This window comes from Diabrotica undecimpunctata, chromosome 9, assembly GCF_040954645.1.
Source record: "Diabrotica undecimpunctata isolate CICGRU chromosome 9, icDiaUnde3, whole genome shotgun sequence".
NCBI lineage: Eukaryota > Metazoa > Arthropoda > Insecta > Coleoptera > Chrysomelidae > Diabrotica > Diabrotica undecimpunctata.
In genome coordinates this window covers 102,345,699-102,478,040 of record NC_092811.1, presented here as the reverse complement: position 1 = coordinate 102,478,040, position 132,342 = coordinate 102,345,699, and the positions used below count along the sequence as shown (strand labels likewise).

Here is a 132,342-nt window from a genome sequence, read left to right as displayed (position 1 = left end):
ATTCATCATTCTCATCAACATATCGTTACTTTCAATGCTATTGTCGTAAATACAAATTTATCTGAAAAATGGTCTGAAATATGAAAAATTATACATTAGATCTATAAATTTTGGTCATCTAATAAAATAAAAAAGTATGCTCGATCGAAATTTAAATACTAGACTTTCTCAAGAATGATACTCCTAAAGCATTGTACCCTTTTACCTTGGAAAAATTATTTTCCGGGCATACTTTTGCCTGATAAGAAGTCCTAATACGGAAAGAATAGTAGTCTTCTTCTTCCTATGCCGTCCCCATTAACGGAGGTTGGCAACCACATTTTTAAAAGCTTCTCTGTCTTTTGCAACGTGGAATAATTCGTCTACAGTCATGTTTGTCCAGTCTCGAATATTTCGCAGCCATGACTTCCTCTTTCTACCTATTCCCTCTTTGCCATCGACTCTACCCTGCATGATGACCTGCAGACGACTATATTTATTATTTCTCAGTATGTGTCCAAGGTATGCAGTCTTGCGTACTTTTATTGTTCTCAACAATTTTTTGTCTCGACCCATCCTTCTTAGCGCTTCCTCATCGGTGATCCTGACAGTCCATGGGATTCTCAACATTCTCTGGTATATCCAAAGTTCAAAGGCTTCAATCTTCTTAACTATTTGCGCTTTTAGTGTCCATGTTTCTACCCCGTACAATAGTTGCGACCAGACGTAACATTCAACAAACCTCAGTCTCAGCGCAGTATTCAGATTTTTGTCACAGAACAATTGCTTGAATTTTAAGAACGCTGCCCTTGCCATTTCTATTCGTACCCGGATCTCTTGGTCTGGATCTAATTCTGTGTTGATGTAAGCTCCCAGATATTTATATTTTGTCACTCTCTCTATTTGCTGTCCACCAAGAGTTAGTTGTTCATTATTTATTGGACTCCTTGATACTATCATAAATTTGGTCTTATCTGTGTTGATGTCAAGTCCCATTTGAATGCATTCACTATTTATTGAATAGTAGTACCTATATATAATTTGTAAAAATTCTTCAATGCATGTAGCGTTATCTCTCACATTAACAAAAAAAAACTGTTCGCCACTGGAAGACCAAGAATAATTCAGAATGAGCATCACCATTTCTTGGAATTTAGTGCCTGCAATTTCGAAACTACACAGTTTTTATCACACAGCTCATTTGCATTTTATATTTTATTGTCACCGCAGTTAAAACGTTGCCATCATACATTTCCAAACTGAGTGTAGCAACCACATTTCTAAGAATTAATTATTCTGTGATCAATTATCTCAAACGACCTTTAAAAATTCTCTAGTATGAAGTCTGCACTAAGCTTGTCAGAAAATTATTTTTTAAATAGTTAAGTGAATGTAGTGCAGTTTAACTTCATTTGTGACTTACTCTAAATCACTTATTTACTGGCCGAAAAAAATCAAGGCAGTACTACACTACTGTAGTAAATAAAAAGCTAAAGAGGATACTGATATTTTTCAATGTAGGTTTCTGAAAAGTTTTAAAGGTTTCTAGTCAGGAGACTGTAAAAAATTGAGTATATAGATCGTCTAGAAATGATGTTGAATATTATTTACTTATTTTCTACATAGGTACTTTTTGCTGGAGTATCACGTGTGGAGATCATGTACTACGAAGTTATTTTTAATAAAATCTAATTGTAGGATATATATGTTGTTTTTTAAAATTTAATAAACAATTTTCTTAACATCTCTTGTAAATGTTTAAAATTCTAATGAATGTTGTGATTTGTAAATAACTATCGAAATTTTTTATAAATATGTAGTTTCTATATAATTTTTTTTTCTTAATAATAAAATAGAAGTACGACAACAATTAGACTGTACATTTAGGAAAGATTAAGATCTATCACTGTAACGATATTATTCTGATATTAAAAATAATTTAAACAAATAAATTAAAAAGATATCTACTTTTAGACCAAGAATAAGAGGAAAGTACTCGAATAGTATGTTAACTTGTATTTTCCATTACGGTTTTAGTTGTATCAAATTGTTATTCTTAAAATAAATTTCATAATGAAAATATATCATTGTTATATATACACATTAGCCCAATCAACAAATTATCAGTTGATCCTATAGCGGGCCATGTAAAAATGTCCACGTATAAGGCAAAATATTTGAAAATGAAATATTCGACATTTTTCCCCAAAAAAGTTTATTTAAAGATGAAAATGCTTACATTATGAAGCCAATAAAAACTGTACTATATATTTTTAGTAATTTTTAATGATAGGTACCATTGTTCTTACGAAGTCCTCACACGGGTCGTTATCTATAATAGGCGTAAGAAGGTCTAATTGTTAAACTTGAAAACTGCATGGTACTACGAGACAGCGATACTGGCTCATTACGTATCTCTTTTACTTCTCATCTATGGATATTGCTATGCTCCGTTAGATGTTCACGCTCCTTTAGCACTGTTGTAATTCAATATACTTCTTAGGGGGAGTGGAAGGGTGGCTAAGCGCCCATTCATATTATTTATAAACATGTGACCTTCCCACAATCAAACAAAGTGAGGTAGCAACTTAAATATATGTAACATGTTTGATGTAACAAGTCGAGTGAAAGCTACGAGGTATTGCTTCTGCTTTTGGACCTGGATAATCGGGGTTCGAATCTTCCACAACAGATTTGTCTTTTTTTATATAAATTTAATAATAAACAATATTGCGTTACATTGTTACATTAAATATGTAAGTTATATTTAAGTTGCTGCCTCACTTGTGTTTGGTAGTGGAAAGGCCACATGGTCGATAAACCTCACCCATTAGAAAGAGATGAATGAACTGCTTTGCAGCATTTTCTCTGTCGCACTGGGGGAATTGCAGCACTCGAAACAGCAAAAATCGAAACCTCAAATAAAAATTTGTTCTACAATTGGAATTTATTAACAATCATATAATTGTTAAAACATAAAGTAAGTTTTGATTCAATTAGATAGTTATTAATATATTGTTCAAATTATGTAATTACTGCCTTTATTTTTTCAATTTCCATAATTTTATGCTATTTTTAAGTACCTACTGTTTTAACAGTTTTTTGTTGAATCTACAAGTTAACATTCTGAGTGTTTAAATATCAGAAATTATATTATTAAACTTTAAAATGGTTCTCTTGACAGAAAAATCAGTCAATTATGATTTTGTGGATCATTAGAGGATTGTCATTGTTTTGTTTGTAGATTCTAATAGGGATCTGTCAGAAAGTTCCGTAAAATGTGTATCGTATATTATTTTATCCAGATAATTACAGCACTTATTTTTTTAGGTACAGATATAATGTGCAAAGGTACTTTGCAAAGCTAATATACGAGACATCGCGATAACAACGTAGCAATGTAAATTTTGTAGAGTGATTGACTTGACTTGATCTGCAGAGTGAAAAATATCGAAATCGGTTCATTTTCAATGAGATATTACAAATTTTTCCGAGCTCCGCCGATTTGAAGTTCCGAATTTAATTTCTTTACGTGCAGCCTCGTCTGGAGAGAGCTTGGCCCACCACCACGACTACGCCGTCACTCCGCAGGTCAACTTATTATCCATTCTCGATGAAAAATGCATGTTTCTAAACATTAAAAACGTTTTTTTTAAATATAGGTCATAGAGTATAGAGTCCCGCCGATATTTTTTTTTAATTGTTGTAAATAAAGTGACAGCGATTAAAAAAAAGGCTATTGTAGTCAGAAACTGTTTCACTAAATTTTAGGGCGTGAAGCCAGCAATCGTAATGTGAGAGATGCAAACTGCTACAATGTTTAGGGAGCGCTCCATCTAGAAATGTTTCTAAAAATATTTTTAATATAAATAAGAGGTAAAAACATTTTTAAGATCCTGTTTTACATTATAGTGATAAAATATAAGTCTTTAGGAAGAGAATGTAGCTAGGATTAGGTCTCTTTGATTTTTTTAATCAAAAAATTATGGCCTTTTACTTTTTTTGTATTGGGATAAACACATTTTCATATCTTAGCAAAAAATGAATCGAGTTGGTTTCACAAAATCTCATTTTGTTGGGCATTGAAAGGACTTTAATCTAATACACTAAAAATTCTTATACAAGCATTTTTACAAAAAATATAGTCATCTTTAGAAAGTACTGTTTTTCAACTATGGGCGCTAATTATGCAATAACGATTGATACGTTAGGTTTCACAGCCATCTGAATCAAAATGTAGACATTTTACCTCTTCAAATGGTAACCCAAAATTAATAAATAATAACCCAAAATTTGCTATTGCACGGACTGGGGAATTGTTCCAGACATTGCTTTTCATAACACAGAGTATGTTTCAAAAATTCACTAATTAATGCATGAAATCCACCTTTGTTTATTCAAAAATTGAACTAACAAGTATCTTGGTATCAACAAGTATCAAGTATTTGAATAAAAACTGGATAACGATATTTTGCTACAAAAGTAGCTATAATGAGTAATCATACATTTTTGTAAGAATTTGAAAAGTAGTTGTTAAAAAGTATATCTAACAAATAAATTGATACCCTACGGTTAGATTGTTAGACTAGGGCGAATCTGTAAAAAATCGACTAAATTTGGATGTGAGAGGTGGCATTCGGATTTTTGCAGAAATAGTTAGGTGATAACTTCAGTAATAACAATTGACTGATCTTCTATCTCAAATAAGTCGGGAACATTAATAACAATATTAAAATATTTAAAAATTACTAAAAACATCAATTTTTTTCTACTTTCCTTGCTTATAACTTTAAAACAATTCGTTTTGGAGCAAAGTCGCAATGAAATAAAATAGGGACAATTAAATTTTCTAAAAGATCATCATCATTTAACCCGGATCTATCCACTGCTGGATATAGGTCTGCCTCAGTCTTTTCCATGTATTTCTGTTTTGTGCCGTTTGCATCCAATTTTTGTCGATCCGTTTTATGTCATCAGACCATCTTGTTGGTGGAGGACCTCTACTTCGATGTGCTTCTTGTCTCGGTCTCCACTGTATTATTCGCTGTGTCCATCTGTTATCCTACATTCTAGCTATGTGCCCCACCCAGTTCCACTTAAGGGTCATAATTCTTTCTATGGCATCTGTCACTCCTGTTCTCCGTCTTATTTCCTTGTTCGTGATCCGATCCCTACGAGAAATGCCTAACATCGATCGTTCCATGGCTCTTTGGGTAACACAAATTTTTATTTCTTACTTTCTTGGTTAGTGTTAATGTCTCTGCACCATATGTAAGTACTGGCAACACGCACTGATTAAAGACTTTTCTTTTAAGACACATAGGCAGTTCTGATTTAAGAACATAGCTTAGCTTGCCGAATGCCACCCAAGTGAGTCAAATGCGGCGGCTTAGTTCGCACGTTTGATTATCTCTTCCTATGCGTATCTCATGTCCTAAGTACTTATATGAGGTGGTTTCTTCAATATGCATGCCATTTGCTGAAATCTTTTCGCTTAACACAAGATTTGTCATGATTTGTGTTTTTGTGTGGTTGATTTTTAATCCTACTTGTAGGGAGGCTAGGTATAGTTTCTCCAGTTGCGATACTGCATCATCGATTCTGTCAGCAAAAAGGACAATATCGTCAGCAAACCTCAAATCACTAAACATTTCTCCATTGACATTAATTCCTTTTTCACTCAGATTTGCGTTCTTAAACATATGCTCTAATAATGTTGTAAACAATTTTGGCGAAATTGTGTCTCCCTGTCGCACTCCCCGTTTTATTTTAAATACGTTGGTCTTTTTATCTGCCAGTTTCACACTTGCTGTCCCATTTTGATAGATGTATTTTATCATGTTTATATAGCGATGATCTATACGGCACTCTATTAAGGCTTTTAACATCTTTTGATGACTTATTGTGTCGAAAGCTTTTTCGTAGTCAACAAATATCAGGACTAATGGCTTGTTATATTCAACACTCTTTTCTATTAAGTTCTTAATTACTTGTAAATGATCATTCGTGCCATATCCTGCTCTAAAACCTGCTTGCTCTATTGGCTGATAGAAATCCAATTTACTTCCTAGCCTGTTGGTAATAACTCTTGTAAATAGCTTATATACTTGTGACAACAAGCTAATGGGGCGGTAGTTTCTAAGGTCGCTGATATCTCCCTTCTTATGAAGTAAGATGATTTCCGCGTTGTTCCACTGCGTCGGTGTTATCGCTTCGCACACGACATTTATTGAACAGTTTAGCAAGTGTCAGTAAGAGCTTATTTCCTCCTAGTTTTAGGCTTTCGGTCATTACCCTGTCTTCATCTGGGGATTTATTGTTCTTCATCACCCAAAGTGCATTTTTAATTTCGTCAACAGTTATGTTCGGCATTAATTCTGAGCCTTGATTCTCTATCTTTGGTAAGGGGCGTCTTTCATCGGATTCACTTGTTTCATAGAGTTGTCTGTAGAAGTCTTCCACTGTTTTCACTATTTCTTCCTTATCAGTCACAATGTCGTCTTGTTTATTTCTTAACTTATGTATGTTCTTTTTTCCTGTGGACATGTTGTGTCTTAGAACTTTCAGACTTCTATTTTTCTCTATCACCCTTGTCACCTCTCTCATGTTATGTTGCCGTATGTCTTTTCGGATTTCTTTGTTTATTGTTTTACTGAGTTGACTAAATTCTTTGTAGTTTGTGTTATACCTGTCCTTTAGCCTCCTTTTTTCTTCGATCAGATTTTTAGTGTTGAGACTTATTTTCTCATGTTTTTTCTTCATTTTAGGACAGCACAACTTCTCCGCTTCTTTAAGGGCTTTTACGATACTTTCGTTTAAAACTTCGACCTGTGTTTCGTCGTTGATTTGTTGAAGGTTATGGTCAATGATGTCACGAAAGTGGTCTATATTTTCGGGCGGGGTCCATTTACGATTGTCTGATTTTATCATTTTTGTTCGTTCATTCTTTAAATTGAACAGAATTTTTGCTCGAATCAATCTGATCGCTTCCAATTGTAAATCTGTTTAAAACAGATACATCTTATACAATTTCTTTTTTATTAGCAATGATAAAATCTATTTCGTTCTTTGTGAAACCGTCTGGACTTTTCCACGTCCACTTTCGTTGGGGCTTTTTTTTGAAAGAATGAGTTCATAGAAAAAAGATTTTCTTGGTGTAAAAAATCTACAAGCATGGTCCCTCTTTCATTTCTTTCTCCATAGCCGTAGTTTCCTAGTGCGGTTTCACTTTGGTCTTCTTTATTTCCCAGCTTAGCATTAAAATCTCCTGTTATCAGAGTATAAAACGTCTTAGTACTTTTCAGGGCTGTTCTAATATCTTCAAAGAACATTTCAATCTCTTCATCTGTGTGGCTTGTCGTTGGTGAATACACTTGTATCAATTTTAATTTATATCTCGAATTCAACTTTAAGATTAGAGTGATAACTCTCGAGCTTACACTTTCTATTTTTAATATGTTTGGTACATGTCGTTTGTGTACGATAAATCCAACCCCACCATTTGATGAATTGTCTTCTCCCTTGAAATGGAATAAGTGGCCAGATTTAAGAGTATATTGTTCTTCTCCTCTTCTTCTGACTTCGCTGAGATCCATTACGTCGCACTTTATTGATTTTACAACAATTTAGACTCTGATGACATTGTTCTCACATTATATGAAGCAATATGCATAGGTTGTCGTCTATGGTAGCCTAGTTTAACCCGGGGATTCTTAGCACCCTCTACTCCGTCTTTCTTCCGACCGCTACCTTGGTCGGAGGTAGTGGAGTCGCCGGGCACTGAGGGCCGTTCGTTTCCTGAATTTTGCATACATGAATAAAGGAGGGGGGTGTAGCCGTTTCTAAAAGATACGGCTTGTTAAATATGTTTTAATTTATTATCGTTGCTGCAAAATAGCAATAAATACAAATTCAAGAAGATACAAGAATTTTCTTATTCAATGATTTTCAAAAACTTGGGATCTTCATAATTCGTCTAGAACATATTTATAACATAGTAAAGCAGTCCTCCAAATTTCATTAAAATCAATTTGATAGATTTCGCATAATAATTTTGCAATCTGAATTTTTTTTAAATTTAGCACAACAAAAACTAGACCATATAGAAGTTTGCTAATTTTTTTACTTATAAAAACACACTTAACCTATCTAACGTACTTTATGGAATTGAAATTTGATTATTTGGACGGTCTCAGGAATGTTTTAAAATTAATAACAATTTTTTAGCTTATAAACAAATATACAACACAATAAAAGTAAAAGTAGAAGAAGAACTAACAGACCCTATTAATTGAAGCTGGCAATGTGATAAGACAGGGAGATTCATTGAGTCCTCTATTGTTCAACCTGATTATGGATGAAATAATAAAAAAAATAAGAACTAAAAAAGATATCAAATGGGAGAAAAACTACTTAAAATGATCTGCTATGCAGACGACGCAATACTACACTCTCAAAGTGAATATGATTTACAACGTATGCTTCACCAATTTAATATAACCGCCAGAAAATTTAATATATTAATTTCCCCAAAAAAGACAAAATGCATGGTTACAACAGCAAATGTACTAAGATGTAAATTGGAGCTGGAAGGTCAGATAATAGAACAAGTGAAGGAGTTTAAATATCTAGGCATCACATTATCTAGCTACGGAAAGCTCGAAACCGAAGTGGAAGATCAAGTGAATAGAGCAAACAGAGCCGCAGGCTGCCTAAATAAAACAATATGGAGAAATAAAAATATCGGGAAAGAAACGAAAGGCAGAATTTACAAAACGGTCATCAGACCAATAATGACATACGCGGCAGAAACAAGACCTGAAACAGAGAGGACAAAAAGTATGTTAGACTGCTGTTTCTAACTGTTAGAAACAGCAGAGATGAAAACACTTAGAAAAATTGATGGTAAGACACAATGGGACAGAGCTAGAAGTACAGATATACGACGTAGATGTAATGTGGAGAACATCACAAACTGGGTAAGAAATAGAAGAGTAGAATGAAACGATGATATAAGCCAAATGACAACAAATAGAGTAGTAAAGACGACAAGAGACGGTTTCCCAATAGGAAGACCACGAAAAAGATGGAACGACAACTTACTGGAGGCACATTGAAAAACAGACAGAGCCATGTCTATATAAAAAGAAGAAGAAGAAAGAAACAGATATAATATCTCGGTAACTATTAGCTTAAATTAAATTTAGGAAACGGCTCATAAAAAACTCTGTAAGACGTTTCTTATGAAAGAAAAACGTTGAATTGTGAGCAGCGAGAGAGAGAATTATGAAATACAACCGGTCAAAGTTGACCGGCATTTGCGACGAAGTTATTAACAATAAGATGACAATCTTTAAACCATCTTTAATTTTTTTGGTATTTTTCACGCGCAATACCATGGTTTTTATTATTATAATGTATGTTATAATATTATCATCCTATTGTTTATAATTTCGTCGAAAATGCCGGTCGTTTTTTCCGGTTTTTCCGGATATTCTATTTGTTTAAAAACCAAAAAATTGTTTATAATTTTAAAACATTCTTGAGACCGTCCAAATAATGCGATTTCAAGTCCATAAAGTACGTTAGATAGGTTAAGTGTTTTTTTTGTAAGTAAAAAAATTGGCAAACTTCAATATAGTCTAGATTTTGTTGTGCAAGATTTTTAAAAAAATCAATTTCTTTTTTTAATTTAGATTGCAAAATTATTATGCGAAATCTGTTAAATATATTTTAATGGCATTTGGAGGACTGTTTTACTATGTTATAAAATGTTCTAGACGAACTATGAATCTATAATCAAGGAAAGTAGAAAAAAATCGATTTTTTTTAGTAATTTTTTAATATTTTAATTTTTCTATTAATGTTCCCGACCTATTTGAGAAGGAAGATAAGACTATTATTATCACTGAAGTTATCACCTAATTATTTCTGCAGAAATCCGAATGCCATCTCTCACATCCATCTCAAAACAGATCCGCCCTGGTCTATGTATCTAAGTTGATAATCCATCAACGATATCATATGTCCGATATCCGTCCCATTTCGGTATTATTCCAAATTTAATATTTTAAATGTTTGAAAAATTTTTGGAACTTTTTGGTTCGATCCCTTAGTAGTTAAAATAGAGCACTGGTTAGAAAAAGCTAGAAATGGTGTCGGCTTTGATTGCTGAGTATGTAAGAAAGTGATACATGCAATAAAATGTGTATTCTACACTTTTGAATTGTAAAATGTGTTGATGAGTCATAGAATGACTTCTAAATTTCTTAATAAAATATTTAAAAATTATTTGTTTTTGTTATTTTTCTTATTTTTTGCAGACTGTAGCATGGTGCTACTTAACAAGTACCATATTTGTTCCAAAAATATTCGTTTAGATAAGTTAAGGATTCAAGACAAATGTACAACAAAGATAGGACTGTTTTCCTTTTCATGAATTATATTAACATACATTTTGTAATTGGACAAGTTATGATTAATTTAAGCTACAAACATATAAGATGCCGTGTAGATATAGCAAGAAATATCTTCATGAAAATGGAAAATTATTTAAAAATAGAACTTAGAACAATATTATTACGGCGCTATGTATTTCCTACATTCGAATGATACTGAAAAATTAGATTTGCAGAAATTTTGAATACCCCGTAATTATAATTATAATACAGTATTGTTATTCTGCTCGTGCCTGATAAGAAAAAAATATATGGTAAGAAACATTATCTGTATTGACCGTGGAAATAGAAACTGGTATTACCCAAATTTTTAATTAACAAAGACCTCAAGATAAGTAACTATTTTTGCTTGATAAGCAAAATATAGTGGCCAGCAAGATGGAACATTATCTGTGTTTACAATGAAAATACAAACTGGCATTACCCAAATCTGTAATAACAAACACCTCACGATAACTATTTTAAAAAAAAATAGTTTTACCAACTTTTAATCTCTTGAAATTGCCTGATGATGATGATGATAGTGTGTTTGACATGGAAACTAGGCCATTAGCCACAGATTTTTGAATTAAATTATTACATACGAGTTCGTATATTGATTTCGGATTGAGTAACAGTAGGTGGGTTATGTTTACTCTTTTAACCAGGTTTACATAAAATGTAGCTGAAGTGCTCTATTTTTAATACATCCAAACATAATGTACAGGATGTGATTAATATCATACTGGGAAATATTATCGCATGAACACTTTCCTGATTCTGTAATGTTTATTCTAGCCAGGTGAGCGGGAAAAGCACCGTGACTAGTTTTTAATATTGTGATAGTTGCTGCTGATCGTTTGGATATGTTATAATGAAATATGTGTGGTAATTCTGTTAGGGATGGTAACGTAGGATCATCATCATCAGTTAGTGCCCTAGTTAAGCCTTAGTTGAGCCCTTTCCCAATCTATTTCGCCAGTTGTTTCTGCGATCTTCCTCGCGTCCTCGTCCATACTATCCCTCCATCTCAGTCTTGATCTACTTCTAATACTGTTTCCTACTGATGCCGCTATAGTGGTCTTTGTTAAACTTTCGTTCGGCGTTTCTAGCTCTATCTCTGTTATTTGGCATCGGCGCCAACATTTTGGTTCTTTCCTCGTTTATTTTAACCTTTTCAGTCATGACTTTTTGTTTTTATAGATAAAAATATTTTAATGTGCACTATGAAATAATTGATTTTTTAAAGATTTTTGGTCGCAAAAAAAATAAAATATCTTAATTGACAGCTGACATATAAAATGTGCTACCCGTAGTACACTGTGAGCTAAAGGTAAAAAAATAATTTTAGCATGTTTTATTTGAATGTATTAAAATTTCTTTACATTAGTTTGAGTGGTACAATAAAAAACAATTTTGTTTTTTTTGGATACATAGATGTACTTTACATTTAATGCAAAAAATGTGTGTTTTCCAGCACATTTTGGCAATTTACACCTGGTTTGAGAATGTGTAGGTTTATCGTCAAAGTCAGGAAAGTGTCCTATACCATCTAATCGAACTTCTCTGATAGGTCCATATTCTTGACACCATTTTTTGCCAGGTGGAGGAGATGAACTGGGTGAATTATCAGTTGAAGATGGTCTTCCAACCTTCTTACCCATTTGTCCACAATATATGAGCGCTTCTGCAATATACAAACGAAAATGAAATAGGTCAAAAGTATCTTTTTGGGCTATATTGAGGAACTTTGCTTCTTCTCGATATTCCAGCCATGCGTTACAGCATGCCAAATCATGTGTAAACATTCTTAGGGTCCCCTTTTTAGACCTTATGAAAGTTCTATATATAGAAATCAAAAAATCTAATTTGTCAACGCCTCCCATACTGGCATTGTAATGTTTTATAACTTCTGGTCGAGACACCATAAGATACTGTTTTTCTGTTTTGCTCCATATGTTGCAAGTATTCTCCTTTTGACTGAAAATTTGAGGCCATGGTTACACATTTGTTATCTAAGCATCTAGTCATTATGACTTGTTCATCATTACTAATGATTTCTTGTGAAAATCCTCGTTCTTTTTTAGCTATTAGCTTATCTGGTAAAAGTGGAGGTTTTGCAAAACGTTCTGCTCTGGCAGTACAGGAGGCATAAATATGCCTGTTTTGAAGCCACTGCAATATTTGGTAATTAGAAAAATAATTATGGAAATAAAGCTGATGATTTGGATTGGTTATTCTTTCAGTAAGTTTTATTAGACAGCTGCACTTTGACCAAAAACTTGTTGATGAAGGGAATTTAGTTCTGTAGTAGGATCTTGGTATAAAACGAAGTCGCAAAGTAAACCGGAACTTCCACACAAGGCATACATTTTTGTACCCCATGGACACGACTTGCCTTTTATATATTGCTTAAGGCTTAACTGTCCCTTGAACGGAATAATTTGTTCGTCAATACATAATTTTGTTTCAAGTGATAATTGCATACACCTTTGTCGTATTTTGTCGTAAAGAATTCCAAAGAACTTTCCAAAATTTATCAGTGTCATTAGGTTCATTGGCATCAGTAAAATGTAGATGGGTTCGTAATTTCGAAAATCTGTTTTACGCCATATTATTTTTAACAAAATTTACACAAAGTTTGCTGTCCCAATAAAGTCTTATACGAGGATAACTTAGGTTTCCCATAATAATATGAATGCCCACAAATCTTTTTATTTCGTTGATATTTGTATTCTCAAAGCGTGTATTATTTTGCTGGTGATAAAGATTTGTGTTTATAACCATAGTATCAGACAAGGTGTTATCAAAATATTTATAAAAATAATCTATTGGTGATTTTAGGTGTGTAAGATTTGCTTCTGTTTTTTGTGCCCATTGTATAGTAGTGGGCGTTATGTATTTTACATCTTCTCGCCACGTGATTTTGCTTTTTTCCGTTAAATCATGTGTCTTCAAAAACTCCTCCATTAACTGTTTACGCCCTAGTTTTGCATTTTAGTAGATCTTGAGAAGTAGTATCATCGTTGTTGACAACATGGGATGCTGAGCTTTGCGAAGTGACACTTTCAGAAAATTCTGCCTCCAAATCATTTACTTGACTGTTGATATCATTATCATTACCTAAAATTAAGTTATCAGATAAGCAAAAATAACTAGTTGGTGATCTTACCGATAATTCCGTCGTCTCTCTGGAGATCTTCGAACGTCAATATCTCATTAGTCTCTTCATCACAGAACTCTTCCACATCAGAAAGTTCAGCCTCTATCAACTCATACAGTTCTTTTTCACTCAATGGCTTATTTTTGCTATATTTACTCATTTTTAAAAGTATATATCTGCAACAAAATTAAAAAAAGTAAGTAGCTGAGTTTTTTTTTAATCAAATTGTACTAGTAGTAGTACAACTTAAATATCCCTTATGTCACCATGTAGGTACTATCCGTAGTACATTGAAAAATACGTTGTGTTTACGATAAAAAAAGATGTATTGGTTAATAGTTAATATTTAAGTCAATAAAACAAAGTATAAACTTGTAACAAAAAATTAAAACTTACCTTTCAATCGTTTTTTACTGCAAAAAATGTCATCCGAAAATTAGGAAATAAAGAAAGCAACCGTTTCTCAGGACACGAGGTTGTCAACTGGTACTAAAACTTTTAGAACTACAGACATCGATATTGGCTCCCATTTTACTAAATGGGCAAATCTGCTATTAAGCTATAGATGGCACCACGCAGCATAAATCATTCATTTAGCATTACAAAAGTGCACTTCTAGTCGGTGTACTATATGTAGTACGCCATGAGCAAAAGGGTTAAGGCCCATATTTTGTGCAGCCGTCAAGTAGTTGGAAAACATCTCTATAAGTCCTCGTGTGGTGCGTGAAATCAAATCCAAATCGTCAGCGTAAGCCATAATCTGCGACTTATTAAAGATTGTTCCTCTGTTGTGTAACTAGGTATCTGTTATAGTGTTTACTAATGTTATATTAAAAAGAAGACATGCTAGCGCAGCTCCCTACCGTAACCTCGCATATGTTTCAAAGGTTTGTGACAGATCGCCTTGTATTTGCACTCTGCAGATCACTTTACTCATAGTTGTTTTTACAAGTCTTATTAATTTATGGGGAATGTTAAGTTCATTCATGGCTTCATATAATTTACATCTTAGGACGCTATCGTACGCTAACTTTAAGTCCACAAAGATATGAAACGTAGCAATGTTAAACGCTTTGGTTTTTTCCAGGACTTGACGTAGCATATACATCTGGTCAATTGTTGACTTACCTGGCCTAAAACCGCTTTGATATTCACCAAGGAGTTCTTCCACGTATGTAGTTAAACGGCTGTATAGGGTGTTGGAGAATATTTTGTATATTGTGTTCAAAAAAATTATATCCCTATAATTTTTACATTCCAACAAATCTCCGTTTTTGTGCAGTGGACATATGATTTCAGTGCACCATCTCTCTGATATTTGTTCTTCTTCCCAGACTTTGACTATTATGCTGTGAATTGGTGCATAATGCTGTTACCTCCATGTTTGATGAGCTCTACAGAAATACAGTCCACTCCTGGGGACTTGTTATTTTTGGGGCGTGATATTGCGTCTCTTACTTCCAATATTGAAGGAGGTTCTACGTGGTTGTTATTTTTGGTCTTTGGGGTAACCCATCATTTTCCACTTCGGTACCAAGTAGTTCTTTGAAGTGCTCAACCCATCTGCTTTGTACAACGTCACTGGTACTAACTATATGTCCATTTTTGTCCCTACACATCGTCAGCTGTGGTTTTAATTATTTTATTGTCTTATTTAGGATGTTATAGAACTTTCTAATTTTACTTTTTGCCTTTAGTAATTGAAGCTCTTCCAATTCTGGTAGCGTATGATGAATCTTGTAATAATGATTATTTGATGTATTCGCCAATATTTTCCATCTGTCCTGCCAGTTAAAATTTCCTTTTTTATTATAAAATTTGATTAGATATATCACTGTGTAAATGTATTCTAGTATACCAGAATGAGTAAAATCCTTAGCAAGCTCATTTACTATTTCATTACCTTTTATCCCGGTGTCACTCTTTGCCCAAATAAATATTACTCACTTTTTGTTTCTCACTTTTTGTTTAATGCCACATATCAGCTAGCATGTCTTATGGTTTAACTCAGTATTATTAAGTCCGCTAAGAACTGACTTGGAATCTGAGATGATCACAGCATCTTGCAAATTTTCGTGCTCTAGCCAATCCAGAACTTTCCTAATAGCTACTTCTTCTGCAGTGTAAATAGAGCAATGTTAAGGGAGTTTTATTTTAACTGATTTGTTATTGAAAGGAATGTACACTGCAGACCCTACATTCCCAATGTTGTTTAGAGCCATCTGTGTAAATTATAGTTTTATTAGTGTATTCATTCAATACGGAGATCAACAACTGAAGATCGTATTGAATTCTAATTTATAGCGTGGTATAAAAAAAATTGTTGATAATGTAACCGACAACTCATTGGTTTCCGGAAAGGTATCCGCTAATGGTGGATAATTTTTAATTTTCCAATAATTTTTTACTATATTTTGTATCATACTCAATAAACTACTTGTTTTGCCTCTTAATTTTAATACATATTTGATTGCCAACAAATTTCTATGGTTTTCTAATTGCATTTCATTACTTTTAGCAAATAATAGAGGGTATGGTGTTGATTTCATAGCATCCAGAGTTAATCTCAAACTTTTAAACTGAATACTATCTATATTTAGAAAATGTGTCTTGTTTGCTGATCCGTATAATATACATCCGTAATCCAAAATTGATCGCACGTAAGTCCTGTAAAACATCAATGCATCTTTGGGATCAGCACCCCATTTCCTACAAGTAATACATTTAAGGAGATTGATGCCTTTCTCACATCTCTTTTTTTAAACTTTTTGGACGCGTTTGGACCATAGTAATTTAGGGACTAAGATCATACCAAAATATTATACGGGTTTATACTATCAGGCGTACGTATTATGTTTTGTAAATATCATAATGACATATTTTTCTAGGGATATAATCGGTTCATGGTTTTTAGTCCAATTATCCACCAGTTGTCCGTGTCCTAGAATACTCACACAATCGTCATATGAATCACGAATATCTACTATCATCGGCATACTGGATACATTTTATGGAATCAGCAAAAATGCCGTGTGTACTTGCCGAAAATATGTTAAAAAGAATCGGGCTTAATACAAACACCTGTGGTAATCCTGTATAGTTTATACCAAGACCGGTTCGAAATCCATACTGAATGCATGGCAAAAGATTAAAGATTATAGTGTTCGACTGCGACTGTCAAGTCAAGACGACTTTTGATAATAATTCTTTCGAAAGTTTCGAAAGTGTCGAAAGACAGAGAAATGGGTCAGTAAGACGATAAGAGTTTTGCCTTTGTTGGGTTTGGTAAAAAGACATATCACCGTTTCTTTGATTTTGTCAATGTAATTTCCTTGCAGAAGGCAATCATTAAATGTTTTTATTATCGAATAATTGATATAATCTTTCCCGGGTGGAGTAAATTTTGATATTTTAATAGCTACATCCAGTTCTTGGATGTTTATAGGATTTTCTAGTAATTTGAATTTAGTAGAATTACATAGTTTGTGTTTTAATTGGTCTTGAACGTATGGTGGAGCGAACTTGTACAGTAATTCTTCTATCAGCTCTATTAGAATTGGTTGTGTTTTTGCATGATAATTTTTATTAGGCATTTTATTAAAAAATGTCCATATTTTATTGAGCACTGTATTTTTATTGATAGTATTTTCAAAGTTAATCCATGATGTTTTTTGTTTTTCTGTAAAAACAACTTGGCTTGGATGTGTTTAAATTTAAGATAATGTTTAATATTTGAGACAATATTATACTCTTGAAAAGCTTTTCGACAAGATATTAAATTTTTACATTCGTTGTCCTACCATACGGAAAGACAGGATTTGGACTGAAAAGATTTTTGAGTAATAATAGCTATATCTGCAGCTTCTCTAATTGTTTTTATGAGGTTATTAAATATTTCCAAAAATATACCATCTATAGAATGAATATTGGGAAGGCATTTTTCAAGTAATTTTCAAATATAGACCAGTCTGCTAAAACTCTTTCCATTTTGTGGAGGTATGAATTGTGATTGGAGAATATTTTAAATGTATGGTGATTTGGATAGGGATGTGGATTGGATCTAATGACTCATTTAGATAATTCCAGGTAGTAAAGCCTGTTAAATGAAGAGATACTAATGTTATCATTGAAAGATGCTCGTTCGGTCTGGATATTTTGGTTAGTCTTCCGCCATTGAGTAAAATTAACTTAGTATTGTCTAAAGCGTCGCCTAAAATATTTCCCAAATAAATTGTCCCAATCTTTGGATAAAACATTAGTTTTAGGTTCGTGAACATATATTGATTATTTTACTTTTTCTAGAAAAATACCGCAAACCTCTGTATTTGGATTATAATTTATTTGGATTTTTATATCCGAAAAGAAAATCTTGTTTACAACTAAAACAGCAACGCCTCCATATCCGTCACGTTGATCAACTCAAACATTATTAAGACCCTAAAATTTTTATTTTGTGACAACCAAGTTTCATTAAGAAGAATGACATCAATTGTATGACTTTCTAGAAAATGAAGCAAATTAGTCTTTTATTTTAAAATAGATTGACAGTTTCACTGCAGAATATTAGTTGTTCTATGATTCCTTATTATATGGTAAGATCAAAATGTTACCTACAATATCGACCTCGGCTACTAAATCAAAATGACAACCAACTAGCTCAATCAAAACCCCTGGAATCGAATCTACCTAAATATAATATTGATGCACTGCAAAACGACTCGACATCATTCTTATATAAGCTGCGACTCAGCCAAAAATTGGAAAACCTGATCTCCTCCTCAGCCCAGAATACCTATAAAGAGATAATCAATAAAATCAATGAAGCAGCTTACGAAGCGCTCGGCACAATCCAAAAGAACAAAAAGAATACTCCATTGTGGTGGACAAATGACATCGCCAATGCAGTACACAACAAGAAACAAGCATATCAAAAGTGGCTACAAACAAATGATCCAGATGATAGACGAACATATGCAAGATCAAACAGAGAAGTAAAAAATTTAGTAACTAAAGCAAAAAATATTTCCTGGGAAAGTAAATGCGAAGAACTCAACAAATATATAGGGTCAACAAGATCAAGAGAAGCATGGAAAACGGTAAAAATCTGAGAACAAACAGAAAAGAAACGAGTAGAATAGATTTAATATAAGAAAGATCTTGGATCGAACACTACTCACAACTTTTGACTGAAACAAGACCTCAATTCACGAACATCAGTACAACAACATATGAACTGGAATTCAGTGAAGACGATGAAATAACAGTACAGGAAGTCGAGAATGCAATACAAACTCTAAAAAATCGGAAGTCATGCGGACCACAAGGTATACCAAATGAATTATTAAAACATAGCCCACAAGTATTACGGAAATTACTGGCGTATGTCTTCACCTTATTCTATAATGGACACGACTTACCACCGGAGTGGACAAAAGCACATATTAACAACATCTACAAAAAAGGAGATAGAAAGAATTGTTTAAACTACAGGGGGCTAAGTGTCATAAATTAACTCTCAAGACTGTATGGAAAAATAATAAAAAACAAAATTGAAAAAGAGATGACAGATGTTGAAGAACAGAATGGCTTTCGTGCAGGCAAATCCTGTATGGACAGTATATTCTCTCTAAAGCAAGTTATCGAGAAAAGATTAGCCCACAACCTTTCAACTCATATAGTCTTTATAGATCTGACAAAGGCATACGATAGTGTACCACTTTCAATGCTTTGGGTAGCAATGGAAAAACAAGGAATAAGCAAAAAAAATATACAAGCAGTACAACAGCTCTACAAAAATATGACGGCAAACATTAAAACTGGAAATAGATTAACTAGAGAAATTCCTATTAGTAAGGGCCTAAAGCAAGGCTGCTGCATAGCACCTACACTCTTCAAAATATATCTAAATGAGGCACTCTTAGTGTGGAGAATAAAGTGCTGCAATATGGGCATCCCAATCGGAGATGAATAGATTGTACACGATACACTTCGCTGACGACCAAGCCATTCTAGCTGAAGACGAGAGTGATGTAGGCTACATGCTTAGAAAACTGGAACATGAGTATACCAAATGGGGCCTCACAATTAATATACAAAAAACTGAGTACTTAGTTGTAGGAGAAAAACCAGAAAGCCTACAAATCGAAACGGGAACTATAAAACCAAAAGACAATTTTAAATACTTGGGAGTCCAAATAACATCAAAAGCAGGAAGTAGCGAAGAAATACACTCTAGGATTGGCCCAGCAAGATCAGCCACCAGACAGCTACACGGACTATTATGGAATAAAAAAATAACAAAAGAAAATAAAAGAATTTATAAAACAATAATAGAAAGTATTGGGCTGTACGGCGCCGAACTCTGGGAAATAAACCAAAGAAACAAATCAAAAATTAAGGCCATGGAAATGAACTACTGGAGACGATGTTGCCAGCTCACTAGACTTGATAGGGTGAGAAACGAAGATATTCTGAGAAAAATGGAAATCGACCTAGAAATAATAGACACCATCGAAGCCAAAAGACTTAACTGGTATGGACACCTTCAGAGAATGCCTGAAAATAGATGGCCAAAAAAAATAGAAGAATGGACTCCGCCAACTAGAAGAAAACGAGGTAGACCAAGACGATCCTGGAGAGACGATATCGAGGATGCAATGACCGCCAGAGATCTAACAATTGAAGATTGCTTCGACAGAAAACGCTGGAAATTAGGATGCGAGAAGCGGCGCCAGCTGTAGAAGACTCGTTTGTTATATATATATATATATATATATATATATATATATATATATATATATATATATATATATATATATATATATATATATATATATATATATATATATATATATATATATATATATATATATATATATAATTCCTTCTCACTATCGTTGCATGCTAAACTAGATAGTATGATTTTGACAATGACAATGATTTTTTTTGTTTGAGAAGGTAAAGGAAATTGTGTGGCAGTTTTACAATGAGGGGATATGGCTTTTCAAGAGGATTAGAATTTTGTTTAGGTTTAGGAAAGTATGAATTGTTTACTGAACTGCCATTTGCGACATACGGGAGTTGAGTAAAATTATTTAAGATGCTAAGTAATTCAAATTTATTATGTGTCATGATTTTGGCCTAAGATGGAATTTTTGCTATACCTACACTCAGCTAATTTAACTGTGGTATTCTCAATCGCCCTTATTTTTTCTTATTATATTGATATTGATAAGTTGGGCATTGTTTCGTTAGAGACAGCGAAAGTTGTCTTCGTGATCTTTACCACAATTTTTTCATAAGATGGAAGTGGACTTACACTGCCTGTGTGTATGACCGAATTTAAAACAATTTAAACACTGTACTACGGGATATATGTATTGTTCAACTTAAAACCTTACCAAATCTAACGTAATATATTGATGAGTGATATTTCAAAATTACCATTTGTCTAGGAACTTTGGTCGTCATCTGAATCGGTAAGCTTTCTTTTTTATTCTTACCTAGGTTATATTTTTGTCGGAAATAATATTGTTCATCCAAGATAGTATCTACCTATCTAATTATTCCTTTTTTGCGATTAAAGAAAAGTAGGCAATAAATTTATTGGAAGTAATTAGATCGTAATTAGCTAGAACTAGACTATTTGCACAAGGGTGAGAATTAAAAATAACTTTTACTTTATTTCTACTGTGAAACTAGGTCGATGTTAGAGGATTTCACATTTAGGAAACATACAGATCGCTGCTCGAAACAGGAACATTAGAGTCCTATGGAATCTATTAGCCAACTCAACTGTTGACTCAACATTTTTAAAATCTAATATCAATACGTAATCTAAGGGTTACCTGACCTTGCTATGTGGCTAGTTTCAATTACTACCAAGATGTTTTCACTTATGATGGTCTGAAAACGTTCTGAAATTTTTAATCCTTTATAATAAATATATACCATTTTACATCAGAAGTTTTTACTTTATTGTAAGTTGTTTTAAACTATGGTATACAGCCAACTCGAGCCTCATACATTGTAGACGAAATTTACTGACAGAGAAATAGTCAGATTTAGGTAAAAAGCAGAAAAGTTGTACCTCTACCTAGTGGGTGCCAGATAAGTGTAACGAAAATTAAACCTGGATGAAAAGAAAGGATGTCCAGACATTGGGTCACTACTGTGGGTAACAAAAATTAACCCAAGAGGAAGAATGAAATAGTAACAGAATATTGAAATAATAATAGAAGAATGCCTGGCATTTGAGATTGGTGGGTAGGCTATGAGACTATCACTCCATGCTGAAAAAATATTGTTACAACATATAAAGCTAAATATACCGGACAGAACTTACAGAAACGACTCAAGCTCCGAAACGAGAAAATTGACCTAAAATCTTCATCTGGAATGTATTAAAAAAATATCATATCATATTAATATTATATGTACAAACTTTACATCATAGAGAAAAGATAAGGATACTTTTTGAATATTTAACCAAATACAAGCCAGAAATTGCAGCTATATAGTAAATGTAATGTAGTAAGTAAGTGCGGAGGATAAGACAAGACAACGCAAGAGATATCATTTGCCAAAATACCATAAACGAATTCGGAACTACTTCCATAGATCAACAAGGTATACCAAGGCAAAAAAAATTAACTTCACGTTAAACAGCCACAGAATAAGTATCGAAGATTAGTGTAAACGTTTTAATAATACTGGTAATTACAACGAACGAAAGGTAAACTTATTAAGCTATGGTTTGTTAGAACAGTGAGCGACGCATAACTCACAGTCAGTCGAACGCCGCGTACGTTCGTCAAAATCAAAGGAATGGTTCTCTATGATAACGGTTTGTTAAGGTGGGTACACATATGCGAGCCGAACGGTATACGTACCGTACGCGTACAGATCCTTGAAAAATATTCTACATCGTACTGATCGCATACTTATCTCGATCCATGGAAAGCGACAAACCAACAACGAACACACATGTGCGAAATGATTCATTTTATTTATAATTTGGGTACTGATTTATGTTCCTGTTTTTGCTTGTTTAACAAAAATAAAAATATGTACAATAATCAGTTTACTGTTTTCTCAAGTCTCTCTAGGAAGGAACACGTCATTCACACAATGTCGATTTGATGACACAATAAAAATGTTCGCTGCGTCTAGTAAGTGCCGTCCAAACTGAAAGACGAGCTTCCTTTGAAGTCGTGGAATAAACCGCAACAATTTGGTTCGCGACGAGTCACGATGAAACAGTACGCAAGCGGTTTTTTCTGCCGTACACATTAACGAATATAGCGTTAGCATACCGTATGCATACCGTTTGGCTCGTATATGTGTACCGACCTTTAGGTTCTGCTTAGTTGCGCGGGCTACAGAACGATAGCAGTATACAACAGTTACAAATAAATCTCTGGAAAGTCTAAAATATTCTCGGAATTTTTCCTCATTTTGAAACGATCTTTTTTCGACTGTTAATTTAAAAGCACCTTCTGTATTACAACATTAAAAAATTTCGTTTACATTTTTATTTCTTTTATTTAGATTTGACATTATCAACTCTTCTTCTTCCTTCTCTTCTTGGAGTAAAAAAATTATTGCGTTAAGTTTGCGAAAATTCATTTTTCTAAACGTACAACCTAGAGGACAAACGTGAAACTAATTTATAACTTGTTTTGAGCGCGAGATTTTGCGAACTAATCTAACAAACCGACTCATCCAAAACTGTGGTGAGTTGCATACAACAGATTCTGCTGTACGTGTATGCCGTGCGCTGTGCACTATTCTAACAAACCGTAGCTTTATAACAACTTTTTCATACATGTTTTATAAAAAATACGCAACAATTTTTTTCACTTTTGCTTCGGAATCAAAGTGTTTTCGTCATCTTACAAAATATTTAGAATCTAAAATTTTCACTCCAATTTAAACTCCGAACTTTTTTCCGCCAAGGAAGAATCTTGGCCACTTAACCACTGAAGATTAAGTAAAAAATTGTAAATTGTAAATTAAGTTTCCAAAATGGCTTCTGATGAACAATAACGAACCTTTTTTACAATTTTTTGTTTGTTCTCAAAATAATTTTGAAAAATGAAGATATCAAGATATCAAGTTCGAAGTAATACATGAAGTATTAACTGTTGAGATTTGATAATGATTAAATATAAAGGGGTCATCTTGTGTACGTGTCTAGTCTGTAGGTTTATTTTGTGGCATTTCAAATCACTTTGTATGTACGAAAACACCGAAATACTATTTCAATCCTTTTTGCGTTGCCGAGAATTGATAATAAACACATTTTAAAGTTTGTTTATATATCACAGATGCGTATTTCCTCGGTATTCTTTTGATCGAGAGAAGCTTTGGGATGTATTCCGCGTCAAGTAAATATCCACTTGGTTTGATGGGAACGTTATGCGGGGAGGCGAATGATTTTTGAGGATTATGAAGTTACTCTCAGTGGGGCCTCTGTCGAAGGCAGTTGGTTTCGGTGTTGGTCCAAATTGTTCTTCAAATTCGTAATGTTTTTTTGTTTTTCGTCCTTTATCATGGGAAAATGTGTAATATAGTAGCAGTGTGAAGTTTTATGGGAAGTGATTTTAGGTTTGGGAGAATTTTTGAAGAGAGCACACGCGGTGTGGGTCGTCTAAAGGAACCGGCAAATTTGTTGTAAAAAAAGTGAGTTATACTCGATGTAAAGTGTCAGTTTTTAAAAGAGTAGTCACTGTTTTGTTTTCATGACGTCTCTCATCTGAGAGATTTGTAAAACGGCGTTTCCAAGAACTTAGAAGGATACCCACATGGTTCCATTGTGTCTGAGTTTTTAAGAAGCCAAGTTCCAAAGATTGCCTCCCAGTGCCCAGCTTATATCCTCATTTTGTTTGTTCCAAGTCATTCCAGGCTATTTCGGAGTGTGAGATGCAGCTTTTGCGTTGCAGTGAATTCGAGTGCAGTTCAAATCCCAGAAATTTTAAAGGAAAAAAAAATAACATTTAGTGAAATTCAGGTACCTTTTTTTTGTTGAACTTTTAAAGTAAAAATAGACATTTTCCATCAATAATTGCTTTCATGACAAGTTGAGAAATTTTAATCAGTGAAATCATAAATATCAAGTAAATATCAAGCTGGATTCACTCCAGAAAAATCCACAATTGACCAGATTCATTCAATAAGACAGATTCTCGAGAAGAAAACATTATAATTCAATATTGAAACCCATCACCTATTCGTCGACTTCAAGGCCGCATACAACAGTGTCAAGAGAACAGTGCTATACCAATCAATGCATGAGTTTGGTATATCAGAGAAACTTATCCGACTAACGAGAATGACAATGTCTAACTTAGAAGCCACTGTTAGAATACAGGGAGAGAATTCTAGATCCTTTGAGATAAAGGATGGACTCAGACAAGGGGATGCTCTGGCTTGCCTCCTATTTAATATTGCCTTAGAAAAGGCAGTCCGAGATACACGAATTAGGGACGGCGGTACTATTTACAATAGATCGATACAAGTCTTAGCATATGCTGACGACATTGACATAATAGGGCGTAGTAAGCGAGACGTTGAGCAATATCTCCTAGAACTGGAAACAGTGGCGAAACAGGTCGGTCTAGTCATCAACGACCTGACCTGACATCAAGAAGACAAAACCAAGTATATGTTGGTTACAGAGGATCCGATAGCAAATGAGGAACGAGAAACAGTCTTTGGAAGTCATACCTTTGGACGTGTTGACAACTTCACATACCTTGGGTCGCTATTGACTGCTACCAATAAAACAAGCGAAGAAATCAAAAGACGAATAAATCTTACAAATAGGGCATACTATGGACTCCAAAAGCATTTCCACTCAAGAAACATTCAAAGAAGAACTAAAATTATTATATACAAAACATTGCTGAGGCCGGTCCACATATGGAGCAGAAACATGGACTCTAACGCAGAAAGATAGACTTTTGGGAATATTTGAGCGTAAAATACTCCGCAAAATATTTGGAGCTATAAACGACCAAGGGCAGTGGCGCAGAAGATATAATTTTGAATTGTATCAGCTCTTTGATGAGCCAGATGTCATAACGTTCATTAAAACACAGCGACTTAGATGGGCTGGACACATAATACGAATGCCAGAAAATACGATTGCTAAAAAGCTAACCACAGGAACACCTGTAGGAAGAAGAAGCAAAGGCCGACCGCGAATTAGGTGGTTAGATGGAGTTGAAACCAACTTACAAATATTAAAAATCAGAAGATGGCATTGCCAGAAACCGAACAGAATGGTGACGAATCTTAGAGCAGGCCAAGATCCACAGAGGATTGTCGAACCAAAGATGATGATGATGAAATCATAAATGTTAGGGTGTGGCCTAGCTGTCATATTCAAAGTTTTAAGATTTAGTATTGCCGTACGACAGCACTATTTTTTTGACAGTTTTTTTCCCTAAAAAAAGAGTATTATTTCTTTTAAAAAGTTTCTAATCCTTTTTTATATTTTTTACGAAGAGAAAGACTTTCTTTCATCCAGCAGGAAGATTCTTCTAAGCAGCGTCCTTATTTTAAATAGCTTAAGAAGCTTCTGGTATTGTGTTTGTACCAGGAGATTCATGTAAGTACCCCTTTTGCTTTATCTTTTGTAGTTACCCCATTCCAGCCCCCTTGTCACTCACTTCTCTGCGGCCCAGCTCTCCAGAAAAACCCTGAGTAGCCGTTCGCAAACGCTTCGGTTTGTTTTGCTTACCCTATCTCTGGCCCCGTAATTTCCGACCCCATTTTTCAACCGCTTGTAGTAATACCCTAGGTGGTAGGCAAAAATAATCGTTACAATTTGATATACTTAATCTTTTTTTCTTTACGAATTTTACAGAAATTATGTTTTTGTTGATACTAAATGTTACATTACAAGCCTGCCAGTGAAAAAAAAAACATTCGAAAAAATAAAAAAATTAAGATTTCTAACGATTTATGAGTCGTATTCTCAAACAGACATATTTTAAAATTTACCAATTCGGGTGCTCAGCCATTGGTCCGAGAAATGAATGTTGAATTTTTAACGAGAGTTACATTTTTTATTTTAGTTATACAGGACATTACAATATCTTCAAATAATTTTTAACTTAAAAAATTAAACTTATTTTTTCTTCTTTCCTTTGCCTCCTTTACCCTTTCCTTTTCCCTTTCCCTTTCCTTTCTTGCCTTTAATCTCAGATCCAGCATCTGCAGGATCGTATTGCGTTTCAGTTGTAACCTTCTGCGGAATAGGTTTTAGCTCCGGACCTTTGGGCGTACACAATTCAAGTTCAAGGTTCTGTTTCTTGTCCACACCTTCACTCTTTTTACCTATTCTTAATACAAACAGCTCTTTATTGGGGTCGGAAAATTCTGCGCACTTGGCACCATTGGGCGCCGTACTTACTGGTGGATTGACGACTACGTTATTCCCTCCTGGTTGACCTTGTTGACCTGGATACAAAAGATAATTAGTTATGTATCAAAATTGTTTGTGCGATTAGAGGAGATAAAGTTTACTACTACCTAAAAGCCAAAATACAAGTGAAAAAGTCCAAATTAATTATCGAAGATTACATCAGTGACTTTTTAAAAGTGTTATTATTAAAAACTAAAAAAGCTGTAAATATAGAGACAGTTTACTGTACATATAGAGTGCAAGTTTCGGAAGAACCGACACGTGGTAGGGCACTTCATTACACTTGAGCTGAATTAACTCCGAAGGCGAAAGAGCTAAATTAGTCAACGGCATCGATATATGGAAAGCTACGGGATGACTACCACATTAAAGATACTAGGACACACTAGTCGATAATTTAGTTAATGATCATGGAGCTCTGAATGCAAGATCCGGCAAGGGAGGACAATCAGATTTAGACGAAAGGGTCTCTCAGGTCGTCATCAAGGTAAATCCGTGTCAAACAAATAAGAATAACTCTATAGCCCTGAAAATTGGAACATGGAACGTACTACTACTACTAAGGATTTCCACAGTTTTCACTGTCTTCCCTCACTCAACCGCTCTCTCCAATTTTCCCTGTCATTCCAGTCTCCATCTTGCAGGGTTCTTTTCTCCATAGCCTCGTCGATTTCATCTCTGAATGACCTTCGGGGTCTTCCTCTCTTTCTTCTTCGGAGCCCGATTGGAAGAAGAAGAAGACATGGAACGTAAGAAGTTTATACCAATCTGGCAAACTAGATAACACTATGTCGGAAATGTGCAGAATGAAGATTAACATACTGGGGTTTAGCGATATACAATGTCCTGAATCAGGAAAATGTAACACCAGAAATGGAATAATATATTATTCCGGCAACAACAACTCCAATCACAGGCAGGGAGTTGGCATTATAGTTGATAAGAATTCTCAAAAAGCTATTTGTAACTTTGTTCCCTACTCTGATCGAGTATTGATGCTGTCTCTTAACTCTCCTTTAAAACATAAAATAAATATAATCCAAGTATATGCACCCACTGCAGATAAGGATAAAGACACCATAGAGAACTTCTATCAACAAATTGGCAATGTCTTAAAGCCTAATAAAAGACATAATATAAATATTATATTGGAAGATTTAAACGCTAAAGTGGGACAAGGAGAAGTGGAGAATTGTGTGGGGCGATATGGACTCGAAGAGAGGAATGAACGTGGAGATCGGCTGGTTAATTTCTGTATAAATGAGGAACTCATAATTGTAAATACCTTGTTTAAACTTCCTTAATGTAGATTATACACATGGAGGTCATCAGCTGATAATAACTACAAAATAGTCAGAAATCAAATAGATTATATTATCGTCAACAGAAGATTTCTATAATATCATCCAAAACTTATCCAGGAGCGGAAATATTCTCCGATCACAATCCGGTTATTTTGTCGATAAGAGTGAAACTAAAGAATGTAAAGCACTCTAGCTCCAAGAAAATCATGTATACAAGGCGGCTCAAACAAGACAACACATATGAGGAAACTAAATTTAAAATAAATGAAAACTTAAGGAAAGTCAAAGAAGATAATGCAGAAACTCCAACTATTGAACAAAAATGGAGAAAAATTCAACAAGCTCTTGTATCAATTGGAAAAGAAACCCTCAAACCACTTGGGGATAAAACAAAACCTTGGATGATAGTAGAAATTCTTAAACTTATGGAAGAATGAAGAAGACAAAAAGCAAAAGACCTGAATAGATACAAAGAAATTGAGAAAAACGCATCAGAAAGAAAATTCGAAAGGCAAAAGAGAAGTGGCTCTCCGACAGATGCAAGCAAATAGAAGATATGGATAAAAATAATGATAGCTTTAATTTACACAAAAAAATCAAAGAAATGACAGTTTCTAGAAAAAGCACAAGAACAAATATCCTTAAAAATGATAAAGGAGATATTATTACTGATATGAAGGAAAGATTGTGTCACTTAATCAATTACATCCAAAAGCTATGCAATGATGAAAGAGAAGAACTATCATTAAAAACCACAGAGGATACCGGACCACCAATATTACGGGAAGAAGTCATCTATGCCATCAAAAACACAAAAGAGGGTAAAGCTACCGGACCAGATGATGTGCCCATCGAATTATTAAAACTCCTTGATAAAGATGTTGATGTAATGGTTGAACTCTTTAATCTAATATATCAGACTTCCACAATCTCCAGACAATGGCTGCAATCGACCTTTGTGGAAATACCCAAAAAGTCAAGTGCAATATCCTGCTCAGATCACAGAACAATAGCTTTAATGAGTCACACACTTAAAACATTTTTATAAATAATATACAGCAGAATTGTTAAAACTCTTGAATATGAAATTAGTGACTCACAATTTGGCTTTAGAAGTTGTATGGGCACAAGAGATGCTTCGTTCGGCTTGAATGTGCTGTCCCAGAGATGCATGGATATGAATCAGAACATGTACTTTTTTTTGTAGATTTTGAAAAGGTATTTGATAAGGTTAAACATGAAAAGCTTGTAGAAATATTAAAAAGCAAAAATATTGATAGTCGTGATATGACTTGTAGTCTAGTGTAGTTGTAAGGGGCTTGTAAAAGGGTTGTAAAAGGGCAGTAGGAAGATGCCAGAATTCATGGTTAAAGGACCTGAAGTGGCAGTTTCATCGCTAATCTACAGAAATCTTTCGTACTCCAGTTTGCAAAACCAAATCATTTTACCTTAATTATACGAGGATTTACCATTGTCGTACGTTAAAAAATAGGCAGATTACTCTGCATATTTATAAAATGCCATGTACATCTAGAGTGGAGAAAACAATAAAAATAATATATTATATACTAACCCATTTTAAAGGCAAAGGGAAGATTTTCTCCCGCCTGACGTACTCCTGGTCGCATGTTAATATTCATTTTATTTTTTTCATTTGCACATATGCAACTTCCTGAATAGTCACTTGTTGGCTCGATTTTGCCTTTGTCTTTGTGAACTCGTATTGTTAGCGAATTTCCTCCCATTGAGGCTCCGATTTCTTGATAATTTCCTAACAAATATAATAATATGAAAGATTTTATGAGTATTTAATTTTTGGATTGCATGTTAGTCACCGTTATGCTGTTCTCCACACGTAAGTTAATGTACTATGAATTCAAAAAAGGAAAATATTCAGAATAATTCTAGGATTAACAAAAATCCAAAAAGGAAAAGTTAGAAAGCCAATTAGAGAAATTTTTGAGCCAAACACTTTTGTGAAACAAAATCGCTATTTTGTTTTTTTAAGAACCAGAAAAAATCACATTTATGAGCTTAAATATATTGATATACATAACAAAAATATCGTACTTCGGAGATTTGTCAGAAAACACTTGGAGTGATAATTAAGATCATATTTTACTTTAATATGACATCCTTGTATAGCTTGTAATGATCCAAAGAACCTATAATTGTTTTAAAAATTTATTTAATTCAGAACGCCGTAATTTTTATGCGCCCCCTGTATAACTTATTTCGTCTTAAAAGAATGTTGTGATTATTAAAATTATTTTGATCGTCAATTCTTGAGAGATAACACAAGCTTCTTATATAACCTCTTTTTTCTTCTTCTTTAGGTGCCGTTCTTCTTAGCGAAGGTTGGCGATGACCTCTGCAAAGTCTTCCCTATTTTGGGCTTTCCTTATTAAACTTTGAAAGTCTAATCCTGTCCAATCTTTGATGTTGCGCAGCCAGGTCATTTGTCGTCTACCCGGGCCGCGTCTGCCTTCTATTTTCCCTTTTATAATAAGCTGAAGGAAGTTATACCTGTCGTGTATAAATATGTGTCCAAGATAAGACGTTTTACGCTTCTTGAAAATTTCTGTGAGTTCACGTTCTCTATTCATACGCCTTAAAACTTCTTCATTTCTAACGCGGTCGGTCCATGGAATTTTCAGCATACAACGAAACACCCACATCTCAAAGCTCTCTAAACGTCGTAACGAGCTGACTGTTAACGTCCAAGCTTCCACGCCGTGTAATAGTACACTATATACATAACACTTTATCATGCGGTATCGTAGGGACAAATCAAGATTACGGGTAGTGAGTAACTGTCACATCTTTAAGAAGGTGTTTCTTGCCTCTTCTATTATACATGTAACCTCTTGTTCTTGGTCTAAGGTTTCATATATCCAACAGCCTAGATACTTAAACTTTTTCACTTGTTCAACTAGATTTTTGTTGACTAGTATGTTTATAACTGGTGTGTGTTTTTTTGAAATTACCATTGTTTTGGTTTTTTTTACATTCACCTTAAGGCCGTATAGTTCTCCTTCTCGCACTACTTTGGTTAACAGAATTTGTAGTTCTTCTTCACTGCCAGCAATCAGTACTGTATCATCGGCATACCTGATATTGTTCACGATTTTTCCATTGACTTTTATTCCTTCTTGTGCTTCATCTAGAGCATGTGCAAAGATGTCCTCTGAGTACAAGTTGAATAATAATGGTGATAGTATACAACCTTTTCTAACTCCTCTTTGGATGTTTATGGTTTCAGTATCACCCATTTCACTTTTGACAGAGGCGTTTTGGTTCCAGTAGAGTTCACGTATTGTATTAATATCGTTTGGATCCAGGTTCTTTTTTTGCAAGCATTCTATTAGCTGATCGTGTTTGACTTTGTCAAAAGCCTTTTCATAATCTATAAAGCACAAGTAGATATCTTTTTGTTGATTCCGACACTTTTGCACGAGAACAATGAAACTGAACAAAGCTTCTCGAGTTCCCATACCGTTTCGAAAGCCAAAGTGTTCCGGACCCATATCTTCTTCGCATTTTTTGTAAATTCTGTTACGGATTATTTTTAGAAATAGCTTCAGAATATGGGGCATGAGACTTATTAATCGAAAGTCATTACATTTTTTTGCGTAGTTTGATTTGGGTATAGGCACAAACGTAGACGTTAACCAATCTTGTGGAATTGTACCAGTCTTGTATATAATGTTGAAGAGTCTTGATAATAGTTCTAAATTGTCTTCTTCCAAAAGTTGTATAATTTCACTATGAACGTAGTCAGGTCCAGAGGCTTTTCCGGTTTTCATATTTTTTAAGGCGTATTTTATTTCTGATGTTAAGATGGGCAAGTCGTTATTTTCGATGTTTGTTTGTCTATCAATATTTATTGTTATATCGTCTGAGAATAGGTTTTGTATGTATGTTAGCCATTCAACGCTTATTTCTTCTATTGTGATCAGGACTCTTTTTTCTACTGATCGGATTTAATCATACAATGGGGGCTTTGGCGTCATTTTGACGGGGATACGCGAAGTTTCGAATAAAGTCGGGTCCTTTCTGTTTGTGTCAGGTGAGTCGTTATAATTTTTCTATAAACAATGTTCTACCGGTTTTAGTATGGCTAGGGCATTAGCTTTCTCTTTCACGTCTTTAAAGAAGAAAAAAATAGTAATATTTCATTTCAAATATTGGACTACTGTTTGTCTACAATATTATTGGTCTTACAATTTTATTATTCTCTTTCTTGGAATGGAAATAAGCAGTGACATCGAGATGTTGTTCCTTCTGGCGGACTAAGTATGACGAAGCCGTAATTATAAATAACTAAGGTGGATTAAGGATGATTAGAGCCCTTTGCTGAATTATGGAGTATCTTTAACAGATTTAAGAATACATTCTATACTTAATAAAGATAGTTAGGTATATATTCTATATTTAATAATTTTATCTTTTGTATATCTCGTCTTCTTTTCTCCAATTCTAAGAAGGTATAAGAAAAATTTGGAGGCGCACTTTTCGAGAAAGTTGTTAATACCATGGATAGGCCATACTAAAACGGATAGAACATAGCTTATAGAAAAATTATAACGACTCAGCTGACGGACTTCTCTATAATGATTCTCAAATTTCAATCCCCAAAGCGGAGATAACATTCATCCCTAAAATCTCAAATAGAAAGAAGAATTAGTTTATTATTTAAGGTTATTTATTGCCAGTTTAATATGTGAAATCCAAAAAAAGTTAACTGATATAAACTGGCAAAAAATGAGCCACAAAATAGCAGGTAAATTTAAGAAATAAATTCTTTAGTGCTTCATCTGTATATGTAAGCGATTTTGTTTATTAATAAAGTGGTGTACAGTATTCTAAAAAGAGTTGATTGTTGTTTCTCCTTTTGTTGAGTGTTCTTCAGGAATAAGTATTGTGTTAGAACTGCTTGAGTGATAGACATTTTTCCGTTACTTATGTCGGGGAACTAATTAGAAAATTTCAAGAAACTGGATCTGTAGCAAACAAAAAAAGGGTAATCTAAAATCCTGAAAGAAATAAAGCCAAGTTTTGGGCTACATTGCAATGCAACCTACCTTGAGTACATAAAATTGTCAGATGTCCGAGGTTTTCTGAAAATGAAAAAAAATCCCGGCACCGACAAATTTTTCAATTTCTAATTTAACTGAGCTGCCACCGTGCTTCGGAGCTCACGTAAAGCCCTCGGTCCCGGCTACGAAAATAGTCATTAAGTCATGTTAGGGCACTTGCGCGACCTGAAAACCCTAATACTAGACCTTAGCCAGAAAGTTACACAAGCTTACTTATTTTGTTCCAGGTTTTCGACAAACAATCATTCGAAGAATATATAAACAATAATAGTTTCATCCTTATAAAAGTATATGATTTCATAAATTATATGAAGATGATCCTGATCGGTGCGGCGTTTAGAAAGTTGTGACATCATCACTAAACGAGTTATGGGTAATCCTAATTATGTGTTTAATGCTAGTATTTCTGATGAATGCTCCTTTTAACGTTAACTTAAGTTAACCGTCATAACTGTCGTTAGTGGTCGGACAATAATCCAAAAATATATCAGAGGTATAGTTTATTTCACGAAAAATGGTTGAGTGCTTAATGATTGCTTAATACTCGACCGCAAGTACCCTAGCTTAGTCAACATTAGTTGAGCAGGTAAGTATTCAGGTAAAATTGAAGCTACTGTGGAGTGTCGTTATCTTGTTTGTATAATAAATTCCTGGTAATATAAAAACGATTAAAAAATCGTATAAAATTATAAAAACGATTGGAATACATTTTATTTCATAAAGTTGTAAACATTTTAACAGTGAGTTTCACTATCAATGGTTGATCTTTTAATGACCACAATAAATTTGTTGATCGTTAAGTATTCCCTGGAATAATTATACAGGTTCCCTCTATTCTGTATAATTTGTAAAAGTATATAAAACCGATGACAAAATTTTTAAATATACATTTTGTTTCATTTAGTTGAAAGTGTTACAAGTGTTGCCAGTGTTATACCTATTTATACCTATAAAACAGCATTATGTGGCGTCCGTGGAAAAACATTGATGGTGCTTCTTCCAGTGTTCCAACAAAGAAAAAACATTTATCTGCTGACGCTAGAGAAATCGTAAAAACAATATATAGTTCTTTACTTACAAGAGGACTTACTGCTAATACTGCTGCCAGTGAAACATCTGATTTAACGAAAATACCTCTAACCACAGTGAAAAGAATTACATCAAATCCCATTAAGTCAAGAACGAAGCGTAAGGATGCCAGTTCTACCAAATGTATTGACGAAAGTGATAAGGACTTAATAAGACGAAAAATTTACACAATGTACGAAGAGCAACGGATACCTACATTAGAGGCTTTAAAACAACGGCTTACTAATGATGATACACAAATAAACTGTAGCCGCATTAGTCTTTGGAGGATTTTGTCTAAAATGGGCTTCAGATATCGTACAATTGACAAAAGGCAAGTGCTTATGGAGTCCCATCGTTTATAAAAGTGGCGTACTGAATATATAACTTCCATAAGAAAGTACCGTACAGAAGATCGACCAATAATTTATCTGGACGAGACATGGTTTGACACTAATGAAACACCATCCAAAGGATGGACCGATTCTTCCAACAGGTGTCAAACAAAAGCTCCATCAAACAAAGGGAAAAGAATAACAATTTTACATGCAGGATCAGAAAATGGTTGGGTCCCAAATGCTTTATGGCTTTCTGCAAAGAACACTAAAGACTCCTGCGTGGACTACCATGAGGATACAACGGCAGGGCTTTTTGAGCAATGGTTTAAGAATTGTCTTATACCTAACCTTCCTCAAAATAGTGTGATAGTAATGGACAATGCAAGTTACCACAGTCGTCAATTACATAAGTCTCCAAGTGCAAATAGCACGAAAATTGAAATTCAAAACTACCTGTTAGAAAACGATATATATTTTGAAGAAAGTTATTTAAAAAATGAACTGTTAGAAGTGTTAAAATCATTTTCTATTAAAAAAGTATATGTTTGTGACGCATTGGCCGAGGACATGGGACATACAGTGTTACGGCTTCCGCTCTACTATTGTTTATTTAATCCCATAGAGCATATGTGGCACCAACTAAAGTCAAATGTTAGGTCACAAAATGTTTCTCCGACTTTAAGTGGTAGTGTAGGCGAATTAATAAGGAAATGTGTTGATGATATCCCCAGAAAGTTGGAAAAATTCAGTACGCCATGTAATGAACGTAGAAAATTCATATGTTACTTTGAATCACATAATTAAACCAATTGTTATTAATCTTGAAGAGGATAGCGACAGCGAAACAGAATTAGGTATTTAGGAATTCATAAATATATTTTGGTTATTTTGGGTATTTTTTTTTGTAAATATTAACTTGTATATATTTTTCTAGGTATTTTTTTCAGTTCATCTATTTTTTGTACATTATGTATTCGTTTGTATGTATATACTGTAAATAGAACTATTATTACTGTACATTTTTAACGATATCCGATTAGGAAGAGCAAAAATTTTTAAACACGCCAGTTTTTTGCTGACAGTCCTAAGCCTGTAAAAAGTCTGAAGGAAAGTACCTTTCTGAATTTAGATCCATATACTACAATTATTCACGTAGAACAAAAAAACTACTTTCTTCATATTATAAATTGTTCGATTATCAAGTATATTCACTTGAACAACCTGAAAATACCATGTGAAATAATTTAATAAATTTTTATAATCGTGTATTACACAGCTACCAATGAAATATATTAAATAACAAACTTTCTGAAGTGCGACCCTGTGTACTTCGGTAGTTTATTGAGAGACTCTTGTATACACAATAGGATCAACTCAGGTAACCATTAAGCACTCAACCATCTTTCCTGAAACAAACTTTACACACCCAAAATCAACAGAAACTGAATGTTTGGGCAGGAATTTTCGAGAATCGTATTTTTGGACCATTCTTTTTATCTGAAAGCATGGCGAAATAACGTCTAACAAAACAAGAGTCTATAAAAATGCATTCGACCTATACTTAAATACAAGATAGAAACAAGAGTTAGTACAATGATAACAAAACAAACAATAAGAACAGCTGAGATGGTAAAGACATTAGGATCGATAGTAGCGAAAACTAGACAAAATCGAGTAAGAACAGAAGATATGAAGCAAAAACATGGCATCCATGATTAGTGAGATGGGGAGGAGAATGAAGAATCAATTTGAATTTACATGTAACGATAATGTAACAAAATAGAATTGCAAAAAATTGTAAGACATAGGAAACCAAATGCAAGAAGACTCCCAGGAACACCACGAAGAGATATCAAGACAGCTAGTTTTCGGAATCACAAATAAGACTAAATATTACCCGATAATCACAGGTCGTATAACTGAAATAAAAAAAAAGGTATACCTTGAGAAAAACGAAATATTTAATCTACATGACCGTAATAGAAGCAACTGCGAGCTTAAAGTGGTTTTAAAAAAACAATAAAGATTATGAAATGTGAAATTGACACTTTTTCACAGAGTTAATATGAAAAGAAAAATCATGGATGCATGAATTACCTAATGATTTACTACACATGGTCTATTGCCTATTTAAAATTAAGGGTTTGTGTACTGGAAGGGAGAGTGTTGACAAGTGACAGATATCTATATCGTTAAAAAATGACCCATTCAGAATAAAAATCGATCTGTTTCAGCATTTTCACAAAATTCAATGAATATTGGGTACACTCAAGGAAAAAATGAAAGTTCAAACTTTGTGACCAATGTTAATATTACCTTCAGGGTCGTCTGCTTTGGGTTGTTCTTCTTCACCATACGGACAGGGCGAACACTCAGAGCAGGGCTGGTCTAATTCTGGACTTCTTTCGGGACCTTGACCAGTGCGACACACAGCAGGTCCGTTTTGTTGGGGTTGAAATGGTGTGTATCCCCCGTTTGTTTGCAAAGAGGCCATACCTTGCATACGCATATCGGCTTGCATTGGCATACCTGTAGGATATCCAGGCAAATCACCAAACCCGGTAAATCCGCCATTATATACTGTTGCACATGGGGGATTTGGTTTATTGTCGCATTCTATACAAGGAGCACCACTCCGCTCAGCTGGAAAAACTCCACCGAGTGCACCCATTCCTACACCTGGACTGTAATTCATTCCCTGAATATTCATGGGTAATCCAGAAGGAAGTTGATTGTATGCAGCACCTTCGGGGCCATATGGAAAAGCGCCAGGATAGGAAGGCGCCATGTATCTACCTGGGTATGCAGGACCTGAAAAAATTAACTTTTGTTATGAAATCAAAATTTCTCTACATACAGCAATTTATTTCCTCTAAGAATAACTATATAGTTGACTTGTTTTCTTTTTTATCTTCATCATATGTTCTTGATATTTAATATTAAACAAAAGTAAAAGTTTTTTTATATTCCGAGAAGTCAATTCCGTATTGTTTATATACGCAATAGTTTCTCAAAAGTTATACAACACCCCTCGTATACACGATTTTTACACTTTTATAAATCTGTGCCCTTATAACATATTCAGTAGACCTTTTTCATATGAAATACACCTTTTGTGGTTTTTATTTTATTTAAATACCCATTTAATTGATCTGGTTTTACCAAGATGTAAACATTTGAAAAATTTATTCTGGTAAAATTTGTGAAAACGTGATTTAGATAGAATTGTTATTTCATTTCTGAGTTGGACCGTGCAAGAATTATCGCCTTATTTAAATAGGGCCATTCACAGTAGTGGTTCGTGGCAAAAACAGTAGGTGTGTATCAGAGTGATTCTCGTGGGTTTGGAATTGGTTGCTGGAGACAAATTTGATACAGAATAGGGCTCGCTCTAGTGGATCCCGTTACCAATAAGCAACATAATAAATATATCAGAATTTCCACTCGGAGAAATTCTTCTATATCTGTACCAGCCCTCCAAAGAGACTTCAGGCATGCTACAGGAGTCAGAGTATCGTTGGGTACAAAAAGAATAAGAATTTTAGACTCAGGTTTGAGGAGCCGTCCACTAATAAGAATTCCTCAGCTACAAAATAAACATGTTTGAAGTCTACTACTTCAAACAAGCTTCTAACAAGCCTGGTATAACAAATGGCAAAAGATAATTCTCTCTAAAGAGTTGTAGCGATTATTTCTATTTACAAACTTTACCATGATCAAGGCTTTTTATCGGTTCTTGAGCCTTGTTTTCTTTTACAACGGGTAGGATGCTAACCTGGTCCATCAAACCTGAAATGGAGGAAATTAAAAACAACATTGAAGAAGCAGCAACAGAAACTCTAGGAAAACGCATACTGAACAAAAGAAACAACAATATACCATGGCACAGAAAATAAATAAACGAGAAATGTATAGAGAAACGAAAGGCATATACAAAGTCCAAAACATCAAATACTCCAGAATCCCAAGACACTTGGGATAATATAACAAAGAACTAAGAAAATCAAAAAGAAACTCGTGGAGAAAAATGTGCGAAGGGATAACAGAATTTGCCCCTGCACAACGGCTCCAAAAGGTTCTCTCAAAAGACCACACAAATGAAATTGGACTGATCAAAAAGCCGAATGGTGATTATACTGAGAGTCTAACGGAAACTATTAGAGAACTGTTAATGACCCATTTTCCTGGCTCTCAACAAATACAAGAAGATGAACCGCAAAGTGTGCAGCTGGCAGAGGCTCCAAGGGGCCTCAACAGATCCAGCAGGCAACTAGCGGAAAAAATCTTTACACAAAATAAAATCGAATGGGCCGTTAAAAGCTTTAAACCTTTTAAATCCCCTAGTAAGGACGGAATATTTCCTGCTTTACTTCAAAAAGGCTTCATGCAAATACAGCCGCAACTACAGCGGCTTTTCATAGCAAGCCTGGTGTTAGGTCACATTCCAAAAACTTGGAGGGACGCAAAGGTGGTATTTATAACAAAGGCGGGGAAACGTCCTACAGACGAAGCGAAGTCTTATCGTCCTATATGCCTGACCTCCTTTCTCCTAAAAACAATGGAGAAACTAGTAGATTACTACATAAGAAGCGAAACATTAGCGAGGAAACCACTTCACAAACATCAGTTTGCCTACCAGACTGGCAAATCCACTATAAATGCTCTGAATTCGCTAGTCGAAAGAATTGAAAAGACAATAGTGGCAAAAGAAATAGCTCTTTGCGCTTTCATTGACATAGAGGGAGCATTCGATAATACCTCTTTTGAATCCATAAAAAGAGCACTAGTAAAGAGGAGCATTGAAGTCTCACTAATACAATGGATTCAGTCAATGCTAAAAACGAGAATCATCACTGCTAGTATTGGAGGAGAATCTGTGACTGTGACAGCGGTAAAGGGGTGCCCTCAAGGGGGAGTATTATCGCCTCTGCTGTGGTCTTTGGTTGTGGATGACCTTCTCACTAAGTTGCATGATTCTGGTTTTATAACCCAAGGTTACGCAGATGACCTAGTTGTTACAATTAGAGGCAAGCATGACCAGACTATATCTAGTCTCATGCAAACTGCTCTTAACGAAATTAAAAGTTGGTGCTCGAAAGAGGGCTTAAATGTCAACCCCAGTAAAACGACTTTGATACCTTTCACAAGGCGACGTAAATACAATTTACAGGCTCCAACTATGAATGGCATCACATTAGACTATTCCAAGGAAGTAAAATATCTGGGGGTAACCCTAGATCAAAAACTCACCTGGAATAGTCATATTGAAAAAATTTTATCCAGAGCTTTGGTGGCAAGTTGGACCTGCCGCAAGACGTTTGGAAAAACTTGGGGCCTACAACCGAAAATGACTCTCTGGTCATATAAAACAATAATTAGGCCCATGGTCACATACGCATCATTCGTATGGTGGCCAAAAACACAACAAACAACAGCTAACGCCAAGCTTCAAAAAGTGCAGCGGCTAGCTTGTCTGGGAATCACAGGGGCAATGTCAACATGTCCCACTGCAGCTCTAGAGGCGATGCTGAACCTTCCTCCCTTGCAGTTCTGCATAAGGAGGGAGGCAGTAACTACCGCCTTAAAACTGCGACAGACACAAATAATGAAACCTGGAGATCTAGTTGGCCACCTGAAAATCTTAGAAGAAATTCCATTGGATTCTAAGGACATGCCGACAGATGTTATGCCAGTCAAATTCGACTTTGAAACACCCTTTGAAGTGGTCATAAAAAACCACCAAATGGGTGAAGAAATTGAACCAAAAGTGGAAGAAGGTTCACTCGTATGATATACGGATGGATCTAAGATAGATGAAAGGGCAGGAGTGGGAGTTACTGGGCCCAATTTCAGGCTATCTAAATCTCTTGGAAACGCCCCAACTATCTTCCAGGCAGAAATACATGCTATAGACATAAGTGCCCAGACTTATGACACCCAGTAGGGCAAGAGTCCTTATTTTATCAGACAGCCAAGCCGCCTTAAAGGCTCTAAAGTCATTTACATGTGAGTCAAAGTTGGTTTGGGACTGTAAACAATCTCTCAAGAAGCTGGCGGAACGCAACAATGTAACTGTGATGTGGGTGCCAGGTCACAAGGGAATTGCAGGAAATGAGGAAGCTGACAGCCTCGCAAAAGAAGGAGCTAATACCCCATTCCAGGGTCCGGAACCCTTCTGTGGACTATCGAAAAGCCACATCAGAGAGGAACTCCGTACCTGGGAACTCAATCAACTAAGATCATATTGGTCTAACACACCAGGACAAAGGCAAGCAAAAAGGCTCATAAAAGTGTCGCCTACTGCAACAAACCGCCTTCTCGAAATGAGTAAAAAAGATATCAAAATGGTCACTGGCCTTCTCACTGGTCACTGCCCTCTGAGATATCATCTCAAGAAGATGGGCAAATCAGATAGTGAGAACTGTCGTTTCTGTCACAATGAAAAAGAAACGGCAGAACATATACTATGCAACTGCGTAGCACTGTTCTGCAAAAGACTAAAATTCCTAGGAGAGGTCAGTCTGGCGTCCTCTGACATAGGAAACAAGTCACCTAGGAAGCTAATCAACTTCATCAGAAGTATTGGCATTCTAGAGTTTAACTAGATTAAGGTATGCACAAAAGATCTCTATAGGTCGAAGTGCGGTGAGGCCGCATGGCCTTAACGACCTCACATAATCTAATCTAATCTAATCCCAAGACACTTATAGAAGAATACGAAATGAAACAAAGCAGTTGGTACGAAGAACACAAAATGAACACTGGGAACAGTTTACAAAAAGGATGAAAAGCGACGTCTACGGTATACAAAAACAAATATGGAGATTCATAAGAAACCAACGGAGAGAAATGGCAGAATTGACGGAATACAATAACATACCAGCAAACGAATGGGAAAGATATCTGACGGAACTGTTTAAAGGAATGGAAAATAATAATCAACACAATAACGTACCTGAATTAAGACACGAAATAGAAATCAGTTTTCAGGAAGTAGAGATAGCCATAAATTCACTCAAAAATAGAAAGTTACCAGGACCAGAGGGAATAAACAACAAGCTTCTAAAACACGGAGGAGAAAGTATAACCCTAGAGATGACAAAACTTATACAAAAACTAATATTGCACTGCAAGATACCAAACGCATGGAGAAACAGCATAATGATACCAATGTTCAAGAAAGGATATAAAGAAGACCCCAACAATTATAGAGGTATAAATCTATTGAACACCGCACTTAAGCTTTCCACAAAAGTCCTAACCAACAAAATCAATAAACTAATAAATTTATCAGATAAACAACAAGGATTCAGATCCAGAAGATCCTGCGTAGACGCCGTATTTGTACTAAGACAAATCACAGAAAAGGCCATCGAGTACAATAAACCAGCATATCTATGTTTTATAGACCTGACAAAGGCTTTCGATAGCATCCAAGTCGAAGACGTTTTACAGCTACTGTATAACAAAAAAAAACATACCAATCAATATTATACAAACCATCGAAAACATCTAGTTACATAATCGAATACAGGCAAAGATAAATGGAAAAGTAACACAGTGTATACCAGTACAAAGCGGAGTCAGACAGGGTGACTTGTTAAGCCCACTTCTCTTTAATATAATAATGGACGAAATAATACAAGCAGTACGTAAAGCTCATGGTTACAGAATGGGGAACAAAGAAATCCAAATATAATGTTATGCAGACGACGCTGCATTAATCGCCGAGACAGGAGACGAGCTTCAAAGATTAACACATATCTTCAATACAACAGCTAAGAAACACAATATGATAATATCAGGAGAAAAAACAAATATTTGACAACATATAAATACCTACTACGATGTAAAATCGAAATTGATGGAAAAATAATAAAGCAGGAAGCAAGGTTTAGATATCTGGGAATAGGTATAACTAGTTACGCAGATGTTGAAAAAGAAGTACGACGACAAAGCTTAAAAGCAAGTAAAGCGGCGGGATCTCTTAATGACACAATCTGAAAGAACAAACACCTAAGACAAGACACAAAAACAAGAATCTATAAAGCAATAATTAGACCTATATTAACATACACGGCGGAGACAAGATCTGACATATCTAAAACGAGGCGACTACTAGAAACAACAGAGATGAAAATACTCCAATGAATATCAGAGAAAAGTCTGTTGGATAAAGAGAGAAGCGAAAACATTAGAAGAGCATGCAATATAGAAGACATAAATGGATGGGTGACAAAACGGAAACAGGAGTGGAACGAACACATTAGTACAATGGCAGAGGATACGATAGTACGAATAGCATGAGATAAGTCACCAAATGGACGAAGAAGTATTGGCAGACCAAGAAAAAGATTGTGCGATAATTTAAACTACTAACTAGTACTAACACAGTTAAAGTACTATTTTGTAATAATTTATCAATCTAATAAACACATATATAATTGCGACGAGTCTGTACAATATATAGATTATATCGCAACTATTCGTTACGAGTGTATCTCTAAATAAAACAAATTGAACACAAAAATGGTTTTGATATATTTTTCTTACCTGGACCACCTCCTTGTTGTTCTATTATACATGGTTTAAATGGACAGGAGTCTGTACATTGATCTGTTTTTGAAAACATTGCATCGTCTTCAGGTAATGGGCCATCGCAGTCACAGGGATCGCCTTTACCTTTCCTACTTTTCTTTCTGTCATGTTTATCGGATTTTGGTGTGCATTTGCTACTTTTTGAACCTAAATAAAAAACGATCTGTTCTTGATAATATTATTGAAAGTAACATAATCTAAGTATTTCAGTATGAGCGCCGTCAGGATTATTTTCGTGGAAGTGCATCTGCTTTTCAGGGGGTGCATTTGCATCTACACACACTATTAACAATATACAATGTAGAATTTTTTTTCTGGGCAACTGGATGCATTTGCATCCCCTTGCATTCCGCTGCCTGCGCCCATGATTTTTACGCTATGTGTTTATACTCGTAACAATATATTTTAATGCATCAAAAATAAATTTAACAAATAAAACAACGCATCATATTTTTTCCACAAGAAACTTTTACCAGTGTATATTGAAAATGCTACGCAACTGCAAATATAAATGGGCAACGACAAATCTTAACCAGATATTTATAAAGAACTCAAATTCGTTAAAATTCGTCGAAGCATTACGCAAACCAAACTAAAAAAATAATAAACTTAAAAAAACTGTATTTATTCATTACTGCTAAAAATAAATATATACAGATAACAATAAACTAATATCTAATTTCTCTTTTCAAAAAGTGAATTAATTACTATTTAAATTTTCAAAAATGAAAAATCATTGGTTGGGACCACCATTTTTTGACCGAAAAAGCTTTTTGGTTCTAAATCATACTAGTAATATACTCGTAATATATAGTAAAATATGTGACTTCATAATGAACGAAATAAATGACAATTTAGTCGCAAAATGTTTTTCATTTCTGTGAAGGTCACTTCTTGGTCAAAGTTAAAATAGAACAAGAAACGCCAGTAAATAATGTAACAAATTGTAAAATAGTAAAAAGAGAAAACGATGTACTATTACAAAAAATAAATAAAACAAATTTAGAAAGCAGATCGAAGAAAAAATTATAAACTAGACAACGGTAGGGGGTATAGAAAGCTGGGAGCAACTAAAAGAAATAATACAAAAAGCAGCCAACTAAGTACTACTAAGGAAGAGACAAAAAATACAAACATATAATATGCTGGAAAAGACGGCACGAGACGAACATATGCACAATAGAAAAAAGATCGTTCTTAAAGCAGAAATTGGGCTAGACTAAAGAAAATTAAAAAAAAATTAATTGGGAATGCCTACCAAGCAATAAAAGCGAACTGGGAGCGCTCCTTAACACTGAATTATAGTACTAATGCAGAGATAAACCGCAGAATTTGCACGGCCAACAAATGCAATTTTGGGCTCAATCTCCACCTTAAATCGACAATTATATCGAGAAATACAAAAATTAAACTCTACAAAACAATAATACGCCCAGTCCTAACATATGGTTCAGAGACCTGGACACTAACAAAAAGTAATAAAAACATGTTGGGATGTTTCGAAAGAAAAGTACTAAGGCGAATCTATGGAGCAGTGAATGACAATGGAATGTGAGAAGATAATACAACTTCGAACTTTATAGAATATACCAGGAACCAGATATCGTAAAACATATTAAGATAGGACGTATGAGGTGAATCAGGCATGTAATGTGGATGAAACAAAATGACCCAGCTAGAAAAACACTGCTTTATAGACCCATTGGTCAGAGAAGAAGAGGAAGACCCAGAACAAGGTTCCTTGGAAATATGGGAATACGTGCTTGGCGGAGGAAAGTGGTGGATAGGAACGAATGAAGAGATATTCTTGAGGAGGCTAGGATCCACGTAGGGTTGTAAAGTCAGAATGATGATGAATCATAACTCTTGTGTATCACTTTTCCTATTTGGAAGTATTTGGTTTTCTTAATGGGAGTTGTTATTCATTGTTCTGTCTCCATTTGGCATTTTTCTTTTTTTCATCTTTTATACCGTACTTCTTTTTCGTTAAATATTAATGTATTATAATTCACTTTCGCATTATTTCATCAAATTCTGGCTGTTTTAACCAGTTTTTTAAGATTTTTCTCGATTCTAGAATAGTTTTCGGTTAGTCGTGATTGGAAAGCCAGTTTGTTTCTTTTAAGTTTTCCCATTTCTTTTAATGTTTCCGTTAATCTTCTTCAACATAGTTTGATAGAATTACTTTTACATCCGATAGAACTTTTGGCAACCTTAAACGTCATGTGGCCTTATTACTGTAAAATTCTATTTAGCAGAATTTGAAGGCCTTCGGCGTTATCTGATAGAATTGATGTATCATCCGATTCAGCAGAATTTAGACAACTTCAAGGTCATCTGACAAAATCACCGTGTCATCTGATTCAGCAGAATTTTGAAGCCTTGAACGTTATCTGTGATAAAATTGCTGTATCATCCGTTTATCTAATTACATTATGCAATCTCCATTATAATAGTACAATAAGTAATTTGTCATTAATTTTTTTAATATAGTTGACTTGATGATCTTTGTCTACAACAAACTGATCTTTATCAAAAAAAAAAAACTTTAACGTGATTAGATAGAATTCAATGAAAATATTCAGGAATGGAGAAACAAATTTATCCAACCTGTAAAATAAGGTCACGAAATCATCGACTGTATAAGATTTTAAAGTTTACAATAAAACTAGGACCAAGGGACATCCACTAGCTAACAAGAGCTAAAATTCATGATAGCGAATAATTTTGACAAAAAAATCTCATTGTTATTAAATTTACAAATTAATAAATTTAAATCAAATTATTAGTTATTTATTAAATGATTATCTACGCACCTTCTTCTTTTCTGTATGGATTAAGCTTTTTTTGTTTCATTTTCACAAGGGCAGGCATTATGCTTTGCCTTTTGGATTACAATTGAGTAGATTTTTGTAGGGAGTATATATATATATATATATATATATATATATATATATATATATATATATATTTGTATAAACTTTACACATTCCTTAACTCTTTCACCACTATGGGCAACTTTAGTTCCCGACCTAGTTTGTGTTTACTTATGGATACAACCACCGAATCCGCTTTTACATTCAAATGAGATATTTCAGTAATTTATAGTCTACTGTTGCCAATTGACAACACTGGTATTATAAAACGATGGAATTACCTACCCTCACATCAATTTATATTATATTGGCAAATTGGCATGTGAATGGCCGCCTGAGTAATTTTTTTATGAAATTTCAAGAACCTGTTACTCATTTCAATTAAAATTAAGGATTAATGCGTTAAGGTGTTTCTGCAAATAATTATCTAGTTGAACTGTTTGTTCTCTACCGTAATTTTAAATCGAATCAGAATTATCCGTCAATAATAAACTTTTTCTCTTTCAGACACGAAACGGGCCTCTTAGTGAAAAAGAGTTAGAAGAATCTGTAAATAATATAACTCACTTAGACGAAAAACCGTTTACAGCATGCGACGAGTCTGACTTTATTCCTGGAAAGAGCGAGGATGGAAGTGAAGGAAGAATTCAAATTAGCGACTTTATTTATTTAGCGTATGGACTTTCACAGTACGATAAATATACAAATACAATAATATATACATATATATTAAATATATTATTTAAACACTAAAGATAGAATGAATGACACTAAATATTAATGTCCAATTTACATAGCCATTCAATTGCTTCTGGGGAACATTCCGCAAAGTTCTGGAGGTTTCCACGGTAGGCACGATTCAAGCAGTCTGAAACACAATGGCTTATGGTCTGTCTAGATTGTCCGCAATCGCACTGTGGACTTTCTGCACGACCCCATCTGAACAGCGAATCAGCACATTTACCATATCCGGTACGTATACGATTAAGCCTTGCCCAAGTGGACCTGGGCAGATTTGATCCGATGAAACCCTGAGTTGGGGTGGATATCTTAATATAGTCCGATTCTATTGTTGGCATCCATCTTGTTGTCCATTGCCTATGTATATCATAGGAATTACCAATTTTTCGGGCAGATCGTATTGGAGGATTTCTAGATCTCAGTCGCTGGTGCTCTTTTGATTTGTCTGGGATATCTTGATGTATTGGTAATTGTACGTTGGCTACAATTTTCTGGTACTCTCTCACTAATGCTGCTGTACGGCGTAGATCTGGTGGAGCAATATTGCTCAGAGTAGGCAGCCATCTCACTGGCGTTGGTTTTATTGTTCCAGTGATTATTCTCATGGTTTGGTTAAGTTGGACATCGATTTTGCTTGTATGTGCACTATTTAGCCATACTGGTGCACAATATTCTGCCACTGAAAAAACCAAAGCTAGAGCAGAGGTCCGAAGAGTATCTGCAGAAGCACCCCAAGTTGTTCCAGCAAGTTTTGATATTAAGTTATTTCTTGTTCTTAGTTTACCGGCTGCGTTTGTAAGATGACTTTTGAAGGTGAGTATTCTATCAAGTGTGACGCCTAGATATTTGGGGTTGTTGTTATGTTTGCTAGCTGTATCATTTAGAGTTACATTGAGAGTATCGCCCGCAAGTTGATTCGACAGGTGAAAGAGACAGGTTTCAGTTTTGCTTGTGTTAGGACGTAAGCGCCAGTTCTTAAAATAGTTACTTAGTGTAGTTAAGTCCTCGTTTAGAGCTCGTTCTCCTGCTTCTTTACTATTATCTTGGAAGCCAATGGCCAGGTCGTCAGCATAAGCAAATTTTCTCGATTTTGTTTCAGGTATATTTGCTGTATAATAAAGGAGCTAGCACTGAGCCTTGAGGTAAGCCGTTGTTAAGTTTTTTATTAAATTAGCGACGAAGAGACATCATAAACTGTTTAAAAACACGATTTCAAAAGGCAAGGTATAAATCTTATAACCAATCTAGTGATGAGACAATTGTAAAATAAATTCAAAGCCTGGTCATCTCTTAAACAAAACGTACTGACAAACTAATCAAGAGCGGTATCAAATTATGGCAATGATGCGATTCCATGACTGGCTATATGTACGACTTCAAAATCTACTCCAGAAGAGAAATCACACCACAAGATGGGAGTCATGAAGCGTACAAAGAATACTCCTCATTTTATTGATAAAATTGTCTAGAGGTGAATCTGATTCATTGGTAAATGATAAAGGTTAGGTTAGGTGTAATGGCAATTAAATGACAAGATAGTAGATAAAGAAGTTTTACTTTTATCAAACTGACAGTCACCATCTATATCCCAGATGAAAGAACATCTGCAGTAGAAACTAAAGACAGGCGAAAAATGTACTTTTAATTGTCCTGAATCTATAGTATTTTACAATAAACATACGGGAGGGATTGATTTGGCTGATCAAAAGTTTGCCACCTATGATTTAGACAAAAAATCTAGATAATATTTTCGATATTATTCTCCCCCTCCTAAGTGCCTTGTCTGTTAAGGTTGGCGATCAATATGGCAAATTTCTCTTTCGATATTATAAAAAGATAATATTTTCAGTGTAAGGTTCTAACCACTTGGGTTGGACTATTTTGAAATCCACGATCGACTTACGATCATGAGGAAGTCATGATCTTCATACTTTAGCTAAAGTATCACCTCTTCACTACCAAAAAGACAGTCATGGAAATCATTACCCTGGCTAGTTATTCTCAAAGGTAGTTCGTCTAATCTCTACGCCACCTATACAAGATGGCGTCCGATAGTCAAGTCGCAGTTTTAACAGCGGAACTAAATAAGCTAAAAAAGCAGGAATTAATTGACATATTAATGAATTTAAAGTTACCACTGTCCGGTTCTAATCCTCAGTTATCAGATTATGTTAATAAATTAACACAAACAGTGCAAAAAGGTATTAAAGCATTCAATGTCGAACATAACCTAGACGTTATTGTGTGTGAACAGTGTATAAAGACCAACAAGGAACTTACTAATATAAAATGTGAACTTGCAGCAGTAAGTAAACTATCATTCCATCTAGAAAAACGTACGGAAGAGCAACAAGATTTAATTTCTTTATTAAAAGATAAATATAATAAAAATTCAGCCATTCCCGTTCCAACGTCATCTAGTGAAAAAACTGTAAATAAAGCAGGCCCGACCAACTCAGGTTCTACCAGTCAAGAACCCATTAAAATGTCATTAAACAAAAACACAAGTCTACCTCATTCATACATGAGTGATAAACAAAAAGAAAATAAAAACAATCTAAAAACAGGACACTCATCTTGGAATACCCAACCGAAAAAAGAAAACAAATACAAACCGATTATTGGAAGCAATGAATCCTCTACTATAAACACCATTCCTAGACAAGGTCATGTACATGTGTCCCGCATTTGTGTTGATATGAAAGCCGATGATCTTCTAAAATTTTTGGGTTTAACGGTACCCAATATTACTTTTAACTGCGTTGAATGGCATAGAACTGACAAATACTCCACATATAAGGTATCTTTCCCTTTCGATAAAATTGACGAAGTCTACAGTCCGAATATTTGGCCCAAAGGAGCTGCCGTTAGGAGATTTAACTTCAACAGAAATTTTCAGCACAAAAAGAAGACGGTGGAAGAAACCTAGAAGCTTCTGCAAAATTTTATCAAAATAAACTAATTCCAAAAGGTACGGTAAGCATGTTTCATGTTAATTTGCAGTGTATTTCAAATAAAGTCGATATGATAAATGCTTTTCTTGCGGATCAAAAATTATATGACGTCATGTTTTTCGGAGCACTGGCAAAGTGAAGAAAATTTTAAATTAATTAATATCTCCGGCTTTTCATTAGCTAATTTCTTTTGTAGGGTAAAAAATAAACAAGGCGGAGTTGCAATTTATGTAAAAGAAAATCTTATGTATTCTTCTCTTAATCTAAATAAATATAATGTAGACCAAAGTTCTGAGTTTTGTGCAATTTATGTACCTTCAATAAAAACCAATATTTTAACTGTATACAGATCGGGTAAGGGTGACTTTGACTTATTTTTGGTGAATTTTGAAAATGTCATAACATCCTTGCTTAGTAAAGCAAACAAATTTATCATACTTGGTGATTTTAATATACATTTTAAACTTGAATCTGAACCTTTTTTTGATATTCAAAATCTATTAACATCTTTTGGTCTAAAAACAACTATAAACGATTATACTAGAATCACATCCCAGTCCAGTAGTTGCATCGACAACATTATGACAAATTTTTCTGAAACTATCTACAGAGTGGGCGTATTTGAACCTTGTTTTTCTGACCATCTAGCTCAGTTTTTATTTATTGACTCTGAGCATAAAGTTGTTGACACTTATCAAACATTTCAACGGTTTATTACTTCTTCTAGTTTACAGAAGCTTAAACGTGCGCTAGTTAGTACAAATATGGACTTTGTCTACGATATTAATAATGATCCTGAATTTTTAACAGTCTTTCTTACCGAGACTTATAACAATTTAATATTAAAGCATTTTCCACTAAAAAAAGTACGAAAAATGGCTGAAAAAACACCTGTGCAATGGTTTAATAATGAATTGAGGTCTTACAGATCCAATCTTTCTCTTGTTAAACACATTGCAGATGCTACTAAGGATCCCGATTTGTTCAAAGTATATAAACAACAAAAAGTTGAATATAACCGGCAATTAAAAATTGCTAAAAAGTCAGCTTACTGTAATTTTATTACTAATTCCAATAATAAACCTAAAGACTGCTGGAAAATAGTAAATTTTGAAAGAAACTACACAAGATCCAGTTCGGTACAACCTGATCTACCTCCAGACGAAATGAATCAATTTTTTACTACAGTTGCAGAGAATATAATTACATCTCTTCCCAATATTAACGTCGATGTCCTCGTCAATTATAGAAATCATCCTTCTCCGAGCAAGTCCTTTTTTTTCGTCCCGTTCTGGAAGAAGAGGTCTCTCAAATAATAAAGTCTCTTAGTAATTCTAATTGTAGGGACGTTCAGGAAATTAATAGCAAAATTTTAAAAGAAACTTACCAAATAGTTTTAACACCTTTCACTCATCTTATTAATTTAATTCTATCAACTGGAGTATTTCCAGAAGTACTAAAATACTCTAAAGTACTACCAATCTACAAAAAAGGTGATTCCTCAAAAACTGACAATTACAGACCCATAAGCATTGTTTCTACTTTTGGGAAAGTGATTGAAAAGGTTATCAAACAACAATTTTATTCCTACTTTGAGTCAAATAATTACTTTGGCAACTCACAATATGGATTCAGAAGTGCTCGTTCTACTACGAACGCGGTATTTAATGTTGTGAGCGAGGTGATTGAGGGGCTTGAACGCGGCAATTGCATAGCAATTTCTCTTTGCGACTTGTCGAAGGCTTTTGATTGCGTTTCACACGACATTTTGCTTCACAAATTAAATTACTATGGAATCAGAGGTATCCCTCTTAAGCTTATAACTTCTTATCTATGTGGCAGACACCAGGCGGTAGTGTCTAAAGGTCATCTCTCCGATTTTCTATCCGTAAAACATGGAGTCCCACAAGGTTCGGTCCTAGGACCTCTTTTGTTTATTATTTATGTCAACGATCTGCCTAAATTCATATCTCCGTACAAAACCATACAATTCGCAGATGATACGACATACGTTATTTCAGGAAAAAATAATGATGATTTAAAAATGTCTCAAGAAGAAGTTTCTACTAAATTTAGCTCATGGTTTGCTGCAAACAAACTAAAACTTAACTCTGATAAAACGCAAAATTTGGTTATATCTGCAAGTAATTTACACAATGATCTAGTTAACAAAGAGACTGTTAAACTATTGGAAATAACCATAGGTAATCGACTCAACTGGTCGGCTCATATCTCACAACTTAAGAAAAAGCTATCAAGTTAATTATTTGTTATTCGCCAACTAGCAAGGGTTGTCAACTTTGAAACATTAAAAATGACATATTTTTCCTTATTTCATTCTCATCTAAACTATGGTGTAATCATATGGGGCAATTCAACAAATGCACTTCAAATTTTTAGAATGCAAAAGAAAGCTGTCAGGATTTTAGCAGGGGTTAGTTATCTAGAACACTGCCGACCTTTCTTTATCAAATTCAAAATTATGCCGCTACCTACTCTGTTGATATTTCAAGTTCTAACTGAAATTCACAGAAATCGTGCCCATTTAATAAAGCAGTCTGATGTCCATGTTCACAATACGCGAAACTGTCACTACCTACGAACAAATCGCTGTAGATTAAGTCTTTCAGAAAAAAATAGTCTTAATTATAACTATTACAATATTTTACCAAAAAGTATAAAACAGCTAAGCTGTAATAGTTTCGATAAAGTCATAAAAAAATATCTTCTAAAACATTGTTTTTACTGCTCAGAAGAATATATGACTCATTGCAGAACATCCACTGAACTGCTTACCGTAACTTTGACATAAATGTTTTTCTGTTTAATATGTGTTCTTGTTTGTATATATTATTTAAGTTACGTTTTATATTTCTTTTTTAATACTATGTGTGTTCTTTTTGACTTGCTACAAACAATATTTGTATATGTTATGTAGTTAAATAAATACTCTACTCTACTCTACTCTACTCTAAAATAAATAATGAAAGCGAGAACGATCACAAGGGAGATCAAAGCATAACACAAACATTTTAATAAGAATTTTATTTAATAAAGAAGTAGACTTGTTTCTATGCTACAGCAAGTCCTGTACAAAGTGGCTGAAGGTCTAAAAAAAGTGAACAAACAAAGATAAAAATGTGGCTGAGAAGAGAAATGTCCTAATGAAACACCTAACTTGCTATGCTGTTTTCTATGTAGGACTGCTGGATGGAAAGTTGATGATGTTGATGATGATCCTACAGGTCTCCTAGTTCATTATTACCTCGTGGAATGGAGGAATTCATTGCACCATTCGTTTTGTATTCCATTGGATGTGGAATGGACTTGGTGGTGGATCAGTTGTATTCCATAGATCTGGAATCGAGTCTGGTGGAATGAATTTATTGCTAGTCCATTTTTATCACAGGACAAGACGAAAGTTTTGGTAAAAGATGTAAATCTAAAAAGACCTTGCTGGAGTGATGGTTAGCGACGGAAAAAGGCCTGTTCCTTTAGGAGCGAAATATTTAAGCATTCGTAGCTCCGAGTAATAGGGTTATCGATACGAAAATTAAGTGAGATCGGATATATGGATATTGAAATGTTGAGATACCAAGTTAGTTAACAGAAATTAATATGTAGAAGTTGAGCGCCAATTATTTTCGTTTTTAGAATAAAAATAAAACAATAAAGAAAAATAAAGAGTCTTTATATTAATATAAATCAAATCAGAATCAAAGGAAGAAAGTTATTTTTCTTAATAATTTAATACATTTAGCTGAGCAGTTAAGGGAGCAAGTTTGGGGAGATCCAAAGCCGAAAGTAAAAGAAGAGTCACTGGTCGTCCAGCCAGGTAGGCTCACAAAAATGCAAAAACGTATGACAAATAGTGGAGATCATTTTCCAAACAAGCAAGGAGTCTTCCTGCTGAGTTTTTCATTCAGATGCAATCCCAAGTATTTGACAACTGGTTTTATGAGAATCGGGGTATTATTAATAGAAACTTGTGAACATGTTAATGTTTGTATTTTGAGAACGATTTCCAAAGTGGAGATTGAAACGTCAATAAACGTATTTTAACCTTCAATTATGGCTTATTCCCATTAAAATAGTAATTACTTTAACATGTCGCAAGAAAATAGTTTCAGAACAATATTAGATTTTCTACCCTACGCTACCCTAAGGTACGAAAAATTGTATGAGGTGGTAATTTGAGTAGCTGTTTTTAATTTTTACTTGGAAGTAACGGTCAGTTTGTAGTGGAGACCTTTACGACATACCCTATCAAATGCCTGTTGTATATCGAGAAACATTCCAGTGCAAAACTGTTTCTCTTCGAGAGTTTTTTTAATTATATTTAATATTCTGTAGCATTGTTGGATGGTTGCGTATTCACATCTAAATCCGAATTGGTGTTTTGGTATAATTTCGTTTGTGGCAACAACTTGCTAGATTTTATCTAATAATAGCCTTTCTAATACTTTCGACATTATTGGGAGTAGGTTTATAGGGCGATATGAATTTGCTTGTGTTGCGGGCTTAGCACGTTTCGGAATCATAGTAACTTGAACAAATTTCCACCGTATTGGAAAGTAGCGAAGACGTAGGATGCTGTTATATATTATTGTTAATAACACTACTGCTTCACTCTGCAGCTTCTGAAGTAATTCTCCTGTTATCAAATCATAGCCAGAAGCTTTCTTAGAATTTAGCATTTTTATTTGTTGTCGAATCTCTGTCGGAGTAAATGTTGTCAAAGGAAGAGATAGTCGACAATGAGTCAACTACGGAGGAGGATATTATGGTTTTCTTACACACTTCTTTTACGCTGTGGTGTTGCTTCCCATCCTGTTGTTTTTAAAACTGTTGTTAAATAGTCTACTGCTTTCTCTACATCTTGGTTTTCTTTTATCTTAATATCTAGTCTAATCTTTGTATTTACAGAATTTTGAAAAACATCCCAGTTTGTTTCTTTAGTTGTGAGTTTGGATGGTGGTGTTCTCCATATTATGTGTGTGCTTAAAGTTATTATTGTTGTACTATGGTCTGATGTAATATAATATATAATATATACGAAAATGCGACAACAACCGTTAACCTCCAATGCATGACTGAGAAGATAAAAATTGGCAGAGGGGTGCGGCAGGGAGATACCTTGTCGCCAAAACTATTTATAACAGTTATGGAGTACGCATTTAAAGGGCTAGAGTGGGAATCAAAGGGTATTAGCATCGATGGAAAGATATTCAATCATCTCAGATATGCCGATGATATTGTTCTCATAACAGACAACTTAGGAGAAGCCAGAGTTATACTACAACAACTACAGCAAGTAACCCAGAAAGTCGGTTTAAAAATAAACTATGGAAAAACAAAAATGATGACCAATCTCGTCCCCAATGAGCTAATAGAAATCGAAAAGTCGCCCATAGAACTTGTGGAAAAATATGTGTATTTGGGTCACGAAATAAGGTTAACGCGAGATAACCAAACATGCGAGCTACTCAGAAGAATAAGTCTGGGTTGGGCTGCATTCGGAAAAATGAGAGACGTATTTAAAACAAATATACCGATCCATTTACTGGTTAAAAGAAAATCTTTTAACCAGTGCGTTCTACCAGTCCTCACATACGGAGCAAAAACCTTAACTCTCACAAAAACATCAGCCGAAAAATTGAGAAGGACACAACGAAAGATGGAGAGATCAATGCTTGGAATAAGCTTAAGAAATAGAATAAGAAACGAGGAAGTTCGTAGACGAACCGGAGTGGAAGACATTATCGAACATATTACAAGGCAAAAATGGAGATGGGCAGGACATGTTGCAAGAATGAAAGACGACAGTTGGACAAAAAAATTGCTTGAGTGGAGACCACGGGCTGACAAGCGAAGCCGAGGAAGACCCCCAACGCGAACGACCGACGACCTCAAAAGAATCGTGACCAATTGGATAGCAGAGGCGCAGAACAGAAGCAGATGGAAAAGTCTAGAGGAGGCCTATGTTTAACAATGGACAACTCAGGGCTGATTGATGATGATGATGATGATGGTCTGATGTTAAATCGAATTAGGACTCTATTGCACAATCGATGTTAGCTATCCCTTTTGTTACAGCAAAATCTACCAAATCTGGGATTTTGTTGGGTATACCAGTATGATAAGTATCTTAAGTTATTTTGTTGAATGGTATTCATTAATGCTCGACCATTAGGCGTCATTAATCTGGAACCCCATGTGGTATGTTTGTCATTCCAGTCTTTTGCTGCTATAAATTTGGATCCAATAGTTTGTATGAAATCATGATACTCTTCGCTTGAAATGAGATGTCTAAGTGGGCTGTAGATTGGTGCTATACTGAGAGAGTTGTTTGTTTAGAGTTTAATGATTGGTGCTTGGATTTTTTCGTAATATAAGATTTGACTGAATAGTGTTAAACTTTTGATTTAATAATAACGGCAGAGCCTGCATGTGCTCCTCCGTGTGGATGGTGTGAATAATACATAATATAGTAAGATATCTTAATAACCGGTCTTTGTGTGGCATGGCTTTCAGATATTATTAGAATGTCTATATTACTCATTTTAAAACAGTGATATCTCTAGTATAGTGATATCTCTCACCAAACGGCACCAAACGGCAACAATTGAAATAGAGCACACAACATCCGAAGATATACCAATCCGATGAGAAGTGAGACAGGTTTGCGTCTTATCACCGCTACTGTTTAATTTATATTCACAGTCTATATTCAGAGAAGCATTAGAAGAGATCCAAGGCGGAATTAAGATCAACGGAATCAGCATAGACAACATCAGATATGCTGTTGAAACCATCTTAATAGCAAGCAACGCACAAGAACTACAAAATATAATAAATGCGGTAGTTCACCACAGCGAAATCTTCGGTTTACATCTAAACGTTTCCAAAACTAAAACTTTAGTATTTTCAAAGACACCAATAAGCGTACATCATGTACGGTACATGTGTATGCCAAGGGTCAAATAATAGAACAGGTAAATTCCATAAAATATTTGGGAGCAAATATCAATAGTCAGTGTAATCCAAAAAACGAAATCCTATCAAGAATCGAACAAGCAAGGAAAGCACGCATGAGCATGAAAACATTTTTTACAAGATCAGACCTTAGTCTGCAGCTTAAAATCCGAATGATCAGATGTTACGTTTTTTCTGTCTTGCTGTATGGCTGTGAAAGTTGGACGAGAAAAAAGAAAAGATTCCTTTGAGATGTATATATACAGACGAATGCTGAGAATTTCATGAGTACAAAGAGTTACTAATGTTGAGGTACTTCGTCGCATGTGTAAACAAAAAGAATTACTAAGAATAATCAAAGAGAGCAAAATGCAATACTTGGGTCATGTGTTGAGAGGCGAAAGATACGAATTACTTCAAGTTATACTGGAAGGAAAAGTACAGGGCAAAAGATCAGTAGGAAGATGCTAGAACTCGTGGCTGAAAGACCTGAGGAGATGGTTCGACCGCTCATCTGCAGAAAAACTACAATTGCCATTTGGATCGCCAACCTTCGAAAGGAGACGGCGCAATAAGAAGGTAAATATTCGTAATGACTTAAAAGCTATTTAGGTATTTTGATGTAGTCAACATAGTTAAAATCATGTTATTTTGATTTAAGAGTTGAGATAACATATTTTTGAATTCATTTGGGAAATTTGATAATTTATCTACTAATTCATTATTGTTATTTTTGTTATCTGCATTTATGTTTCCAATGACAGCATCTCTATAACCGTTAATTGAATAACCCAAATTAATTATTCAATCAACGCTATAACCGATTCTGTTGAAATTATGAGCATGATGTTGGGTAGGCATATTTACATTGGGACTGTTGACAAGATTTTGAGTGGTGATTTGTTTTGATTTGTCATTGAATCTGATATTTAGTAGTTCACGATAAACAAAACATTCTCTGTAATTAGAAGGATGGTCTACGTTGCAGTAAGTGCCAGTTGATGGCGTGTTTTTTTGGTTTCTTGCAGTCCTTTGTGTTGTGTGATTTATCGCATTTTACGCAATTATATGGTTTTGCACAGTACGTTTTAGTGTGACTACATTCTTAACATCGTGGCATTTCTTTTAATTCTCGCAGGTTTTACAACGTTTTTACAGCATTATATATGCTGTAGTTCAAATATTTCTTTGTTGTTCGCGTGAATAAATTGATTGAATCCAACTTACCTTAGTACAAATGTGTACACAAAAAAGTTACAGCCCTTTGAAATTACAAAATAAAAATTGTTTTTTACATTTTCTCCTAAAATACTTGACATTTTGTAATAAAAATGGACACGTTACTTTCTTGTTCTGAAAGCATTTTTCATACCAAAGAAACAACAAAATCTAATCGCACAGAAAAATTTTAAGGGGGGTGTGCAGCCATAAATCTCCCCAAACTTTTGAGTACTTTCAAATCATATGAATTTTGTGGCATCATACGTTCAAAAAAACACATTATTTTTAAAACTTATTTGCCTCTTATCATTTTTTCGAAAAACTAGTTTTTTCCTAGTTGGCCATAAAATTACAATTAGTTTCTACGGATACAATAATTACAAACAGTTCCATCAATAATAGTCAATAATTTAAAGCTATCATTTATTGTGTGAATAGGAATAATATTAAAAATATTGATATTACAATGGCCTACACATTTCAGGAAATGGCAGATATGTTTTTAACTTTGGGTAAGCTGGATCAGATTAAATTATGATTTCAATAAACTATCGGGAATATCGTAAGTGAATGTCAAGGAAATAGTGCAGCCGCAAGGCGTTATGCAGTAAAATACCTAAAATCGAAATGCACACTATAGACGATTATTTTTGACCATTGATCGTCGTTTACGGGAAACGGGTACATTCCAACCGCAAGTTGCTGGCAATAGTGGTCGTCCAATAATGGATGCAACTGATGAAGACATTTTAGAAATCATTGAAGAAGTCCCTGGAACAAGTACAAGGGTAATAGCTGCTTAACTAAATGTTCCTCACATAAGGGTTCGGAGGCGTTTGAAGGATCAGCTGCTTAAACCCTATCACTTAACAACGGTTCGAGAGTTATTTGTTGAAGATTATCCTAAAAGGATTGGATTTTGCGATTAGTTGTTAATGGAAAACACTCGAAATGTTAATTTTATTAGAAATATTTTGTTTACCGACGAGGCTACCTTCAGTAGAAATGGAATAACAAACCATGATAACGAGCACATTTGGGCCGACGAAAATCCTCACGCCAAAAAAACGACTCATCACCAAAGGACTTTCAAAGTTAATGTTTGGGCAGGAATTGTGGATAACAATCTAATAGGCCCAATATTTCTTCCCAACAATTTAAATGGTGATAATTATTTGCAGTTCTTGGCAAAAGATTTACAAGAGTATTTGGAAGAAGTGAATATTGCAGTAAGGCAAAATATGTGGTTTCTACAAGATAGCGCTCCACCGCGTTACAGTAATGAAATCCGGGAATACCTTTGCAGGCAGTATCCTGGTCGGTGGATTGGAAGAGGTCGTGACGCACCTAGTTCTTGGCCACCCAGAAGTCCAGATCTTAATTCCATGGACTTTTGCTTTTAGAGGTTTATTAAAGAGAAAGTGTATTCTGTAACAATAGAGGACGAACAACAATTGAGGGTTAGAATAATTGAAGCTGCAAATCAATTTCGTCAGAAAAATATGGTTTTTCAGCGCATTCGGTTTTCCTTATTTAAACGATACCAAATGTGTATTGAAGAAAATGGGGGTCATTTTGAACATTTATTGTAATATCATATTTATAGAGGTTATAAACATTTTTTGTACTTGTTAATTCATTTAAGCCATTTATTTAGTTGCACGTAATTTTTTAAAGGTTAATGAAAAGGGCCGTAACTCAATAAAAACTGTTTTTTGAAAAAAGTGATGAGGCAAAAAATTTTAAAAATAATGTGTTAAACTAATGATGCCACAAACTTCATTTGATTTGAACGTACTCAAAAGTTTTGAGGGATTTAGGGCTGCACCCCCCCCCCCTTAAAATGTTTCTGTGCGCTTAGATTTTCTTGTTTCTTTTTTATGAAAAATGCTTTCAGAACAAGAAAGTAACGTGTCCATTTTTATTACAAAATGTCAAGTAGTTTAGGAGATAATGCAAAAAAACAATTTTTATTTTGTAACTTCAAAGGGCTGTAACTTTTTTGTGTACACTTTTGTACTAAGGTAAGTTGGATTCAATCAATTTATTTTTGTCCCCGGAATGCGTGATTTAATTTATGAAATATCTTTTTGAAACACCCTGTATACCCGCATTAGAATTCGAAATATTTTTACTTAAAGTAAATAAATCTCACAATAATCTATGTTTTCAAATAGTCCAACAACCTAGTGCTATTACACAAATATAATAAATTCATTTTAAACAAACACTACTTCACTATGAATCAACAATAACGAATTTCAATATCTTAGAAAATAATATCCATAATCCACATCCAAAATAATATTCCAATATCTGGCTGAATAGATAACAGCAGAATCGTGCTATCAGTTACACCCTAGAATAACAGAGACACATGTGTTGGGTTGTTCTCTGGTTACACAGAAAACAGACGCAGGTGTGCAAATGTGATAGCGCTGACTAATTCTCTATGTTGCCAACTCACTCAGTTAAGTTCGATTTCTTGTTATAGATCATTGATTTTAGGTGATTTTAGTAATTCCAATGTGACACAAAATCTAGGTATGGGATAAAAAAGTTTATTTGAAGAAAGTGTATTTTTTTTTTTCTTAATGGCGGTACGGACTCGTTTTTGTAATATTTTATTTAGTTATAGAGTAATTTCCACAAACTAACATATTTCTCAAATTGGGCTCCGTACCGCCATTCTTTACTATATCACGTATATGTGTGCCAAATATCTCGACAAAATATTCAAAATTAAAGCTGTAATCTTGGAACGCGTTTTCCGTCTTGATGACGCGCTGATGTAGCCTCTTAAGGTCCACAAAAAATAATGGTAATAGTTCACGGCTCAATTTGTGTCTGACATTTGTAATGTTCCTTGCCTTATGACCCTTTTTCTGGATTTCCGCTTTTATTTCATCTATTGGAAAGGAGTGAATTAGGTCTCGAATAACTGGTCTGTATGCTCTCTCTTCCTTAGATTGATATATTGTATGGTGGACGATGTTTTCCTCTCGTACGTGATTACTATTAGTTCGTTATTAGATCGTATAGCATTAAGATGCCTTTGGGAAAATTTTTATTGTGCTGTTTGTTAAGGCTTTAGTAAAGTAACTCTACTTCTACTGTTTAAGCTAAATTATGTATCATTTTGCTATAGTCATTCACGTCAAATATGAAAAATGGAGGGGTTTTGAGATTGGCGGACTTTTATTCTTATCATTTACGGAGTTTTCCTGTGGAAGTGAGTGAAACCTATTTTCAAGTGTAATTGGAGGTTCTTTTTCTTTTCAATTTTGACGTTTAAGCCTTTTTCTTTTTTTTATTGTTTGCCATGGGTGTTTATTATTTTGAGAGTCTTCATGTTCTTCATCTAACATCGAATCATCTTCATTTTGTGTTTCTGGATTGTTTTTTAAGATTAAGTTAGCTTGAAAGTTTGATGTAGAATGAGAAAAGTTGGTTTGTTGGGCAAGTGTTGGCTGTACCTGATATTGTTGTTGATAATTATCAAAAGATATCATTTAGTGCACTAGTACGATGGTGGAGCTTCAGTATTTATTTGACTTATTTGGCAATACGGATGTATTAGGTTTGTAGGCTCCTTCTTGTAGGCATTACAGTTGGAAATTGCACTTTAGCATACTGAAAATCACTTGACCCTGGTCCGTTCCATGTTGGAAACATGTTCGCTTCACTTAGGGCTCACTTTTTTTTCACATTGACTGGGCAAATGAAAATTTATTTATTTACCAATAATCAAACAAAATTTATCAAATCTCGAGAAGATTAATAAATTAGTTAGCACAATTACAGTATCTCCAGAGAACCGCCAAAAATTAATATTTTTCCGGGAGAAACCCAAAATTTACATTAAGTTTGACAGTTATTTTGACGAACTAGAAAATATGGGGATGTACCGCTGCGTGTACACCGTAGGGTTAAACAATAAGATTATTATAAAAAAAGATAACTTCGCACTGATTGATAAACTTTTAGTTTTAAGATCACCTTAACCAGAGACGAAGTGGAGCAGAAGTAAAAAGAAAGCTTTTGACTTAAGTCTTAACCTATTTATCTTACCTTTACCAGCCTTCTTGTATCTGTATAAAGATTTTCCTTCTTTGTCCTTAAACAACACAGACTTGTCGTTTAGATTCATTTGGAATTGAGTCACTATAAGCTTGCCGAAACAGGACATTCTGATGTAGACGCTAATCTTCCCGCATGGTTCTCCATTGGGAGATGTTATATAAAATTCGTCTTTTAAGGTTTTCGCCGTGGGAATAGTCTCTGAAAAATATTATTTATTATTATATAGGAATGGGAATTATTTTACTACGATAAACTGAGATAGTCATGAACTGAGATGAACTTAGTCTAGGAGCCAGGGAAGGTTGAGTAGGTATGTACTTTTATGTTTCCTCGGTACCTTGGCCTTTTTTTATTTAATTATTTTTTTTTGGTGCCTAGAATCGATTTTTCGAGGGTACCAGACTATAAACCCGTCAAATAATTTGTTACTAACAATTTAATTGTTTAAATGATTGTATCTCCTAAACTATTAGAGATATTTAATTTTATCACAATGAAAACTGATCCTTTTAGAAAAAAATTAACAAAATGGCGTTTGGTTAACTTTGATTTGATTATTAGAACCGGAGTTATAACAAATTTCGTTAAGAACAATTGCAAAATAGGCATTCGATAGGGCTTTTCCAAATATAACTCAGCTTTCATACATGTAATTGACTTTCACAACACCCTCATTTTAAAGGTAATTGTTTTAGCTTTAAAATAAACTTTCCAAAATTACTTTCTCTTTATTAATAAAAAAGTTTAGACTATTAACATTAAAAATTTCACTAAAAAGTTGCAAACTAATTTGTTTATAAGAGACTTAAACAAAATTAAGCTATAAACTTGCAAAAAGTATAAAGCCTGTGTAAGCAGTTCTTTATATTTAGCCATTCTCAAGGCTTTGCACCATATGGTGCGCCGTATAAGAGGGCTAAATGTACAAACTGAACGCACATTCTCTTTTTGATGACACTTGGAACGCCGATGTTTGGCATAATTTTTTTTAATGCCACGGTTTTCTGTTCTGCTCTATAGACTACTTTTACTAGGTGCTTTGTAAATCTTAGACATGTGTCTAATTGGATGCCAAGATATTTAGCTTAGTACATAGGCTCTATCTTTGTACTTCTTCTTCAGTGCCTTATCCGGTCCGGATGTTGGCGATCATCAAGGATATCATGGTTTTGTTGACTGCTCTGCGAAACAGCTCCGCTGAGGTCATCCCAAACCACCTATTACAAAAGTCAGATTTGGACGAGCTCGAGGGCACTTCAGCTCTTTTTTTTTGTCCATCTGTTGACTTTTCTGCGGCTTCTGTCGACTAGCCTTTTTAACTCCAAATTGTTGTTACATTAAGTAGAGCTAGATTGTCTGCGTATCCAATAGCTTTGGTCTCTGCTCCATAATTGGTTTCTAGTATTTCATTATATAAAACGTTCGAAAGCGTACGTATTGTTGAGGTACACCTGCTGATATTTTTAGATCTTTAGATTTTGCCACTTGGTCATACCTCTGATTGAGGTAGTTCTTAATTATATTGATCAAATAATCTGACACATTCATCAAGGCGTTGATGTGAAATAAAGCACTTCTAGGCTTGCATCATTGGAAGCCATTCCATCAAGGAAATGGGTAAATTTTTCACAGAGGATCATATCAGACGAGCTGTGAAACTGCTGCAATTTCGTAGAATGCTGCGCCGGACTATTACTCTATAATTACGGAAACTCCCTTGAGCGAACGGCGAAATATTTTTACAAATAAACATATCCAAAAAATGAATTAACGAAGAAAACATTCAGTTAAACTAAATAGTGCTAGAAAAGCTCGTCGTCAAATTTTATAAATGTAATAAAAAAAAGCCGAAACGGTTGCGTCCGCTGACAAAAACTATGGAGCTACAATTCGGTCTCAAACCCGATATGGAGTCTGATGAATACGAGGCGAAAGAAAAAATGTTTCTAAGTAAGTAAAAAAAAACCAAAGAACAAATAATAGATATAGAGAAAACAACCCGAGTCAGTGTTTTTCAGTTCAATGGCTTGAAGAAAGACAGAAAAGAATCACCACATCACATTTTGGCAAAATTTGTAAATTAAAATCTACCATTTCTAGGTCAAGAATAGTCTAGAGTTTGTTATATTCTAAATTTAAAGGTAACGAAAATACTGAATATGGACAAATACATGAGTCTTTTGCAATAAAAGCATTTGAGACCAAGATGAATTGTAAAATAATTAAATGTGGATTATTTATTGACGAAGAACATTGCTTTCTTGGTGCGAGTCCATACGGGTTAGTGGTGAAGATGCTTTAATTGAAATTAAATGTCCCCCTTTCATTAAATCTACGACTCCTGATGCAGCTGTAGAAAAAAAAATGTCTTATCTTCATTACTATCAACAGGATCAGTTGCATATCGTAAAAAGAGAGAAATGTTATTTTGTAGTTTGGACGTTACAGGGAAATATAATTGAAGAAATCCCGAGGGATTAACAATTTTGGACAACAAAAATAATTCCAAAAGTAAAGGAGTGTTATGTGAATAATCTGCTGCCAGACCTAGTAGATCCAAGACAATCGCGCGGCTGACCTATAAGGGAAGGATAATTCCACAGATATACACGTTCTAGGATCTACAGCAATAATGTTTTTGTAGAACCATAAATTTGAATGTACGTGAGTACACTTAATTCTACACTTCTTATTGTAGAAAAACTATACGTGATCGAAGTCCCTATAAACAACCATCCTCCACATATTTCGATTTAAACTAATTGCTGCAAGTTATTTTAAATTATTAAATATTTTCAAAAATTTATGGCAAACATGTACTTCATAGAAGTCACAATTTTTATCGTATTCAAGTAAAAAGAAAGAATATTCAACTAAATTCTAAATTTATGCAGTGCAATGGTGGATTCAAAAATGGGATATTCTTGTTAGTCTTAGTTAAGCTATACTATAAAAATAATCAGTGTGCTAAGGCTGCGGCAAGGATCTTTAATGCGTACCATCCAGAAAAAAAGTAAGTCACCAATACATTAAACTGGTAAGTTTGAAGTTATAGGTGACGTTAACAACTCAAAGTATCAAGTAGACCGTCGAAATGAAGCAATTGAAGTGGCGGTATTGGGTCATTGACAAATGGATAATCGACAGTCTATCAGACAACTATCTCGTCCATCTGGTCTATGATCATCTAGTGTTTATCGAATTATAAAATCCTATAAATTTCACTCTTATAAAATACGATTACTTCTTCAATTAAACGAAGATGATCCTGATCGTCGACGTCAAATTTGTGAAGAATTTAGTAAATTATAAATAATAACCAACATCGATTGTATGTGTTTTTCCGATGCGTGTACTTTTATGTTAAATGGTGAAATTAATAGACATAGTTGTCATTATTGGAGTAACAGCAATCCTCATTTATTTATGGAGACACATACACAAACTCCTCATAAACTAAATGTATAGGTTGACATTTTAGGAAATCACGGGGGTTGATGCGTGGCAGTAGGGGGTTACTATTTGAGGGCATGACTTTTGCATGAAAATTCGTCCTCCTCCCGATACAAATTGGCGTGTTTTTTTTTTATTTTGAAAAGACTCTTGCTTTCTGAGTTTCTCGGGGGGTAAAATTCTCAAATATACAGTGTGTTGGAACACACTGTATATTATTATTAAATTTATGATAGGTACTTACTAATTCTTAAGCTAAGATGTTTTATACTAATTCGTACTTCGTGTAATGTACCTACCTACTCACATGTAAGATAATTAAAGTATCTATGTATTTCTATATAGTTTTTAGTCACCTGGTATATGTTATTTACAATTATGAAAAGTTCTCATGTATAATCACTAATAATTATTTGCTGTTAGAAATCAGAATCAATACTCTTCATAAATATTTTCCTATTTAGAATAAATAAGTTTCGCTAGTTTATTCACCTAATACTTCGTATCTATGGAATAATAATAATTTATTTCTCTTATTTCTTTGTTCGATAAGCTATCCGTATTTGCTATTTTAATATTAATATTTGAGTCCAATCTCTTGTACTCAAATCCATCCAGAAACATCGTTAAATAATTGTAGATAACAGAACTTATATATTCATAGTTTTAAGAAATAACAAGCAGAGTGTAATTTTCATCCTCTAATATAATAAATTTATACATGTCAATATATTCTGTTTAATTCCAAAACAAAGAGTTAGTCCGGAGAAGAAATAAACGCATAGTATTCCATAACAAAATTTGGTGTCAGAACGTGGGATATTAGTAGCAGAGTTCCTCTGATTGCTGATAGAAGGAGAGCTGAGGAATTTTTGAATTGACTTGTTTCCTTCGAGGAATCATTCAAAAAAAAAACTGTCAGTGTGGAAAAATCGCCACTACAACTAATTACATTGGGGTCCAGTACATCCAGTTCGAAATCCAGTTCCAGTCATAACCCAATTGTAGTTCCATCGGAAGTAGAGGTGAACCCGTGGAATAATAGACTATGCGACCAACAACAATATTCTACTTGTAAGTACATTCTATCTTAAATTCTGTCTCATATTTTAAAAATCTTGTAAACGTATGTCTACTTTATATCCTGATATAAGTAACTTATTTGACGAACAAATACCTTCTCCCGACTCAAATTCTCTTTCAAATTCTTCTACTTCTAATTCAAATAAAATGTCAGTATCAATTGAAATAGCTGAAAAACTTCTCATTCGATTTGATGGTACAAAATCAAAATTATACGAATTCATAGACAATTGTGATAAAGCATACAATTTAGTAAATCCGCAATCCAAACCCATCTTATTAGCCATTATAGAAACTAAATTAACCGATAAAGCTAGGGCCATAACTAGAAACAGAACATTTGACGAATGGAAAGATTTAAAAGACTTCTTATTAGATGCTTATTCTGAACGCCGAACTGAAGGTCAGTGGCAATTGGAATTACATTCCTTACGTCAGATGCCCAGTGAAAATGTAATGTCATTTGCAAATAAAGTTGAAAATTGCTATATAAAATTAATAAATACACTTGATCCAGACTTATCTCCAGATGCAAGAAATGCATGTACTAAACTCTTAAAAACTCAAGCACTAAATGTCTTTATTAGAGGATTAAACAAAGACCTCTCTATTTTAATCAAAGCCCGAAATCCAGATTCCTTAGAAAGAGCTGTTGCTATAGCAATTGCCGAAGAACAAGAACAGTTATCAAGACAAGAAATTTTCAGACCATTCTGTAATATTTGCAAACGAAATAACCATTCCTCAAATAACTGTCGATATAAAAACAATTCAGATAGAAATGTTAGACATCTTCAAAATTCTAGTTTTCAAAACCCAAAATATCCTAATTCAAATCTTCAAAGGTCAAATTCTCAAAATCAAAATTATAAACCTTCAAATTCAAATTCCAATTCTGATTTTCCTCCAAACTTAAGAAAAGAAAATACCAACACTTCCCAACGTTTTTGCAGATACTGCAAAAAACCAGGTCACGTTATAGAAGAATGTAGAAAACGCGAATTTAACAATAAAAACAAAAATCCAACAAATTCTTTAAACTTCCAGAATCCTCGACAACCAACGGTCGATTCTCGAGGAGTTCGTTCAGTTCAGGCCGTATCACAACCATCAACTTCTCAGTCACTTCCTATGTAGATTTACCCTTAGTAAATAATTCTAATCCATCCTCTTGCAAGTTTCTAATCGATACAGGCGCAGATATTTCTTTAATTAAATATTCAAAAATACTAAACATTCCAAAAATTTATTCTAAGTCTATTACTCTACGAGGCATTGATAAAAATGTCTTAAATCCAAATAAAACTATATGTAGTTGTAACGTAAATTTCAAGATAAAAGATTTTGTCCAAACTCATGTTTTCTATGTCGTAGAAGACGATTTTCCTCTTCATTTCGACGGTATATTAGGTAGCGATTTTTTTGAAATAAATAAATGCCAAATTGATTATAAAGAAAATAAATTAAACTTTAAAAATTGTTCTATTTCAATCGAATATATAAAATCTCCATTAAACAATGACAATGACGAATTTCTGAGAGATCAAAATATCGAGACAAGTTCTAATATCGATGAAATATTTCCTTATGATGCTAAATCCATAGAGGATCATTCTTATTTAGAAACCAATGATATCCAAATAACCTTAAGTAGTGAAGAACTACTATCCAATCCAATTCAATCTAAATCTAACTCTAAATCCAAAGAAAATTCAAGTCCAAAATGTGTAAAATCCACTGAGATATGCACAAATAAAACTTGTAACTCTTCACGAAATCATAAATCAAAATCCTGTTCAGAAGAAAAATCCTGTTCAGACGATCTTATACTAAATCAAAACTCTAATTCTAACTCAAGAAGTAATAAAACTATTCTATCCGCAAGAACTGAAACAATTGTTCAAATTAAAGTAATAAATAATGAATTAAGTGAAGGATTATGTCCCGAACGCGAAATCTTTAAAGGTGTATTTTTATGTCCTAGTGTTGTTAAAGTAAAAAATGATTTCTTTTTAACCTCAATCGTAAACACTACTGAAACGGATGTTGAATTAAACGATATTCAAGTAGCAATAGAAAAAATTCCAAATTTACAAAACAATGCAAATATACGAAAAATGTCTTCTTATAAAGATAATACGAATTCTAACAGAATTGCTAAATTAAAAAATGCCTTGAGAACAGATCATTTAAATAGTGAAGAAAAATCATCTTTAATTTCTATTTGCAAGGAGTACAATCATATCTTTTATCTGGAAGGAGATCAACTTACCAGTACAAATGCCATAACTTGCAAAATTCCTTTAAATTCTAATGTACCTATTAGCACTAAATCATACAGGTATCCTGAAGTACACAAACATGAAGTCGAAACTCAAATAAAAGGTATGCTAGATCAAGGTATTATCGAAGAATCAACTTCGCCATGGAATTCGCCCCTTTGGGTTGTGCCAAAAAAGGCCGATGCTTCAGCAAAGAAGAAATGGCGAATTGTTATAGACTATCGACGACTAAATGATATTACTATAGGAGATTCATTTCCACTTCCGAATATAGTCGATATATTAGACCAATTGGGTCATTCAAAATATTTTTCAACAATAGATTTAACATCAGGATTTCACCAGATCAAAATGGATCCTGAGGATTCTCCAAAGACTGCTTTCTCAACTCCGTCTGGACATTATCAATATTCACGAATGCCATTTGGATTAAAAAATGCTCCCAGTATTTTTCAAAGGCTAATGAATACTGTCCTCTCAGGAATACAAAATTACAGATGTTTTGTCTATCTCGACGATATAGTCATTCATGCCGATACATTAGAAAATCATAATAAAAGATTAAAAGAAGTATTCGAAAAATTGTCTACATTCAACTTAAAAATACAACCAGATAAGTGCGAATTTTTTCGTCGCGAAGTAATGTATTTAGGACATTTAATAACTGAATTTGGTGTCAAACCGGACGAAAAAAAGGTATGTGCTGTTACAGATTTTCCTATACCCAGAACACAAAAAGATATTAAGAGCTTTTTGGGTCTCACTGGTTATTATAGACGCTTTATAAAAAATTTCAGTGCTTTAACACAACCTTTAACAAAACTGCTGAGGAAAAATGTTGAATTTAATTGGACAAGCATTCAACAACAGTCATTTGAGAACCTGAAATCAATACTTTGTTCAGAACCAATACTTCAGTATCCAGATTTTACCAAACCCTTTGTCTTAACAACGGATGCTAGTAATTATGCAATAGGGTCCATACTTTCTCAAGGTAAAGTACCAGATGATTTACCTATTGCTTATGCTAGTCGTACCTTGAACAAAGCGGAATCAAACTATAGCACAACAGAAAAAGAATTACTTGCAATTGTATGGAGTGTTAAACACTTTAGACCATATTTGTACGGAAATAAATTTTTCATTTATACGGATCATAAACCACTCACATGGCTATTTAATGTAAAAGATCCCGGATCAAGACTCGTTAGGTGGAGATTAGCATTAGAAGAATATAGCTATGAAATTATTTATAAACCAGGTAAATTAAATCAAAATGCTGATTGTTTAAGTCGTCCTCCTTTAACCATATCTGAAACAAATATTTGCGAAGAAAACAAAAACCCGGCAACAATCACCTTACAAATAAACAAAATGAGTAAAGAAAATAATGACACTTATTCACAGTTCTTATCTAAATCCGAAACTATATTAATAACAAATGATAATATAAAAGAAACAAATGAAAAGATTACATCATTTTCACAAAATTTAGCATTGTTTGTTTCCGTAGATTTAAATTTTAATGAGATCGTTCAGAAACAAATAAATAAACAATTCAGTCATATAGAAAAATTGAAAGCCAAAAATCCAAGACTAAATGACATTATATATATTTCTGATCAAAATAAAAACTTTTATTACATATTTATAAAAAATAATTATTGGGACAATACCTCTTATGAAGATATATTTAATTCCCTAATAAAATTAAGAGACTGGTTATTAAACGATAAAATATTAAAAATTTGCCTACCCAGAATAACTTTTAGCTACGATAAATTAAGTTGGGGAAAAATTAGATCTATGATTAGATTTATTTTTAGAAAAACTGATATATCTATTATCATTTATCATGATATACTAACAAATCCTGAACCTGAGGAAATAACTACAATATTACAAGAGAATCACACTAGTCCTACGGCTGGACACTCTGGTTTTCATCGGACATACAATCGTATAAAAAAACATTTCAAATGGAATAATATGAAAAATGATATTAAAAACTTTATAAAAACCTGTGAATCTTGTCAGAAAAATAAACTCGTTAGAAAAAAATTCGTAAAGCCCATGGAGATAACAACAACAAGCTCAAATCCATTAGAAAAAATATTTTTAGATATAGTAGGTCCTTTACCTTTAACCGAGTCAGGTAATAAGTTCATATTAACATTACAAGATGACTTAACAAAATTTTCTCAAGCTTATGCAATTCCGAATCATGAAACCAAGACTATCGCTGAAAATCTGGTTCGTGGATTTATTTGCAAGTTTGGAAAACCCGATATAATAGTTACTGATCAAGGCCGAGATTTTACTTCCAAATTATTTTCTCAAATCGCCAAGCTTTTTAAAATCAGACATATAAATTGTACTGCTTATCATCCAGAATCAAATGCTGCATTAGAAAGGAGTCACGCTACTTTAGCAGACTACCTTAAACATTATATTAAAGCTGATCAATCCGATTGGGACGAATGGCTAGATTTTGCTATGTTTTCATATAATACAACTAATCATACTTCAACCAAATTCACACCATATGAACTAATATTTGGATATACACCTAATCTACCTAGCAGTATAATACGACCAGTAGAACTCAAATATACATATGAAGATTATTTAGATAATTTAACACTTAAGCTTAGAAAATCTCATGAGTTAGCAAAAACGAATCTATTAGAATCTAAAGTAGTCAGTAAAAAATATTATGACCAAAAGATTAATGACACCGTTTTCTTAGAAGGACAATTAGTATATCTCCAAAATGAGCAAACAAAGAAGGGTCAAACCAAAAAACTTACACAAAATTATAATGGACCTTATAAAATTCTAGAGATAAATTCTCCTGTCAATTGCACAATTTTAGTAAATAAAAAACCAATAAAAGTTCACATGAATAGATTGAAACATGCTTTTGTTTCAGGTATGCAATAATATGGCTGACAAATAGTGAACAAATTCACAAGAAATATACCAATACTCCTATCAACAAATCACCTGGAATCTATTACGAACACATAAAAAATGTTCAATTTATTGAAACTCATTGGAACATATTAAGTCATATTCCTTTACAACCTTTTACAGACAAATTAAATTTTGTAGATCTCACCTATCAAAAAACATTAAGACTGTGTCAAAACAAACCAGTTCTTATTGAATTACGATTATGCGATACTTCACTAAAACTCTTAGGACAAATCATACCTAGACTCTTTCAAGATGAACAAACTTTAAAAAACATAATTCTGCATGAACATTTTAGACCAAAACGCGCTCTATTTAATGCAATTGGATCTGTTTTCAGGACCTTATTCGGTACCTTAGACAGTGATGATGCTGAAAATTTCAATAATGCTATTAACAAAGCTGAAAGTAACGAAAATCATCTTCTTGATTTACTAAAACAACAAATTCATGTAGTAAAAGCCACGATTGCAAATTTTAATAACTCTATTACAAATCTAGACCGAAACAAAGTGATTTTTGATAAAAATTTTGAATCAATTACCAATTACACAGATAAAATGAATAATAAATATTTTAATTTAGATTTAAAACAAAAAATTGAAGAACATTTTACCTTACTAACTTTCTTTATAACAGAATTACAACAAGAATATTCTACTTTAATAAACGTTATTCTATTTGCAAGAAATAATAACCTTCATCCTTCTGTTATAACACCTGAGCAACTAATTCAAGAATTATCTAAAACGGTAACGCATTTACCTAGTACATCGACTTATCCATTTCCATTGACTATCGATTATGCTCATAAATATTTCGATATCATTTTACTTAAATATATATATTTTGATAACAAGATTTTAATTACGGTTAGTATACCTTTGGTTAGTAATACTCCTTATTCTCTTTTTAAACTAATATCTCTTCCTATAATTCATCCAACATTAAAGAGACTTACCTTTATTCTTCCATCTGTCAAATATCTTGTTCTTTCAGAAAATAGAAACATTTATGTTACTATTGATACATTAGAAGACTGTTATTCATTAGATGAAGAAAAACTTATTTGCAAAAATCCTGATACTTTCCGATTTACACACACTAATCCAATTTGTGAAACTGAATTGTTAACTTCAATAACAAACATACCATCTAGTTGCGATACTCGTATAATTCAAACAGAATATGAAATTTGGCATAAATTAAACAAACCAAATTCTTGGATATATGTTTTACCCAAACCAACAGATTTAACTTTAAGCTGTCAGACTAGTACGCCAATATCTATTGTTCTTTCAAACACAGGTATTTTTTCTACTTCGAATAATTGCAAAACTTACACCGGATCAACTATTTTGATATCTGTCTCAAATCCAAAAGAAAGTAATTTTCAGTCTATCATTCCAGATTTATCCCTTCCAGAAGTCTGTTGTGATGATATTAAGATAAATAATGAATCCAAATTACACCTTGTTCCCTTACAATTAAATAATCTCGATCGAGATGCATTAAATTTAGCAAGCCATAAACTAGATAATTTAGAGAAAATGACCTCAGAAACAAATATTAATTTTTCAGACACAATAAAAAATAGTTCTTATTTCACTTATGCAATCTTATTTTTGATAAAATGTATGTTACTTTATATTTTATACAGGATAATTAAATATTTTTACCGACGATTTCGTAGAAATCCGTCACATAGTTGTCAACAAATTACAAATTGTTTAACACTAAATATATGTCAAAGTAAACGAAAACATGTACATGAGACAGATTTAAGTATAGATTGTAAACATAATAAAGACAATAATTATAGTGAATCCAAAAAGTGTGAAGAGACTAGTTTCACAGAGACTACACCGATAAGACGAAGTGAAAGACTATCGAGACTAAAAGAAACTATTTAAATGTGTTAAAATAAAATAATAATGTATACAAATGTTTTATACCATTTAAATGAAAATTCATTTTACAATTATTTTCATTCTTACAAAAGGAGGTGTAATGTACCTACCTACTCACATGTAAGATAATTAAAGTATCTATGTATTTCTATATAGTTTTTAGTCACCTGGTATATGTTATTTACAATTATGAAAAGTTCTCATGTATAATCACTAATAATTATTTGCTGTTAGAAATCAGAATCAATACTCTTCATAAATATTTTCCTATTTAGAATAAATAAGTTTCGCTAGTTTATTCACCTAATACTTCGTATCTATGGAATAATAATAATTTATTTCTCTTATTTCTTTGTTCGATAAGCTATCCGTATTTGCTATTTTAATATTAATATTTGAGTCCAATCTCTTGTACTCAAATCCATCCAGAAACATCGTTAAATAATTGTAGATAACAGAACTTATATATTCATAGTTTTAAGAAATAACAAGCAGAGTGTAATTTTCATCCTCTAATATAATAAATTTATACATGTCAATATATTCTGTTTAATTCCAAAACAAAGAGTTAGTCCGGAGAAGAAATAAACGCATAGTATTCCATAACATTCGTAAAAAAAAGTTTGTTAAAATTTTTAAGCTTATGTTTATGCTTTTTTGAATAAATATGTAATAAAATATTTTCATAATATCTTTATGCATTTTTTGCGTTTCTTTATGCTTTTAAATCCGATCCGGACTCTAATTATCACAATATTGTGTCTTCGCCTTCGTCTTTGATAGTGTCACGACTGTCACGTACACATACTGCCGACGCATCGACGCACTGTTGCCAAAGATTCGCAGAACTTTTGAAAGACGGTGCGACTACCATTAGCGCTGATGTAGCCTCTTAAGTCTTAAAATAGACTGATTAAAATATAATGCATTAATAGATTGTAATCGACATAACACAGAAAAACAGTTAATATATTTGCAACATTTGTAGAAATAAAATTTTAAAAAACCATTAAAAATATAAATTAGTACTGGTTTTAGCAAAGTATGTATATTAGAATAACACATATTATATTTTAAACTCAAGTTGAATGTAAACAATAATCAAAAGCACCGATTAAAAAATGCACTTAACTTCTTCAAAAAATTGTTCTTATGTAGAAGCATAGAAGTGCCTTTTCAAGTAAATGGTCATTGAGCATCAATGAGCATTTTCAGTGCCTTGACGGATGAACTCATTTCCTCTGGAATTCAATAATTAAATTCAGCTTGTAGTTATGTTATATCTTACAAGCCAAAACTAAATCAAATGACATACATTCTAATTATAAAATTTGTACCCTTCGGTTTGTAATGTAGTATTTGTTTAGATAATCGGTTTTAATCAATTCTGCTTACGATTGTTCTTTCCATGTTGTTCTGTATTCTTTTGTTTTCTCATTGATCGACTAGATATTCAGTTCTTTTATTACGTCTTCATTTCTTTGTCTGTCAAACCCCACACTCTTTTTTGCTTGGATTCCCGAGTTGCGTCTTTGCGTATTGAAATGGGGAACTAAAAATCCTTTAGATATGTTCGTCCTGACGTTCAGACAGGATGAAGATATAAACAAAGTTTTTGGAATAACGGATATACTAAGCATGGTCATACATGAAAATATTGTAACAAGGAACCAAGATTTGTTAAATGCATCGGTAAGCACCTAACAAAAGATTGTAAGAAACCATCAGAAGACAAACCAAAATGTATCCAATGTGGCGAAAGTCATCCTGCAAATTACTGCGGATATTATGTAGCCAAAAAAATACAAAAACTGAGAAATCAGAGAACAAGTAAGGAAAGTGCTCCAAAACCTCCACAAAGGGGTAATGTAAAGGAAAAACCAAAAATACAAGCTTTCACTGAAAATAAAAAGTATAGTGATGTAGTAAACAATACAAAACAGTCGCATCAAGAAGTAGAAACCGACAATACATTAAAAATGATATAAGAAAAGCTCATTAAGATAGAGGGCACAATAATTCAAATAGAAGTAAGAGTGACCAGATTGGAACATAGCGCTAAAGGTACTATACCGAAAATTAGAAATGGCTAAGCAATTACGGATCATATAATGGAATGCTAATGGACTGCTACCACATCAAAATGAGCTACAAGCAGTCCTAGACATAGAAGAAGTTGACTTGTGTCTCATATCCGAAACAAATTTCACTAAACAATCTTTCATAAAATTTAGAAGATACAAGACATACCACACTATACATTCTGACAACGTAGCAAAAGGAGGCAGCGCAATAATAATAAAAAATAATATTTAGCATTATGAGGAGATAAAATATGAAACTGAAAACATACAAGCAACCACAGTATGTGTCAAGCTCAAAACTAATTGCGAAATTACTATAATTTCAATTTATAGCCCCCCTAAGCATTTCATTAAAAAAGAACAGTATGAAGAATATCTGAAGAGTATGGGAAAAAGATATATCATTGGAGGTGACTTTAATGCAAAGCACACTCAATGGGGATCAAGATTGACAACACCAAAAGGGAACGAGTTGCTGGCAGCCATGAAAGAACAGAAATGTGAACCAATATCAACGGGTAGACCGACGCATTGGCCAAGTGATCGGAACAAGATACCGGACTTAATTGATTTTTTCATTATTAAAAATATCTCAGCCAATTATGTAGATATTGATAATTGTTGGGATAAGAACTCAGACCATTCACCCATAATGCTCACATTGAGTGACACGATTATTAGAAAGGAGTGTAATCCAATATTAACCAACAAATTAACAGACTGGGAAAGTTTTAAATCAACCCTTGAAGAAAAAATTGAATTATCTGTACAATTAAAAACATCTGAACAACTGATGAGGAAGTAGAGTTGTTTGTTCGAAATATACAAAAATCAGCATGGGAAAACACTCCGATTCAAGTATCAAAAGTAAAAGGAAATAACTATCCGAAGGAAATTAAAAAGTTAATTAAAGAGAAAAGAAAACTAAGAAGGAGGTTTCAACAAACCAGAGCTCCTCAAGATAAAACGAATCTGAACAATGCAACTCAAAAGCTTAAAAGAGAGATTCAAAATATAAAAAATGAATCAATGAGTTCTTACATGAGAGAATTGACGGATGATAGCAGCGCTGAATACTCTCTATGGAAAGCAACGAAAAGGCTAAAAAGTCCAGTAATCCATTCTCCACCCATTAAACTGGAAGATGGTAGTTGGGCCAGGAGCAATAAGCAAAAGGCAGAGAGATTTGCCACATATTTAGAAAATACATTCAAATCACATGAAGACCAAATTAATGATCAAATATGGATAGATCCTAATCAGATAGAAGAGACAATCAGACCAACATCCCCAAAAGAAGTAGCTGATGAAATAAAAGAAAACATAAATTTGAAGAAAGCCCTAGGATTCGATCTAATTACTGGAGAATTACTAAAGCACCTCCCTCGCAAAGCCATAATAAAATTGACCAACCTAATTAATGCTGCTTTTAGATTAAGATATGTCCCAAATTTATGGTAAATAGCTGAGGTAATAATGATACCAAAACCAGGGAAATCACCAGCAGAAGTCTCTTCTTACAGGCTAATATCACTCTTACCAGTGATGTCAAAGCTGTTCGAGAAACTCTTACTAAAAAGAATGAACCCGATAATAGAAGAGAAAAAACTGATTCCAAACCACCAATTTGGCTTCAGAAATAAACACTCTACTATTGATCAAGTACATAGAATACTAACATAATTGAGAAATCGTTAGAGGAAAAGAAAGTCTACTCTACAATATTTTTAGACGTAGCTAAGGCATTCGATAAAATATGGCATGAAGGTTTATTGTATAAACTGAAATCGTTTATGCCTAGACAATATTCAGAAATTCTACAGTCATACATATCTGATAGATACTTCAGAATCAAACAAGAAGACGTTTACACAGATTTAAAAGAAATTAAAGCAGGTGTCCCTCAAGGAAGTGTATTAGGTCCGGTCCTCTACCTGTTATACACATGCGACATACCTGAACTAGAAAATGATACTATAGCCACCTTTGCAGATGATACTGTCATTCTAGCAGAAGGTGATACCAGTGAAGAAGCAGTAGAAAAATTGCAGTTGTCAATAGATAAAATCCATAAGTGGACAAAAAAATGGAAAATCAAACTAACCGAGTCTAAATCAATTCACGTTAATTTTACAAACAAAAAAATCCAAAACATTCCAATTAGAATAAATGATGCCCAAATACCGCACGCATCTACTGCAAAATACTTGGGTATCACACTTGATGCAAATCTTCTCTGAAAAGCCCATATCAAAAAGAAAAAGGAGGAACTAGGTATCCGTTACAAGAAAATGTATTGGCTGATGGGAAGAAATTCAGTTTTGTCCACACATAATAAACAACTGATATACAAGCAAATACTGAGACCAGTATGAATGTATGGTTGCCAACTCTGGGGCTGTGCTAATAAAAGTAATATCCAGATCATCCAGAGATTCCAGAATAAAGTACTAAGGAACATCGTTGATGTTCCTTGGTACATCAGAAATGTCGACCTCCACAAGGACCTTGAGATGGAAGATGTAAATAAAATTATCAAGAAGATGGCAGGTAGTCACGAACAACGGCTCCATAAACACGTAAACATCGAGGCCATCCAGCTCCTCGATAATACTGGGTTAGAAAGAAGACTCAAACGAACAAAACCATTTGAGTTAGTTTAAAGTGTAATTAGTGTAAAAGCAGAGCATAGTGCTGTGTTGTGAATTTGCATGTTAGGTATTAGTGCATAGCTGTTAGATAAAATAAGAGGACGCCATAGGGTAAGCTCTTAGAATGCATTTTCTTTAGTAAATTAAGACAGATAAAAATTGATTAATTGGTCAGCGCTGACCAGATTCCAATAGTATAAACACAGTAGGTGTTTAATATAAAAAAATATTTAAAAGGAACAACCATAAGACCTGAGTATTTTCTCACTAGCCTATATATTGTTAATATTGTTAAGATAAATATCATAATACGAATTTTGGTGTAAAGTATTTTTTGTATTACAATGGTCGTACAATGTAAAACCTGTTTAAGAAGAAATAAAACACACATATGTCAGACTCAAACAAAATACGGATTTTAAACACGATCACTTTATTGTATAATGTTAACTTAAATAGTTTTTTTATGCGTTTTTTTTACTTTAATAGCGTGTGTAATCACGAGCCCTTACAACTGCAGTTATTCGTCTTTTCATACTTCTGATAAGGCTAATCGATCAGTTGTTGAGGCTCTCTCATTCCACAATCAAAGCAATTCTTACTTCCTCTTTGTTTTGAATAACAGGAATCTGTGCCCTAAGTTTTCTGCCTAGCATGTCTCATCCATTCTCTATCGGGTTTAGGTCTGGGGAACGCGCTGGCCAATCCATTGTTGTTATACCGACTTGTAATAAGAAGTCTCTTACACAACGTGCGACGTATGGGCGCGCATTATCCTGCATTCAAATAAAATTTTCTACAATGTATGATGCAAAAGGTACCACATGATCTTGGAGAATATCTCTGATCTAACTATCTGCTGTTAATGTTCCACCATCAATCACTACTAACTCTGTTAGTGGCCTCAAACATATACCATTATTAAACCTCCACGAAAAGGTACAGTCACATTCCAATTTTGACGTTCTCGACCAAAATATTTTCGAGATAATTCCGGCTTTCCATACTTAAAACTCACTCTATATGCTAAATTCCAATCTACAGTCGTCCAGTAGTCAGAGACAAAATTGCCAAAAATATACGAATAAACTGAATTTTGCTGAGAATATCCATTTTGGCACTCAAAAAAAAATCAAAAAACTAATCCTAAAACCCCCACTCTTAAGAAGAGAGCGGGAAACATCGATTTCCAAAGAATCTGTACGCCGTAGAAAAAATTGTTTAAAACAAAAAATGTGACTGAGATAATTTTGAACAAACATGTTTTTTTTTAAGAAAAAAAAGGAATTTTGCCGCAAATGAAGTCAGTTTCTATAAAGCTGTTAAATCAATAAACGTTGCGCGATTTTTGCCATTTTTTACGATTCTCATGAGATCAATAAAAATGATCACTTCCATTAACCGTTCACTATGGATTTTCCATTATTAGATCATAACCTTCAAAACCTATAACATGAAATTTCAATTTTGAGTTTTGGCAACACATATGAGTCTTCTGAAATATGCGTAAAAAACGCTGAATTTAAACTTACACATTACTGTCTTCGTTCAAACAAAAACATGCTGTTTCGCCTTTGTTGAGAACTCATTAGGACTGAGACAGGAGAGAACAGACAGGAAGACAGGCTGTGAGGGAGAAACGCAGGCATTAAAGCAAATTACGCACAAGTGCGAACTTGCGTTAGCTTTATAAAGTGGTAAACGTAGTGCATACATAAGCTTATGAATCAATAGAGATACAGTAACAAGCTGCGAGAATTATAATTACTGAAACGCATAAAATCACCCAGTGAAAAATATGAACTGTAGAATAAATATTGTTTAAAATATCATAGAGCTGGTTACCCATATAAGACTGAATAATAAAATACTACCTCTCCTCTATGGGTGCTAAACGTGCGTTGGAGCTTAGTGTAGAATAAGTAAAATAGTCACAGCCGACGTATTGGCGCCACAGCCTCTTAAATAGTTTTCACACCTAAATACAAGAGGGGTAATCTTCACTTACAGTTCGCATCAAGTAGTATGTATTATTTTATTCAGTTCGTTCTCACACGCCCTTGAGGCAACACTCTCAATTCACATATAAAATATTTCTCTACGCCGAAATCGGGCATTTTTCTCATAAATACGGTTTTCTCTTTTACGTGTGATAAAGAAAGAATTATTTGATACTGTACTGTCAGCTACGGTCGTTTTGAACCTCTCCACTCTAAAAATAAGTTAATTATAAGTCGATAAACTTAAAGTGCTTTTATTTCTCTGGAGCAATATTTGCTCACCTTAACAATCCTTATCCTTCAACGGTCACTGAAGAACCAAACCTATGGAGATACATCCATTTACAAGTCCTTTGAAGTAAGGCTTGGAATCAAAAGATTTCCAACCCTCGAATATAGGGAGCCAGTAACAAGGCTCCCACTCATTCGTGGTCCTATCGAGCACAGATTATTTGATGAAACAGGACTGAAGAAGGAAAAGGATTACACACGCCGGAGAGCAACAGGAAGAAAGAATAATGGTTTCTCGTCCCTAGAAGAAAGATTGCACAAGTTGACCTTCGTTCAAGATTAGACACGTGTGTTTTGTGAAAAGTGCGTTATGTGCCGGTAAGCGACAGCGGTAATTAAATTGGATACTTGAAAAACATTTGGTGAGGTTAAAACTCTTTCTATATTTTCTATAGTCACTGCATGCACATGATTTATATTGGTAGATATTTGTCTCGACTTTTAGTTGTTTATTAATATTTATATTAACTAATGGCTTTGATTTGACAACAGATCTTTCTTCTCAATATCGCTAAAGATAGCTGACAATTATTTATTATACAGATTGTCTCACAGCCCGCTCTCACGAATAATATTTGTTTATCACTCTAGTAAAAATACTCTATTAAAATTAAAATCGCGTCTTAGTTAAAAAAGACATTTACACTAAACAAAATCATTCACTCTTATTTCTCGCTCAGCATATATTTGCAAATAAATTCACTTTAAATAAAAAATGGAAGCTTTAAAGAAAAATTGCAAATCACTTAAAGCATCAATTACACGTATCTCAGAATGGTTTATAGCCAAAAGAGACACAGAAAACGAAATACTTGATTTTGAAAATAGGAAAGAAAAACTTTTTAATTTTTTCACACAATATGAACAAATTCAATTAGAAATCGAACAGACTGATGATAGCGACCAACAATCAGCTGATCGAGCAAATGTTGAAGAAAGATACTTCAACACACTCAAAGGTTTACAAAGAAAAATAATAGAATTAAATTTAACAAAAAATAAAGCACCTAGCTCAAATAATAATGCTGTTTCCAGTGCGAGGCTGCCTGAAATTAGCATGAAAACCTTTACCGGAAATTTCTCAGAATTCAATGAATTCTTTCAACTATTTGAAACTCTGATCACAAACAATTCAAGTTTAAATAATGTACAAAAGTTTATATATTTAAAATCCTTCCTCAAAGGAGAACCTTTAAACTTAATTAGCAGTATCGAAGTAGTAGATGCAAATTTTGCTATTGCTATAAAAACCCTAAAAGAAAGATATGATGACAAATCACGAGTGATTAGTACTCTTATAAAAAAGCTGTTAAAGTCTCAATCTCTAGTTAAATGCACTCCTCAGGTACTAAGAGATTTTCTTGTACACACGAAGCAAACGCTTCAAGCTCTTAGTAATCTCGAAGTTCCAATTGAACATTGGGACCTCCTTTTAATAGAAATATTTTTAGAAAAAATAGATTTTGCTTCTCACAAGGCTTTTGAATATGAAGTAGGTTCTAAGAATGTTCCAACACTCAAACAATTTTTTGAATTTCTAGAAAAAAGATGTGATGTTTTAGAGAAACTTAATTACACTGAAACTCAGTCAAAGTTTAATAATAAAGTCACTCAAAAAACTGCTCATATTTCCACTATAAATAATAATAAATCTAGCTATGAAAATTGCATATTTTGTAAACAAACTGGTCATAAAATATATCAGTGTAACTTATTTAAAGACACAAATTCTCGAGAAAGGTTTAATTTTGTAAAGCAAGCACAGCTTTGCAGAAACTGTTTTGGCACTAAGCATTTTACTGATAAATGCATCTCTAAATACACATGTAAAATTTACAATAAAAGGCACAATACACTTCTGCATGAAGAAAATCATTTTTCTCACACTCATGAAAATAATGTATTCTCTCCCACTCGAAGCAATCAAAGTGCTTCAAATTCACATGATGGTAATCAAAGTCACGCCAATAGACAACAATCACGCTTTAATGCACCACAAACCTCTCAATCCTCCGCAAGTATACAGGGTGATTCACAAACTCGCCATAGTGCACCACATATCTCTCAAAGTCATTTTCATGTTCCTCAAAGGAGTAATAATGCCCAAGTTACTCAAAGAATTAATTCTCCACATTCATATAATGAATCACCAAACACTTCTACTCACTTAAGCACTCAGACAAATGAAAATTGTCTACTCTCAGACACGCAAAGTCAAAATTCATCTTGCATCTCTTCTCTCTCCACTTTCAATCCAAAAAACGAAGTTTTGCTAGCCACAGCGCTGGTAACAATTTACTCTAAAAGTGGACAACCTGTACACGTAAGATGTCTTCTCGATAATGGATCTCAATCGAGCTTTGCAACAAAGGATTTAGTAAATAAACTAAATTACTCTACCACTAATAAAAGATTACAAATTTCCACAATCTCTCAAAATTGTTCCATCTCAAATGAAATGGTAAACATTGAATTTTTCCCATATAAAAACAATGATATGAAATTTGAAGTATCATGTGCAGTTTTGGATAATATTACGTGTAAAATACCTCAGGTACCTCTAGATCGTAGCAAAATAAAAATACCAGCTGGCATAAAGCTCAGTGATCCCTCTTACTCCTCCCCAGGGAGAATCGATCTCTTATTAGGTGCAGAAATTTACTGTGATCTATTAAAGGATGGTTTAATTCATATTGGAGCAGGTCTTCCAGTGCTTCAAAACACTCATTTAGGATATGTCATGTTCGGTAACTTATCTCCACAAACAAGTTTCATCTAAGAAAAAGATGCACTCTCACTCAAACTGTAACTATTCACACTCGAATCATATTTCTTTATTTGTTCAATCTCACACTGAAGAAGAAAATATAAATAATCTTCTCCAAAGGTTTTGGGACATTGAAGAAGTTCCCGAAATAAAGCATTTAAGTCCTGATGATGAAAAGGCTGAGAAAATATTTAAAGCCACAACACAAATCCTACCGAATGGACAGTTCCAAGTAGATTTACCCCTATGCACGCCTAATGAAAATAATAAATTGGGCGACTCTTTCCAAATGGCGCGAAGGCGATTTCTAAATTTGGAGAACAAATTCTCAAAAAATGATTCTCTTTACAAACAATATAAATCTTTTATAGACGAGTATGTTGAATTAGGACATGCAAAATATGTTCCGTTATCTCTGCAGAATGTACACTCAGAAAACAAATATTTCTTGCCTCACCACAGTGTAGAAAGACACTTCTCTCACAACTCGTTTGCGCATAGTTTTTGACGCATCCTTGAAAATCACTTCTGGTTTTAGTCTTAATGATATTATGTTAAAGGGTTATACCACACAATCAGAACTATTTGACACTTTAGTCAATTTTAGACTCTTTAAGTATGTGTTCACATCTGATATAAAAAAGATGTTGAGACAAATCAGAATTAACCCCAACCAAACTTTCTTATTAAATATTTTGTGGCGCAACTCTCCCTCGGAGCCGTTAAAATGTATAAAATTGGAAACGGTTACCTATGGAACGAAACCAGCTACCTTCCTTAGCACACGATGTTTAATTGAACTCGCAAACATGCATAAGGAAGAATATCCTCTCGCTCATGATATGCTCATTAATTTTTGCTATATTGATGACATACTATATGGTACAAATAGTATTGAAACACTCACACTTGCGCATGAGCAAATCACTGCACTGCTACAAAAGGCAGGCATATCTTTTCACAAATGGTGTTCAAATTCACCACAATTTTTAGAAAATATTTCACAATTTTCAACTGACTCTACGTATGTTATATCTTCAGAAAATCATTCCAATAAAATATTAGGTCTTTGTTGGGACTCTAAATTAGATAGTTTCTCTATTTCAGTGCCAGAAATCGAAATAAAAGATTCCTACACTAAGAGACAAGTGCTCTCGATAATCGCAAGTTTTTTCGACCCCAAGGGATTAATTAATCCTGTAATAGTAACTGCAAAAATAATAATGCCAAAAATTTGGCTTTCAAAAATTCAGTGGAATGAAAGTTTAGACTCTACACTCTTAAATGAATGGTTAAATTTTCTCAAACATATTTCAGCACTAAAACATTTAAAAATGCACAGACCTTTTTTTATTGAAAATTATGTATGTAGTATACAAATCCACGCATTTTCCGACGCTAGTGAAAAGGCATACGCCAGCTGCATATATATTAGAGTTACTTATAGCTCAAGGAATGTCTCTTCCACACTCATCACCTCTAAAAGTAGGGTAGCTCCAATAAAAACATTAACTTTACCTAAGTTAGAACTTATGGGTGCTGTTTTATGCAGCAAACTCACTAAAAGAATAGTTGAAATTCTAAATAATAAATTAACTCAAATAGACTCAATAAACTGCTGGACGGACTCAGAAATCGTACTTGCTTGGTTAGGCTCACATAGCTCGAGATGGTCACAGTTTGTTGCAAATAGAGTTTCTGAAATACAAGGAAACCCACAATTTAAGTGGCGATATATAAAGTCAAAACAAAACCCCGCAGATATTGCGTCAAGAGGCATGTCTGCTCCTGAACTTCTAAACTCAAAATTTTGGTTTCAAGGTCCCTCATTTCTACTTAATTATGACTTAGATTTAACTTCTTATGATTCAAAACCAAATATAAGTAAAATACCCGAGGAAAAGAAAATAGTTCATCTAGCACAAGAAGGTCCAATAAGTTTCATTGAAAATTTATCTCTCAAATTTTCAAACTTCTCAAAACTACAACGCAGTATCACACTTATTCTCAGGTACATTCACAATTTCAAGTTTCCAAATGAAAAATATGTTGGACCCTTCTCTGTTTCAGAATTAAAAAATGCTGAAAATTTAATAATAAAACTTTTGCAAAAGGCACACTTTTTTCGAGAATTTTCTTGTCTTAAAAATAAGGAGATGATTTCAAATAGAACAATTTTAAAACTCAACCCATTCATAGATAATCAGCAAATGATTCGTGTAGGTGGTCGTCTAAGGTACTCGACGTCCCATATGAACAGAAGTACCCATTACTTCTACCCTCTCATAATCACATAGTAAAATTAATGCTGCATAGAGAACATATAAGATTATGTCATGCAGGCCCTCAAAATACTCTTTCCAATTTTCGTTTAAGATATTGGTGTCTAAATGGTCTCAAAGAAACTAAAAGGATAATTAATAAGTGTCACGATTGTTTTAAATTTAAAGCAAAGACAGCCACACAGTTAATGGCTGATTTACCACGGGAACGTTCATGTTTCTCCCCTCCATTTACCAATGTTGGTCTAGACTTTGGTGGTCCATTTCTTATAAAAAGCTCCAATTTAAGAAAGGCTCCAAAAATAAAATCCTACATAGCGTTGTTCGTATGTATGGTTACTCGTGCAGTGCACATCGAATTAGTCACAGGTCTCTCTACCGAAAGTTTCTTACTTGCTTTAAAAAGATTCATCAGTAGGAGAGGCTGTCCACAAATTATCTACTCAGATAACGCCACTAATTTTCTAGGAGCTAGAAATCAGTTGAGGGAAGTTGCACTATTTCTTAAACAAAAGGAAACCTCTGAGTCCATATTCAATTTTCTCTCCTCTTCTGAAATCCAATGGAAATTTATTGTAGCCCATTCTCCGCATCATGGTGGAATTTGGGAGGCAGCCATAAAAAGTGCCAAATATCACATTTTAAGGCTTTTAGGCAATACCACTTTAACTTTTGAAGCCTTTAGCACAGTTCTCGCACAAATAGAAGCAATACTAAACTCACGCCCTCTTTGTGCTATGTCAAATGATCCAAATGACTTTAACACATTGTCTCCAGGACATTTCCTAATAGGAAAACCAATTACGTCATTTCCTGAAGAGATAGTGACGGAAATACCTAACAATAAATTGACAATTTGGCAAAACTACATGAAGATTCAGCAATCATTTGCCAAACGCTGGAAAATTGATTACCTTAATCAACTTCAGAATCGCCCCAAGTGGTTAACACCACAGAAGAATTTTGAAGTTAACGACTTAGTTCTATTAAAGGAAGATAAAGTTCCACCCCTACACTGGCCATTGGCAAGAATTGTTGAATTGTTTACTGGTAAGGACGATAAGGTCCGTAGTGTTAAAATAAAGACTAGAGATGGATATTTTAACAGACCCATTACAAAACTCTGTCCTCTTCCTGTGGACAAAGTAGAAAATTAAAATTTTAAATTTTGTCACATTTATATGTATTACTCTAGTTTAGGAATAGTTATTTCTTAAATTACTTCTAAGTTAAGTTTGCTTACTTTCTCAAATCACTCTTTCTTTCGTTTTGAAGTAAATACTTCAACGCGGGCAGTCTATGTTCCAGAAATGAACATATCATTTTAAAATATAAAATAAAAATATAGTTCTTTACACTTTTCTTAGTGTAGAATAAGTAAAATAGTCACAGCCGACGTATTGGCGCCACAGCCTCTTAAATAGTTTTCACACCTAAATACAAGAGGGGTAATCTTCACTTAAAGTTCGCATCAAGTAGTATGTATTATTTTATTCAGTTCGTTCTCACACGCCCTTGAGGCAACACTCTCAATTCACATATAAAATATTTCTCTACGCCGAAATCGGGCATTTTTCTCATAAATACGGTTTTCTCTTTTACGTGTGGTAAAGAAAGAATTATTTGATACTGTACTGTCAGCTACGGTCGTTTTGAACCTCTCCACTCTAAAAATAAGTTAATTATAAGTCGATAAACTTAAAGTGCTTTTATTTCTCTGGAGCAATATTTGCTCACCTTAACAATCCTTATCCTTCAACGGTCACTGAAGAACCAAACCTATGGAGATACATCCATTTACAAGTCCTTTGAAGTAAGGCTTGGAATCAAAAGATTTCCAACCCTCGAATATAGGGAGCCAGTAACAAGGCTCCCACTCACCATCAAGACATTACAATTAGACAAACTAGATGAACAGACTAGGTCACGGTTAGGAGGTAAAAACAATAATTGGGATAAAACAAAAGAGAGAATTTATATTAGGAGTAAAGTTTAAAGGTTAATTTTACTTTCACAGATAAATTTCATATATACACTTCGTGTTCAGAGACAGTAGGTAGCATAAAGTGTAAAAGAACATTACATTTTATTAAACCTTCGATTAAATTATAGATATGTGGAAGGTATTTTGTGCACTCAAAGAAAATGTGATTCCAGTCTACTACTTTCTGACATTCACTACATAGATTTGAATCAAAAACTTTGTATAAAAGTTATAAATTGAAATCTTATTTGTAATTACATACCTTCATCTTCAGTTGAATCGGTTATACTGGTAATAAGTTCGTTGAACAGATTAGCGATGGAGATTGCTGCACTACCAATTTCCACATCTGAAGGCATCCAATTACCTGGTGGCATCTTTTTGTAAATCTTAACAAAAATGTCCAGTTTATTGAGAGCTTCTTCAGCTTGCTCAGGAGACAGAGAAAACAGGCAAGATTTTCCACTCTTTATATTGGCAAATTTTGGACAATTTGATTTATAGTTTCTAGAGAAAAAAATTTATTATGTTATATTAAGTCAATTTTTCTTAATATTCTGTTTACGATATTTAAAAAATGTATGCATTATTTAATAGGTATGTTCTTTCTTGTACATACGGAACCATACCTTCTTTGAACGTTTGTGATAATTCTCGCCACATAAGTTGGTTCATAGAGAGGCTTAAAGAGATCTGATGCTGTTCTCTCAGTCTACTGTCTAATATTATACAACCACGGGATAACTCATCTACCAGTCAGTCTATTTCCTTTTAATTTACCTCTATACCTGATGAATGGTGAGTAGTACCTTGTCGTTTCCCATCACATGTAAAAAATATGACAATTTTCTTGTTGTCGGTCTTAATATATTCTTTAGATTTCTTTACATTTTTACAAATATTTGCGTTGGTAACTCAATATATCTATGAGATATACTCTATATAGCAGGGTTGGAAATACGTGACAAGTAAGTATTCATACAGTGTCGAAACCACTTATGGAATAAAATTGTTTGTGTCCTTATTTTAAAAAATAATAAACGTTGAGATACCTTAACTTTTAAATTTAAATGTGCGCTTTTTAAACATAAATTTGATTGTACAGGGTGATCCACGCAAGTCTGGCATAGTCCATAATCTGTATTTTAAATGAAATACCCTGTATATTTTTGTTTTTAAAAACTCCTGAATAACCTGATCTCAATGAACTATATCATGTAGGGTCTATTATGAATAATACAAGGTTCTAGGTATTCCATTTGTTGTTTTTAATTTCTTTCAATGCCTTCTTTATTTCTGATTTGCTTATTTCTGACTGTAGCTCTAAGTTGACATTTTTTATTTTAGCCTAAGTTGGTTTTTAATTTCTTCTGGTGGTTCCTTTTTTGTTTTATATAATTCTGAGTAGAAATGGTGGATTATATTTATGATGTCATCTTTAATGTTTGTTTCTACTCCGTTTACATCTTTTATTTTTTTTATTTCACACTTACCTAATTTCGGTCTAAAGCATTTCAAATTTTTGTTGTTATATATTACTTCTTTTATTTTTATTTCTTGTTCTTTTCTCTTATTTTCTTTTATCATTCTGCTTATTGTTTTATTGATTTTTACATATTCTATAGATTTCCTTTTGCCTTCTTCGTTCAGCTTCCTTCTTTTATTCATAAGCTTCTTTTGTTTCTGTAGATATATAGTTGTTCTTTTTTAGATTTTTTTTTTGCTATTTTTTTTCCTGATGTAATCATCGTTAATGTGTGTTGTCTATTTCTTCTATATCTTTATCATCACTGTCTAATTTTTGGGTAAGTTGTTCTTTTAATAGGTCTTTGTATATCTCTTTATATTGCCCTAGTTTGTTTCTATCTACTAGATCCCAGTTTCTAATTATTTTTCTTTTCAGTTCATAGTTACCGTCAATACTAATTTTTGCTCTGACGGTCCTGTGATCGCTACCTGTTGTGAATCTGTTAAGAACTGTTACATATTTAATGATATATCGTTCCGTGGACAGTATGTAGTCGATCTCATTTTTTGTGAATCCATTAGGGCTGATTCATGTCCATTTTCGTTAGGGCTTCTTTTTGTAAAAGGAGTTCATTGCGTATAGATGCTTTTCTTCTAGGTAGTTCATCAAAGTAGCACCTCTATCATTTCTCTGACCATACCCGAAATCTCCTATCTTAGTTTCTTCTTTGTTTAGTTTTCTACCCAGTTTGGCATTGAAATCTCCAATTACTAGTGTAAGACGATTTTTATGTTCTTCCATAGCCTTTGATATATCTTCATAAAATAGTTCGATATCTTCGTCATCATAAGCTGTCGTGGGGGCATATACGTGGATAATTTTAATTGATGTTATTCTTATTTTAAGTACATATGACATAGGCGACACGATCTGATATACCTTTGATAATTTGGACATGCTTACTTATAGCTGTATTTATTATAAATCCTACTCCAAATTTACTATTCTTTTCATTTCCTATATAATATAGTAGATTACCGGATTTTAGCGAATGGACATATATTAGCAAAAAGAAAAGTATACTTAAAAACATGGGTGGAGTGAGTAATAAAGTCAATGATTTTCAAAGAACGTAGATAATGACAATGGAACAACAGCGAGGATTGAAATTTGTAGAACAAAAGTTGAATTTTATCTTGACGCTGATGTTTTATTAAGGACTTACTCAGTTGAGTGGTAATTCCTAAATACACACATCAAAATAATCTAGAGGACACTTTAATAGCTTTAAATCAATGTTAGCTGCAAATACAAAAATTTAAATTTTTGTTTTTTTTTTGTTGTTTTGTCGATAATTGTACCAACTTGGACGGTAATGCTGATAAGAATGGCTATAAAAAATTTAACAAAACTTCAATATGCGTTTGTTTTCTATAATAAGATAAAAAGTAATATTTCTTTATTGGTACTTGATTTTCGATGTTTATGTGGATGTTTTGCAATTGCTAACGATGGAGAGACGTCATTTAAATCGCGAAACGCAATGGCGTGCTATCGAAATGCTTTAAGTTGGCAAAAGTCAAAAGAGACATTGCTGAGGTCCTCCACATAAACAGAAGTGTTATTAATCGTTTGTGGTTTTAAGGTTTCAAGAAACTGTTGATGTTGCTGAACGTCATGCAGGTCGTACAAGGATAACCAACCAGTTTGAAGACCGTTTTATTAGGTTTTAGACTTGGTGAGATCGCACTGTAACTGTATCACAATTACAAATAGGGCTGCAAGAGACCCATCAAGTGTTTGTAAGTGGCCAAACTATGGGAAATAGACTGCATAAAGCTGGGTTAAATGTTCGAAGACGTGTGAGAGTGCCTGTGTTATCCAGATGAAATCACGCTCATCGATTTCAGTGGGCACAAGAACACGCAAATTGGTTTAGACGTGAGTGGGCCTCTACTTTGTTCACAGATGAGTTCAAATTTGGATTGGTACCAGCTACAATACGGCAAGACAAGAGTTTGGAGACGATTTGGAAATCTTGAACGATTGGCCACCGTGCAGGAGGTTTATGGACAGCAAGGCGGCAGTATAATGGTATAAGATGGCATCACTCTTGGTGGAAGAACTAATCTCGTTTGTCTGGAACGGTTTCTAAATGCAACAGACTACCGCGTTATTTATGTTTCGGACAGATTAGAAGCCTTCAAGTTATGGGCCTACAGAAGGATATTAAGAATAAGTTGGGTAGATAGAGTTACGAATGTCGAGGTGTTGAGAAGAATGGGAAAAGATAAATAGGTTTTAAATACAATTAAAGTCAGAAAACTGCAATATCTGGGACATGCCATGAAGGGCGAGCGGTATAACTTGTTGCATCTCCTGGTTAAACAATTTGAGAGCTTGGGTTAACTGCACTTCTGCTGACCTCCTTGGAGCAGCGGTATCGAAAGTGCAAATTGCCATGATGGTTGCCAACCTTCTTAGAGGAGATGGCACATGAAGAAGACCGCGATATTATTCTTGAACCTCCTGTTGTATCCTTTGCACAACAACATAGTCCCCAATTTTAATTAATGCATGACAGTGCGCGTCCGCGTACTGCCGGATGCGTGCAAACATTCCTCGAAGATAATGAAATTAAGGTTATAACCATGCCTTGTACAATCGCCAGATTTAAACCCAATTGAGCATGTATGGGACATATTGGGCAGATACATTTTACAACAAAATATTGCATTCAATACAAGACAGCAACTGTTTGAGGGCCTTTCAATGGAATGGAACAGAATACCGCAGCAAGACATTGACCATCTGATTATGAGTTCGCCTCACAGATGTAGGACAATAACTAACAACCATGGAGACTATACTAACTTAACCTAAAGACTACTTTGTTGGGAGTTGAGGGGCAACAAATTAGTTTTTTATTTTTCTTTGTTGCCATTTTTTGACATATGGAGTTTCTCTTTTAATTTTCTTATCAGCTATTGCTAGAAGTATAAGAAAAAATGATTATTTTATATTCGGGACAACTGTTTATAACTTTTTATTAAAAATATTTGAAAAACAAATATTTTAAATCCATCTGTAATCTCGCATTTTATTTTTGTCCCCTAGATTATTTTGATGTGTGTATTAACGGTAGAAAAGAGATATAAATACATACATGGATAATATTTATTCTTTAATGATATACCTTTGTGGATTAAAATCAGCTTCACATACATCGAGGGGAGCATTATCCAAAAACTGGAAAGTCACACATTTTTCGCCAGCATCATCATCATCGTTCTCGTAGTTGGGATCCAAAGTCACATTATCCACTAAAAATTCTAACAAAAAAAGATTTTCTGTTGCGATTTTGTCCATTTTAAACTTAAAATTTTTATATATTTTAGATCTTAACGAAAATTTTGATATATTGTCATTGTGACAGTTTTGCTACTGTAAACGTTTTGGGACGAATTTGATATCTGGGGGTGGATATATTTTATAATACCAATTGCATGCTTCGGTTTTAAAAGGCTGACCAACGCTAGAAAAATCATAAAATTTCTTAAAATGACGTATATGATCTTTGTTATAATTTTCTTGTTTTGAGATATACCTCACAAGAGTTATAGCTCGATAATACATTCATAAATTTGGTAGAATCTGATGCACTTTAAGGATGTAAAATTTTAGAAATTTTTTTAAATAGAGTGGAATAGAGAGCGGTTTCGATTTCTGGTTGTATATCCTGCCACGTTTTGGGAGAAAAAAAAACAGTCGAATGATACAAATTAAGATGTGTAGGGAAAAAAGTAGCTCTAGTAATGGAATTGCTATTAGAAAAAATGAAAGATTACGTGGTAGAAGTTGAAAGAACAAGTAATATCAGTGATTTTGTATAAAATATCAATTAAGATAAGTAATTTTTTATATATCTAGACTTAAATTTAACTTAAGGGAGAGACTTGAACAGTGGCCAGTCAGGTACAGTGGCCACTTTTAAATATTTTGTTGTTGTTTGATAGATACAGACGCGCCATCTAGTATAAACGCTAACAATTTTAGTCACAGTAGTCGCTTACTACGCTTGACCCCTGCGCCATCGTTTCCAGAACCATTTTGTATTCGCTCCGTGCGTGACTGACGCGACACCTACCGCCTTCATCTGACAGTTTTGGACCTACCAATTTTCAGGTCAAACATATCACATATGTTTGACATTGTTAAATACATGCGAAATTGACAATTGTTAATAATTAACTTTTTAATTATATTTTTTCAGTTTATGTACAAAATAAATGTAGTATTAAAAACTGTGTTTCTCAAAATTCATCATAATATATCTTTTCAACCATAAACGGAAAAGAAAGGGAAAAATCTAGTACTGGCAAATCAAGTTTTTCACGCGAAAGAGCATATATTTAAAAACAGTAATAGTAAAAGTTATGATATAAAAGCTAAAGTCATCAGGCACTCTGCAGTTAGCTTGAAGCCTTATAAAATATCATTTAAGGTAAATTATTTAAACTTTTCCTATTTCAATTGCATAAAAATGAAGTTAAGTATGTGATATTTACTTTTTCATATAATAGCACGGATCCACCTTTTTCTTTTATCTAATTTATATGTAATCTTTGGGAACCTATAAAAACTACACTTACTATTTTTGCTATTATTAGCACAATTAAATACGCAATATGTATTTGCACACATTTTTGATAAAATTTATGCGTAAAAAGGTAGGTCCAATTTTGTCACATTTCGCCGCTACGCACGCTGGCATCGTTTCAAAGTACCCCTACCATGGTCACGCACGGAGCGAATACGAACCTGTTGAGAGGTGTGTTGTGTAGAAGTAGCAGGTAAGTTTAAACATCTTTTCAACCAATAATAATATACATATTAAATGTTCTGTAGCATGTTTGTGGCATACTTAAAACTTGCAGGTGATGCAAATTATGATCTATTTTCAAAGTAGTAGATTTTAGGCTATGCCTCCTAAACAAACAGCTTTTGGTACAGTGGTCACACACTTATGCAGGAACAGTGGCCACTGCTTTTGACAAAAAAAAGTGGTGGGCCACTGTCCCTACATACGCTTGTAAAAAACAGTGGTCATTGTTCTTTCTGCAAAAAATATCAAAAATAATTTTGTTTAAGATAGTAATATGCCACGGAATATACCAAAAAATCGCGGTATTGGAAAAACTACAGTTGAAAATATGAGAAAAGCGATTTATGATGTTTGGGAAGGTGGATTATCATAAAAGGCTGCTGCTTTAAAATACGACATTCCACGCACTACGTTTAGGAAATATTTTAAAAAGTGCAACGAAAATAAAAATAATATAGATTGGACTTCAGATGTTCTTGAGGGAGCTCCAAGATTGACCAATTATGGTATCAATTAAATTTTTTTTTCAACCGAGGAAAAAGAACTGAGTAATTATTTACAGACGATGACCAAGCTTCATCATGGTCTCAATCCGAAAGGTGCCAGACAACTAGCTTATGATTTGGCAATTGCTAACAGGAAAAAAATACCAACTTCATGGGAAGAAAACAAGATGGCAGGCAAGTTTTGGTTTACAAGTTTTATGAAACGAAATTCAGAATTATCATTACGATAAGCAGAAGCAACTTCACTAGATTAGGTTAGGTTAGGGGTATTTGGTTTGATCGTCCAGTCGTTGCAATTTTTTTTAGTAATCTTAAGAAGATTTATGAAAAATATGCATTAACACCTAGATACAATGTTGACGAAACAGCACTAACAACTGTGCAAGATACAGGAAAAGTAATAGCCACAAAGGGACAGAAACAAGTAGGCCCTATAGTTTCAAATGAAAGAGGCACTTTGGTAACCATGGGCAATGTAATAAACGTTATGGGTAATTCGATTCCGCCATTTTTAGTGTTCCCTAGGAAATTTTTTAAAGATTATATGGTTAAAAACGCACCTCCAGGCTCCCAGGGGTGTGCTGCACCATCTGAATAGATGACAGCAGAATTATTTGAACAGTGGATGATACATTTTGTCAAACATACTAATCCTACAAAGGAATCTCCCATTTTACTAATCATGGACAACCATGAGAGCCATATTTCTTTAGCATCTATTAAATTTGCAAAAGAAAATAACATACTCTTGTTGACTTTGCCGCCACATACTAGTCATCGCCTTCATCCACTAGATAAAGCTGTATTTGGTCCTCTCAAGTAATATTACTCACATGGTTGTCAAAATTGGTTATTGAAAAATCCTGGAAAGAGGATAACAATAATTTACGACATAGCAGAGATTTTGAGCGACGCTTCTCCACTTGCTTTCTGTCCCAAAAATGTGGTATCAGCTTTTAAAGCTACTGGGGTATTTCCATTCAATGATAACATTTTAAATGACGATGATTTTATGGCTTCAGCCGTAACCATGCCAAACATACACCAAGAAGAACAACAATCAAATAATTCAAATTTTAGCGATATACCACAAATGGACATTCAGTTCCCTTCAACATCCACTTGTCTAGATAAAATACCAGAAACAAATCAGAAACATCCATTGGTAATAACACCTGAAAAAAAAACTGTTTTTATGAAGCGATGGCAACTTCCAAGGACACACCCGAAAATCGATTTATTTCCCCTGTATTAGTGCAACTATACCCTAAAGCTACCTTATTGCCATTAAAAAAAACAAAGGAAAAAGAAGATTACTGAAATTTTAACTGATACACCAATTTATAAAAGAATAGAAGCGAAAACAGCAGAAAGAATATCAAGGCAAAGTAGAGTAAAGAGAGCTAAGACAGCACTAAAAAGAAAAATTTATAGTTCAAACAAGTCGAACAGAAGTAATGCAAAGAAAAATAAAAGCATACCCAGTGATGACAGTAACAGTGACATTGCATTGTCTGATGTTGTGGATTCCCACGATGTTAGTCTATTTTCAGAAGTAGATGAAATTTCTGACGACGACATATCCTCACGAATGGTGGAAGCGGATTCATTTGTTCTCGTGAGCTTTCAAACAAAGAAAACTTCAAAATTTTATGTTGCACAAGTTACAGAAATTTTTTCTTCTGGTCAAGAATACAATGTAAATTTTCTAAGCCGTCACGGAATACAGTTTTCATTTCCTACAGTTACAGATTCTGCCACAATTACAAAAGAAGATGTTGAACTCATTTTAACCCAACCAAAAAGTTCTGGAGCAACACAACGAACAGCAAATTTGTTTACTTTTAAAGCGGATTTATCATCTTATAATATTTGTTAAAGATTAATATTACTTTTATTTTTTATGAATATTATAAATCAAAATATAAGAATTGCAAGTAATGACCACTGTACCTTGCCTTTGTGGCCACTGTACAATCTAGTTTGGTACAGTGGCCACATTTTTTGAAAAAAACAAAATTAGTTACTCCTGCATAACCATGGGCGCCCATAGGGGGGGGCAAGAGGGGGCAGTTGCCCCCCCTATCATTAGTAATATTATTTAAAAAATCAGTATGTATGTAAGTATATTAAAAAAAAAATACATTATTTACGCATATTGTGGCGACAATGTGCAACAATACCTCAAAACAGCAAACAACCGGAAACTAATTTAGCGAAATACCGAGAAATGCGGTAGGTACTTCCTTAACAATACCTCGAATGTAGCTACCTACCATAATAATATTGTACAATGCAAAGAGGGATTTTGAGATGTCGTAGGTATTAAGCCTTAATTGGTAGAAAGTGTACCTGTACCAACAATTTTAAACTTTATTTCGTCCCATGTCAAATGCAAAATTTACTCTCACAAAAAAATATCCGCTTAATAAATGCTACACGTTTTTACTTGTTTGACTTAAATATTTGGTATAGTGGCCTAGTAAATTTTATTGAAATCAAAAATGTTTTAGAAACAATAAGAGCAGATAACAAATTTAATTGCTCAACAAGATCAAGAGCACAGCAGCTTTCATGTGCCACATCTGATTCCACTTTTATAATTTCCCTAAATTTGATTTCCAAATATTCTTCTTTCTTAGAACCCATAGTAAACATTTTACAAACTAAATCAATAGATATGCTGGCAGTTAAAAATCATATACAGTTATTTCTTGATATGATAACAAAGCACAGACAAGAAGCGGAAACAACTTTTAAAACAATTTTTGAAAAGAGTACAAATGATGCCGAATCTCTAAGTATTACCCTTGAAAAACCACGAATCGCTCCTAGAAAGCAAACACAACGGTCAAACCATGCGGTTAATTCCGCTGAAGACTTTTTTAAAATGTCATTATTTATTCCGTACCTAGATTCTTTAATTAGTTCTCTTGGTGTCAGATTTTCAGAAGACAATAATCCTGGTATGTTATTGTATAACTTGCATCCCAAAAACATAATAAAATTAACTGAAGAAGACCTCGCCAAAATAATAGAAATCATAAATAATTTATAAAAAATTACTAATCTAAAAGAACAGGCATCATTGTGGCTCTATTATTGGAAAAATCAAACCAATTTAGATGTAGAAGATATTTCAATGATATAGCTACTAGACCATTGCTTATTTTAACCAGCTATAGCCCAAGCTATAGAAATTTCTCTGTGCCTTCCTCCCACTACATGCACGATTGAAAGATCATTTTCAACTCTTCGAAGGATTAAAACCTGGATTAGGTCCACTATAAGTGAACAAAAATTAGATGGACTATGTACGATGAGCGTTCATAGAAATAAAATAGAAAACAATCGAAATAATTTTATTAAAAAAGTAATAGATGAGTTTGGACATAAGCCCAGAAACCTTCAGTTTTTATTTTCACAAGATACAGAGCACTAGCCTTCAATATCAAGTTTACTTTTTACGTTTTGTTGGGTTTAACATTTTACCATTTTAGATTCTATTGGGAAATTATTCGTTTCAATAAATTATAATACATACAATACTAACTGAAAAAAATGTTTATTTTTTTATAATAAATTATAACAAATAAATTTTTAATTAAATTTCTTCAATTGTTTACAACATAGTACAAATTTTTAATGTCAAATATAAATAAGTTGGCACCCAGCGAAGTATTTGAAGATTGCACACATTTGACTATTTATGCAATTTCGGCTAAGCATGGTAGTAGAAGGGTGTACACCCTACCCTAACCCTTTCAACGTAGTACAGTTTTGAATATTTGTTTTAATTTCCTAGTAAAAGAAATTTTTCAATTCAGATATTATGTTACTTACATATTATTTAAACTACAATATTGCTTGTGTTGCATTTCGTATCTCAGAGTACCTGCTTTTTTTATTACTATTTTTTAACATCCTTGCTTAAAATTGATTTTTTTATTCCTACATAAAAAATTTTGTATAATAAAATTTGTATGTATAAAGTCATACCATAAAATATGTTGTTAATAATTTTTTGTTTAAGATTACTTTTACTTTTCTGGTATTTCTTTACTGTTTGTAAATCATGTTTATATTTTTGCATTTTTGCAATCGGCTATTTTAGTTTTTATTAAGTTGTATGGATCAAAATAAAAATTTGAGTTGACTTGCCCCCCCCCCTGGATTTTGATATATGGGCGCCCATGTGCATAACCTGTATTTTTTTGGGATTACAGAGTACATTTTTAATTTACCAAGTGCTTTGACGTTGTTTGAGTTGATACTCATTAATATATTATGATTTATATTAAAGTTATCTTGAATTTACTCGAAAGGAGGCCACTGTATAACCAGCCTCTCTCCAGCAGTTTTACCAGCCTCTCCCCTGTATATAATAATTGTTTATTCCATAGAGTCTCAACACATACTACGAATTTATTCAAGAAATTATTGTACTCACAGAAGCATATCCTTTTTCCTTTGGCAAAGATTGTCCTGTACAAAAGCCGTTAAATTTGGTTCTTCTATCCATCTAGCGTGAGACCTCGTATAAACTGGAGTTATCTTTACCGGTTCTATAATTTCTTCGTCTGGTTGCGGAGTTTTAGGCCACCAAAACGGAGGTTCTATTTTGCAAGGTACCAAAGGTATGGGCGGAGATTCTTTTTCGACTTGTTTCTTAACTAGTCTTTGAAAAGACCCCTCAAATTCTGCCGCGTCTGTTTCGTTCTTTACCCGACGTTTTTCTAGTCGTTCAGCTTCGATACAGTCCAATTCAAACTGATACGAACGGTTGAATATTTTTTCTAAAATAATTCTTATTATATATTGTTTTTATAACTTAAAAATGATAGTTGATAACTTCCTGACTACGTTATTGTAAATATACATAATTACCTTACCTTTATGCATATATCTCGGGTCGTACATTCCTTTTGATCTATCAGGTGTGAACTTTCTGTACATTTCGTGAATAAAAAAGTCTTCTTTACCCGGTCTAGCCAACCAAGAGTATCTTAAAATATATTTATAAGTTAGAATTACTACTGACTACGTAAACACAGTTCTGTTATAAAACAGGGTTGCGTATTATCAAGGCTAATATAAAACCTATATACTGGTTTGCTTTCAGAAACGTCCTGTTCGTCTTTGTATTTGAATTCGTAAACACTGGCATATTATCGCGAATTTAGGCTTAGCTGTTATTAAAATATGCGCAAATATGTACAACCTCAAATTCAGATTGAGATTTATTGCTCTTATTTGTTTTATTTTCTGGATTATTTTTTTCTTTTTCGCGTCAATTCCTGCATTTTCCTAACCATTACTTTTTCTGTATCTTTATTTTTTCATTATCTTCTTTACGATGAGTTCGCTTGATCTTTTAGCCTCTTCCAAAATGTTTTTTGCGTTTTCATTCTTTATTTGTTTCATATTCACTTCCTATTTCACTATTCTTTGCTCGTTGCTCCATTTCCTGAGTCACTTTTAAAATTTATTTCTTTACCATTACATATACATAAAATTCTTTACCATTCATACATAAATGTCGTCTTACAGTTTTGTAATATGTGTTGCCTATCTAACAGATTTAAACTTTATTTCTAAGAAAATTATATAATATTCTTGTCAGTCCAGTTCCATTCTTTTATCTTTTAATTCTAAAATATATTAAAATTAATAAAATAATTATTAATTTTCACTATAAAATATTTAATTAATTTGTTCTTAATTGTTATTTTGTCCACGAAAAGGAGGTTGGCCCGATCCACTCTGATCTGTTTCTACATGTCTACTATGTTCGTCTACATAATATACGAAATGCTTAAAAACATCATATAGGTATACACAATAAAAATTAAGATGACCAAGATGTCAGACCAGGAAGAGACGCTTAAGACGATTAAGACCGTACGAGACATTTGTACTTAGTCCGGATCCTCGCACATGATTCAGAGGCATGGATCAGAGGTATCTTTGGGTGCGTTCATTACGGAGACCATGGCATGGTATCCTCGCCTAGAGCATAGCACTGACAGTGAACGCTCGCATTTAGAATAATGCATTTATTTTACGTGGCGATGATAATATACCATCCTATGGTCCGATCGAGGGTCGGCGCCTCGTTATGAACGCACACTTAGAAATAAAGGTAGTAAGTACAATCTTTTATGTGTAGAATATAATACAAGAACAAGTCACGCCGACATTTATAGATATTGTAGATGTTTTTAGTATTTAATTGCGTCATTATTTCAATAATTAATTATTATCGCAGGTAATACGTTGATGTCATTTGTTTTCGTGAAATAAAAAAAATATCTGTGAGATAATACAGACTAAATTATTTTATTCATGGTTTTTAAAAGAATTCGACCAATCCGAGCGTTAAGTGATACCTGCGCATCAAGACACTTTTCAAATAAAATTCTTATTAGTGATTAGACCTGTCTCGGGAAACCTACCCCAGGCTGACGATTTACATGTAAAAATCAACGTAATATTAGTAGATAAGCAACGAAACATACATTTCTCTTCGTACGCAGTTTAATGGCAGATACGGCAAATTTGCATTTGCCGATGCTTCTGTTACGTAAAAATATGAGTCATAGTTTTAACCTGTAAACATGTTTTTATTCACATGTTTATGTTTTAGATTTTACGAGAGGCTTCTATTTACCTGAACGGACCTTCCAGAAACGGACGAGCCGATGTATATACCAGTTTTGAGAGACCATTTCGCCGCTCTGTCTAGAGGGCCGTCGACTTTTCGAGTCTAACGGTACTGGGTATATAACAGGATATTTTATTTGGAAGAGACAGTTAATTCTGAAGACGCGCTCGCGAATTTAATTGTTACGTACGGATATATATAAATTATTGTCAGATAAGTTAATATAAATAAAAAATAAATTAAATCCGTAAGTGTTATAAATATTGAACCTTTTAATAAATTCACAACACTTCTTTGGATTGGCCGCAAAGTTTCACGTTCCTTGCGAGCGCGGGATGAAATGTTATTTCGGGATAAGTAGTAAGTAGTGAACTTAGTAGTGAACACAACCACTACAAGAAAAGGGAGACAGCTTTGGACTACATAAAAAGGTCAAAGAAATTTCGAGTATATACAAGAAACACCATGAGACTCGCCTGAAGAATGATCAAGGAAACTACGTTCATACCCAGGAAGAACTAGCTATAATCTGGGCAAGCTATGCTTCGTTCCTCTTTGCGGACAATAGACCGAATCTGCCAACTACTAACTTACCCACGGAAAATTTATCCGGCCCTCCCATTATTCGCGCCGAGGTGGAGTACGCTATAAAAGTAGCAAAACTAGGCAAGGCCCCTGAACCGGATGGAATTACTACGGAAGCCATAAAACTGTTGGAATATGATAACATCGACATGCTGGTAACAATTTTCAATGCCATATATAACACCGGCCACATTCCAACGGATTGGTTTTATTCAACCTTTCATCCTTTCAACGCATCCTTCACACAAGAATGTTCAGAAAGCTGGAAGATCTAAGCGGTGAGACACAATTTGGTTTCAAGAGCGGACTGAACATACGTACACGTGAAGCAGCTTTCTGCTTGAATACGCTTGTACAAAACTACATGGATCAACGAAAGGATATAGTCATAACATTCCTCGATTATGAAAAAGCGTTTGACACCGTAAAACATGACGCAATGATAAAAATGCTACACAACGCTAACATTGACGAGAAAGATATAAGAGTTATCCAGAATCTCTATTGGAATCAAAAAGTACGAGTGAGACTGAACAAATCAACCAACACAGAAGAATTTGAAATTTTAAGAGGGGTGCGACAGGGGTGTATTTTGTCTCCTATGCTCTTCAATCTCTATGTGGAGAACATTTTTGCAGAGGCACTGGAAGGCTCTGAGTGTGGAATAAAGGTAAACGGGTTCCCGATAAATAACATTCGTTACGCCGACGACACCGTGATAATAACAGACAACGAACATGATATGCAGTTGATGTTAAATAAAATAAACACCGTAGGAAAAATATATGGCTTGAAGATAAATGCTGGAAAAACTAAATGCATGGCAATAAGAAAAAACGCACTTTTAAGAATACAACTGCAAGTAGAGAATGCTCCAATCGATCAAGTGAAAACATTTAAATACTTGGGAATGATGATGAATGACCAATGGGATCCTTAACAAGAAATAAAATGCCGTACCGAACAAGCAAGACAAGCTTTTATCAAATTTAAACCGCTACTATGTAACCGCAATCTTTCCTTCAATCTCCGCTACAGGATGGTTAAATGCTATGTATGGTCCATATTGTTATACGGCACGGAAACATGAACGTTAAGAGTACCTTCCATTAATAAGTTGGAGGCCTTCGAAATGTGGACGTTGCGAAGAATGTTCCGCATACCATGGACAGATAGGGTGAGAAACGAGGAAGGCTTAAGAAAGGCAAATACTGAGAGAGAACTACTCAATTTGATCAAGGTACGAAAAATTGGATACCTCGGCCATATTCTGAGAGGAAAAAAAACTAATCATCCAGGGAAAGATTGAAGGCAAGAGAGGAGTAGGTTGCAAATGTGGCTACGGAACATAAAGAACTGGACAGGCATAAATAACACTAACGATCTTTTGCATACCGCAAAAGACAGACGTCTGGCCTTAAGATAATTTGCCAACGCATTATAGGTGCATGGCACTATAAGATGAAGTAAGTAGTGGTAGTGCACTGACTGGCTTTCCTGGTATCGTATCAATGGATTCGTTTTGAATTGATTTTTTTTATACTGTGCAATAGTAATACTGTGATAAGTTATCGTCGCCATAAATAGTTAAAGGAGTTTTAGATATATTTGAGGTTTTGTCTTTTTCAAAATTAAAATGTAAACAAATTCACGTAAATTTACCTAAAAAATGCAAGGTATGAGAGAAACTGTAAATACTGATAAATCTGATATTGTAAATTGTATTTTTCAAAATGGGTTTTTATCTATTCCATGCGAAGAACAAATTGATATTGAAAATAAGGAGGGTCCTTTGCCTAAAATGTCCCGGCTTATAAATATTACTGCGGGAGTAAGAGAAAAAGTAACAGATTATTTTCGAATAATTGGTACAGCAAGTACTCATGGCTTACTGGGAGTGAAATAAAAAGCAAACTTTTCTGTTGGCCTTTCATCTTCGTCTTCTTCTTCTTCAGCCTTAAGTAATCCAACTTTGGACATAGGCCTCCCCCAAATCAATCCAGTGTTTTCTATTTTGCGCCACTTGGTGAGTGTCCACGTCTGTGAACCATATGTAAGTATAGGGAGGATACACTGATTGTAAATTCTGGTTTTCAAATATTGTTCTATTTTAGTGCTTTTCAAGGTCCAACTCAGTTTTACAAATCCTACCCATGCTAACCTTATTTTTCTGGTAATTTCGGCAGTTGTGATTTTCTTTGTTAACTTTCATTATATGTCCCAGGCAGATGTATTCGCTTACTGTTTCTAAATTTATGTGGTTCAAGGTTATTTCTAGAATGTTTGGTGTATTTGTCATTATTTTTGTTTTTTCCAAGTTCATCTTAAGACCTACTTTTTCCGAAGCTTGAAATAGCGTCATCATGGTCAGTAGTTCTTCGAAACTGGTAGCGAATATTACAATGTCATCAGCGTATCTCAAATGACTCAGTCTGAGGCCTTTCATCTTATTATTGACAAATAGGGACAAACATCAAAATCTGTATTTATCTATATTTATCTGTATTTAATACTGTAATTTTTTAAGTTGTCAGGAGGTATCATTTAGGGGACGTGATAAATCGGAGTATTCGTTAAATCAAGGTAATTATAGAGAACTAATAAAAATGTTTAATAAATACGTTTTGGAATTTTCTAATTTACTTTCTGATTCGAATCGATTTATCGGTTTACAATCAATTAGTTACATTTTGAATAACGTTATTGAATCTGAGATTCAGGAAACCATTTGCTTTTCGCTATACATGAAACTACTGATATATCATGTCATTCACAATTGTCAATTGTTGTTCGATACTCTCTGTATCTCTCTCCCTCTCTCTTCCTCTCTCTCCAATAGCGCTACAGCCCAAATCGAGCCTTGGTCTCCTCCAAACTATTCCTCTAACATTGCCGGTCCCGCTCCGATCTTCTTCAGATTCTCACATCTAGCAAATTTTGCGCGTCCGCTGCCACTTCATCCTCCCACCTTTTCCGTAACCTTCCTTTTGGTCTTGCGCCGTGCATTTTAATATCTAGGGCTCTTTTGACAATCTTCCGGTCTCCATTCCCACTACATGACCAGCCCATCGAAATTTCTGAAGTTTAACCTGGATCTCCGTACTCCGTTTTTGTTAATTGGGCCAAATATCTACCTTAGGACTTTTCGTTCGAAGACTTCCAGCTTTCGTTTTGTGTCTTCTATCATCACTCATGTCTCGCATCCGTAACATACTAATGGTCTGATAATAGTTTTGTAGACCCTGATTTTCGATCTTTCCCTTACTTTGTTTCCCCTTACTATTTTTCTTTGCATTTCTGGTTCTTCTGTTACTTCCATGTTTAATGTAACTCCCAGATATGTGAAACTTTCTACAGTTTCAATATCGTTCCCTAATTCAACTGTGCGTCTGTTTCCCCTAGCTCTTGCTCGTGTCAGTTTTTTTTATCTTTTGAATACGCACTACGTGGTAATATTTATGAGAGGTTTTTAAGTTTTACAGATGTGAGTAAAAGCCATAAGGCAGAATACATTTTTGGTATTTGAAAGGACAGATTAAAGCTTTTTGATATCAAAAATAAATTGGTAGGGCAAACTTATGACGGCGCTGCCGTGATGTCCGGTGAATTGAATGGTCTCTAGGCAAAAGTTAAAATTATTGCACCACAAGCGTTATTTACTCACTAACATGCACATAATTTTGCAAGATACATGTAAAAAAATTAAAGAATGTCGTCTTTTTTTGCCAGTTTAATAGGATTTCACTGTAGCAGATTTTCGTGACCAGTTTTTGGAAGTTTTTGATTTTATTATTGAAGGCGACGATTTTGAAAGTGATGATATCTCCATCCGTGAAGCAATCGGTTTGAACACTTTATTAAATATACTCTTTAATATTCTTTTAAATATTTTTAAGAAAGTGTTTACCCAAACCCATTTGATATTCAATGTTGTTCAATATCAGTCAACTGACATTATTTATTCCAAAAATAGAATAAAAAAGCTGGTGCAAAATCTCAGAGATTTTCGTAATGATAGTAATTTCCAATATATACGCAGTGACGTTTTGAATTACCTTGATATTTCCGAGCCCCCCAAAAAAGACAAAGGCATGACACAGACACAGATTTCGAAAAACGAGTATATTTTGAAATTTTGGATACTATTATTATGCAAATAGATACTCGTTTTTTGAATTTTGAAGATTTGCAAATTTTTGACCTCTTTGACGATGCAAAATTTAAAAGTTACGCCAAAGAATTTCCAAGATCTATTAGAAAAAATAATTAAAAATTATCCATCATTCTTTAATAAAATAAAACTAGAAAATGAATTAAAACTTTTATATGCTGATCCAAAAATTTTCGGAGTGTGGAATAAGTTACAAGATATGTATAATTTTATATACTGCAAATCATTACAAGAAACTGTTCCCGAAATTAATAAATTATTGTCATTAATTCTCTCATACCACCAAGACGTTTGTATACTTGGGTCTCTCCACAAGATCAACTAGGAAACATAATAAGGAATCAAATTGATTACATAATGGTGAACAAGAGATTCCGTAATGGATGCCTATCAGTTAAAAGTTACGCCGGTGCTGACGTATAGTCAGATCATAGTCCTATTATTGGTAAATTTAGGTTTAGATTTAAATGATTAAGAGAAATGATTGAGAGAATGATTGAAAATAAATCAGGTTGGACTAGCATACACAACTATATCCGTGCAGTGATCAAGAAAAAAGAAGAGGAAGATAGACAGCTTAACCAACGGCAAAGGTAAGAGTGAAAGATGCTGGAAGTTGAAGCTAGAAAAGTGGGTCAGACTGTATGAGTTAGAATGCATGAGTCAGACTGTGGGGAAAGAGGAAATGCCCGTCTGGGAGTGATGCCGTACTATCAGCGATGAGGGTCTTCTACGCGCTACCTGGAACGAGACATCGAAATACTCGTGTTCCCTCCAATGAAAACATTGGCAGGACCCTGGTCTACCTGACCTTTCTGCATACGACCTTAAGCGGAACCACTTGCCCCTACGAGTCCGACACCATTATGAGGGTGGCACGTTGCACGAAGCATCGCGGGGCTCCACCCTCCCCGTAGTAGTACCTGTGTTGCTGCGATTACGAACACCCGTTCGTTATCCCCCCCCCCCTAGGCGGAAAGGTGAACGCAGGTAGAGGAATTCCACCTCGCACGTAGACAGGTAGCCGCCAAGGATCTCTCCTCTACCACTCTTGTATCTTCCAAGGTGGATACGGGCCGTGACCCAGCACCTCTAATGGAGAAGGAGTGCGTCAGGGACACAGCTCGTTCAACCTCACCTGACTCTTGTGGAAATGAGAGTAGAGTGGTCCCACGAGAGTCTCGTCTCGGATACTAGGAGTGTAGACCAGTGACCGTAACGCCAAAGCGCCCTGCGTAAGTTTCTACAAACCCGACACCTCAAATGACGGCTCCCCACCTCTCAATTGCTTCCCATTAATCGCCTCTTACGACAGGCAGGGTAAATTGCCTCGGCCGTATTCTTATCTCCGCGAGCCGAACGGAGCCTGGAACGAGCCTCCTTGCTGATGAATGGAGTGTGGATGTAAATGAATGGAGAATGAATGAATGAAGGCAGTGCTTCGGAAGTGATGCCGGCCTTACAGCGGCCATTCCGCTTTCGGATCGCTGGATGACAGGGGAGCGTCTGGTTTAGCAGGTAGGCGTTCGGCAGGAACTATCTAAGGTCAGTCAGGCGGAGTCCTGGACTAAGATGTCTTTTGAACATTCCAGACCCCCCTCTATAAAGACGAAAAAAAAAGGTTTTGATTTAAAAAGGTTACAAAAAAGAATAGTAACAAAAAATGTGATATGAGGGAAAGACTTTACACAGAAGATTAAAAGATAAGGAAACAAAAGAGATAGTCGCACGGATTTTTTTAGAGAAGCTAAGTAACATGGAGCAAACATATGATCCAGAAGAATCACTCCAGAATATATGTGAAACTTTTAACAAGATCAGAGAAGAACACCTAATTGAAAATATAGAGAAGAGGAAAAGTTGGATAAATGACAATATAATGCAACTCGTGGAAGAAGAAAATCAAAGATTAACAAAAATATTTAGAGACAAATAAGAACCGAAATACGAAAGGCAAAAGAAAATTGGTTAAAAACACAGTGTGAAGAGATAGTGTTGTTGCAACAAAAACAAGATACATTTAATATGCATAAAAAGGTAAAACAAGCAGCTGGTCTTCAAAAATCCAACACAGCTAACAAACTGCAAGATCAACAGGGGAACATCATCTCAGATAAAAATCAAGAAATATGCATATGAACCAAATACATACAAGAATTCTTTGATGATGATAGGTCCGAACAACCTCCGTTCTACATATGTAATGTGTCACCTCGGGGGAACAAATACGGGTCTATACACCTTCTGTTATCTCCGGGTGCTCTGTAGAGGCCTTCGAATATCGCAGTCGAGAGCTCCTCTACTCAAGTCCATTTACTAGGTATGGACTTGTAAATATTTATCTTCTGATGGCTTGGATGATATTGGATAATATCTCAGCCACAGAGTATAATTGGAACAGCAGGAAGCAGCGCCCCAAGAGCACTAAGCTCTCGGAGGGCCCGTGAGGGACTGACCTGATAAATAGGGATTTCCAGGTCAAGAGTCAATGGGAAAATTGAGGCGGGGCGATGCGCATCGAAATGCGCACTAGTCCACAGACTATGGCATTCGATGACATCCCCCCTCCTCTTTAGACTCTGCGGCTGGGAAAAATATTTATTGAATAAAAATACGAAAATACAAAAGAAAATAAATGTATAAAAATACAAAGTAAAGTAAAAGAATTGTCTATAAAACTCACACAACACTTATCTGGAACCTGGGGGCTGGATGTTACTGCATCTCCCTCTGTGGTGGGCTCCATCCACGGTCGGTGTATCATTTCTCTCAGCGGTTCGTCTTCTTCTCTGCAATCAGGTTCCCATCCACTTTATCCTGGGGTTTCGTAGGCGAGTTTGCCCGGGCCTCCATGGTATCGCCACATTTCGGGGAGGGCAGGCAGGGACTGTGGCTACTTCAGGATCTCCGTAGTTTCCGAGACTTCAAGCGTCGAAGAAGGCTGACTCGTATAGACATCTGGCACACGGAAGGCATCAGGACTGCTACAGAGCTCGATGGCGGAGTGTTAGAGTATAGACACTCCGTGGCTCTCCCCATTGTTCTCTTGACTTCAACCCATGTTGAAGTCAATGGTGTGTTGCGTTCTGTAAAGCGAGCTGGGTCGCAGGTTCGGAATAATCCACGTTGTCGGGTGCCATGTCACCTCGGGGGAACAAATACCGGTCTATACACCTTCTGTTATCTCCGGGTGCTCTGTAGAGGCCTTCGAATATCGCAGTCGAGAGCTCCTCTACCCAAGTCCATTTACTGGGTATGGACTTGTAAATATTTATCTTCTGATGGCTTGTCTTGAAAAAGACAAGATATTTCTTACATGACAAAGGTACACCAAGTCGAAATAAAGCATCAGGTCGTGGTCTTCTGAAGGCTTGTCTTGAAAAAGACAAGATATTTCTTACATGACAAAAATATAGGTCGAAATAAAACATCAGATTGTAGTTGAATAATATCTTAGCCACAGAGTATAATTGGAACAGCAGGAAGCAGCGCCCCAAGAGCACTAAGCTCTCGGAGGGCCCGCGAGGGACTGACCTGATAAATAGGGATTTCCAGGTCAAGAGCCAATGGGAAAATTGAGGCGGGGCGATGCGCATCGAAATGCGCACTAGTCCACAGACTATGGCATTCGATGACAAATGACCACTTACCACAATCACATCAGATGAAGTGGAAAAAGCAATATCACAACTAAAAGATGGCAAAGTTCCTGGACCTGACAATGCATATGCTAAACTCAAAAAGCTATTTAACAATAACGACTAATAAAAATATTCAATGACATATATTTAAACGGAGTCATGGCTAAAGTTAACGTTTATTGCTCTACCAAAGAAAACAAAATCCGTATCCTGCAATGATTTCCAGACCATCAGCTTAATGAGCCACATTGTAAAGTTAGTTCAAAAAAGTCATACATATATAGGGATATCATACAAAGGTATAATATAGACTATGCGAAGAAAAAATCAGCCGTACACAGTTTGGTTTTCGGAACGCAGTGGAACGAGAGAGGCGCTCTATAGCATATATTTATGCATGCTTCATCGATTACCATAAAGCGTTCGATTCAGTAAAACACGACAAGCTGATGGAGATATTAACCCATATTGGAATATACACCTGTGGTCTAAGAATTATTAGCAATCTTTACTGGAATCAAACATCGTCTCGTATACGGAGAATCCGATGATATCAAAATCAAACATGGGGTCCGACAGGGGTGTATACTATCACTATTGCTGTTTAACATATACTCTGAGGAAATCGTTTAAGAAGCAGTAGAGGATGTTGAAGCCGGAATTCGAATTAACGGAGAATGTATCAATAACATCAGATACGCGGATGGCACGGTGGTATTCGCTGACAGTTATCAAGCCCTCAAGGAGATAATGAATAGAATCACAGAAGTGAGTCAGAGATATGGACTTTCACTGAACATTAGGAAAACAAAATTTATGATGATCTCTTAAAAGGAACAGCAAATTGAAAGAATCAGTATGAATAGTCAACCAATAGAAAAAGTAAAAACATACATCTACCTTGGTAAAAACGTCAATGAAAATTGGAATCATTCCCTAGAAATAAAATGAAGGATAGAGAAAGCAAGATCTGCATTTCAAAGAGCTATTCAAATGCCATAAAAATGAGGTAACTACGATGTTATATCTTTCCTATACTGTCGTACATAGTTGAGTCGTGGACTCTCACAGACGCTACATGCAAAAAAATTGGGGCTTTCGAAATGTGGCTGTATCTTCCAATCCTAAAGATATCTTATACCGACCACGTTACTAACCAGGACGTTTTATTAGGAATACAAAAAGGAAAAGAGTCGATAATCTCAATAAAAACAGCCAAAATCGAATATAATATAGAACAGTATAATACAAGACCCTTGAGAAAGTCGAGCCCCTCTAAGACTGCAACAGCGCTGATAATGATGATAATGCTGTTGGATCATAATATTATGGAATTGAAACCAACTTGACCCTTAACTACTGACGTGGATGTTTCAGGACGTAGACTCTGACATGCGGTATGTCATACCGTTGCCTATTCTTCTTTGTTTTTAATATGAATTTATCTTATATCACTGTATTTGTTTTTTATATCAACTACGGAATGATTCTTCACATTACTGTAGCATAATGTTCTGCTACAAGTAAAATAAACTTTACTTTTTCAAGAATATTATGAATGCATGCATAATATTTAAAAAAATGGTGGACGTTACTACAAAACCGTTTATAAACTAAATTACAAGAAAAATTGATTACTTGTGACTAACAAATGGTAAAATAATGTTAAAAGAAACAAACTAATCATTTAAATTTAATGAGAAACTGAAATACAAAATTCTGACAATAACCAAAAATTATAATAAAATAACTAGTCATTTTGCGCGCAAGGTCCACAATTTTTCTTTGTACACTGTAAGCACACTGGTTTTCCACAAGAAAAGCACACATAAAAAGTCTTTCGCTTTAATGCACTTGGGCATAAGTAACACGTCTTCTTTTTCTCAAGCCTTTCTTCAAAATCTGCTTCTTTTGGCGTTTTTGTCCTAGTATTCGTTCAATACCACATAATAATTCTCTCGGGATTCTGGGATTTTCGAGTCTTCTTTGTAGATGAGGTAAAACTAATTGTTTCGCCACCTCCTTTGTATAGTTTAGCCTTTCCATATTATCTTCTTGTAGTGATTGGTACACAACATGCGAATTAACAGCAGCTATATCAATGATGCGGTAAAAAATAGTAATGATGCCATCGGCGAGAATGACGTTTTATAGAATATTTGGCACACTTGGCATCTAAAGTATCGATACCTCCTTTCGTACGATTATAATGAGATATAATTTCTGGTTTTCCAGTAATCTGATCCGTGCCTATTGAATGGTGCATCGAAGAAATAAGTAAAACAGCCCTCGATTTTTTTGGCACATGGGAAATTAGGGATAAACTTTTCGTAAATCCGTAAGTAGTTGAATTTACTTGCCTACATCGGTGTGGCTAGAATTTCCGTTTATTTTTCTTGAGGGTTCCCACATACGTTGACTTCTTTACTTTTAACTGCTTTCTATTTAATGCTTAATTCTGCTTAATTCTATTAACTGTTTACCTTGGGTAAAACCAGGGGTAATAATAGACGGTTGAAGCGTAGCACTGGCCATGTTACCTTCCTTGTATACCGTAGGCCCTAGATATAGCAGACTACCCTGCTATACTCCCAAAGCCGCGACAGCGGTATAAAACGGGAGACTATTATTTACTAATTCTATAGAACTAAACCAATTATCAGCTGTGATATTACGGTTAGTTCCATAAATAGGTTTAGCAAGCCGAAGAACAGATTGAGTTGGTTTATTCATCTTCTTTTCTTCCCCAGATAACCCAATTCCGTCAGTGTCCTTGCCTCCATATATATAGGCATTGTATAAGTAACTTGTTCGTGCATCAGTCAGGCACATTATTTTAATGCCATTTTTCACAGGCTTATTAGGCATATACATTTTAAACCTACACCTTCCCCTAAAGCGGACCAACATTTCATCAATACAAATAAATGTGCCTACGGAATACAGTTTTTGACAATTTGATATGAATATATTAAATATGTTACTAATGGCTGCTGTTAGATCTATCTTTTTTCTTTCGTCTCTATCCAGAGGGTTATAAAAACGTAAACATTTTAGAAATATTGCAAATCCATATCTTCGTCATTGGATTTGAAAGCTGATGAGTATAAAAGCAATCCCAAAAAGGCTTTTAGTTCTATTTCATCAATTTCATTTAGTTCTGGTCTATTCATTCTTTTATAGTTTTCACGAATTGCACGTAATTTATTATTTGTCCATTTACGTATTTCTTGTATTATATCCTCAGAAATAAGAAAATTAAAAAAAAAATTATGAAGTTTCGTTTCTTACATCTCTGGACCGCACAGCTGGTACTTTTGTTACAAGGTTGTGTAACGGAGTTCTTACATTTTTCGAGGGTGCTGTACCATTATCATTTAAATGATATTCGTCTTCAGAACTTTCCGACTGCTCACTTCCGGTGTCGTGTGAACTTTCAATACATACTTCTTCGCTTGCATCGTCAACATCACTATCACTAAAATATTCTAAATCACTAGGTACTTCGTCAGCCCATTGAGATAAAACAGCCTCAAAATCATCATCTGAAAGCTTTACAGTTTTGCGGCTAAATTTAGAACAACTGGATGAACTTGCTGCCATACTAACAGCAAAAGAATACACTACACTGCTTTTAACTATAGAAACGTAAATACTGACATGCGGTACTTGATACCGCAAGAAAACTTTATGTCAACGTATCTCAAAGACTAAACCTGTACTAAAACTGCAGCAGTTGAGAGCAGGTACAATTAAACCCCACTTGAAGGTACACAGATGGTGTTCTAAGAATCTTCTATAAAACACGTTTTACAACAAAATATATTTTCGGCTCGGTATGGCATACCGCACGTCAGTGGTTAAGGGTTGAACAAAAAACCAGCAACTTCAAGTTATCAAAAGTTAAATAAAAAAGGCCGAAAAGAAAGAGAAAATATATATTTAATTAATTACACAATGGTAAAAAACACACTTATAAACATAACACATACTTTACCTTTCATCAAACATCATATTTTCTAAAATTTTAGGATGAATTACGCTAGGACCTCTTTTTGGCAATTCATCATCTTTGGAAGTAACTGGAACACAATATTTTCCAAGATTACTTTGTGTTACTCTAGTATAATATGGCGTAAACTGGGAAGATGATTTAAAAACCCAAGGAACATCTTTCAGCTGATAATCTTTTAAAGAGCTTGTAGGAACCTCAGGCATTGCCAGAATAAATAAATGTTTATATATATATAGTAAATATTATTGACAGTTTAGTTTGACAGTAGAAATTAATGATAAAATGTTCACGCTAATTAAAGAGTGTTAGTGTTAAAATTGGATTGTTTAACGGTTTTAGAATCCCAGAAGTTATACCCCAGGTAAATGTGGCGATATGCTCACAATCTCACATCGATTCGTCGATCCATCCACACGATTCTGGGAGGACATAAATTTGTCAAGACCAAAACAAAATCGTACAAAATTACGAAAAACTCGCAAGAACCACAAATTAAAAATTGGAACCTACAACGTCAGGACATTGTAGTCCTGGAGGAAGAACTAAAGAACGTCGGTTGGGACATCATAGAGTTAGGCGAGGTAAGGCAAAAAAGTGAAGGCCGGAGCAATAAGCAATTTTATTCTAAGCTAAGATTAAGAAATTATAATGTTTTAAGATTTATCCAATGATATCCTCTTCTTTCATGTGAAACATAAATTATTATATAGTAACCAATATACATAATTCTAGGCTTTATACTCTGATTTTGCTTTTAACACACTGGAAAATATACTAAAATTAAAGTGCTTTTTTCACTTATCCGGTAGCTGAAGAGCCTCAATATTGGTATTATATTACTCTTGCCACTCTTTAAAATTTCTCCAGTTATTAGATCAAACTCACGAACTTTCCGAACGTTTCTTTTTTCAGTGATACTAATGGAATCTTTTCATTTGCTTTCACTGGTAAGTACCATTCTGTATCATTTTCTAGTTTTCATATAATCCTAATTTATCTTATCTTTACTATTTTCCGCCCATTTTCATCTTCCTTCTTGGTGGAGCGTATTCTATTGGTCTTTTGAACTTTATATTAGCTTTCCATAATGAACAGTCAGTACTGTTACCGTTATTTAACTCTTAAAAATAGATGTGTGTGTGGCTGGAAATATGACTGCGGATTACTGGATCCATTTGCCTAACCAATCTCAAAAATTGATACTAAAAGTTGCTTTTATAATCCTTTTAGTTTCCCCTTTTTACATTTTATCTATCATTATTCAATCTGGTGGTTAGAGGTTAGTAAGGATCCTGAAGGCAATAGAGAGTATTAACATTTCGATTTCAATAAAACTCTAAGAAATGCTCAGCTTTATTAACAAATCTTACTCTCGCGTTCTCGAAAACATTAGGTTTCGTCTAAACAATGGGTACATGGCTTACCGTTACATAGAAAGGTGTAGCACAACAAAAGTTGGAGAGTGTTTGAGGCAGACAAAATGAACGGGGACACGTTGCTCAGAGTCGTAAGAGATGTGGGGGTGGTTCTTTAGACAGTTCCACTAGTACACAAACTAAAGTAGAATTGGGGAGAAGGAAAAGCAAAGAATACAAGATAATAGCTAGTACAGCTAAACCAGAAATATTAAAGGAACAGAACAAGCAGAAACAGAAACAAACGCTCTCGTATTGATGCTGGGATTGTTAACAAATTAAATAGGAAACGGAGTTTATTTATCTGAATGGTCCATTCGTATGTCGGCAGGAAAATAACATAAATGATTTTAATGTATCTGCATCCAGAATTCTACTTGTCATGAGGGAATGAGAAGTACAAAATAAATGGTACATCCGTAAATATAATATATACTTATTCATACATAAATGAATTTTTTATTAAATAATTTCCTGACCGTGAAATTGATGACATAATCGTAGATCCATTATTTCTGAAATTTTTGAAACTGACAGCGTACAAAAAAAATTTCCGGGAAAAACCTGTTTATACAGATAACGACATTGTTTTGTTGACCATAGAAATTAAGATTTATTGCAATCCCATCTCTAGAGTATATTTATTATAATAATCTAAAACTAATTTTTTGGTTATTTTTTTAGCCTTAATAGCAATACAAATAAATAAGTAAGTAATATGCTTTTTTGTCACTGAAAATTGTACAAATTTTATGGACAAAGCTTATAACAATAAGACAAGAAAGAAGAAAAAATCAGAATAAGAATCGTTTGTATTTTTAAATAAAAAAAAAACCATAAAATTCTTCCAAACTTAAACATAAAAAATACTACCTAATTAAGAACATACAAACTTCGTAAAATGTACCTAACCAAAAATAAAAATTAGGAAAGCAGATTAATGAATTAAGGGCTCAAATATTCCATCTCCTTGTGCTAAAGAGTAACCAAATCTGTCATACAGATTTCTCCTCATATTTTGGAGTAGGGCTGGTGTAACGCTTGCAGAGAAATGAAGTATTTTTGCCCTCAATTCGACTAGGTTTGTGACTCTTTCAAACATGCCAATAAATGTTTTCTTTGAGAAAACCCAAAAAAAAAGAAATCGTTGGGCGCTAAGTCACAGGATCTAGCGGGCCATTTAATTGTACCACGTGTACTTATCAGTCGATCAGGAAACGTTTGATTGAGGAAGTCAATAGTTGCTCTAGAGTTGTGAGCCGAACACCCATCCTGTTGGAAATAAACCTGAAAATTAACGGAAAGGCGTCGAACTGCCTAAATGATCTCATTCTGTAAAAGTTGTAAATATTTGGGCCCGTTTAGGTTTCCATCGATAAAAAATGGACCGACAATATGGTCGCCTAGCATCCCAGTCCAAACATTTAACTTTTGCGGATGCTGCGTTCGCACTGCAACACTGAGGTGCTTATATTTCCGAGAATAATACCTTGCAACGGATGGATTGTATTTTTTATGTAATGAAAATAAAGATTCGTCAGAAAATAAAATATTTTTTAAAAAGTGTACATTTTCATTCTGTTTATCTAACATAATTTCACAAAACTCCATCCGCCTAAAGTTATCTTCCGGAAACAGTTCTTGTGTTGGTTGTATCTTAAAACAGGGATACCCATTCCTTTTGAGAACTCGCTAGACAGTTCGAGCATTCACGTTAACTTCCCTAGCAATTTGTACACTATTGCAGGGTTCACTAGCTTCCACAAAGCACAAAAGCACAAATATCAATATCCCTGTTTTGACGCTCCTCATCGACAGGTCTAACACGTGGTTCATTACCTTCATGACACTATTTACAACTGTTTAGACATCCCGAAGTTTGAAAATGTTTAATGGTATTTTTAACTGTTGTAACACTTGGTGGGGGTCTATTTTCGAAGGCAACAATAAATAAATCAATTACTTCGCGTATCGAATGACCCTAAAAGTACCATGTTACAAGTTGCACTTTTTCTTGCACGGTATACAACGTAATAGGCATTTTATTAATTATTTGTTTATTCTTTCAGAACTTCGTTTGAAATTTTTAATGTCAATGTGACAATTACGACAATTCGTACCTACTGTGAAATGAATATAGAGATGGAAACGTGTAACCTGTCCCAGCGATTGTCATTGTGTTGTAGGGTCAATAAATCGATGTCGTGATCTGTTTAAATATTCCCATGTATCCTGACAAAATCTCCAAATGCCCAAAAAATCTCCAAAAATAAATTGACGTAACGTTAGTCATGTCAGCAACATATATCAGTACTCATTATAAGTTATACATTTTTACGATTCTCGCTCAAGCAAAAATTCAAAAATATTCATGTAATAGTAACCAACCAATAAAGATAACATTATACATTCGTTTTGAACATCTTCCGATAATCGCCACCTACACAAAGTCTTAACATTCAAGCAACAATTATACCAGGCTCGTTCTTTAACGAAATGCTATTGATCCATAACATCCATAACATCACGTATTTTATTAAATTATTACTTAACACTTAATTGCTCCCGGTAAATTTTTATTACGTTTATAATTTTTGTAATTATTTAACTAACAAATAAATATATTTTTGCGCATTTTGGCCGAAATACGTACCGACTATAACATCATTGTATCATTGTATAAATTACTTCCCTGGGTGGTAAAATAAACGTAAGACTATTAAAATGTTACATACAATTAAAAATGATAAATTAATACGATCAATTGTTTAATTATTATGACTTTGTAGAGAATTGCAAAACCAAACACACGCATTATACAATTCATTATTTCTAAATGAAAAATAAAAGTGAATATATACATTAAAATAAACTGATGGCACTAGAGCAACTCATAAAAGAAATATGAACACAGAAATCCCTACCCGGTGATTGGATATTGGAATACACTTTGCACCCGACACAAAAAAGAGATTTTTTTAAATGCTTTAAATGCTTACCACAAAATATTTATGTTTTTTAATGCATAAATAATGTATAATAAAATATTCTATTGTATGACACCATATGTAGAACGAATAATAGGAAAATGCCAGGCTGGTTTCAGAGGTGGTAAATCAACAATTCATCAGATTGTAACCCTGAGACAAATTTTAGAAAAAACATTAGAATATGGCGTATATACTCATCACATATTTATATACTACAAGGCAGATTACGACTCTCTAAATCAGTGGTCGCCAACCTCTTCAATGTGTTGAGCTACTTTGTTAATTTTGGAATAAACAGCGAGCTACCCACACGGAAGCCACGTAACGCAACGTAAATGAAATAATCCACAGTTAATCTATCATTATATGTATTTATTTTACTGTTTAACTGGTAATACATAATACATAGGTACTAATAATAAACTAATAACAAAATAACTTAAATTACTAGTACGTACTTGTTCATAGCTACATTCCTACCTATCAAACGAAGGTATTTGAAAAATAAACACAAACTTTTATCCAGCCACAACGGCATGTCACGTATAATTTAAAAACAGTTAATAATAACAACAAAAAAGTAACGCACTATCATAAACATAAACATTGAAAAATAAAAAAGCACGTTCAATGAGAAGGCTGACACTCAGACTCATCGATAATTTTTTTAATGTTTGCAGTATAATTTGATGCAGCCATTCGAATACAATTATCCAAATGTTCATCTGTAAGTCGATTGCGATATTTGTTCTTAATAAACTTCATATTGAAAAAAGAAGATTCACACAAATAGGTTGAACTGAATAATGCTTTCACTTTCAAGGCAACACGGCATAGAACTGAATATTTGTCTTTACTTACAATAGGCCAGATACATTCAGAACTTGAGACTAACGATTTTAAGGCTAAATCATTTTGAAACTCAATAACTTCCATTTCTGTTGCAGCGATGTCTTCGCCAACGTTCTGCATAACACAAGCTGCAAACTGCTGGATATCAATTTTCATAAAGGGTGAAACAGCAAACTGCGTTACTAAAGCCATTTCATTGAAATCCTTAAAACGATTTTTGAAGTTACTCTTCAGGGTAGAAATTATTTCTACATGATATTTGTTGTCATAGGGTTCTAATGGATTTTAAGATATTTTTTCTGAAAGAATAGGAAAATGCTTGGAATCGCTGTTAATTAGGCTTTGTTTCCAAAACTCCAGCTTTTTGATAAATGCTTTTATATCAGAAATCATTTCCGCTAGTTCTTTGACTGTCCCCTGAAGCTGCAAATTAAGTTCGTTTAATTTCTCTGTAATGTCCACGAGAAAACCAAAATCTCTAAGCCAGATTGAATTTTCTAGTTCCGGAGTCGGTTCATCGCGTTGTTTGAAAAATTGAACTATGCCAGATAGTACATCATTAAAACGTTTCAGCACCCGTCCTCTACTTAACCATCGGACTTCAGAGTGAAGGAGTAGGTTCCCGTATTGACAGTCAACTTCATCGGCCAAGGTTCTGAATAATCTTCTTTGTAACGCTTGAGCTCTAATCTTGTTCACAATTTTTACCACCAGTTTCATAACTTTGTTTAGTTTCAGGAAATTTCCACATAATGCTTGCTGATGGATAATGCAGTGGTAACAGAGAAATTGCGGAAAAGTTTCATCTTTACGACATAACGCCACCAGATCCTTATCACAACCCACCATAGCTGGAGCGCCATCGGTTGTCAAGCCTACCATTTTCGATATTGGAATTTTCTCGGAAGAAATAATATTTGTTAAATGAGAAAACAACTCCTGTCCAGTAGTGTGTCCTTTCAGTGGAATGAACTTCAAAAGATCTTCTTTAATCGTAAAATCACTAAAAACCATCCTGACGAACACGGCCATCTGGGCAGTGTCAACGACATCTGTTGATTCATCCAGTTGAAGTGAAAAATAAACACAGTTATCTAAGTCAGTTCTTAACTGTAAAAAATATCATTGCTCATTACTTCTACACGTCTCATCACTGTATTAGCAGAAAGTTGCATAGATTTTATAGCTGAAATTTCTCGTCTTTATTTCTTAAGTTGGCAAATAACGAATCAGCAGCTTCTAAAAACGCCTGTTTTATCATTTCCCCGTCTTCATAAGGTTTCTTTTTTTGTGCAACTATCTGGGACACACGGTACGATGCTTCAGTTGTAGCCTTATTTTTGTCAACTGTTCTTAAAAATATTGATTGTTGTCCAATTAACTGTTTTTTTAACTGTTTCAGTTTCTCCTTTCTGGCGGCAGAATATAGTGGGAATGATTTTTCAAAATTAGAATGTACAGTTTTATGATGTCTCTCAATATTTCCTTTTTTAGCAACGGAGACCGAAGTATTACATAACAAACACACATTTTTATCTTTAACTTCTGTAAAAAAGTTTGTTTGAAGATTGTTCTTCGCATTCCGAATGAAAGTGGTATGTCTTTACCTTCTTACAACTGCTTGCCATAATATTATTTTTGTTGTTCTCTACTAACCCAACCGCTGGACGTTGGTTACGCGTTCAGTTTTAAACTAAGCGCAATGTCGCCGCGCCGTGCGTATTTATCCCGTTCAAAGCAATCCAGGTCGTTCTCGAACACTAACGCGCTGGTCCGGCTGGTCGGTTCTATAAATAGCCGATTCTAGCTTGACGGCGTCAGGGGCAGATCGCTCACCGCAACGTGCCGCTGTTTATGTTTAATATTATGACAATTAGATTTTTTTGTGGAATTTTCGGAAGCTTCTCTGATTTTTGCAGTTTGTATTTTTTAAATTAAAATCGTTGTGAGAGCTACCAGAATTGCCTCCGCGAGCTACCGGTAGCTCGCGATCGACAGGTTGGCGACCACTGCTCTAAATAGAAGAAAAATGTTCGGTTCAATGAAGCTAGGGGTACCAAATCAGTTGGTAAATTTAACAAAACTAACTGTTAAAAAAGTTGAATGTAGAGTACGAATCCAAGGGGAACTATCTTTACCTTTTAAAACAAATAACGGGCTGCCAGGTAGACCCTCTCTCCTGTATACTGTTCAAACTGGCTCTGGAGAAAGCAATACGTATGTCACATATCACAACCACCGATACAGTATATAACAAATCAGTACAATCTTTGCCTATGCTAATGATATCAATATTGTTGGGAGAACGGAAAACGCTGTACGAGAGGCGTATGTAACACTAAAAGAATCTGTTACAAAAGTGGGTTTAATAATAAACACCAGTAAATCGAAGTACATGAAAATAAGCACGCAACCACAAATCCTACGACCACTTGTTATAGAAAACGACGTCATCGAAACAGTTAATGAGTTTGTATACCTGGGAGCGTTCGCAAACACTGAAAATAACACTACCACAGAGATTGGCACGTCCAACAGGTGCTATTTTGGGCTCAATATCATTCTTAAATTCTCACTTATATCGAGAAATAAAAAGGTAAAACTTTACAAAACAATAATACGCTCAGCCCTAACATACGATATCACAGACATGGACAAAATTTTTTAATATGTTTCGAAAAAGTACTATTAGACGGTGAATGACAATGTGTGCTGTTAAATAGATTGGTGTTGGAATAAGGTTCCTTTTGGGTCCTTAGTTAAACGAGCTCATGTCAAAATGTATCCCGAAGATGCTGAAGCTGTTTTCACTTAAAGATCCTTTTTGTGTGGGGGATCATCCCATTCTGGGTTTGGTTTTACAGTTGCTGGTCTGATTTCGCTGTTTCCACTACTTTTCTCCATTCTTCTCTCTCTTTGATTTCCCTTTTTGTATTTCTAATTTCCATACTCCTTAAGTCTTCTTCTTCTTCTTAATCTTGTTCCATGTTCGTTATTGTTTCTCTTTCTTCTGCTCTATCCGTTTCTTGACATATTTCTTCGAAATACTTCTGCCATTTTTCTGCTTCTATAGCTATATTAGCTGTCCGTTATCGCTATAGCTAGTTTTAAGTATTGATACAATGGTTTTGAGTAAAACCATTGTACCAATACTTACCTACTACTACTAAGTCTTTTATTTTCTGTTTCTATCTCGTTCATAATTTCTTCTACTTGTTGATTTTTTTTAGATTCAAATAATTTCTTTGTCTTTTGCCTTTGATCTTTGTATTTTTCTAGTACCTTTTCTTTGCTTGTGCTTGTCCATTTTAATCTTGTTTTATTCATTTCTTTCACTGCTAATTTGCACTCATCGACAAACCAATTATTTTTTCTTTTATTTTGCATTTTGCCAACCACTTTCGTTGCTGCATTGTTTATTCCTAGTTTGATTTTTTTCACTGTTCCTCCATTTGTTGTTCTTTGAACTGCATCTCTGTATTTACTTCTTGTACAAATCTTCTTCTTATTTCTTTCTCTTTCAGTTTATCTACTTCCCATTTTCTCTGTGCTTTTCACGTTTTATTCTTCGTTGTTTTTATTTTACAGTTTGTAATCACTAACATATGATCCGGATCGATGTTGGCCCCTCTGTGAGATCTAACGTCATTTATAGATTCTTTGCGTGTCTTTTTAATCAATACATGGTTTATTTGATTTCCCTCCACACTTCCTGGTCTTATCCACGTTATTTTGTGTATGTCTTTGTGTTTATATCTCGTGCTACTTATGTCCATGTTTATTGCTGATAAATTACACAGTCTTTCTCAATTATTGTTTGTTGTGTCATGTATTGAGTTTGCACCTGCAACCTCTCTGAAGTAATTTTCATTACCTATTTGGGCGTTTAAATCTCCTATAAAGATTAATATCTTTTCTCCCGGTATTTTCTCGGCGTTTTCTTCTAGTGTTTCATAGAACTGCTGTTTTGTCAAGTCATCACTGTTTTCTGTGGGTGCATAGACATTTATTATGGACAACTTGTTCGGTTTGCTGTTTACTCTTATGTATGATATTCTTTCACTTATGGGTTTAAATTCCATAACAACTTTATGTCTCATTTCCCCCATCACCATAAAAGCCGTTTCTCCATATCCCTGTTTTTCTTCGCCTGCATACCATACTGTATAATTGCCCTTTTCGATTTTTCCATGTCCCCCCATCTGGTTTCCTGAATTCCTGCAATATCTATCTTGTATTGTTTTAACTGTGTCGCTAGTTCTTCCATTTTTTCTGTTTCCAGTAGCGTCCTTACGTTCCATGTTGCAATGTTTTTTGTCATTCTCTTAATTCTCTTCTCTCTTTCCCTGTTTGTATTTTTCTTCTTATACTAAATATATCTTCTTATTTTCCTCTCTGTTTGCATTGTCTGTTTCCTTTTCATCCATTAATTCTTCTTTTTCTAGTTTTTTAAAGCATCTTCAATTTCTGTGAGTTTATTTTCTTTTGCATTCCATTTCAACACCTTGTGATCTATTTCTAATTTCTGGTATCTGATTTTTACTTTTGCTTCTTTTCTTCTTTCTTGTTTTGCTATGTCTCTGATTTCTTTTTGTATCTTTGCTTCCGTAGACGTTATCGATGCATTTATATATATATATATATATATATATATATATATATATATATATATATATATATATATATATATATATATATATATATGCATCGATAACGTCTACGGCCTAAACATCTCTATATTTCTCTACCGTCTCTTGTTTATCTTAGTTTACCTTTATCTGGATCTTTGTTTATATTAAACATTTTTTGTATTCTATCTTAAACGCACTTTTAATTTCTATTTTTAGTTAAAGCGCTTTTTCCATCATTTTTTGTATGTCTTCTCTTAGTCTATCTTCATCTTCAAGGTCTACCTCAAATGCTCTTAATGTAATCAGTAATCATTATATTAAAAGAAATCATTCAAATCTCAATTACCAACAAAATATTAATATTCAGGTCCATATAAAAGATTGACATAGAAAAATCGGTAATATATAGATAAAAATAGATAATATAGATAAAAAAATTCGATATTCGATAATAAAAACACTTCGAAAAGGAAGTTTTCATAAAAATATATTAAATTCTTACTTACAGACTAGCACTGTGTCTCTGTATCCTCCATCTTTGTGGATCTGGTAGTCGGTAGGTTCATCCGGTGGTGATTGAATTGTCCGGGACTCGTCCCAATGTCCAATTCGTCCATGTTTTGCCTCCATTTTCAATTTTTGATTACTATATTTACAATATTTTTTTCAAAATGGCATCCGTTCTCCATTTTTAATAATTATGTCGCTAAAGTAACGTAAAAAATGCTCAAATGCCTTACTTTAATTATCAAAAAGTTTATTATTCTAAGTTTAATGTGGTTCAGAAAATAGTTTAAAAACTTTAGTATATTTTTTCTTATTAAGTTACAATATCCGGCTGAAACTAACGATTTCTTGAAGTAACAAATATTACGAAATGTTTTTTTATCAATGCAGTTTGTTTAAAATATGTTTGTAGGCCAAAAATAGAATAATGTTAATACATATTTTTAAAGATAAAATCAAGTACACGCAAATATTGATAGAGTTATATAATATTCACTGTCGGTAAAATAAAAAATATTACCGAAAATAATCTAGGAATATTTCTATGAAAAGAGATACATGTGATATTTAGAAATTAAATCATAAATTATTAAATAACCTCTGCTTTAAAAGGTAAACAACAAAATTTTTAATGTGGAAAAATTTTGTGTGCGGTATCTGGTACATTAACAATAACATGATTTTTTTTATTATAACTAATAAATTGACAATCAGAATAAACATGTAATATAAGTTAATGTATTCTGTCCTTTGATTCTTGCGTGATGTGGTCCCTCCAGTGCGAGAATCACGTGTCCATGTTACTGGTCTTTTGGCCAAAGTCGCTTCAGACTTCTGATAACTTGATGTTGAGGTATTGCGGAAATTAATGGATTGGATTGTGTGTTCACTTTTTGAATGTATTGTGATTTTTTTTTTGCTGGATTATTACTTTTCTGACTGTCAAGATGTTGAGATCCTCATATATTCTTTGGTTGGTTAGGTACCAAGGCGCGTTAACAATTGCTCTTAAGATGTTTGATTGACATCTTTCCAATATTGGATTTACTACAACAGCCCCACAGCTCTATGAAATATGTCCATATTGGTTTGATAACTATTTTATAAATTAAAATTTTATTCACTTATACGTTTTTCATTCTAAAAGGAATCTTCGGAGCGACTCTTTACAGAAGCTCTGAACGTGAAAGCAATCTTTCCTGTCGAAAGGAAGTAACAATAAAATGGCTTCGATATGGACGCAATAGCGACATCTGATAATAAATGACGAAACCAAAATCCAGATTTTTGCTTTAATCTGTGCCTTCTAAGAAATGCAAGGCAAAACACCAACAATAAAATGGCTTCGGTATAAACGCATTGCGGGCGTTAGTTGTGCGGCAGTTAAGAGAGATATACTTGTTTTATTGCCAATATAGGTCTCTCAGACTAAAACAGATATATGTTTTATCTTGTTGTGGAATGACGAATATATATTAAAAAGAAGTAGAATGACTAAGAAAACTTTATGAAGAAGTGTTAACCGATGAGGAACAATTTTCGGACGCTATCGATTCTACGGGATATTCTTAAGCCGGCTTTCCATTTGTGCAACTGCGCATGCAACTACGCATCCGCCTTGCATACCTTATGCGCTTGCATAGATGCATGCTACCTGCTTGCAACTTGCGTGTACCGAATTTCCATTTATGCGTCTAATTTTTTAGTGTACCTAGATATGGTGAGTGACGAAGAAGCTGTTACAATTGCAGCGGAAGTACTAATTATTGTTAATGATAATAATCAGCGAAAAAAACGAAAGAAGCATTCATACTGGATAAACCCGTTTCTCCAAAGAAGGAAAGAAACTTTGAGTATCATGGATGAAGTAAGGCTGGCGCAAAGTTCTCTTTTTAAAAATTTCACTCGGATGTCACCTACTGATTTTGAATTACTTGTGACGCTGGTTGGCCCAATAATATGTAAAAGAAACAACACCTATTTTCGTGAAGCAATTCCAGAGGCTACAAGACTCGCAATATTTTTGAGGTATGCAGCGAGTGGAGATAGCTTCGCGAGTTTAATGTACACTTTTAAAGTTTCAACCCCAAGTATCTCTCGCATAATAAAAGATATAGCTCTAGCTGTTGTGAAAGTTCTACAGGAATATGTACAGGTAAGACAATTATGTAATTGTAATTATTGTAAAATATTTTTATTTCATATGTAATTTCCATTCTTAAAACATAAAACTACATATTTCATATGTAATTTCCATTCTTAAAACATAAAACTATATTAAGCTTGCTATTCTGCTTAAAAGTTCAAAAAATCTTTTATATGAAAACTTGCCGCACTAGCATCCACTGTATTTTGCCCATCGAGGGAGCTATTTTCGGATTGTTCAGTACGCGGTGAGAAAACAGAAATAATGGTAGAGCTGCTACTTGGTCCAGGAATTACCACTGCAGGTGAAAGTGTTTGATACCGCTTGGCAGTGTTAGTAACGTGTACAACTTCTATGGGGACCTAAAAGAGTGTTTAATTATCGATTGTCACGAGCTCGGCGCATAGTAGAAAATGCTTTTGGATTACTCAGATCAGTTTTTAGAATTTTTCGAACACCGATTGAACTGAAGACGGATACCATTGAAGAAGTGGTGCTTGCATGTGTTTGCATCCACAATTTTTTGCGACAAAGTCGTCAATCACGTCACCTTTATTGCCCTCCATGTACTCTCGACTCTGACGTAGATGGAAATTTGATACACGGAAAATGGAGAAAAGACATTGTAGGCGACACTGGAATTACAAACCTTGCAAAGACGGGAGGAAATGCCACAAGAGAAGCAAAAGAAATAAGAGACGGTTTTATGAAATACTTTATGTCTCATGAAGGTTCTATACCTTGGCAAGACGTATATTTGTAATAAACTATTTTTCTTGTAGAATTTGCACTAATTATTATCTAAACTATTAAATACGATTCCATAACATTTACTGTTTTTTTATAAAGCGTCTATATAGATTTCTTAACAGAGATTTTTATCAATAATTCATATTAAAAAACTTTCATTAAAAGGTTTGTTTGCTTAAATAATACAATGAAATGCTCTACTAAAAACTTACCTCATCCTCCTCACAGTGTTCTTTTTCTGATGATGTCTCTCGTTGAGTCGTAAACGTTTCTTTGCCGGACCGATTCTCCTCACCATCCAGAATAAATAGTAAATATTTATAAGGAAACCAGTTCGGCTCTGGTAGTGCATCATCTCTTTCATCTCCACTTCGTTTTCTTTTGTATTCAGGGTGAAGCCGATGAAAGTATGACCGGAAGCTTTTTATATTGTTATTCACTGCTTTTCTAGTTCCTAATTTATATTTATCAACCAAATATTGTTGAGCGTCACCCCTTTTACTGTCTTTATAATCTTTGTCAGATGCTTTTCAAAGACATGTAAATTGGCGATAGTCTACGACAAACTCGATGCATTTTTCGTTTGACCACTCCATTTCAAAATGGTACATGTGCTTCAAACCGCGATTAAAAACTAACTAAAAGGCAACCACCTCGTGCGCACTGATTTTCTGCATGCCTCTCTTCTTGCGGCTTCATGCCTCTATTGTGCGGCCGCGGCACGCGGGGCTATTATACATGCGCATGCGCAATTGCACAAATGGAAAGCCCGCTTTAGGGTGACGACATAAGTGATCATTTCTCCGATAGTGAACAAGAGGTAACGGAAGTTGACTTATTCGAACAATTTCCTGCGCAGTCGAATGTTGGTGCGAGTGACCATCTTTATTATGTAGATAAAGACGGTAAAAAATGGAAAAAACATTGTTCTATTAAAAATTTGCGAAAATGTACTAAAAATTCGCCAAGAAAACATTACAGTGAAACTTCCGGTAGTAATCGGTGTAGAAAAATATGCATAATCCGCTGTTGAATGCTGGCAGCTATTTTTTAATAATGATGTTATGCAAAAAATAGTACACAGTGCAAATATCTATATTCAACGTATTTGTTATCGTTGCGCAAATAAATCTGATGTAAGGCCAAAAAACATTACAGAAATCAAGGCGTTTTGTGGTTTGTTGTGCTTGGCTGGATTATACGATGGAGTGAGAACATCAATTTTTGAATCCGGTCTTCCGATGGCACAGGAGTAGAAATTTTTCCAGCTACAATGCTACAAAATATTTCAGTTTTGTGAAAAACTGTCAAAAACACTATACTATCGGAGAGGATGCTACCGTACATGAAATGTTGATGGCATTTTGCGGACGTTGTAGCTTTAGGATGTATGTTCCCAGCAAGCCTGCACGTTATGGAATTAAGGTTTTCTCTTTAGCTGATTCGCGCTCACACTGCGCGTTTTACACATATAACATGAAAATTTATTGTGGTAAACAGAACCTCGGTCCCTTTTCTGTTTTTGTGTAGATAATACTCCTTCAAAAGTAGTAAATAGGCTTTGAGAGCCAATGTCCATGTCAAGGCAAAATATAACAATGGACAATTAGCTCATGTCTGTTATGATCGCTAACAATTTATTGAAAAATTATCAATTGACAGTTGTTTAGGCGTTGCATAAAGCCAAGAGAATTTTTTATGAAGAGACCTAAAAATCTAGCATGTTTGGCTTTAAAGAGAACCTGACTATAATCTCTTACGTCCCAAAAAAGCAAGTTTTCTTATTGTCTAGATTTTATCACGATGACACGATCCATGAAGATCTGGTAAGAAAAACAAACCAGAAATCATTACATTTTATAATTCGACAAAGGGCTCAGCTCAAGTGCTCAAGAGCATCAGCTCTCCTCCAAGTATAATGTAGTATTTTTATTAAATCTAATTTATTGTCTTTATTTATTATTAAAATGTTCTAACAATTAGTTTATTTAATCTTTATTTCCACTTATTCTAATTTATTACAGTCCTCTACACTTATTCTAATTCCCTAAATACACAATAATTTATATTACTTTATTATACAACTTATTCGATACAACAAATTATTTTCGACTAACTGTTCTCAGCAAAGTTCCCTCTTTAAATATAAAATGCCGTTATTCGAGAATTCCGGCGATTCCCTTCGAAGAGACGAGAAGGTTACTCATACTGGTTTTGTTCGGCCTGCTTCTGGAAATTTCGAATCGTGGGTGACCCATCAGAATTCAGATTGGCAAACAGGTCTTTCAGCTGAGCGGCGAAATTACTAGAATAGAATAGAATTAGAAATAATATATTTACAGTTTTATGCATCATAATATTTATCGTTATAATAATGTTGCACGGAAAACACGTAGATCTTCCATAGTTATCTTTTACGAATTCCTTAATGTTTCTGGTATAAACGTCTTTGTTCTATATAAAAATTCAAAACAAAATAATACAAATAACTCACGAAGAATATTTTTAAAACAACTTGCCAACGAACTTCTAATAGACTAGGTATATGAAAGTAAGAGTACATTCACAATATTTACCAAGAGAGATACGTCAACTCGCAGCTAGAATAAGTGGCAATGAACTTAATCTGAAAACGCGTTTTTCGTGCCGTTTTTGTAAAATATGTATATGCATGGCACATGCAGTACCTATGTGTTAAGTATGCATCGAAATTATCTCAATAAACTTTACATTGTGTCTCAAATGAAAATGTCTTCAAAAAACAGTTTGTTTCTTATAGTTTATTAATTAAAATGTTTCAGGATGTTCTTTTTGGAGAAAGTTTACTTTATTTTGGTAGTTTTAAGCTAATGATCTTATGCATATGTTGGAAATAAACACTGATTCTGAAAAATGATACATAATATGTCTGGGTCTCACAGACCCAGCGCGCTCATTCGTGTAATTTTTGGTCACGCCTCTTCTGTGGGTTTAATAATTTTTATAAGCTCAGAAATTTTACAGAATAATATTTTTGATATTAACAGGAACTTTAAAGGTTCATTTTTTTGTATACTATCTCAATAAAATATATTCTACCCCACTCTCCCCTTAGGTATCGATTAAATTTATTGAGCCAATTATTTGCATTTATAACTAATGTTTTAGTGGCAGTAACTATTTTTTTTCTTACGATTGAAGGTAGTAATAGGTATTAAAACAAAATACAAACAAAAATGTTATGTCAGAAAAATATTTTGATACTAAAAATATCACAAGTGGTCTATAAATAATTATTTCATTGCAAAGCAGATTTTAACAAAAATAATTATGAAAAAATACAAATCATCATTCTTTTATTTTTGTATTTTGAGAATCATTGTCAGCACACTTACGTAAAAAAGTATAATTATTTAATTCATATTTTTTGCAAATACAAGTCATCGTTCGAGAATCAGATGTAGATACATAAACAAAGATGAGTCAGAAACTGGCAAAGTTCGCATCGTCATTTTTTGTCATGGATACAACTTATTATTTTTCTTCTAAACAAATAAGGTAAATCAGTAAAGTTGAACTATTGATCGATCATCGATTATAATGCATGAATGAATGACTGGGCAAGTAATCATCTGAAAAATTGTCTATGAACTCTAAAGGTTCTTGTTGTTCTTCGTATATCAACTTATTCAACAATTTCAAAAGTTTCGCTTGCTCCTATTCATAACTTTCTGCGATTTTATTACAACACAATTTTGTGTATTCACAACCAACCTTATTACGTAAGTTATTACCGTAGTTTCAACGAATGGACTGGAAACTAAACAAAACATCTACAATTTTAGCACACACAGACTTGTTAGAACTGAAAAAAAAAATGAGAACCGATATTTGGTTTGTCGCCAGAGGATCTGAAGCCCATAGGTGAAGCCAGGTTTTCAAAATACATTTTTTTTTAATTTTCTTTAACCTAAAGCTTTATAACACCCAGTAGATCATATGCAGTGTAAAAACGTAATTATTCACTAGAAAAACTAAGTTCCGCCTGGGGGTGGTATATTTTTCGCTTTATTTGGTCGATTAACGTGTTAATTTACTCACAACTTTGAAAATGCGATATGACACCTTTATCTGGTGTCATTTACGTCTTCAATTTTTATTGGCTGTATAGTATGCTTGGCTGTAGAGTAATTACAAGCCACTTTTAGTCGGACAAAATTTATTCAAGGTAACAAAACAAATTGTTAATGAATTTACTAGACAGTTTAGACTGGGATCAGTGAACCGAATATAATAGACACCATTGATACGAGTTGCCTTATCCTGCCCCATTTTTTTTAGTTTCCTATTTTCACTTTTCTAGGGAGAGAATAGGGTTAACAGACAACGGGTACAGTTATTGGCCACTCACTAGTGATTGGCCCCTTTTACAAAATTACGAAATATTAGTATTTTCAGAAATTATAAGAAAATAAATATATTTGCATTGCATTCTGGCAACATTCATATTTATTTTCTCTAACGGTCAACTGTCTCAGTTAAGATTACCTTGTTGTTACGGCATGTGTTATTCGAAGCTTAACAGGTGCATCCAGTTTTAAGAGTTTTTTAAAGAATTTGTTAAGGAAGTCTATTCATGAGATAAGCTATCTTGGCTAACAGAATTATTGTGTATCTTAGTATATTAAAGTTTTATGGTGATTTAGTGGGGTATATCTTACATTATCGGTGGTTTTAAGAGAAAGGCTATAAATTTTGGTGATAATTTTTAATGTCCTGCAACAACAACTGTATAGTAAACATGTCCGCATTATATAGGTACTACTGCCACATAAGATACAATGACTTTCGATATTCAATCGGCATCCAATAATCTGCCTTAACTTAAGAGCGTAGGCGCAAAATTTCGGGCCAATGCTTTTTAAATGCATTCATTTTTTTTTCGAATCCTGAGAAAACTAACAAATATTTTTGAAAAATTTAAACGCAGAATGAAAGATTACAATATTTTCGAGGGCTGAAAGGCTGAAAAATCACACTAAATTTTCTCTCTTTTTTTTTCACCCTTGTAAGTTATTAAAATAAACATTATAGAAGTTTTCAGGGA

At 34.0% G+C, this 132,342-nt stretch overlaps 3 protein-coding genes across 3 annotated transcripts; all 3 read right to left on the bottom strand.

Annotated features, from left to right (window-relative positions):
* Nucleotides 1-7,594: 7,594 nt before the first annotated feature.
* Nucleotides 7,595-14,221, bottom strand: LOC140451267 (uncharacterized). Its single transcript, XM_072545009.1, has 4 exons — nt 13,975-14,221; nt 13,588-13,754; nt 11,859-12,102; nt 7,595-7,820 (listed from the first exon to the last, which is right to left on the bottom strand). The coding sequence occupies exons 2-4, from the start codon at nt 13,736-13,738 to the stop codon at nt 7,595-7,597; spliced, it is 621 nt and encodes a 206-aa protein (XP_072401110.1). The 5' UTR covers nt 13,739-13,754; nt 13,975-14,221.
* Nucleotides 14,222-26,629: 12,408 nt separating this feature from the next.
* Nucleotides 26,630-93,007, bottom strand: LOC140450341 (uncharacterized). The gene is made up of 7 exons (XM_072543930.1): nt 92,695-93,007; nt 88,293-88,537; nt 62,256-62,465; nt 43,373-43,564; nt 37,136-37,630; nt 29,888-30,085; nt 26,630-27,045 (listed from the first exon to the last, which is right to left on the bottom strand). Exons 1-7 carry the CDS (start codon nt 92,865-92,867, stop codon nt 26,714-26,716), a joined length of 1,845 nt encoding a protein of 614 aa, XP_072400031.1. The 5' UTR covers nt 92,868-93,007; the 3' UTR covers nt 26,630-26,713.
* Nucleotides 92,893-114,216, bottom strand: LOC140450342 (uncharacterized). Its single transcript, XM_072543931.1, has 4 exons — nt 113,948-114,216; nt 99,782-99,894; nt 99,340-99,685; nt 92,893-93,033 (listed from the first exon to the last, which is right to left on the bottom strand). The coding sequence occupies exons 1-4, from the start codon at nt 114,166-114,168 to the stop codon at nt 92,940-92,942; spliced, it is 774 nt and encodes a 257-aa protein (XP_072400032.1). The 5' UTR covers nt 114,169-114,216; the 3' UTR covers nt 92,893-92,939.
* Between the last annotated feature and the right edge of the window lie 18,126 nt (nt 114,217-132,342).

What these genes read in the sequence shown, in the direction of transcription:
- LOC140450342 (XM_072543931.1), bottom strand. Translation starts at nt 114,168, where the DNA reads ATGCCTGAGGTTCCTACAAGCTCTTTAAAAGATTATCAGCTGAAAGAT. An exon ending in AATATGATGTTTGATGAAAG is followed by an intron (nt 99,895 to 113,947) that starts GTAAAGTATGTG and finishes ATATATTTTAAG; the next exon opens with ATACTCTTGGTTGGCTAGAC. An exon ending in AGGAAAAAGGATATGCTTCT is followed by an intron (nt 93,034 to 99,339) that starts GTGAGTACAATA and finishes TGATTTTTCTAG; the next exon opens with CGTTGGTCAGCCTTTTAAAA.
- LOC140451267 (XM_072545009.1), bottom strand. Translation starts at nt 13,738, where the DNA reads ATGAGTAAATATAGCAAAAATAAGCCATTGAGTGAAAAAGAACTGTAT. An exon ending in GAGAGACGACGGAATTATCG is followed by an intron (nt 12,103 to 13,587) that starts GTAAGATCACCA and finishes TGTATATTGCAG; the next exon opens with AAGCGCTCATATATTGTGGA. An exon ending in TTTTTTGCATTAAATGTAAA is followed by an intron (nt 7,821 to 11,858) that starts GTACATCTATGT and finishes CGTATCTTTTAG; the next exon opens with AAACGGCTACACCCCCCTCC.
- LOC140450341 (XM_072543930.1), bottom strand. Translation starts at nt 92,867, where the DNA reads ATGGACAAAATCGCAACAGAAAATCTTTTTTTGTTAGAATTTTTAGTG. An exon ending in GCTGATTTTAATCCACAAAG is followed by an intron (nt 88,538 to 92,694) that starts GTATATCATTAA and finishes TTTTTTCTCTAG; the next exon opens with AAACTATAAATCAAATTGTC. An exon ending in CAAAGCAGACGACCCTGAAG is followed by an intron (nt 30,086 to 37,135) that starts GTAATATTAACA and finishes TATATTTGTTAG; the next exon opens with GAAATTATCAAGAAATCGGA.